General features: G+C 33.9%; 2 protein-coding genes, 2 long non-coding RNA genes and 1 pseudogene across 8 annotated transcripts; 3 read left to right on the forward strand and 2 right to left on the reverse strand.

Moving 5' to 3' along the window:
• Positions 1 to 11521: 11521 nt before the first annotated feature.
• On the reverse strand, positions 11522 to 86087 carry LOC142637372 (ribulose bisphosphate carboxylase/oxygenase activase 2, chloroplastic-like). 4 transcript variants are annotated; one of them, XM_075811654.1, is made up of 7 exons: positions 85898 to 86087; positions 82949 to 83142; positions 81899 to 82005; positions 81107 to 81162; positions 79390 to 79482; positions 11791 to 11811; positions 11522 to 11683 (listed from the first exon to the last, which is right to left on the reverse strand). In XM_075811654.1, exons 3-7 carry the CDS (start codon positions 81963 to 81965, stop codon positions 11660 to 11662), a joined length of 261 nt encoding a protein of 86 aa, XP_075667769.1. In that variant the 5' UTR covers positions 81966 to 82005; positions 82949 to 83142; positions 85898 to 86087; the 3' UTR covers positions 11522 to 11659. The 4 variants fall into 4 exon arrangements, with proteins under 4 accessions (XP_075667769.1, XP_075667767.1, XP_075667768.1 ...); XM_075811652.1 differs by having other exon boundaries at positions 11791 to 11850; XM_075811653.1 differs by having other exon boundaries at positions 11522 to 11811.
• Positions 16408 to 18435, forward strand: LOC142637095 (limonoid 21-O-acetyltransferse-like; annotated as a pseudogene).
• LOC142637300 (limonoid 21-O-acetyltransferse-like) lies at positions 46984 to 48396 on the forward strand. Its single transcript, XM_075811575.1, has one exon. The coding sequence runs from the start codon at positions 47029 to 47031 to the stop codon at positions 48322 to 48324; it is 1296 nt and encodes a 431-aa protein (XP_075667690.1). The 5' UTR covers positions 46984 to 47028; the 3' UTR covers positions 48325 to 48396.
• A 17355-nt stretch (positions 86088 to 103442) lies between the features above and the next one.
• LOC142633252 (uncharacterized) lies at positions 103443 to 116268 on the reverse strand. The gene is made up of 7 exons (XR_012843855.1): positions 116061 to 116268; positions 113117 to 113301; positions 112102 to 112208; positions 111313 to 111368; positions 109585 to 109677; positions 103763 to 103822; positions 103443 to 103655 (listed from the first exon to the last, which is right to left on the reverse strand). It is a non-coding gene; the product is annotated as an uncharacterized LOC142633252 (long non-coding RNA).
• A 768-nt stretch (positions 116269 to 117036) lies between these two features.
• On the forward strand, positions 117037 to 123669 carry LOC142637045 (uncharacterized). 2 transcript variants are annotated; one of them, XR_012844511.1, is made up of 3 exons: positions 117037 to 117281; positions 119460 to 120161; positions 122121 to 123669. It is a non-coding gene; the product is annotated as an uncharacterized LOC142637045 (long non-coding RNA). The 2 variants fall into 2 exon arrangements; XR_012844510.1 differs by lacking the exon at positions 122121 to 123669 and having other exon boundaries at positions 119460 to 120214.
• Positions 123670 to 144179: the final 20510 nt, after the last annotated feature.

Raw genomic sequence — 144179 nt, forward strand, 5'->3', positions numbered from 1 at the left:
ACAATGCAATGCATGTGAATCCTAAACACAAATGATGCATGAAAAAAAATTTGGTCAAATACTTAAAACTAAAAAATTTTCAGTTTCAATCAATCGAATATCAATCGAGCATCAATCGAATATCAATCAAGTCAGGCAGAAAGCAATGATTAAAAATCAAGGGATTTTCGATTGGTCAAAAAACACATTCGATCGATCGAAATTCTGGAAAACTGAATTTATGAAAAACCGCAAAAAAATTTGCAAAAACCACTCAAACCAAGTTATTTCATGAATGAAATGTATGAGAATGAGTTTAAAAGTTTTTCAAAAACATGAGTTTTCAACCCAAGACTTCAAAACAAAGTTTTTAATAAAATAATAATAATAATAATTTTTGCTGACCCTTAAACATATTTTGCATCAAACACCATAGAAAACATAATCTTGGATGGCCAATCGAAATTCACACACAATTTCATGCACTAAGTTTAGCAAAGAATAACTTGTGAAGTGTGTGCAACTAGTAACAACATGAGATACATGTGAGGTGATATGTAGATAGTAATCAATCACAATTTTTACATTATTCATCACATAAATTTGAAGTGACTATCACCTAAAGAGTTACATCCTAGAACTCTCACATCTCCTAGAAAACAAACTTGCAATCATGAAAGTTTCTTGTAATGCCTCATAATGTACACACAAATTTTATTTCATTTGAATTTATTATAGCCCAATAATGTACACACAAATTTTGTTTCATTTGAATTTAGTATATCCGAGGCTACACCTTATGTTCTTTTTGTGCATGTGCTACACTTTCTCAAGTACAAAATCTTATGATATGCACTAAGGTGTTCATAATTGGCTCGTAAACAGTGATGAGATAGTTATTTATGCATTTCTCTTAGGATTTTTTAGTCCTTACAATCAAAAGGATGTGACTTCAAAATCAAGATCATGTGATCAAAAACTATAAATAATTCCCACACAACATGCACTACATAGCTAAAACTAGCAAAATGCAGTAAAATAAGCTCATCCAAACTAAAAAAGGTACACAAGCATGTTATGTAAAAATAATATGGCCAACCCTGATTACAAAATCCAAGATATAAAATACAAAACAAAAATATTTTTTGTTTAAAAAAAAATTATGACCAAAAACAAAAAGCACACATTATACTAAATGAACAATGCAGAGCTATACATGATAATACTTAACTAAGCTATAGAGGCTACACAAACAAGAAATATCAATTTCTTAATTAACCCATAAGTACATGTACAAACTAGTACATACTCACACAAAATCAGAAAAAGCTAAGCACTTATATAACACATACTATTCAAGTTTCTCCACAATGTCAAACATGTTCTAAATCAAGAGAGAGATATTATAACTCATGTAATCCTCAAAACAAATAAAACAAGACACAAAATAAAATGTCTTTTTGAAAATTTTCAATGTTTTTTATTTATTTTTTTAATCAAAACAACCTAAGAAAATAAAACAACCAAAAACTAAAAGTAAACATGTTCACAAATAATTGAAAGAATTAAATCAGGGACAAGTCAGCAACACTCACTTGAGAGAATCTTTTTTCACCCATATAGCACAAGTCTTCAGCTTTATAGGTGAAAATCCATGAGAAGCAAAGTGTATTTGAGAGATTACACCAATCTTCCAAGAAATACTGAAATCCTGCAAATTCCTTTCACAAGCCAACAAGCTCAAAATTTTCAAAAGAATATGAAACAATTTATATGGACTTTTGGCAGGAGAAATATCATCACATATCCTAAATTGAAATACAGAATGTTTAAATTTCAATTTATAACAATTAGGATGAATGTGATCGGAGACACCATAAAAGAAACAAACAGGAACAAATTTAGGAATATCAGTATTCCTAATAGCAAATCTAGTATCAGATTTTGGTTTTTGCCTCAACAAAGAACAATTTGATCAAATATAATCAACAGCACCACAAAGGTGACAGGTAGACACAAAAATAGATTTATTATGCTCTTTAATAGTAGGTTTAGAAATTTCAGCGTCTACATCAAAACTTTTACCTTTGTCTAACCTAGCAAAATAAGTCTTTTCTTTATTATTCCTCTCGAAATGAGGGATATAAACTTTCTCAATTTCAGGCTTAAGAGAAACAGAAACACTTCTGTTATTAACAGCGGGCTTGGTATTAGTCAAATTTTCAAGTTTAGCTTTAGATTCATCTAACTCTTGTTCCAAGCTTTTCATCTTTTCATCTTGAGAAGAAATTTGATTTCTCAAAAATTCATTCTTTTTATTAGATTCATCTAATATCACAATCAATTCCTCTTTTTCAAGATTAACCAATTTTAACTATTCTTTAAATTTCTTAGCAATTTTGAAAGATATTGATAATTCCTTACAAAGAGTTTCACAAGTATCAATAAGATCAACAAAAGCAATAGCATCTTCTTTATTCAAATTATCACAAACATGAGCAGAAAAACACTTCAAATTATCCATGATAGCAGGGATCAATGATCAACTCTTAGATCAAATGATCTAAACACTAGAGCTAACTCGCTCTGAGACCACTTGTAGTTTTTAGATCCTTGTAAACTAGATTGTTTAACCTAATTAATTAACCAAGTGAATACTTAGGTTTATTATGCAGATCTAGGTTAAAGAAAACAATCATATCATGTAAAGCAGCGGAAAATATAAAGAACACAACGATATGATAACCTAGGAAAACCAAACTGATAAAAACCTGGGGAGGATTTAACTTAGCTATCCTCAAAGTAAAAAACAAATCCACTATGAAAGAATTGAAGTTTGTACAATAGAACTTAGACCACTAACATTCTATTGCTACCTCAAGTAAAAAACTTACTACTACGACCATGTGACAGCTCCGAGTCCACAGACTACTTCTTCCCTTGATCTGCAGCAACCACAAGTTCTCCTACTTGTGAATCTTGATCTTCTTGAATATTCTTTATGCAGCAATTGAAATGATCACCAAGTTCTTGACGTAAATTTTGATCTTAATAACCCTAAGTGTGTATGAAGATAAACACCTCTAGATCTCACAAGAGATTCAAACACATAGCATATCAAAAAGACTCTAGAAAGCTTTTGGGTACAAAACCCTAGATCTGCAAAAGAGGCACACTCTTCTCTCTCTTAAAAAGCCTTTTAAAAATGTGCTTAGGGTTTTTTTTATATACTAGAAGAAGTAGATCTGAAACCCTAATCCTTAATGGACTTAAACTGTTGTTTAGGCTTAATTAAAATTCTGCAGACCCATATTTCAATCGATCGAGCCTGTCTCTCGATTGGTTGAGCCAGGAAAATTCTGAAATCTTCTTTCTACAACTTACATGTTCTTGAATCTTGATTTGTATCACCTTGAGTATTACCTAATAATACTTATAGACTCTAGAATCTATATCTAGAAAAGTTTATGTTCACGATTTGTCAATTCTTTTAAACTTTTTGAACCCAACATATGCAAACACAGAAAGCCAATAATATTGGATCCACCAAGTAGTAGTACAAAAGAAGACATTCAACAAAGTCTACTTTCTAGTCATCCATGTTCTTCATGTATTCCTTTGAGAGTCTTGTCTCCATTATCAGCTGCTATTCTTTGAGAAGAGAATACCCTAATTCGAGTAAGGCCTCCAGCGTTTGCAGAAGAACCACATGCAAAAGCAACTTAATGTAACCCAACTTATCACAAATTTTAGATAAAATCAATTGCCATTTGAAGCAAAAAGTAACAATTACGAATTATAACAATGCTAATAATAATAATCAATATCATATACTATATATAATAGTAGAAGCTGAGAGAAAGTTGATTCCTACAACTAAAGAGTTGCTACCATATAGGAAAAGTGTCTATCTAAAATTCAAACACGTATACAGTTTAATCTTTAAAAAATCGTACGGTGCATCGTTTGGAGAGGCTTCCTATCACAGCGTTAAAATAGTCTGATGGTCTCTGAGTATAAATACAACACTAACTGCTTAAATGGGTAAATTACGTTCAAAAGACTTGCCCGTATACGGAGAAAGAGAGAGAACAGAGTTGTTCGTCGGACCCTAAGAGAAAGAGAGAAATATCCAAGGCCAGCGATTGTTCGTTCCTTGGCCAAACTTAGACCATCGGAATAGCAAGCATAGAAAGAAACCGTTAGGTCATATATCAACCATCTGAACCGTCAAAACTTTTTTTTTTTTCCATTTTTTAGATCTAGGTATGAAATTTTACTTTTAATTGAGTTTTTTTATTGGATAGGTTTAGATTTGATTCATTTTTGTTTTGGGTTTTAGGGTTTTCCATCAAAATGTTTGTAGATATTTGCTTTTGTTTTGAGAAAAAAGAGAATCGTTTCCCGGTTCCTTTCAAAAATTCTTCCTTCTTCTGACTTTTTGATTAACAATGTCGCAGGCACACACAAGAATTAAGATTAAGGAAGAGAATCTAAGTGCCATTAACTCCATCGATCAGGCAATTTACCTGCCATCATCAGATCGTTGAAACTGCCACCGGTAATTTTTTTCCCCTTTCTTAGATCTGGGTATGAAATTTGACTTAGTTTTTGGGTATTTTGGTTGGATAGGTATAGATTTAGATATTTGCTTTGATGTTTTGGGATTTTCTGTTATGGTTTGTAGATTTCAAATTTGATGTTGTTTGTTTTATTATGGATATGCTTATTTAATTTAGGGAAAGGATGATTTTTTCTATGTGGTGATGGAACATCTGAGAATGAAAGGGGGCATATTGGGGAAGCTTGATACTGTAGATGTGGCTGATGTCATGTGCATAGTTTTCTTATTTCAACAAATCATTAGACGTTAATATATATATATAATGGAGTGAGACGTTAATAATTGAGAATTCATATAGTCTAATGGTTATACATAATCATTTTTATGATGTTTATAACCATTCACTAAGTCGAACAAAGTAATGGTTAACGGTACAAGATTTTAAAAGTAATGTACTAATGTTAGTCAATCTATAAGTTCATAAATATAGTTGATCTAATTGAAATTATTGTTTTCTTCGATTATTTACTGGCTTCTTTAAAATAGAAACATAGAAATAAATGACAAAGATTTGGTTAAATGGTGTGTTGTTGACAATTCAACCCATATTTTCAATGTTTTCTTAGGCTTCTTTTGCAGTATTTCTTTCATTTTTCTCTGCTGCAATTTAAGACTGCTATGATTTATTTTTTAAGCAATCGGAAATAACGGCTGCAACTATATAGATTGTCCCCTTTGCAGTTTCACTAAAAATGGTTAGGTATACAAAAGTGCTCACCACAGCCAAGAAGAAAGCCAAAAATCCATAAACTGATACCAAAGCAGTAGTAAAAGTGTTAAATTTGGAACTAAAATCTTATGAACAGTCACTAATTGTTATTGAAATTAAAAGAAGCCACCAAGTCACCTGAAGTTAAATAGGGTCTTTTATTGTCCTTGGTGAAACATTATTATCTATTATTTGATGGAAAAAGCCAAAACAATCATTGAAATAATTAACTCAAGTGCTCTTTTTCAGCCTTTGGAATTATAATATGTTATAATAACTTTTCCAATATAGTATTCATACAATGTAGAATATTCACTTTTTATTATTTTTTTAACAATTATTATTAAAATTATGATAGTTCATGTAAAATTAGAAAGCTTTTATGTATAAACAATACTTTTATAAGAAATTTTCCATACCAATGCATCTTAATTGCATTTTTTGTATAAGTTTTATAGTTTAAAGAGTTAATTAACAAAACTGATAGGAGAAAATTTTCATGATCGTATGTTTTACATGGGGCCAAAAAACGTTATGAAATCTACAAATATTTATGCAATTTGAAACATGAAGTCATTTCAATATCAGCTCTCTCAAGCCTCTTGGGCTTTGTATGTTATCACAGAAAAGGAGTGGGAGTTTCCTTCTAATATAGGAAGGTCAATTTATATTTTTGTTATTGATCTTTTTTGTTTGATTCAATTTATTACAGAACTTGCAGTTGCATTTGTGTATAAAGAAAAGTAGGTATATTCCTAATGAGGATGAGTTATGTAATTTAATAGTCTTTTGTTGTATATTTGCTCTTTAAGTGCTTATTACAAGTGGCTATATTGGATGTTGTATTGGATTTTTATAGATTTTTCATGTTGTATTCTATTTTAGTTGAGAATCTGTTTGGGTATTAAGTTGGAGAAAAAACTATAGCAAAGTAAAAGTTAGTTCAATTAGTTTTGATGGTATTATTTTTATTATTCACAAATGCAGAAGTGTGACTAATGAAAAATCTACAACTAATTCAGGAAATTCTAGGAGTCCTAATGTGAAGCTTTAAAAAAATATGTTACCCACAATCGGACTAATGAACCAACTAGAATTTGGCATTGGTCAATATCAGTGATAAGCATTTCTATTTCTCTCTATTGAACTATTAGTTTGATAGTTTTTTTTTTTAATCATTAGTTTGATAGTTACATCCAATAACAGGCTTGGTTACATTTACATTTTTTAATCTTTTTCTCATGAGATGATAGGATACGAAAATGGGGTTATGTGCCTCTTGCAATATTTAAGGATGTGGTGGAGGTTGTGTTCTTTCTAAGTTAGATTTTATTTCTTTTTGTTATCTTATGCTTCTTCTCCTCTCTTTTCTGTTTTATTTTTAGGAAAGTAAATACGTGGGTAGGGTGGTATACCATTGTTTAACAATTTCTCTTTGGAGTAGCTTCATGAATTCCGAAGAAGGAAGGTCGTGGATACTTTGTTAATGCTTGCTATATGTAGGGCAAAATTTGGACATTGATGCTGAAATATATCCAAGGGCAAAATTCAGATAATGATTCAAAGTAATTGTTTAATCAGGTAATTACAAGTAATTGTGATTTTAATGTTGAGTCCACTTTGTTAGGACATATGTGGTTCACTTGTTAAGAACATTTGTCATTTTTTTTTATGTAATTGGCTAATCTTTTGACAAAACGCACTTTGCTTGTATTTGGGTAGTTCTAGGATATATTTAATACTTCAAGGAACAGGGTTTCAAGATCAAGTGTTAAAACCATGCAAGTCTGTCCTAGAAACAAGCTGAAGAAGTGTCTGTTATTAAAGCTCGACAGCTAGTATCTATCGAGCTTAAGAAGCTGTTCCAGCCTCGTGGCTCGACAGCTGCTCGACAGCTTCTTGACACCTCTATCTGTCGAGATTTAAGAAAAGCAGAATTTCAGATCTGTTTTGATTCTAATCCGTGGATATGTCTTTGGGCCTTCTTTTCTCACAACCCTAGACATATAAAATGATTATTTTAAGGGTCGTATTTGGTTACACAGTAGAGAGCACAAGTTGCAAAAGTTATTTGTGACCAGAGACAAAGTTTGCCCTAGTTCATCTCTTTTGTGAAAAAGCTACTATGTTTGTGCACCGTAAGGTTTTGTAACCAAGCATCTTCTTGTTCTTCATTGTGAGAATGAACTGAAGAATTTTGCAGCTAACATATTTCTCAAGTTGATGATTGAAGTCGCGTACTGGAATCCGTGCAATTAGTTAGTCACGTACTGGGAGCCGTGCATCAAAAGGAGAAATTGTCACTACAAAACAAGTCCAATTAGGTATTGGAGTAAGGGTTCAACTCTAGGTTGGTAAAAGGTACTGGGATTCCTTTACTTGTAACCGCTTGTTTTAATAATAGTGGATTCTCGGGAGTGGTGACCTTAAAATCACCTGGTGGAATTTTTGCCTTGAAAATTTTCCCCATTCGTAAACAAATTACCGTGTCAATTTATTTTTCACTGCACTTTAGTTTATTGGTGATTCATTTATGCTACCACGCGTTTGCATGTTAAATTGATTAATTATTTAACTTGGCTAATTAATCAACTTAATCCATCACAAGGGATCAATATGTTTTTGGCCTATCACACTTGACACTTTTCTTAGTGTTCTTTGATTCAATGTCTCTTAATTTTTTTCTTCTATGACTTAAAATGGTCATTGATAAGAAGATGGGGTGAGGTGAAAGGCCAAATGAAAAACTACTCATATAAAGCATCACATGGTTGAACCTCATGCTCTCCGCATGAGGTCTCTACTTTTATATATATATATATATATTGACTACTACTAAACAAATGTTATATTGATTTAGGTTAATTACTACTAAAACTTTTAGTAGTAATTACTACCAAACAATTTTGCCGGGAAGTGATTCATATTGTACGCAACAATTCTTATATAGATTTGGTTAAAAAACAAATACTACTAAAACTTAAAAAAAATATATTTAATTTGCTCCTCACTTCATACTATTTATGCTCTTTTTCTCAAAAAACTAATTCATGGCTCCTTCTATCATGACTTTGGGAGGCCAACACTAATTTGTGGTTAGGTTACTAGGTTACTATTAGTGGAGATTTTTTTGTTGACACAAAGTAATAATAGGCTAATTGTAGACACCCTATCTTGCAACCTCCATTTAACTTCATTTCAAGAGCAAATTCGGCCATTTCATGGCATAGTGGAAAAATCATAATTTCATTGTTTGATCTTCTAAAACTTCATCAAGAACAAAGCTAGAAGTTCTAACAATCAAAACAACGTATAATGGACTTAAATTGGACCATTGAATTAAAATTTATAGCAAAAACAAGTTTTAACTGTTAATACAAATCCTTACCATTAGGATTAGCAACAACAATTTTTTTTTTTAGAAGAGATTAATAAAAATTGTTCCTTTCAAGGATAATAAAGTGACTAATCCCATTGGCCTATGATTATGACAAGGGTGCGCCATCATAGGTAGCATTGTCTATATATATAACCGAAGCCTCTGAAACTCCCACAATTTCCCACATCAGCACAATATTTAAATAAAATTATTTTTGTTTAGTTCAAACTTAACAATGAGTAAAACTTTATCTTTCTAACAAGTCCAACTTAAACTCAAACTCATTATTATCATTAATATTTAAATAAAAATTATCATTTTATCTATATAAAAAAGGCTACTATCTCCCCTCCTAAAAAGAGATGGTCTATCATTCAAATTTTAATACATCCAAGAAAGATAAAAATTGAAAAAATAAAAAGAGGTTGTGTATCATTCAAAGTCTAATACATCCAAGAGATAACATAAAAATACTACTAATTTTCGGCTCAAGAAGAGCACAGCCCAATCTCCTTTCATTCTCTCACTCTCACGCTTTTGCGCAAACAAAAAGAAACCCAGAAGCCAATCTCCAATTCAGCCTAGACCACGATTGCATGAATGGGCAGTAAGTTTGAAAAAACAAAAAATTATTTGAATAAATAAAACAAAAAATTCTGATAGGACTGGAAAAAAAAAAAAAAAAGACTCATGTTAAAAATAGGACTCAAAAAAAAATTACCACCGTTATATTATTATTAATAGAATTTCAATTCAACATATGTGGATATTTATTTATATTGTTATTAATGAATTTTATCTTTTATGTCGAATTTCTTATTTCCTATCATATGTACCTTAGCTTCTCTTTCTATCTTATTCTTTTATTATGCTTAGAATTGATTTTCTTCGAAGCATTTGGGTTAATCTCCACATTTATATTGACATTGTTTTTGTGGGTTTGGTTTTTAGGTTGGAATTTCTACTAATTATTTTATATCGTATATGGTAGCTAAAGCATCTCTAATTTTTTGGAGAAAAATCAAAGCTGCTACCTATGTCTTCCAATAAATTGTTATTTGGTATGTTATATATAAATTTGTTGAATTTGGTTGGTTTTGAAGTAAAATTTGAGGATTCTATAAATTTTGAAGTTTTAGGTTTGGAGTTTTTGATAATTGCGCTTCAGTAGGTTGATCTTAATTCTTCACCTTAAATGTTTTTTATTTAAGTTCATGTAATTTTTGGTTGATTAATTATTTGTTTGGATTAATTTCAATTAATTATTTGTTTGGATTCAACATCATATATACTAGAATTAGGTATTATAATTTTGAAACTATTACATGTTTTGAATTGTTTATATTGTTATTATTACAAGAAAGTCATATTGCTATTCAAATTTGAAACTTGATGTATCTTCCTCATAACATGGTCTTTGACTCTTTGTTTATATCTTTTCAGTTTATATTAGTTTTGATTGTCTGTGTGTGCATATATATATATATATATATATATATATATATATATATATATATAACTATTGAGAGTTTTGCCTTATTAATTTAAGAATTGTAAATTACTTTGTAGATTTGGTAACTATACACTTACAACTTAATGACGTTCTATGCTAAACAACACTTCTAAACTATAGAAAACTAGAAAAATATAGAAGTTAAATATTTCTTCATTTTTTTAAAAAGTACTAATTAGCAAAATATCTAATTACTCATTGTTGGATTTTTCTTTTTCATAGTCAATAATCACTTGAAACAAATAAGACTTCATCTTTACTTACTATGGCTCAAAACATACTATGTAAGTGTAATTTTATTTGAAATGTAATCAAACATTAAAAGAAACTAAACAATTGTATATCAATTATTGCAAAATATCTAGATGAACAAAAAAATATATAATAAATGAATGCTTAGGCAAATATTCCATTTAATATTTTTTGTTTATTCATCTTCTGACTTATTTAAAAAATATTCTCCATATACTTTGTAATCTAGAAGAGTAGATGATATTTATATTCTACATGAGCACAATATGAAGGAAGAAACTCATAACAAACTTTAGGAATAATAATTTAATGATTTAACTATTTTTAGAGATAGTTTTATAACTAAATTCATACAAATAAGTTCTAAACACTCCCCCTCTCGCAAACTTTAAAAACTACTATTCAAGCATAAATAAATAAGGATACAACAACTACCAAAATAGCTTTTACAGGAATATTTCAAAATTCCCAAGGTCTTTATACACAAAGGCAAATATTCCATTTATTATTTTTTTTGTTTATTCATCTTTTGACTTATTTAAAAAATATTCTCCATATACTTTGTAATCTAGAAGAGTAGATGATATTCATATTCTACATGAGCACAATATGAAGGAAGAAACTCATAACAAACTTTAGGAATAATAATTTGATGATTTAACTATTTTTAGAGATAGTTTTATAACTAAATTCATACAAATAAGTTCTAAACACTCCCCCTCTCGCAAACTTTAAAAACTACTATTCAAGCATAAATAAATAAAGATACAACAACTACCAAAATAGCTTTTACAGGAATATTTCAAAATTCCCAAGGTCTTTCTACACAAAGGCAAATATTCCATTTAATATTTTTTTTTGTTTATTCATCTTTTGACTTATTTAAAAAATATTCTCCATATACTTTGTAATCTAGAAGAGTAGATGATATTCATATTCTACATGAGCACAATATGAACGAAGAAACTCATAACAAACTTTAGGAATAATAATTTGATGATTTAACTATTTTTTGAGATAGTTTTATAACTAAATTCATACAAATAAGTTCTAAACACTCCCTCTCTTGCAAAATTTAAAAACTACTATTCAAGCATAAATAAATAAAGATACAACAACTACCAAAATAGCTTTTACAGGAATATTTCAAAATTCCCAAGGTCTTTATACACAAAGGCAAAACAAATCTCCAGTGTACAACTCCTACTCTCCACTTGAAAATATTATCTGCAAAATAAGAGAATTCATACCCAAAAAATAATTTATTTAGAAGGAAATAAAAGGAATCAATATATATTTTCTCCTGTTAACGAAGGCTTGCAATTAGTACGTACTTCCCTCCCTTTACCACCTGTCTGAAACAATGGGAAGAATACTTTACATAAATCCATGAACTGCAGGAGATAAAGCAATTATGAAAGATACCATTTATTTCAACACAAAAAAAAAAAAAAAAAAAATAATCATAATGAATTGAAAAGCAAGAAAAATAGATGGCTTAGGGATGATGATCCAGTATGTTTTGATAATATTGAACATCAATGCAAGAACCTATACGTGACTTTCACTAAACATTACATTTATCATGAATTCTATCCAATGCATGCCAGAAACTTTTAATTCAAACACTTTTCACAACTAAAGAAAATCAAATATGGCTACAAACGATTTGAAAAATAAATTTAAAACTTTATTAGCAAAATATATTAAAAAACAAACATAGACCAAATACAATAGAAACTAATAAGGAACTTCTTTAGCACAACTTTCCAATCAAAGCATAGAAGCGTTCAAAAATAAAGAAAATGCCAAATGTACTACTAATTATATATGTTTCACATTTATGTAAAAACAGGCCTAATAGATGCGTCTAACGAGGGAAACATGAAAAGAAAAATCCTTTGTCAGCTTGAATTTTATTTGCCTTAGTCAAATGAGTTCAATGTTGTTCTAGACAGAGAGACTTTCAAAGGATGTTACAAACCCCAAGAAATTGCATGTTGGAGATAGTGAATTTTAACAAAACAATGTAATGGGTAAAAAAGCCTATCAAACTAATGGTTAAATAGAGACAAATAGAAATGCATATCATTAGTTAATATAAAGACATAATACATAAGCTAAGACATAGGTAGCAAGAACATTAAAAAATCTTATCAGATTAATATGAAATTGAAGTATTTTAAACATAATATACAAAGTTTGAGAAAATGATTTGGCAATTTTTTTGTTATTTGAATCTTAAAACTTTCTCCTGTGTTAAAGCCAAAAGCAGTTCTAATTATAAGATATCACATTAAGGAATCATGAATGAAAAGAAAAGATACCAAGTGTCAAATTTGAAGATAACTACTATAAAAATAAAAAATAAAAACAAAAAACAAATGAGTCAGCAGTGAAGTTGGATAGAGACAATTAAACATCTTACACTTTTAAAGTGATCAAGCAGACGAGGCATCCAATTCATATTCATTTGTAAGTCCAAAACGTCCTAACTATAAATGAAGCAAGGTGAAAGCGATTGTTGCTACGATTTTGAAATTTTTTTTTTTAAAAAAAAGGTAATAATTTCAGTTGCTCAAGTCTTTGCAAACAATTAAATGTTATTGTTCATGACAGAGGGTTGTAGATCATATTAGTTTTATGCAGATTTTAAAAGGGGAAGATGAAAGAAAAAAAAAATCACAAAAATTCAAAGAAAAGACAAAAGAAAAGAACCAAATTATCTTAATTAGATACTGATCCAACCACAATTCTTCCAGCATACAGTCTAAACGCATAAATAGTGAGAATCAAGACATTTTGGAAGTAGTTTAACATAGAAACAACTTCAAAATACAAAATAATTTCAACTTAAAAGACATAATGCTATGATGTTACCTGTTTCATTTGGTCATAACTGGCTGGGTTAAAAGCATTTACTATATCATTTTGAATTACATTAGGGCCAAGGCTAGTCCATTAATTTTCTTAACAGATTTGTGAAGGACATAATAGCTTACACTCATGATTCTTGTATTTGAATTCAGTCAGCTATTCAACTCAAAGCTTTGTTGATCTAGGTTAAAAGTGACTTAGAGTAATTAACAATATGACAATTCCCCTACTACATAGCTAATTTGTCTTTAACTTGCGCATGCTCAAATATCTAAAGCATTTAAAGAATGTAGATGTTGGTGGTACTGAACTCTTAACTTCCAGGGATTTGTACAATTCCCCTACTACATAGCTAATTTGTCTTTAACTTGCGCATGCTCAAATATCTAAAGCATTTAAAGAATGTAGATGTTGGTGGTACTGAACTCTTAACTTCCAAGGATTTGTTCACAAATGATGGACATATTATACCAGAGCACTTATTATCTCTAACTAATGCATAAATCATTATGAAATTTGTAATTCTCATGCCTATAGTGGGTTTTTCTTTAAGAGAACCATCTATAGCTCACAATATCAATGGAATAAGAATAAAAAAATTCTTAAGAAAATATAAATTATGCAGTAAACAAAGAAGGTGCCAAATTATCAATCAGAGGCTTTGCAATGCCCCAATTTATACTATCTTCCCTTTGCCCTGCTCTTCATCAGTTATTGGCCAACAATCTCTTCTTTTTTTCTTTTTCTTTTTTTCTATATCAATTAACACAGGTCAGAACAAAGCTTAAAATGACATGAGGTCCTGCCATGTGGCACTCTAAGCTTCCATTTAGTTTTTTAAACTTTTTTCATTAAGTTATTAAACTATTACCTAATAACTTATAGTCACATATTTTTACTATTAGTTATTGATATTGCATTTAGCCTTTTTTACCTTTTTTCATTAAGTTTTTTTACTATCACTAATAGATCATAGTAATTTCTTTTTACTATTATATAAATTTAGCATTTTTTACCTCTTTTTATTAAATTTTTTTTTTTACTATTACCCAATAAATAATAACTTTTTTTTACTATTATATAAATTAGCCTTTTTTATCACCCAAGCCCAGTTATTACCTTACATATTATGACCCAAGTCTGACCATTTCCATGTGTAAATCAAATTCAAAACTCTTATCCACTTACAAACTCTCTTCCTCCTCCCCTATATATAGATGATGCTTCTAGAAAATCTCATTCTCATGAATTCATGTCTTCATTTTGTATAGCTAATATTTCTAGAAAATCTCATTCTCATGAAATCATGTCTTCATTTTTCCACAATTTTAATTCAATATGCTTTTGTTTATTAATAATGTTCTATGCAATTTATGCAAACAAATCCTCTTTCTCATCAACCTATGCAACAAAAATATATATAAATCTTGAGATCCCTGAGATTGCTGAATTAATTGACAAATGCATATTTCTAAATTTTTTAACAAGAAAAAAGTGTAATAAATAGCATATACTATCTCACAAAATGTCATTTTCTTAATCATTTTCTTAAAAAAAAAAATTCAATGATAAGAACGGTCAAAAACATGATCCTCTATAAGAAATACCAAAAATACATGCAAAATAATTTTCATAGGAAGATTTATCTTTAAAGAATATGTAGACAATAGTAAAGATAAAATGCATTGAATGAGATCCTACGAAATAGGTTTGTTAATCATTTCAAATTATACTCATCATTTACATAAAAAAAAAATAACAATACATCATATTATTTACATTAAAAAAATAATACATTAATTTCAAAGTTCATTGCAAAATGCGATCTGAGGTAGGGTATTGCATGAATAAATAACATTGATACAACAATGGGTTGATATTACATTCCATGTATGCTTTGTGAAAGGAATGTCAAACCACAAACAAAATCATTTCAGTGTGCAAAATGTGAAACAAAAACAAAACTTTTCTATCCCAAGGTTAGAGACACTAACATTAACTACATACTCTCCAAATATTTATAATATATTCATCTCAGTATAACTACTATATATATACAATTGCAAACTACTTCAGTTACAAGATTCAAATTAAAGTTTTTGATGCAACTAACAAAACAACTTTTGAGATATTTGATTGAAATGCTGAGAAAAGCCTAAATAAATCTACAGGAGATCTTACTTAAAAATAGACTGAGGTACAATTTATTTAAATTATTTGTAAAAATATTGATATTGTAGAAGGAATCCCACATGATTTGAAAAACAAAAATAGGAAAAAAAAATGAATTTTCCTACTTTATTTGAATGAATTCAATCTAAATGATGGTTTTGAAAATTACATAGTCGCAAAGATTTTTGATGCACCTTCAAATGACAAAAAGGCATGGAAAAAAAAATGTGAAATCCAATATGTTATATTAATTCTTTTTGCTGCACTATTCCAAAATTAACCAAAAATATATATAAAAACATTTACAAAAAACTGTCACATCATTGAAATTTAATATGAATGCAAATACCTACGAAAAATCTTAGTGACAAAGTCCAAATTTAGTAAGATCCAATCAAGAATCTCTCGGAGCTAATTCATTAGTGATTAACACAAATGATGCTACAAAAGGAAAAGTGATGAAAGCTCAAAAATAAAATACCCTCAACAAGCTTTATAAGAGTCACCATACTACAATAACAAAGTATTGAAGAAAAAAAAAAGATTTCATAATGAAGCTTTTTATTACATCACATAATAAAAATCAATAATATAGAAAGAATTAATATGCTCAAAAAAACCTATGGTATAAGTTTAATGTTTTCAAAAACAAAACCTAAACTATTTAGAAACACAAAGCTCCAGCACGCACCTCTGGCCCACTCCTCCTCAGCCCTCTATCAAAAACCCAGCACCTCTCAACCTTGTTAATGGTAAGCCATCATTGCCTTTAAGCTTTCTTAACTTAAGTTTAATGTTTTTTTAAAAAAAAAAAAAAAAAACCTAGTGAAAAACCCAGCACCTCAGTCCTACGCCTCTTCACTCCTCTATCAAAAACCTAGCACCTCTCAGCCCTCTCAATGATGTTGCCACGAGCCATCGCTGCCTTTAAGCTTTCTAGTAATTTGTTTTGGTAGTTAGTACTTAGTAGTTTATCATTTATTTGTACTTTGATAGCTTGATTCCATATTGTTGTGTTGTGGATATGATTTTGACAAAGCTTTTAAGGTTTTTATTTTTCTATTTTGTTAACTAAATTAAGTAAAATTTGAAAAATCATGAAACAAGATCTTCATTATTTAATTATCTAGTTTACCTTAGATTAAGAATTCTCTTTTGGATTACATATTGTAAATTTGTAGCTAGCTAGTTTTTATATGTTAACTAGCCTAACTTATTTTGGATTTGGAATTTAGAATTTAGAAAACATTTTCCATATGTGTAGATAATATTTTGGTACTTAGTTGCTAATTAAACATGTACTGAACTTTTTGGATACATTATGTCAAAAGTTAAATATATTTTGCTTCGTTAGAATGACATAAGAACGATGTAGTGCGTGCAAATTACATTTTATGATGCAATTTTTTTTTAATGGATGGATTCATATTTTAAGTGATTATATAACATACAAAGTCACTATCAATAGGTTTTTTGCTTAAAATTTGAAAATAGGTAGGATCTTACGATCCACGATTCGATCCTACGATCTCCGATCCTACCTACCTCCCACGATCCTACGTAGGATCCTGATTTTGACATCCTTGAGTGGAAGTATTCTCCAACGAGAATATCAAACCGTCTTCACCAACTCCCACCCATCTTCGCTATTATCAGCTTTCCTTTCTTGACCAAATGCTTCCTCCTGTATATGCTGCATCTCTCTTCTTCTACACTACTCCAAAATCAGCACTGATACTACCAAATCATTCTCTAGTGTCCTCAAGCAATCATTGTCTGACGTCTTAACGCGTTACTACCCATTAGCTGGCCGCATTAAAGACAATCTTAACGTCGACTGCAACGATGAAGGGGCGTTGTTTCGCGAAGCCCAAGTCAAGTGCAAGCTTTCAGATATTCTTACAAATCCAAATCCTGCAGAGTTCAACACATTTCTTCCATGCGATATTGATGGCACGCACAATTTAACCTTTGCTGTTCAAGTCAACTACTTCACTTGTGGCGGTATTGCCATTGGCGCATGCATTTCCCACAAGATTGCCGATGGCACATCCTTTATCATGTTTATGAAAAATTGGGCAGCCACAGCTCGAGGCCAGAGTGATATTTATCCACAATTTCAAGCATCAACTCTCTTTCCGCCTACAAGTACTTCATCTGGGCTTAAACTAGAAACTGGTATGACAAAAGAGAAGCTTGTAATAAAGAGGTTTGTGTTTAGTTTTGCAACAATAGAGACTCTTAAGGAAAAATACGCAGAAAGCTCAGACTTAGAATGCCCATTACACCCAAGCCGTGTTGAGGCCTTGTCAGCCTTTATATGGAGCCGATATGTAGCTGCTACACAAGAAAACTGTGGGCATAAGAAGCTCAACTTAGTTCGTTTTGCAGTGAACTTACGGACGAGGATGGATCCCCCGTTGTCTGAAATTTTTTTTGGAAATATCATCCACGGTGCAACAGTCATTCTGTCAAGTGAAGAGAGGATTGGGCTTATGGGCAATCTGAGAGCTGCGATAAGAAAGATTGACAATGAGTACGTGAAAAAATTACAAGACCACACTCAACACTTGAACTTTCTCAAAGAAGCAAGTGAAAAAGTCCTGAAAAAAGATATAGTTCAATTCAATTTCTCTAGTTGGTGCAGGTTCCCTATATATGAAACGGACTTTGGCTGGGGAAATCCCATGTGGATTGGTGAAGTTAGCCCGCCTTTCAAGAACGCTACTGTATTTATTGACACCAAAATTGGGGATGGAATAGAGGCATGGGTTAACTTGAAAGAGGAAGACATGGCTAAATTTGAAAGTGACTCAGAGCTCCTTGCATATGCTTCCACAACCTCCTTGAACGTTTGATATGTTAAAGTACGTATAAGCATGCGTATTACTGAATGACTGGTGCTGCAATATTGTTTCAAAGTTTCTTTGTTAGCTTCCATCGTGAAGCAAAATAAAGGAAGTCACAAGCTTCCATATTTTTACACTGAACTCGTGATTTGAAATTACGAGTTTTATGTGTAGACTAGCGTGCTTACATTAATTATTACCTTTTCTTAAATGTATTTCAATTATTCATTGTGTTATGTTGTTTTGAACGTAATAATTTGGTAAAACTCCAACGGTTTTTTGTTTTTTCTTTGGTTTGGTTTGATAATAAGTTTGTCATATGATTTTGGAAGTATATATATAAAAAGAGAGGGAGAGAGAGATTTAAGTTACACCTAAATTAACTTTAACCAATTTCACACAATTTAATGTTTATTTATATTGAATCTTGAACAATGATATATGACCTCTAATTGTGTGTATCAAGGAAAGAGATGAAGTTAATTGGCCGATCTGGACTTAAAACTAAATCTGAAGGCTACAAGAGAAAGATCCCAATTGAAGAGAGAGCAATAGGCTGAAGAGAAAACCTCAAATGGGAAGGAGAAGAAGATTAACAAAGTTGTTCTCTAGTGATTTCGCCAGGGCATTATGGGCAGTGGCGGCTAGATTTTGACTAGTGATGATGATTTGGAATTGATTGGCTACAAAAGTAATGTGAGATGAGATCTATCTAGATAAGTGGTGAGATTTTGTTTTGATTAGTAGTTTTGTGTCTTGACAGTTCACATCGATGACTGAATGATGATGTGTTTATTTAAATTTGTTTGCAATTTATTATTGGTTCACTTGGTCATGTTGCATATGTTCCTGTAATACTTTAATTAAAAAATTGCCACATCAATTAAAAAGATTTTATGTCATTGTTGTATTAATCATATAGGAAATAATACTGGCGACAATTAACAAAAGGATTAACAACGTTTATTTTTAGAACTTGAAAGACTAATAGCGCTCAATGGAAACACTTAAGGGATTAATTGCGTATACATGGTAAGTTTTGAGAATCAATAGTTTAGTTTTACCTTAAAAAAATCAAAGTATATATAGATAATTTTAAAAGTTTCATGTATATGATCATATTGTTAATACTTCTAAGTTATTTTATTTTTCCATTTTACTTTTTAAGTATTCACATTATTTGTTTGAATATCTTATATTTAGAGTCTTAGACTAGTTTTTAACTTCATATATTAATGACTATTTATTGATTTTTTGTATTGTTTAAAATATACATTTATAGTAAGTTTATATTATGAAATAGCTTAAGAATAACAATGATTAGACTAACATCTCAGCATGAAAGCTAATACGATCTACGACCAAAATGGGCAAATTCCCATTTCACACAAAAAATTTAGCGCTTTGCCCCATTTCTCAAACTAATTAGGGAAATGCCCCTCTTTTGAAACTCGATTTGTAGAAAATCGAGTATGGGACGATCAAGCTTAAAAAAAAATAATTGCATGGAACTTGAGTTCATGGAGCTCAAGTTCCATGAAAAAATGCCGCTATAGGGCTTTAAAACGGCACTATAGTGGCGTTTTATTTCATCCATGCAAGTTTTTTTTTAAAAAAGTTTGATCACTCCATACCTATAGCTTTTAGTGAGCCCTATAGTGGTGTTTTAAAGCCCTATAGTGGCGTTTTTAATGGAATCAAGTTTATTTATGCAAGTTTATTTTTTTAAGTTTGATCGCCCCATACCTATAGCTGCGTTCAGGGGGCCCTATAGTGGCGTTTTAAACCCCTATAGTGGTGTTTTTGCATGGAACTCAAGCTTCTTGAACTCGATTTCCATGCAATTTTTTTTTTTTAAAGTTTGATCACCCCATACTCGATTTTCTACAGATCGAGTTTTACATTGAAACTCGATCTCAAAATCGAGTTTCAAAAGAGGATAATTTTCCTAATTAGTTTGAGAAATGGAGCAAAATACTAGATTTTTTGTGTGAAATGGGCAAAAGCCCATTTTCCCCTACGATCTATCTCACTTATCTAGGTAAAACCACAACATCATTACTATTGTAAGTACATATTACAACTTCATTTTTTACATCAATTCGAGTGAGCAAATATTAGTTAAACTTGAAATATTTTTCTTTTGAACATAAGGAATATATGTGCAAGTTAATTGAAGCTATTTGGATCTAGTATTTCATCAAAGAGTTACAAACCCACATAAACCTCTGCACTGCCCAAATCCTATGTTACTAAAGATATTCACTCAATCCCACAATCATAGGTTATATATCCATTATGCTTGCTACATGCGTAAACTCCCTACGACCCACAAAGACCAAAAATAAAAAAAATAAAAAAATTCCAAACAACTAAAAATGACAATGAAATGATACCATAATATCCCAACAACAATTAAAAGAAGTTCTTCGTCCCGGTAAATTAGGGTTAGATTTCAGAATGCCCATGGAGAATTTCTTCTCTGAAGTCTCAAGTCTTAACCACGGTTGGAACACAGCTCTATCATAGCTTTTTTGTCCATATCGCTGACATTCGCAAGTTTATTTTACAAGATAAGTTCATTGCATTTGACATGAAGGGTCAATAACTTGCACAAGCACAGGTCAATAATTATCAAGCCAACTTATTTCTCATTACAAAATAGTGTGATAATGATTTTCATTAAGTAAACATTGCATATAACAGTTTTTTAGGTTTTATATTTGTATATGTTTGTTGGCAAATATATGAACATAAACTTGTCTAAAAATAGATCATACAATCTATGTGTATGATTAGACAACACTCAAGGTGTTGCTGGTGAAAAATACATGCAAGATGTAGTTCCATTCATTTTATCTAGTTTGTGCAGGTTCCCTATATATGAAATTTGGCGGTCACTTGGGCTTAAGCCCCTACATATGGGCAGTTCTGGTCCACTCGGGCCCAAGCCCCTACATATTTTATTTCAATGTATGTAAAAATAGAAATCGAGATGTTGAAAGAGTTGTAAAATGAGATGACAAAATAGATAAAATAAGTTTTTAGGGTCTAAAGTATAACTTTTTTGGCATTTCGAATGCTAATGATCTTATATTTGTAACCTACTGTAGCTAAGTTGTAAGCTTAAATAATGTTATTTTAATTAACATTCTCCCTCATTTCTCACTCACAACTCTCCCTCTCTTTTTGCCTTTCTTTCTTTCTCTTTCACTTAGATGTATCAACTCTCTCTACCTCCCTTTCTTTCTCTCTCAGCCTTCTCTTGCTTGTCTCTCATCCCTCTCCTCCCTTTCTCGTCCTTCTATAATATTTGTATTGGATTTGCAATTGGTGGGGGGTTTTGAGATCGGTGGTTATGGTGGGTTTTCAGATTAGTGGTGGAGGTGGATATTGAAATCGGTGGTGGTTGGAGGTGGGTTTGTAGATCGGTGGTGGTGGAGGTGACTTTTGAGAACAGTGGTGGTGGTGGTGGATTTTCAAATCAATGGTGATAGTGGGTTTTCAGATTGGTAGTTGTGATGGGTTTTCAGATCAATGGTGCTAGTAGGTTTTCAAATCAAAAGTGGGGGTGCGTTTTCAGATGGTGGTGGTGTGAATGTCGTATTTGGTTGTGTTGATGGTGGTGGTTGGGTGGCGGTTTCAATTTTGGTTGGTTTGATTTGGGTTTGCGTGGTGGTTGTGTTGTTGATGGAGGGGATTGTGGTTGTGGCTGATGTGTTGTGGATTCCGATTGTGATGGTTGTGGTGGTGCCAAGTGTAGCTGTTGGTGATGGTTCTAGGTTTGGATTTGGTGGTGGATAGTTAAGAGAGAGACAAAGAAATTTGTTTTCATATGTGAGATGGTAAATTAGCAAGCCTGGAAAATCCCATTCTTAAGAAATTGGGTTGACCCTAGCAAAATAAAATTTGACGGAACATAGTTGAATTTTATTGGCTAGCTATTGCTAACAATTTATCTTAAATTTGAAACCGGTGAAACTACTGTTGTTATACAAGGGCCATAGTATCAAGTCATTTCTAAACCGAGAAAAAAGAGAGAAGAAGATGAAGGTTACCTCTAATCTTGTAACCTATAAATCTAATGGACCTCCAAAAACTTGGGGGAGGACCTGAAACTTAAAAGCTTGACTTAGGCTAGTTTTTTATTTGTTTATTTATTTTGTTTTCTTTCAAAATTCAAACTAGTTGAGCTAACTCGTGGAGTACCTTGGAAGGATATTTGGCACAAATGTTTGGTTGTTGATGCTCCAATCCAAATAAGATGATATGGTCACTCACTACCAAGGTAAATTTTGACAAATTACAAGATCTTTCAATTATTCTATGTAAAAATAAAATTATATCTCAAGGGTTTTAATAGCATGACAAGTTCTTTAGTCATTAATGAGTGCTTTTGAAGATTTTCATTTCCTCATAAGAACTTTATTCTCCTCAAATAATTACACGAGTTGCAATAAATTCCTTGCAAGCCTAGTAAGCAAATGATTTTATTCAGGGTAAAATACTAATTCCTCCAAATCCTACTTTTAGGCCTCCCTTTGCTGAAGCAAAAACCAATCCACTTGGTAGGATTTTGTCGCATATTTTACATTTGTAAAATGTGTGGGCACGCATGTGCGTGTGCAGAGCTTTATCCTCAATCAGATCACCATGTTATGAGAATGAAAATATAAATAACCATGAAAATTTTCCAAACAAATGTACAAAAACACAATCTATTCTTCTATATGTCCTGTTCAAAATTTACATGACCTACGATTCTACAGAAAGCTATACTAATTGGATGATGTATTCTATTGGACAAACAATGCCTCTACCTATAGTATCAAGGATATAAAACACAAAAGTAAATCGGGCAATTTTCCAAACATGGGCCAAAATGGGCATTTGCCCATTTCTCTTAAAAGATGTAATAAAATGGCCCCATTCTAAAACTATCTAGCAAAATGCCCCTATTTTGAAACTCAATTTTTAGAAAATCAAGTTTCAATGAAAAACTAGATTTGATGACAATTGAGTAATGTGAGAAATTTTATATAGAACTCGAGTTCCATGTATTTTTTTATTTTTATTTTTCAAGTTTGATTTCACATAACTCGATTTTTTTAAAATCAAGTTTTTCATTGAAACTTAATTTTTAGAAAATCGAGTTTAAAATAAGGGCATTTTGGTAGAAAATTTTGACAAAAAGAGCAAATGCCCATTTTGGCCTCCAAACATGTGTATGGCACTTTAAAACTCAGTTTCAATAATTAATTCAGCTGCTGCACCCATTGCACCTAACCCACCAATTCCCAGCAGGGCCAGAGCCAATTCTTCCTCGTTCCACTGCCTTAATTTTTGCTCAGCCTCTTTAACACATTCACGTTGACATCTGAGTCAAAATTTTCTATCTCACTTTTCCTGCTTTACTCTATACTCTACCGATAAAAACTTACCACGTGTTCACCTAATTAATTAAATATTACTATTAATTAATAAATGTAGTATTAATAAGTCAATAATGATTGTATTTAATTAATTAGGAAAACATGTGGCAAGTTTTTATTGGTGGAATATAAAACGAAATAGAAAAAGTGAGACAGAAGATTTGGACTCTTGACATCTAGCAACCACATTGGTGATAACCAACCATCAAGCTCACAAATCCTGACACGTATGCCCGCCAAGTGGCACAATCTCAACCAAGAGAGCTTTTTCCATCTAGTGCACTTGCAAGAAATTCTAAGTGGGCCCCAAGAATCTTTGGCCGCCGGTGTGATGCTGGTTTTGATGAGTTCACTCCCCAAGCAAATGTACCACAAAGCATAGCAAAGTATGCCAGCGCATAACTCCCTAGCATCGCAACCATACCTCTAGATTCTCCACCTTCCAGCCTTAATCCATGGACTGATAAAAACCAAGAAGGAAGAGTTTCTTTGATCAAAGATTGCACCAAACTTTTTTTACCACTATATATATATTATTTTTAATGAAATTTCAAAAAGAGAATATGAACATTATTTCGTCAATATTTGAGTTAATAAGGCTATTTACAAAGTATTTCGTCAATTATAGCTAGCTAGAGGTGCCCTCCTTTTCCTTTTCTTGACACGTGAATTTTTATGTTTATTTTTAATTTATTTATTAATTAGTAGTCATTAATAACCTGTTGGTACCGAGTGGAGTTGGATGGGTTGGGCTGGGGCCATTTTGGGTAAAAGTAGAGGATTTGTTGGCTGGGCTAGGCGTCTGTTTGCCTAACGCATTTTTCGCATTTTAAATCCTAGGTCTCACAACACTATTTACCAACCAGAAAAACTTGTGAAAAATGCAGATAAGCAGTAAATCCTAGGTGTTACGGTACTATTCATAGCTTAAAAATTATTTTACTATGGTGTTTTCAATAATAAGTTTTCAGTTTTCAGCAAAATAAACAGTTTCAAACAAACTCTAGGTATTAAAATAAAAATAATTTTTTCATAAATTGGTCGGACTTGAATGAGAGAATAATATTAATTTATTTTTTTAAGGTTATTATGGATTGGGTTGAGCCTATGTCTAGGACCATGAAATGCTAATAATATAAAATTATATCTTTAACAATTTATTCTTCAACCTATTATCTTGATTATATATAATTTATTATTTATATAGTTACAAAATATTACTTTTCATAATATATTATACAATAAATTACAACTGATTTATGAGTAACGTAATTTACTTACAGATGGAAATCATTTAACAGTATGTTGGAAAAATTTGTGAATCACTGTATTCTAATGATTTGAATTCCCAAAAAGTAACGATGTTTCCTTTATGGTGAATAATGCTGTAAAGTTGTGATTTACAACTATGTTTTATGTTGGCTTTATTCTATCAGAAAAAGTATTGTAATTACTTTATTTTATTCCTTGTGTTTTGTGGGATTTTATTGTATTGAGTTTAGTATTAAGTTGGTGAAGAATCGAGCATAAAATGAAGAATCAGTAGATTTCGTGAGTGTCTCACTAGAAGCTAACCCACGAAAGAGCCACGTGAGAAGCACATGTTGGAAGCTGAAGAGTCATGCTAGCCTAGAGGATTTCGCGGGTATCTCACAGGAAGGGCTAATGTCTCGCAGGGAAGGCCTTCCTGCGAGATACATGCGAAACTCTCTGCATGAAGGATTTTTAAATGTGACTTTCTTACCCTTTACTCATACTATATATACCCTTATTACCCATAAATGTAAAAGAGGTCATTCAGAGAGAAAAACCCTAGATAGGTTTTCAACAACACACACACCCATCTTTTAGAGAGAGAGCTACCCATTCTTAGTGAAAAATCATGATAGCCTATTCTCCTTCCCTCTCCCATTGTCATACCTTGAGAGGAGATTTGTACCCAAACACAACCCACACATTTTCAGAGTGAAGAGACTGTTTTGGAGCTTGCGAAGTTTTGGGGATTTGCCAAAAGAAGTCGGTGAGGCTTGGCAGATGTAATTGAGCATATTGCGGGATTCGAAAAGCTAGACAAGACACAGTTCCAAGAAACCTTGTTGGAGTAGGAGCTTGGAGGGTCTCTTATTATTCGTGCCTCCCAACTTATTGTCTAGTGGATTGATTTACAGCTTGAAGGATGACAGAGAGGTTTTATGCCGAGTTCTTCAGTTTCCTCTTCGATAACATATCGGCTTGTTATCTAGTGTTTGCATTTCTCTTCCCTACTCTTTTAGCTTTCATTTTACTGTTGTGTTGTGATGAATATGGCTTAGAGTAGTTTTTTTGCTTGTTCGCTCACATTTACTCTATTCCGCACTTAGTTTAAGTTAGAGTAAAATCAACTAAGCCGTAATTTGTTATTTTGAGGTCTAAACAACTCTTGTGTTTTTAACACAAATCCGAGCTTTCAAATGCCTTCCAGTAACAAGCCAACATCCTACTGATATTTTATCAATTCATTATGTGGTACAATTAGAAAGTGAAGAACAAATAACATAGGGTTAATGCTGAAATTATAATAGATTATGCTCATTTTTGCGCTATATATATTTATATACACCATTTGGCGCCAAAAAATAATTTGGGCCCCGAAATGTATTGCTTGAAAGATAGTGATTTTGTGACCACATTTTTGTATTATGCAGTTACATAATCATTTAGTGATTTTGTGACCACATTTTTGTATTATGCAGTTACATAATCATTTAAGTGTATATTTAAAAGTTTTTAAAATGCACACAAGAGTAAACAAAAAAGAAAAACACAAAAAATAAAAATTATTTTCTCTTATCAGGATTCACCAACAAACATACATTATTTTTTATTCAAATATAAACATGATAATATATATGAAAAATTATTCCATCAATATTTGAATTAACTAGGATCAATTTTTATCGATAAGTGCAAGAGACACTTTAGTCTTTAGGCTCTAAAAACTTTAGTGTCTCACTAAATCATAGTGAACTATAATTTCAAGAAACAAAAACAAAACAAAAAAAAAAGGAAAAAATCTACATTATACTTAGTGCTGGTTTGGATCCAGCTTATTATTGCTGCGTCTGCGTTTTGTTTTTTTGTTTTTTTGTTTTTCTTTTCTTCTGCTGCGGGGGGACAAGCGCGCGGTGCGCGTACTGTGTGCGTACTATGCGCGCACTGTTCATGTACGTTTTTAGCAATTTTTTATTAAAAATGGGTCCTGCAGCACTATTTACCCATTTAAAAATTATTTTGCTACAGTGTTTTCAGTTTTTAGCAATAAGTTCTATCCAAACGGACCCTTACTAGAATCACGAGATTTGTAAAATGTTATTATTTTTGTTATTGTATATTATTCAATTCGCGCCGAGATTAAAAATTCTCTGATACATCATGTGAAATTAACCCAATAATTAATGATTCTAACTCCCACAAAAATAATAATAATAATAATATTGCGATTCAAACAGTACTTCCTTTTCCGTTTCATTTACGTATTCACTTGTGTCAACGGTAGTACTTGACAGGTTAGCACCAAAGGTAAATGAAAATGCCCAAAAGTGAACATCTTGGGCTTGAGAACTCAATGTCAAGAGTTTGATAATTTGGGATAAACACTAGGAGTCAAAAATACTCCCAAAAATCTATGCATAAGGACACATCTAGATAATAATTTCTTTGTGAGATCATAATATTTAACATCCATGTTTGTCTCTATTGGTTTCATATTTTAAAAGTAGTATTTTAAAAGAATTATTAACAATGTAGAACAGCAGGTCTCTTGACCAAATACATTCATTTCTCTCCCTCCAAACTAGTCCACATAATACAGAAAGGAGTAAGTTGCAAAATCTCACCATGGTCATGATAATGAGATCTCCCTCTTTGACTTGCGAACACTTCAATCAGAGTCACCATCACCCAATGCATCCCAAATAAACACAGTTAATAATTAAAACTCTCTGGCCATGATACAATGTAGACTCTTTCCTCTTTTATTCTCAAAATATCGATAGTCAACCAATGAAGAGCTTCAAGAGTCTCATAAAATGAAGAAACCTCAAAACCACATTTCTTAGATAGCCTCCAACACATTGTATTTTCATAATTCACCAACTAGAAGATTAAAGTGCAGGGAATCCTAAAAAAGGTGTCTGATAAGGGAAAAACCAATATGACGGTATGGCTGGCATGATTACAATAAGGTGACGGGTAATATGACTTAAAGAGGACGGATGTGTGGTAGACGGACAGGAAGAATTCATGCGTCGCTCTCCAGGCTACCTCAAACCACGCTATGCGATTAGGGCTGACGTGGCCCTGAGTGTGATTCACGCAAACATAAATACGAAGAATTCTTGCACTACACGTTAGCCTTAATCAAAGGAATTTCATAAGGAAAGGAATTCTTTAAGGTATGAGAATGGAAAGAGTTTTAATCATAAAAGGAAAGAGCTTGATAGTCAAGGGATGGAAGTCGACTCTACACCCTTATAAATACATCCAAAACCCCCATGACTAAAGGTACGCACATCTGACTCAACTCTAGCACTTTAGGGTTGAAAAGAAATTCTAACTTGACCTTCGGAGGGTTTTTGGCCGGCACCACACCGGTGCTCTCTTTTAGGTCTCTTTGTTTTCTGTTTGCAGGTTTGATTCGGGTTGGTGAGTGCCGCAACTTATTGGTGATATTTTCGACATCATCAGTTGGCGCCGTCTGTGGGAACCGAGAGTGAAAGGAAAACTAATTCAGCCTTTGCTCTATTCCAAAGACAAAAAGTTGCATGGTACTCACCAGATCAATGGCGACAATCAACAATCAAGGCGAAGAACCGCATGCTACAGCGCTAGAAAGGCAAGTTCAGACGCTTGCTGCTGCTGTTGAGCGCCTCACTAAACAGAATCACGATTTAGAAGAGCAACTACGGCAGATGACTGCGCACCAAAGTGCACCAGAGGAGGACCAGGAAGTCGCGAGCCCGGAGGGGAGGAATGCCGTCAGGCCTGAAGGTAGCACCGCACCGACAAGACTAGAGCGGCCGGAAACAAACCCGCCATCAGCCTCGGACTCCCTGCCACCTCATATCACAGCCGAGATGCAGGAGATGAGGGAACGCATGGATGTAATGATGAACGCCCTTCGAGGACGGGTATCCAGCAACCTGGACGACCTAGTCCATAGAACGGATTCGCCTTTCACAGGGTTGGTGAATTCATGCCCCGTTCCTCCAAAGTTTCGCATGCCCCATATGGAAAACTACGACGGATCCAAAGACCCATTGGATCACCTGGAGTCATTCAGAACCCTAATGCATCTTCAGGGTGTACCAGATGAAATCATGTGCAGGGCTTTTCTCACCACCTTGAAAGGGCCTGCAAGGGATTGGTACAGTAGGCTGACGCCTAACTCTATCGGCACTTTTAAGGAACTGGGTGCACAGTTCGTATCACACTTTATTGGGAGTCATCGACACAAGAGGTCTATTGCGTGTATACTGGGCATTAAGCAACGAGAAGACGAGACATTAAGGTCTTATATAGCCCGCTTTAACAAGGAATCCCTCTCGATAGACGAAGCAGATGACAAGATACTTGTGGCAGCATTCACGAACGGGCTACAAAAGGGTAAGTTTTTGTTCTCTTTATGCAAGAATGACCCAAAGACTATGTCCGATGTATATTACAGGGCGACGAAGTATATGAACGCGGACGATGCCTTGCTGGCCAGAGACGACTATAAACCAAGAAAAAGGAAAAGACAGGAAGATACGAAACCAGATAATGGACGAAAAATGGCAAGAACCACAGATCGACGAAAAGACCGGAGATCTAACCCACCTTCGGAAAGGTTTACAAATTTCACCCCCCTCACAGCCCCAATTGACCAGGTGTTAATGCAAATCAAAGATGAAGGAACCTTGACGTTCCCGGGCAAGTTGAAGGGAGATCCGAACAAGAGGCCACGAGATAGATACTTCCGTTTTCATCGTGACCACGGCCATGATACGACGGACTGTTATGACCTGAAGCAACAGATCGAGGCCCTTATCAGGCAAAGAAGGTTGCAGAGGCTCGTGAGGAATGAGAGAACGGATCAACACCAGGAGCAGAATCATAGACGGGAAAAAGAACGTCCCAGACCACTGGTAGCAGAAATACGGATGATAATAGGGGGAAGTACTTCAACGGGGTCGTCTTAAAAGGCCAGGAAGACATATTTACGGGTGGTACAAAGTGTCCAGTCGACGGGCTCTTCACTAGAAAGAATACGGCGGAACAGCTCCAGTATCGAGTTTTCTGAAGAAGAGGCCCGGCGCCTTCACCACCCCCATGACGACGCGCTTGTGGTTAGTATACAGGTAGGAGACTTCAACGTCCACCGAGTTCTAGTGGACAACGGGAGCTCAGCGGACATCCTTTACTACCCCGCGTTCCAGCAGATGGGGATTGCAAAAGAGCGCTTGGTCCCGGCATGCACGCCCCTCGTTGGCTTTGGCGGAACCCGGGTCCATCCTTTAGGGTCCGTCACATTGGCGGTGACAGTAGGAGACTACCCGCAGCAAATAACCAAGGATGTTTCCTTTCTAGTGGTTGATTGCTCCTCAGCGTATAATGCCATACTCGGACGACCCACTCTCAACGCATGGAAGGCCGTCACTTCTACCTACCATCTGATGATCAAGTTTCCCACTGAACATGGAATTGGAGAACTGTGCGGAAATCAGGTGGCTGCACGGGAATGTTACGTGGCCATGATGGAGATGGATGACCATGTACAGGCAATAAACATCGAAGAACAGAGAACAGTGGCAGAACCCGTGGAGGAATTGGAAGAGGTACAACTGGACGATTAGAGGCCCGACCGGACCACCAGGATAGAAACCTCGGTCGACCAAACAGTTCGACATGCGCTCCTACTGTTCCTCAAAGAGAACCAAGACGTGTTCGCATGGAGCCATGATGACATGCCAGGAATAGATCCGGCAGTCATCGTCCATAAATTGAACGTGTCACCTTCATTCTCTCCGGTTCGACAAAAGAAGCGCGTATTTGCCCCCGAACGGGATCGAGCCGCAGCAGAGGAAGTGCAGAAGCTACGGGAAACGAACTTCATACGAGAGGTGTACTACCCAGACTGGCTGGCAAACGTGGTAATGGTCAAAAAGTCAAATGGGAAGTGGAGAATGTGCGTCGACTTCACGGATCTGAATAGAGCGTGCCCTAAAGACAGTTACCCGCTCCCACGCATTGACGCCTTAGTGGACTCCACCGCTAGACATGAGTTGTTGAGCTTCATGGACGCCTTCTCAGGGTATAATCAGATTAAGTTGGAGAAAAAAGATCAAGAGAAAACATCATTTGTGACAAGCCAAGGGCTTTTTTGCTACAAGGTGATGCCGTTCGGGCTCAAGAATGCAGGAGCCACATACCAGCGATTAATGAACAAAATGTTCGCGCACCAAATTGGCCGGAACGTCCAAGTCTACGTAGATGATATGTTGGTGAAAAGCGCAAAGGTGTCAGATCATCTGAGGGACCTCCAGGAGACTTTCAACACTCTTCGAACGTATAAAATGAAGCTGAATCCGAACAAATGCGCATTTGGAGTGACCGCTGGAAAATTCCTAGGATTCATGGTGTCCCAGCGGGGCATTGAGGTCAACCCTGAGAAAGTGAAGGCAATTATGGAGCTATCTCCTCCGAGGACAGTGAAGGAAGTGCAAAGCTTGACAAGAAAGATAGCAGCCCTAAACAGGTTCGTATCAAGAGCAACGGACAAGTGTTTACCTTTCTTCAGAACACTAAGGAGATCTTTCGAGTGGACGGACGAATGCCAAAGGGCATTAGAAGAGTTAAAAGCATATCTCTATGCCCCGCCATTGCTTAGCCCGTCCACGCCGGGGGAGGAATTGTTCCTGTACCTTGCCGTCTCCTCAGCAGCGGTAAGTGCAGCTCTCGTCAGAGAGGAAGGAAAGATACAAAAGCCCGTGTACTTTGTAAGCCGGGCGCTAAGAGGCACAGAGGAAAGATACCCACGGATGGAGAAACTCGCCTTCGCACTTGTAACTGCAGCTCGAAAACTGAAGCCCTATTTTTAAGCGCATACGATAATAGTCCTGACGGATCAACCCTTGCGAAGAGCAATGAACAATCCTGAAACTGCCGGACGGATGGCTTTGTGGGCTATCGAGCTGAGTGAGTACGATATCCAATACCAGCCACGAACCGCTGTGAAAGGACAAATACTGGCAGACTTCATCGCGGAATTCACTACACCTGACGAGCAGGGGGCAGAGGAGACGCCCACATGGAGAATTCACATAGACGGATCCTCCAATAAGCATGCGGGAGGGGTCGGGGTTGTACCCCACACCCCGGAAGGAGATAAGATTGAATGCATGATCCGTCTGGAGTTCCCCACTACAAATAATGAAGCGGAGTATGAGGCCCTGGTGGCGGGATTGGAACTTGCGATAGTGGCTGGGGCTAGGAAGGCAATAGTCTACTCCGATTCTCAAATCGTAGCCAGCCAAGTTAATGGGAGCTATGATTGCAGGAATGAACGGATGAGAAGGTACCTCGGAGAAGTAAAGGGCCTAACGAGCGACCTCCAATTCACGATAGCTCAGATCCCAAGAGAAGAGAATCAAGAGGCGGACCGACTCGCCAAGGCTGCTTCGGCCGAACCCATGATCGCTCCAGAACAGGTATTGTCCTTCGTCCAAAGTTCATCACTACTAGATAACGTTCGAATGCAGGAATTAAGCACTAAGGATGATTGGACGGTTCCAATCGTGGCGTACCTCAAGGACGGCAAGCTGCCAGACGGCAAGATAGACGGCAAGATAGACGCAAGGAAATTGAAGGGTAGGGCTTCCCGATTCACACTGATTAAAGGCATCCTCTACAAAAGAGGATTCTCCCGACCGTATCTAAGATGCCTTGACCATGATGAAGCGGACTACGTGATGAGGGAAGTTCACGAAGGAATTTGTGGAAACCACTCGGGATCAAGGTCTCTGGTGCATAAGCTACTCCGAGCAGGGTACTACTGGCCGACAGTGCAGAAGGATGCCCATATGTACGTTAGAGCCTGCGATAAGTGTCAACGGTTTGGCAATCTTATTAGACAGCCAACGGAGGAACTCACACCCATGATGGCCCCATGGCCGTTCGCGCAATGGGGGTTAGACATCATGGGTCCATTTCCAATAGCGGCAAGGCAACTGAAGTTCTTGGTGGTTGGCATCGACTACTTCACCAAGTAGGTGGAAGCAGAAGGTGGAAGCAGAAGCTCTCGCTACTATCACGAAGAAAAACATTCGCAACTTTGTGTGGAGAAGTATTATTTGCCGATATGGGATCCCGAGAGTACTCGTTTCAAACAATGGGAAGCAATTCGACAACAATGCATTCCGAGATTTTTGTTCTCAGCTGGGGATCAAGAATCACTACTCGTCACCCGCCCACCCACAGGCCAACGGACAAGTTGAAGTCACGAACCGGTCCTTGTTAAAGATTATCAAGACCTGGCTCGAGGGGGCAAAGGGCATATGGCCAGACGAACTACCAAGTGTCCTATGGGCGTACAGGACAACGGCAAGAACGCCAACGGGAGAGACACCGTTTCGATTGGCGTTTGGTGCTGAGGCCCTCATACCGGCAGAAGTGGGATTGACGAGCTACCGCATGGAAAGCTATGACGAGAGCAAGAATATTGAAGCATTACGTCTAGAGCTTGACCTTGTCGATGAAGTCAGGACAGCAGCAGCCCAGAGACTGGCGCGGTACCAAGACATGATGGCGAAACACTACAACTCCAAGGTCCGGCAAAGAAACTTCAAGGTCGGAGATCTAGAGTTACGAAAAGTGCTTGGCGCTACGAAGGATGCATCCTTAGGAAAGCTGGGTCCTAACTGGGAAGGCCCGTACAGAATCATCTCATGGCGCAGGAAAGGAACGTACTACCTGGAGACATTAGACCGAAGGAAGTTGACCCACCCCTGGAACACGGAGCACCTGAAGAAGTACTACCAGTAGTGCAGCAGTCATAAGACGATACCTACTGCCTTATTTTCAATTTAATTCTAGACAATCATAGCTTTCACTTTTTAACTCATGTTTTCTTTTCATTGACAATTTGGTTTGTTGAACTTATGAGAGGAATTTTTATTTAGAAAAGTTCGAAATGTATGCTATTGGAAATCCTACAAGTCCACAAAGTGGACGAATCATTCATAGGATGAAAAACCTACAAGTCCACAAAGTGGACGGATCATCCATAGGATCAAAAACCTACAAGTCCACAAAGTGGACGGATCATCCATAGGATGAAAACCTACAAGTCCACAAAGTGGACGGATCGTCCAAAGGATGAAAAACCTACAAGTCCACAAAGTGGACGGATCGTTCAAAGGATGAAAAACCTACGAGTCCACAAAGTGGACGGATCATCCAAAGGATGAAAAACCTACGAGTCCAGAAAGTGGACGGATCATCAAAAGGATGAAAAACCGATGGATCCACAAAGTGGACGGATCATCCAAAGGATGAGAAACCTACGGGTCCACAAAGTGGACGGATAATTGAAAGGATAAAAACATACAAGTCCACAGAGTAGACGGGTCATACAGAAGGACAAAAACCTTCTATGGACGGATCCGCTAAAGAGTTAAATAAATAAGCAAAATAAAAAGCGAAATTCAATCAAAGTGAACGGATAGTCCAAGCAATACTGAAGATATCATGCAAAGCATAAAACGACGGGTCAAAATATGAACGGATTACCCAAGAAGTATCAAAAATACAGTGCAGTTCAATAACAAAAAGTTGAACAAATACAGAAAGTGAAATTGTTCCCTATCGCTACAAATTACATTAATCTTTAATTGTGACGGGTTCCTCAGGGCCTTCAGGCAACGGCTGGAAAGAGTCAGTGACGGTCGCCTCTTCTGTAGCTTTAACGACCCTGTCATCACCTGGAACCTCACCAAAGAGTTCCTCCGTCCCTTCAGAGTCGACGGGGTGAGCAGGGGTTCGGGCTTCAGCATTAATGGTTATGTGAGCCAAGTCCAAGTCAGGGAATGACGCCTTCACCTGACGGATGCAGTCATCGAACCCGTCGCTAAAGGAGGAACCAAGCTCCGTCAGAACGGCGTCGGAATCTTGGTACTCTCTGACGGCATCGATTTTCGCTTGAACAATATTATCGTCATGGGCTTTCACCGTCTTCCGGAGCAGCTCCACCTCCTTCTCTAAGTTTTCGCGAGCCTGCTCGGAGAGCGCCAACTTCTTCTCATGACGGACCCTCCATAGTTTCAATTCGTCCAGCTCTTCCGCCGTCGCCTTTGCCTTAGCACGTACCCGTTCAAGGGCCCTTTCCTGGGTTAGGCAACGGTCTGACAGGCCCTTGGCCATTAATACACCCTGCCACAGTTCGGATAAAAATAGATTCAGGACGGATAAGAACGAAACGAAGTGAAAATGACGGAATGGGCCTATGACGGGAACTAACCTAGGCTAAGCTGTACAGACATGTCTCCCCCATGGTCTCGGTGGCATGGTTCCCCAGGTCTTCATAATCTTCATCGGTTATGATGGAACCAATACGACGAAGAGCGTATTGGGGGTCTTCACGAAGCAGGACGGGAGGCTTCTTCTGCACGGGGTCCGGGTTGGTCATCAAACCCTTACCCTTGCCAATCCCTAGCTTGGGCGCTGGTTTTGCCATGCTGGACCCCTGACCGGCAGGTAGACCCGTCACAAGTTTTTGCTTCTTGGAGTGACGGTCCCACTTCTCAGAAGATGGCCTTTTAAGAGCCGTCTGTGACGGATCCACCTTTGGAGCATCGCCCCCCTGCTTCTTTTTTGCTGCTTGCTGTTTTATGATGGCCCATCTCCTGGCGTCATCCATTTCTACAGGAGAAGACGGTCAACAAAGGAATAACATAGACAGATTATCGACGAAAGGATTCCAGAACTTACGTTTGCGTACGCCTGCGTCGTATCGTCTGGCGATGGGTGTAGGTTCAGGACCGTCACAATACCAATTTAACGTATCCAATGTGACGAGCTTCGACCAGGTCCGTTTAGACAACTTTGTCTTTTGGAAAATTTTCTCCAGAAAACCGAATTGTTCGGTTGTGATAGGTGGACGGTCCCTCGCTGTAAAAAAAAAAAAAAAAAAAAAAAAGATTAAGATAGAATCCATGCAAATGAATGACGGTTAATTAGTAGACGGACTCGTACCAGGTGGGGGCATTATACCCCACGTTTTATCAACCGGCATGTAGTCGTCGTCGCCTGGACGACACATCCAGTTATCTCCTCGAAGGAAGAAGTAACGACCCTTCCAATTACGGTTGGAGTCTGGGGTCTCGGACACTAGCCTAAGTACCGGACTCCTCGGCACAAAGCTGTACATCCCCCTTGACTTTGTAATTTTGGACGAACGGTAACAATGAAAAAATTCTTCCACTGTTAACCGTCTAGCTCCGTCAGACATAACACCGTACAGTACCTCGACGCTCAGGAAAACCCTCCATGCGTTCGGAGATACCTGGGTGACGGCCAGACCCAGGTACTGGAGGAGACGACGGTGCAATGCACTTAGGGGAAATCGGAGACCCGCTTTTAGCATTTGCTCGTAGACACCGACATCTTCAAGACCGTAGTAATAGCATTTTTCTGATTTGAATGGCAGACGGATGGATATGGTGTCGGGTATTTGGTATTTTTGCCTCAGCTTGTTGAAGTGCGCTGGCTTGATGGTTGACACGAAGTCATTCACCGTCCATAAAGGGAGCAGGACGAACTCCCTGAAGCCGTCAGGACCTATGACGGATTGGACCGGTGGGTCGACACCATCCACGTTGTCGGTCGAGTCACACTCTGACCCGTCCCCATCCTGCCCTTCATCTTCCTCATGGGAAGGAGAGCTGGCTGACGTTTCCCTCTCCCCGCTGGAGGTGTCTTGGTCTGCTTGACCTGACGGGAACACCTCTTCGTAACCCGCTCCCTCACGAGCATAAGACTGACTACTTGACGCTTCACTAGACATCTGACACCTACATATAACGGGTAAAGGAAACCTAAGGCTCTAGATTTGTGCCGACGACGGGACCAACAAGAAAAATAAATAACGAAACATTGGATAAGAATAACTTACTAGTAAACGGCGAGACAAACACGACGGATAAGTGATCGGCACGATGTTTCCCGATTACCCAAAGGAGACGGTTGCTCTCTGAACAAGGACGACGGTAGCGCTCTGAACAGCAAAAAAATTTCTAAAAAGTGTAAAAGTGAATACTGAGGGTGGTATATATAGAGGTGATAGCGCGGTAAACGAAGTGACGCATCGATTCCAGCAAACAACCATTGAAATCTCCCCATGTGTCCCTAAGCATTTATGACAGCATCCAGCCTGTCCGTCAGAAACTATAACCGTCATTCCATGAAACCGCTTCGTAGAGATGACGGTATCACGGAATGAGGGGGAAACTGATAAGGGAAAAACCAATATGATAGTATGGCTAGCATGATTACAATAAGGTGACGGGTAATATGACTTAAAGAGGACGGATGTGTGGTAGACGGACAGGAAGAATTCATGCGTCGCTTTCCAGGCTACCTCAAACCACGCTATGCGATTAGGGCTGACGTGGCCCTGAGTGTGATTCACGCAAACATAAATACGAAGAATTCTTGCACTACACGTTAGCCTTAATCAAAGGAATTTCATAAGGAAAGGAATTCTTTAAGGTATGAGAATGGAAAGAGTTTTAATCATAAAAGGAAAGAGCTTGATAGTCAAGGGATGGAAGTCGACTCTACACCCTTATAAATACATCCAAAACCCCCATGACTAAAGGTACGCACATCTGACTCAACTCTAGCACTTTAGGGTTGAAAAGAAATTCTAACTTGACCTTCGGAGGGTTTTTGGCCGGCACCACACCGGTGCTCTCTTTTAGGTCTCTTTGTTTTCTGTTTGCAGATTTGATTCGGGTTGGTGAGTGCCGCAACTTATTGGTGATATTTTCGACATCATCAGTGTCAATTGCCTCTAGCGCCCAATCTTGTAAAGGTCTCGCAAATCCAATATTGCAAAGTAGAGCTCCTTCATGAATCTTACAATGGAATTTTAATTAGGACATATATTAAACGCGTTTAAAGTATATGAAACTGAAAGTTACAAGTCCCACAATGAGTGTCATACATGGGTCAACATTGAGTGTCACGTCCTCAAGTGTTTAAAATATTAAAAAAAAAATGGCAAAGATTAAGTACAATTTTACCAATAATGTACATTCACCAAACTGTCGGCCATTCCGTCATAAAAGCAATTCGAGGTTGTTTCCATTTAATACTACCTCTTAAAATCAAGAACACCATAACATACAAGAAGTGTCAACTTTGTAGACATCTGTGAATGAGATATACAAGTGACTACATCAATTTTGTATGGTATCAAAGCTCTAGTTAGCCCATTTGATCACAAAACGATGTCTTTACCTATAGAAGATTTTGTTAACAAAAACTTTAGTTATCATGGTCTGTCTAGGACATTGCAGATTGCCTAATCAAGAGTGGACTTGATCCGTGCCATTCCACTTTATTATGCTTGAAGTGCTAAACCAGGTAAAGGAACTAAAACCAAATTGTTTTATATACTTTTGGCAATGTAGGAAATATTGTCAATAACTTTTAGCCATAAACAGAGCCCCCAGAAACAGAGTTTGTTAGCAGATACCCTAAACTAAAGGCAATTCATGGCCTTTATAGAGTAGGTTGAAAAAGATATGGCATTTAAATGGAAACATATATTTAACCATTTAGATTTATAAAGGAAAAGAAAGACAATCACACCATTGAACTAGGATTAGAAGTTCTGCATAAAAAAATAAAATAATGAAAAACTTCAAATAAATAGTAAGGAAACTTTGATTAGGATGAGAGAAAACACTAACACTGATTATATTTGAATGAATAGTTAACATAAAATATTTTCCATATATTAATTACCATGCAATGGATGGAGAATTTCACAAAGGAGTTATAGATGAAATTCATGTGTAGACATAATGTTTCTGTTAGGTTTTAAGGATTTAGAATTTGAATGTTTTAGAACTTCAATATGTAATGTTGGCAAACCATAATAAAAACATAGAGTCTAGATTTATGCTGCTCAAAGTGATGTATGTGTAAAGTTGGAATCGAGTAATTGCAGAAAATTACTATTCAATTTCTGCAAGGCTTGATAGATCGAAAATTAGACTCGATCGATCGAAGCTCGTGCAGAATGTTTTTTCTGCAAATTTCCAACTCAGTCCAAGTCCATATGATGTGTAGAGTTTTATGTTTTGTCTTAAGTATAAAAGGAAAAACTCTAGCCACGTTTTGAGGTTGTTGTTTATGCTGTGTGTGTGAATCTCTTGTGAGATCTAGAGGTGTTTGCCTTCATATACACTTAGGGTTATCAAGATCGAGATTGATGTTGAGAGCTTGGTGATCGTTTCAGTTGCTACATAAAGAGCTTTAAGAAAAACAAGTGGTATACTTGTGGATGCTGTAGAACTGAAAGCTGTCACATGGTCGTGGTAGTAAGTTTTCTACTCAAGGTAGCAATAGGATGTTAGTAGTCTAAGTCACTATTGTAAAACTTTAATTCTTTCATAGTGAATCTGTTTTACCTTGAGGATAGCTAGGTTAAATCCTCCCTAGGTTTTTTACCGGTTTGGTTTTCTTGAGTTATCCTATCGTGTGTTGTTTATATTTCCACACTGCTTTGCATGATATGATTTACTTGTGTTAACCTAGATTTGAATAATTTACCTAAGTAATCACTTGATTAAATAACTAAGTTAAACAGCTTGTGTTTTAAGGGGTCTTAAAACGTACAAGTGGCATTAGAGCAAGTTAGCTCTAGTGTTTAGATCCTTTGATCTAAGAGTTGATCCTTGACCCCTGTTGTCATGGATTCTTTGAAGTTCTTATTGCTAAAACTTCAATTTGTTAACTTTTGGTTTGTGTCACTAGCTGCATGTGTTAAGTCTTTCCTTGAAAATCTTGGTATAATTACATGTGATGATAATTATGTGTGTTATACTGCTTTAACCGCCTTAAAGGCACATGATTCTTGTCTTTGGTGTTTGGATAGTAGTTGTTCTAGGCATATGACAGGAAATAAAACTTTATTGAAGACACCTTTTGAAGGAAAGATAGGGACAGTCATGTTTGGAAATGGAAGCAAATCTATGAACAGAGGCATTGGAACTGTGGACATTCTAGGGTTTTCGGTATTTGAAGATGTCTGGTATGTTGATGGGCTGAAGGCTAACTTACTCAATATCAGTCAGATTTGTAACAATGGACTGAATGTTCTCTTTACCAAGTACGAATGTGAGATACTTGATGGATGAGGTGACTGTAAATGTGTTGGTACTAGGACTATTGACAACTGTTATGATAACCCCAAGTATAAGCAACAAGTGTTTCAGTGCAAAGATCAATCAAGTAGACTTATGGCATCAATGTTTGGGACACGCAAGTCACAAGCAATTAGAAAATATTTCCAAGTGTGATGCAGTGATTAGGTTGCCCAAGTTTGAGAAGATAGAAAAGTGCATATGTGGACCATGTCAGATGGGTAAACAAGCGAAGTCTAAGCATCCGTCTATCACAGGAGTTCAAACTTCAAGACCTTTAGAGTTGTTGCACATTGATCTCATGGGTCCTGCCAGAGTTCAGAGTTCAGAGTTTAGGTGGAAAGAAATATATTTTAGTTGTTGTGGATGCTTTCACTAGATATACATGGGTTGTGCTTTTGAGAGATAAAGTTGAGGCTCTTGAAAAGATGATACACTTGTGTAAGAAATTGTAAGTTGAGAAAGGTACTATGATAGCCAAAATTAGAAGTAATCATTGAAGAGAATTTGAAAATACAAAATTGGCTACCTTCTGCAATGATCAAGGCACACATAAAAAGTTCTTTTCACCCAAGACACCATAACAGAATGGAATAGTGGGACGGAAGAATAAGGTTGTTCAAGAGATGGCTCGTGTCATGCTACATAACAAGAAGATGCCCAAGTCCTTCTAGGGAGAAGCACTTAACACTGCTTGCCATATACTCAACCGGTGTATTTCAGATCTGATTCCAAGAAAACTCCCTATGAACTCTGGAGAGGAAAGAAGTCTGTTGTCAAATACTTTAGGATATTTGGCAATGACTGTTATATTCTGCGTGATAGGGAAAACCTAGAAAAGTTTGATGCAAAGAGCGACAAGGGATACTTTCTGGGTTACTCTTCTACTAGTAGAGCATACAAAGTGTACAATTTGAGAACTAAAACATTCATGAAATCTTCAAATGTGGTGATCAATGATGAACTATATTTTGAAACTCATTCAGAAAACACTCCTTTGGTTCAAGAAAAGACTATGGAGGTTGATAACTCTATTCCTGATGATTATGTTGGGAAGCATAGTGATGAAGAGCTATTGCTATTAAATGATGCTGCTTCAACACCATCATGTTCAGAACTATACACACCGGTTCGTGAAACTCAACAAGAAAAAAGTGAGCCTAGTTCTTCAATTGAATAAAAAGGTACCTCTACGTTTCTGGTCAAGGTCCATCTTCTAGAGTAAAGTTAAATTACCCTGTCACAAACATATTGGGTAGTTTGAATGATAACATGAGATTGAGATCCAAAGCCTTGAATGTAATTACTCACTCATGCTATCTATCCCAATTTGAATCTAAAAAAGGTGGATGAAGCACTTTAAGATGTTGAGGAGTCTTGAGCTTCCATTCTCTCATTAATCGTCTTGAGTGCAAGAGATTTGCTCTTTCTTTGCGATGGTAGAGATAGCTCATAAATTTGAAGAGAACCAATGAGTTCTTGATTTTTAATCTCATCAAGGTCTTTGCTTTCTTCGATGGTGGTAACCTTAGCACGAAAGCTCTCCGGCGGTAGGGATCTCAAAATCTTTCTTACCACCTTAGCATCTTCAATCTTCTCCCCAAGATTGAGCTTGGCGATCACTATCTCATTAAGTTTCCCATAGAATGAATCAAACGACTCATCGTCGCTCATCTTAAGCTCTTCAAATCAAGTAGTGAGCATTTGAAGCTTAGTGTCCTTAACCTTCTTGGTACCTTCGTAGGTAGTCTCAAGAATGGTCCACGCCTCCTTGGCATTCTTCACATGCGATATCCTGTAAAACTCATCAGTAGACACACCACAAAAAATAGCATTAATCACTTTGCTATTGGTATTTGCCAAAGCAAGAGCAGCCTTATCCCATTCGGATTTGGCAGTATTGGGTTTAACATACCCGTTCTTAACGGAATCTCATACCGTCTCATCAATAGCACAAAGAAAAACCCGCATACGAACTTTCCAAAAAGCATAATTTCTCCCATCAAAGAATGGAGGAGCATTAAGCGATTGAGATTGATCCATCTCTTTTGGGGTCTAGGATCACACTAGGACAATGAAATCCGATAAGTATACCCGCTCTGATACCAATTGAAAGTTCAATTAGTGTGTAAAACACTAATGAATGTTTAGACCCCCAATATCAAATTGAACCAACACCAGCTTATACCCAAACACTAGATTTGCGAAATAATAGGTGCAAGCAAAAACCCAATCAAATAAACAACTTTACATCATAATTAAACACAACACAATAGCAATTAAAGGTAGAGAATAAGGGTTTGAGAGATGCAAACACCAAAATAACACCGATACGTGTTATCGAAGAGGAAATCGAAGAACTTGGCGAAAAACCTCTCCGTCGCCCTCCAAGCGGTGAAATGATCCACTAAAGAATAAAGTTTGGATACATGAATAGAAATAGACCCTCCAAGCTTAATCTGCCCAATGCACCTAAGCCCTCCAAGCTTTTTGCTCCAACAAGGTTAAGCTTAACTGTGTCTTCTTTAACTTTTCGGATCCCGCAATAAGCCCATTGCATCAACCAAGTAAATTGGTCATCTCTGAACTGCTTCCCAAGTACCAAAATATCTCTTCTTAGCTACTTTTACTTAAATTCCTCACATTTAATGTGAATCAAGCATCTTCCCCTCTCCTCCTAGAGAAATTATACAGTTCTCTGGTGAACCATGTCACTTGTCCACCATTCCATTAAAAAACTCTTATTTGTTTAAAATTATTGAGTCAATAATTAGTTTCTATTTTAAAAAAAAAATTCTAATTCAACAATTTTAAATAGGTGGGAGTCTTTTAGTGGAATAGTAGACCACGTCACTTGTCCACCATAAGGGCCTTATAATTTCTCTATCTCCCATACCGATATGGTGGTATTACCCTTTAACTTTTTTTTCTCTCCTCATCTGTGTCTATTTTTGTTAAAAACAAGTTAAAATTCGTGTATTGACAAAGAAGTGAGTAGGGTCAAAATATTGGGTTTTGAAAATTTGGACACTGTTAATTTTAGTTTTTATTTAGTTTGTAAAAAAAAAAAATTTCTTAGTTTGGTGGATTTGAAATCAAACTAGCAAGTTACCCATGGCACTACCAATACAATAAAAATAAAAATGAAGATTAGTTTTGGAACTAGAACTAGAAGATCAAAATGAAAACAGAAATATATGGTTTTGGGTTTTGACAAAGGATGTAAGAAAAAAACAGAAATGGAGGGGAAAAAAAAGGAGAGGGAAATTTATTTAGGTGGATTGGAAAAGGAGAATATTAATATAAAGAGAACATTGAAGTGGTGGGTCACTGCAAGATTCTTAGAAGCATCTAATACATTTTAGCTAACAATAACAATGAATGACTCATAACGAAAAGAGGAGGCTATCTTTCTTGAACTGGACTCATAATTTCTTTCATGTTTCCTCCAATTTTCTTAACCCATGGTTTTGCTATGCCGTTTTATTGCTTGTGTTGCTATTATGGATGAGAACCAATTAGCTGTCAAAACTATTTTTGAACAATCATGGAACTTCATGAGAGACAGAGAGAGAAAAGAGATAGTGAGAGGAGAGAGAGGGGGTAGTTTTATATTTATTTTGTTAGGAAGTTTAAATTATTTTATGGTGACCTAAACTTGGAAACATAACTACAAGAAATGATGGATTTGGGCTCTCAATTTATTTGTTGGTGGGTTTCCTCACTGTCCTACAGGTTACGCCTTAAATGTAGCCCTCGCGGCCCACCAATCGAGCATCCCTCACGATTTAGGCCCGACACACTTCTTCCCACGCACAACCTCTAACTATCTTTACTCCCTTTGTCCTGACCTTCCCTCCCATTCATACTCAACTCCCTCTTTTTTTACACTTTCCCTTTCTCTCTTTTCAGTAGAACCCACCCCCTTATTTGTGTGCCCTCAGTCCCATATATAGCCTCTCCTTAGTGGGATTGAAATCATTACCTTTCACTAGTTTCCATGCAATCCCACTTCCGTCTCTAATCCCCCAAAAAATCATGTCCTCTGCAGATTCTCTCGAAACTTGTTCCTAATGCTGAATAGTGCTCGGTAGCGGATTTCTCAAAGGCATTAACTATGATTAGTTACGGACCTAAATCGACCCTATCCTCTCATTGGATCCCCTTGGTTATCAGTTTACATTGGGCCCAACATGGTCCTGAGCGCAGTACAATTCCTCGAACACTGTGACTAGACCTTAGCACGTCTATCGGTGGACTGGTCTTGGCCTAATAGCACTGGGCCTCGATCATGTGGACCGTTCTAGGTCACTTGGGCTTAAGCCCCTACATATGGGCTTTTCTAGTCCAGTTGGACCCAAGCCCCTACAATAACCCCCCACGATCCTATTTCCCCGAAGTAGAAATAGGATCAGGGTTCTCCTATCAGGAGGTCGGGGGGGGGGGGGCTTTCATTTGTTGAAGAATGAAGAAGGCTTCATTCTTGAGAAAGCTGCAACCCACACTACCCATGAGGAGGCAATCAATTTTGTAGTTCCCTAAACATCATCAACTGTCAATTCTAGGGCTCGAAGAAGGTTCAATGAACTCCACATGCCTATGAGCCAATTGCTCGAAAAACTCAAGCTTGAAGGGCATCTTGGTCCACTTGAACCTCGACCTCCTCCAAGTCCACTACCTAAAGGTTACAAGTCACATGAGTTCTGCAACTATCATCAAGAACCTGGCCATCAGATAGACAAATGTATCAATCTGTGACATGCCATTCAAAATCTGATCGACCAACAAGTCATTACTCCGCCATCATTAGCCAGTCATCTTGACTTTCTTTGAATTTCATTTTGGTTCTCTGGTTTTATTGTTTCCTTAGGATTTGCTTTCTAGTTGATTATTTTCTTAATAAAGTCCATGTTGTGTTTGATGCATTTGATTAATCATGTTGTTCATAAGTACATGAAAAATTTAAAAATAAATAAATAAATAAAAGAGGAAAAAATTTAAAAAAAAAATTGCACTAGGGGCATTGTGCCTTCTTAGTAACCTTTTTCTAAAAACCCTTTGTTTTGTGTTCCTTCAAAGACTTCAAGATTTTTTTTTTTCAAAAGCCTTCTTTTCAAGAGAATACAAGAAGATCCATTTGGCAAAACTTTTTCCAAATCATGATGATTAATTGCTCTACCAATCAATTTGTTCCAAGGAGGGATTTAACTTCATTCAATCCATGTAAGGACTTTTGTTAAACATTCAAAATATGATAAGAAAAGGTCCTAAGAGGCAATCAAAGAAATACATCCATTCATCCAAATTTCTCAAACCCATATACTCAATCCCAATCTCTCAAAATTTTGTTACATCATTGGAGCATTTGAACCCTTATTCCAAGAATAATTTATTAAAAGAGTTTAAGTTGTTATGCTTACAAGAAAGCATCACTAGGGATAGGAGGCCGCCTTCAATAACCCGCATTATTCCTTGACACCTATTACAATAATTATCCATTGCTAGCCAACTTGAGCCTAAATAGTTAGCTAGTTTTCAATGAACCCACTAAAAACTTAAACTTTGGGTGGGGAGAGTATGCATGCTTAAATCTCTGGATGATGAAATGTTGACCTTATGGATCCAGCACCACTTGGTAAGATCCTTAATGAAGATAATATGACAAGATAAAAAGAGGAAGATTCATCAAGTTCAAAAAAGAGAGTTCCCTAAAGCTAGGTAGAAAGGAAATCCATCAAGGAGAGATAAGATTTTAAGAAAGCATCAAACTTTGAGAAAAAAAGAAGGCTATCAAGCTAGAAAAGACTTCAACCAATTGATTCATCAAGTTGAAAAGTGAATGCAAGAATTTTCATCAAGTTGTGAGAAAATACTGATTCATCAAAAGACACAAGAGACATGAATTCCATGAAAGATCATTCCAGTTGAGAAAGATGAGCAAAAATGAAGACTCATCAAGAGAAAAATCTAATCAAATTGAGGAAGATGAGAAAAAGAAAAAATAAGATACATTTCATCAAAAAAAAAAAAAAAAGGGGGTGTGTTCAGTCAAGTCAAGAAAAATGAAAGTATAAGAGGGTATCAAGGAGAAATGCAAAATCATCCAAGAAAGATGAAAGTTTGTCAATTTAAAAAAAAAAAAAATGCAGTTGAGTGAGAGCTAATAAAATCTCAAAAAAAAAAAAAAAAATCTTGATTATCAAGCCCCACTAATTGATATCTTTAAAACTTTTTTATTTAAAATCTATTTTTCTTATTTTTTGAAATGCAAAATTACTAATTGGTTATTGTAAATTTTTTAAAGCTAAGACCACTTTATAGTTTAAAGTTTAAATCTGCACAAATAAAAATTAATTTATTACATAGTTCAATAGATGAGTATCACCATAATATAACCTCTAATCTCTAAGTTTTCTACAAACAACGCATTGGGTACGCACATATAAAATTTCTTTAATCATCTTTTCAAAATATATATATATATATATATATATATATATATATATATATATATATATATATATTTATTTAATCACACTTGAAGCGAATATCTCGAAATGTACAAGCGGGAACACAGCACTATCATGGCTTTACGTCCAATCCGGAATTTGCTGACCAATATGTAATGACGTCAATACCTCGCACATGCACATATTATCAAACCAACTCGCAGAAGCTTTATAAATACGTACATAGATGCCACCATTTGCGTAAGAACCTTTCATAGATAGATGCCACCATTTGCGTAAGAACCTTTCATAGAAGCACTGGTGAACTTACTTTGGCAAGAGAAAATGAAGGTTGAAGTGGAACTATTCTCCAACGAGAGTATCAAACCGTCTTCACCAACTCCCACCCATCTTGGCTATTATCAGCTTTCCTTTCTTGACCAAATATCGCCTCCTGTATATGCTTCATTTCTCTTCTTCTACACAAAGAATGATGCCTACTCCAAAATCAGCACTGATACTACCAAATCATTCTCTAGTGTCCTCAAGCAATCATTGTCTGACGTCTTAACGCGTTACTACCCATTAGCTGGCCGCATTAAAGACAATCTTAACGTCGACTGCAACGATGAAGGGGTGTTGTTTCGCGAAGCCCAAGTCAAGTGCAAGCTTTCAGATATTGTTACAAATCCAAATCCTGCAGAGTTCAACAGATTTCTTCCATGCGATATTGATGGCACGCACAATTTAACCTTTGCTGTTCAAGTCAACTACTTCACTTGTGGCGGTATTGCCATTGGCGCATGCATTTCCCACAAGATTGCCGATGGCACATCCTTTATCATGTTTATGAAAAATTGGGCAGCCACAGCTCGAGGCCAGAGTGATATTTATCCACAATTTCAAGCATCAACTCTCTTTCCGCCTACAAGTACTTTATCTGGGCTTAAACCAGAAACTGGTATGACAAAAGAGAAGCTTGTAATAAAGAGGTTTGTGTTTAGTTTTGCAACAATAGAGACTCTTAAGGAAAAATACGCAGAAAGCTCAGACTTAGAATGCCCATTACACCCAAGCCGTGTTGAGGCCTTGTCAGCCTTTATATGGAGCCGATATGTAGCTGCTACACAAGAAAACTGTGGGCATAAGAAGCTCAACTTAGTTCGTTTTGCAGTGAACTTACGGACGAGGATGGATCCCCCGTTGTCTGAAATTTTTTTTGGAAATATCATCCACGGTGCAACAGTCATTCTGTCAAGTGAAGAGAGGATTGGCCTTGTGGGCAATCTAAGAGCTGCGATAAGAAAGATTGACAATGAATATGTGAAAAAATTACAAGACCACACTCAACACTTGGACTTTCTCAAAGAAGCAAGTGAAAAAGTCCTGAAACAAGATATAGTTCCATTCAATTTCACTAGTTTGTGCAGGTTCCCTATATATGAAATGGACTTTGGCTGGGGAAATCCCATGTGGATTGGTCGAGTTAGCCCGCCTTTCAAGAACGCTACTGTATTTATTGACACCAAAAGTGGGGATGGAATAGAGGCATGGGTTAACTTGAAAGAGGAAGACATGGCTAAATTTGAAAGTGACCCAGAGCTCCTTGCATATGCTTCCACAACCTCCTTGGACGTTTGATATGTTAAAGTACGTATAAGCATGCGTATTACTGAATGACTGGTGCTGCAATATTGTTTCAAAGTTTCTTTGTTAGCTTCCGTCGGGAAACAAAATAAAGTGTTAGTATATAGCTTAGATTAGATTAGCTCATTGAGCTTGGCTCAGTATACTGTATTTGTAATTTACTTATAGTACTTGTACTACACATATACCTAGTCTATATAAGGCTCTCTATTGTATATTATTATTCACACATCAATACACAGACTATTCAATCTTTCTCTCTCACTTTATATTGTTAACACGGTATCATAGTCATTCCTTTGACTTTCTGGTTCCTTTGGACGTCTCCGGCGTTCTTCTGCTGCCCTCGCCTTCATCTAGTAGTGACTGTTAGAAGCGAGTCACGACCGTCACACCCACAGTCCCTACAACTCTTGGATCTCACAATCCTCTTCATCCAATTGTCAAAGCAAAGACATAGAATGATGAAACAGCCAATTTAGAGCAAAACTCAACCAAGAACAATAAAAAAGGACCTGACATGCGCCCACATGCGCTATCTGAAGCTTCTAACTACCGAACACGCGCTCCACACGCTGCCACACGCCGCCAGCAGTGCACACGTGCTGGAAATCGATTCGCCACACGCCTCCACACGCATCACGCGCGCCACGCGCTTGAGACCATCAGCATTTGTCCACATCAGCCCTAGGCTGACGTCATCTTGCACACGTCAGCATCTGCGTCATCATCCTACGTCAGCACCTCACGTCATCTGCCTACGTCAGCAGACGTCAGCAGTTGACTTTGACCGTGACCACCACTATTGACCATTGACTTTTTGCGTTGAATTTTTAACTAATGTCAAAAATTTTCAACAGGGCCTGTCTTGCTCAGTTTTTCACGTTAATTCCAATTTTAGGCTCCATTTCTTCATTTGATGTCTCTAAATCCCACTTTTTGGCCATTTTCTTCATTATGGCTTAACAAAATGAACAAGATATCATACGTCCTATCACCATTATGTTGGATGGTCCTACTAGTTATAATGCATGGACTCAAAATATGACTATCTTTCTCAAGGGTCATAAACTCTGGAGATATGGGACTAGTTCAATTCTTAAGCCAGTACCAAACCCTAAGTCTAAAGCCACAACGGCTGAAGATGCCTCCAAAACTGCTGTTACAACAAATGATGATGAAGAACGCCTAGAGGAGTATTCAATACCTCTATTCCCTCCATTCATAATCTTCTTTCTCGTCTTGAGACTGCTGAGGCTACTTGGAAATTTATGGCTGATTGCTATAATTGTACCAATGATTTAAGCCTAGAGTTCCACATTGAATCAAAGTTTTATCAAATGTTCCAAGAGACAAGTCAATCTATTTCTGATTTTTATTCTCAGAATTCTACTATGTGGGAACAACTCTCTACTGTAGATCCTCCACTAGTGCGTTTTAAGGACATTGAGCTCTTTGTCAAATATCGGGATCGCCGTAAATTTATGCACTTCATGATGGGCTTACGTGAGGATTTTGAGCCTACTAGGGCTTCTTTGCTTAGCTAGTCTTCTACTCCTTCTCTTAATGCTGTAGTCAAAGAGCTCATTTCTAAGGAGAACCGTTGGTCTACTCATCACATGTCATCATCTGATCATGTATTAGCTACACCATCTCCATAGCCTCCTATTGCTGCATTCACTGCTTCTCCATGAATAAACTCTGGGCGTCCCACCTCTCGATCTTCCAAACATACTCACTGCGAGTTTTGTCGTGCCAAAGGCCATGGCATCTCAATTTTTTGCAAACTACAGAAATTTATGCAATAGCAGAATAAAGCTTCTCTTCCTCGGGCTGCTACTTATGTCCTTCAGATCCATCGGTTCCTATTGGTCCATCTTTGGCTTCCTCACTTACTACGGCTGATATTGAGGCAGTAGTTCAATAGATTTTATCCCGCACTTCCACTGTCCTTTCTGTCACCTCAGGTAAACAACCTTGGTTTTTTGATATTGCATGTTGTAACCATATGATTCCTAATGAATCCCAATTTTCTGATAAGGCGCCCTTAGAACATCCAATCACCATTTACACTACTGATGGAACTCATATGCCTGTTAGTCATAAAGGAACAATCTCTTCTCCTTTTTTATCCCTTAGTGATACTTTTCATACCCCAAAGTTATCCTTTAATTTGCTTTCTATTGGTCAACTTTGTGAATTAGGCATAGATCTTCTATTTACTAATCATGGTGTGGATGTGCAGGATTCCTGGACGGGTCAAGTGCTTGGGACAAGCCGTAAGGTTGGTCGCATGTTTAAGGTTCATGACTTGAAGATTCCTTCACAAGTTGTTTCTGCAACTGCTACCACTGCCACCCTCTCACCTAATCTATGGCATGCTCGTCTTGGTCATTCATCTTTATCTCGTCTTCAATTGTTAGCTTTTCAAGGTCATTTAGGTTTAGTTCAATTTCAAAAATTTGGTTGTACTTCCTGTCATTTTGGCAAACAAACAAAATTGACCTTTAATAATAGTGAATCATTTTCTTCTGCACCCTTTAATCTTATACATTCTGGTATTTGGGATCCTGCACCTGTTCCCATTGAGGGGGGATCTAAATATTTTGTCATATTTGTGGATGATTTTTCTCAATATAATTGAATCTATTTGCTTCACCATAGGTCTGAACTTATGTCTATTTACCAAACATTTCATAAAATGATTGAAACACAATTCAATCGTACCGTCAAAGTCTTTTGATCAAATAATGCTCAAGAATATAATGATAAATCTTTCTTGTCCTTTTTAGATAGTCATGGTACCCTTCCTCAGCGGTCTTATCCTTACACCTCTCAACAAAATGGTCGTGCAAAACGAAAACATCGTTATATTCTTGATGTTGTTCACACCCTTCTCATTTTTGCTCCTCTTCCTAAGCGCTTTTGGGGTGAGGCCGCACTCATTGCTGTGTCCACACCATTAATCATATTCCTTTACCAACTACACAAAAAAAATCACCATTCAAGCTTCTCTATGGTAAAACTCCTAACTACTCCTTTCTTTAGGTTTTTGATTGTGCTTGCTTTGTCTCTCTTCCTCCTCATGAATGAACAAAGCTCCAACCTTATGCTCGTCTCTGTTGTTTCCTTGGTTATAGTGTATCTCAAAAGGGGTTTCGCTGCTATGATCCCATTTCTCATTGCCTTCGTGTCTCCCATCATGTTGAGTTTTGGGAACATCATCTTTTCACGAGTCTTCAGCAATTTTCTACGTCCTCTTCCTCAGAGTCTCCCATTTTTACTAATCTTTTCCTCCCTCTCTATCCTAAACTTGTGGAGGATTCTTCAACATCGGTTGCCTCTCCAGACAACTTATCTCCAATTCTATCCTCATCATATGACCCGCCTATCTTGGATCCCGTGGCACCACCCTCTCTTGAGTCTCCTGTTGGTCCTGAACTTTGTCATTCCACTCGGGTAAGTACTCCTCCCTCTTATCTCACTGATTTTCACTGCCCTTTTGCTCTTGCCACCCACTATGAACCTCACACCTATTGTGAGGCCCATACTGACCCTTTTTGGCAGCAAACTATAAACGAAGAATTAGATGCCCTTCATAAGAATCACACTTGGGATATGGTTGATTTGCCTCTTGGCCAGTCTGTAGTAGGTTGTAGGTGGGTTTACAAGATCAAGACTAAGGTTGATGGATCTTTTGAACAGTATAAGGCTCGCCTAGTTGCCAAAGGCTTTACTCAGGAGTATGGCATTGATTATGAGGAAACATTTGCTCCTGTTGCTCGTCTTACATCTGTCAGATGTCTCATTGCTATGGCTGCTGTTTGCCGTTGACCTCTTTATCAAATGGATGTGAAGAATGCTTTCCTCAATGAAGACCTCTGAGAAGAAGTGTACATGCAGCCACCCCTAGGCTATCCACACTTAGGTAGTCAAGTTTGCCGCCTTTGCCGTGCTCTTTATAGCCTCAAGCAAGCACCTCGAGCTTGGTTTGAAAATTTTAGCTCAGTTGTTGCTTAGCAGGGTTTCACTTCGAGTCCTCATGACATTGCTCTCTTTTTCCAAAGATCCTTTACTGGTATCACTCTTATTCTTCTTTATGTTGATGATATGATTATTACTGGAGATGATTCTGTAGGTATCCGCTTTCTTCAGCACTTCCTTGGTCAACATTTTGAGATGAAAGATCTGAGTACTCTCAGCTATTTTCTTGGGCTTGAGGTTACCTTATCCTCTAATAAATACTATTTTTCCCAAGCTAAATATGTTTTTGGTCTTTTCTCCAAAGCCGGTATCAACAACAACAAGACTGTTTCCACTCCCTTGGAATACAATGCAAAGCTCACACCCTTGGATGGTGAACCTCTATTTGATGCTACTCGCTATCGTCAGTTGGTTGGTAGTCTGATCTATCTCACTGTTACTCGTCCGGATATTTCACATGCCGTGGGTATGGTTAGTAAGTTCATGGATGCCCCTCGTTCTGTCCACTATGCTGTCGTTCTTCAGATTCTCTGATATGTCAAGGGCACACTTTATCATGGTCTCCACTACTCCTCTCGATCTTCTCTTAAGCTTCATGCTTATTTAGATGCGGACTAGGCAGGTGATCCGACTGATCGATGCTCTATCACAGGTTTCTGTTTCCTGTTGGGTACTTCTCTTGTCTCGTGGCGTAGCAAGAAGCAGGATGTGGTTCTTGTTCCAGTACTAAGACTGAGTATTGTGCCTTTGCCGACACCACCTGCGAGCTTGTCTGGCTTTGCTGGCTCTTGGCTGACATGGATGCTCCACAGCCCACTGCCACTCCTCTTTATTGTGACAATCGTAGTGCTATCTACATTGCTCATAATGATATCTTCCATGAACGCACCAAGCACATTGAGATTAACTGCCACATCACTCGCCAGCATATCAAAAAAGGAAATCTCAAGTTGTTCTCCATCTCCTCTATTAACCAGCCTGCTGATATCTTCACCAAGACTTACCCGTTTGGTCGTCTTCGAGATCTTATATTCAAACTCCAGTTGGCTTCCTCCTTACCACCTCAAGTTTGAGGGGGGATGTTAGTGTATAGCTTAGACTAGATTAGCCCATTGGGCTTGGCCCAGTATACTGTACTTGTAATTTACTTATATTACTTGTACTACATACATACCTAGCCTATATAAGGCTCTCTATTGTACATTATTATTCACACATCAATATACAGATTATTCAGTCTTTCTCTCTCATTTTATATTGTTAACATAAAGGAAGTCACAAGCTTCCATATTTATACACTGAACTCGTGATTTGAAATTACAAGTTTTATGTGTAAAATAGTGTGCTTACATTAATTATTACCTTTTCTTAAATGCATTTCAATTATTCATCGTGTTATGTTGTTTTGTACATAATAATTTGGTAAAACTCCAACAGTTTTTTGTTTTTTCTTTGGTTTGGTTTGATAATAAGTTTGTCATATGATTTTGGAACTATATATATATATATATATATATATAGAGAGAGAGAGAGAGAGAGAGAGAGAGAGAGAGAGAGAGAGAGAGAGAGATCAAGTTACACTTAGAATAACTTTAACCAATTTCACACCATTTAATGTTTATTTATATGACCTAGATTGAATCTTGAATAATGATATATGACCTCTAATTGTGAGTATCAAGGAAAGAGATGAAGTAAATTGGTCGATCTGGACTTAAAACTAATTCTGAAGGCTACAAGAGAAAGATCCCAATGAATGATGAGAGAGCAATAGGCTGAAGAGAAAACCTCAAATGGGAAGGAGAAGAAGATTAACAAAGTTGTTCACTAGTGATTTCGCCAGGGCATTGTGGGCAGCGGCGGCTAGATTTTGACTAGTGATGATGATTTGGAATTGATTGGTTACATAAGTAATGTGAGATGAGATCTATCTAGATAAGGGGTGACTTTTGTTTTGATTAGTAGTTTTGTGTCTTGACGGTTCATATCGATGACTGAATGATGATGTGTTTATTTAAATTTGTTTGCAATTTATTATTGGTCCACTTGGTCATATTGCATATGTTCCTATAATATTTTAATTAAAAAATTGCCACATCAATTAAAAAGATTTTATGTCATTATCATTAATACTTCTAAGTTATTTTATTTTTCCATTTTACTTTTTATGTAGTCACATTATTTGTTTGAATATCTTATATTTAGAGTCTTAGACTAGTTTTTAACTTCATATATTAATGACTATTTATTGATTTTTTAAATTGTTTAAAATATACATTTATAGTAAGTTTAAATTATCAAATAGCTTAAGAATAACAATGATTAGACTAACATTTCAGCATGAAAGCTAATACAATCTACCTCACTTATCTAGGTAAAACCACAGCATCATTACTATTGTCAGCACATATTACAACTTCATTTTTTACATCAATTCGAGTGAGCAAATATTAGTTAAACTTGAAATATTTTTCTTTTGAACATAAGGACTATATGTGCAAGTTAATTGAAGCTATTTGGATCTAGTATTTCATCAAAGAGTTACAAACCCACATAAGCCTCGGCACCGCCCAAAGTCTATGTTACTAAAAATATTCACTCAATCCCACAATCATAGGTTATATATCCATTATGCTTGCTACATGCATAAACTCCCTATGACCCACAAAGACCAAAAAAAAAAAAAAAAATTCCAAACAACTAAAAATGACAATGAAATGATACCATAGTATCCCAAGAACAATTAAAAGAAGGTCTTCGTCTCGGTAAATTAGGATCAGATTTCAGAATGCCCATGGAGAATTTCTTCTCTCAAGTCTCAACCACGGTTGGAACACAGCTCTATCATAGCTTTTTTGTCCATAACGCTGACATTCGCAAGTTTATTTTACAAGATAAGTTCATTGCATTTGAAATGAAGGGTGAATAACTTGCACAAGCACAGCTTAATAATTTTCAAGCCAACTTATTTTTCATTACAAAATGGTGTGATAATGATTTTCATTAAGTAAACATTGCATATAACTTTTTTTTAGGTTTTATATTTGTATATGTTTGTTGGCAAATACGTGAACATAAAATTGTCTAAAAACATATCATACAATCTATGTGTATGATTAGACAACACTCAAGGCGTTGCTGGTGAAAAATACTTGCAAGATGTAGTTCCATTCATTTTATCTAGTTTGTGCAGGTTCCCTATATAAGAAATTTGACTGGGGAAATTCCATGTGGATTGGTTGGGTTAGCTTGCCTTTCAAGAATGTAGTTATATTTATAGACACCAATAGTGGGGATGGAATAGAGGCTTGGGTTCACTAGAAACAGGAAGGCATGGCTAAAGGAAGGGGCAGGGCTCGATCATTTCGATTTCCCGATCCCTAGCCAATACTCGGTCCTTCTTGGCCAACCAACAATTAACTGCTCCAAGTGATCCTTCAGCATGCGGCACTGCTCAGTGGTATGACCCTTTTCCCGGTGATAGGTACAATATAATCTTTGATTCCTTCTCACTGGATCTCCACCCATCTTTCCTAGCCATCGAAAATAAGGCTCATTCTTAATTCGTTCAAGGATTTTATAGACATGCTCCTTGAACGTCACACTAACCCCCTCGGCACGTTGCGCTAAAGCCTCCCCAGGGGCTCTCGGCTCCCTCTTAGTCCTCTACTGAAACTTCTCGAGACGGTACTCTTTATGATACTATGAAGGTGTCGGGGCTTTGCCTTTGCCCTGCAACCGATCATCTTCTAGTCTTTTATATTCTTCAATCCTTCTCATCAGTTGTTGCATGCCTTCAAGAGGTCGCATGGTCAATGAATCCCTCAACTCCGACTTCTCGGGGAGACCCACCCGGAAGGTGCTGGCACCTACCCGCTCGTTCCCTCCACCTATCTCATTGTACAATTCCCAATACCTATTCACATAAGATTGGAGGGTTTCTCCACTTCTCATCCTCATGGACAACAAGGCATCTATCGACTGAGGTACTTTACTACATGTTATGAATTGGGCACCGAACGCTTGCATCAATTCCCCAAAATTTCGGATAGACCCTTTCCTTAAACCATTGAACCATCTCATAGCTGTCGGTCCGAGACTAGACAGGAACACCTTACACATCAACCCATCATTATAAGAATAAAGTGACATCATTTGTATATAATGACTTACATGCTCCACTGGGTCAGTTTTTCCATCATAAATGGTGAACGGAGGCCGTGTAAACCGTCTTAGCATTTCCATGCGCTCGATCACATTCGAGAACAGTGATTGGGCAGCTCTCCTCAACGTTCGACTCATTGCATCCATAGCAGCATTATGGCATTCAGACCTTTCGCGATGGGGAGATTCGCAATAATGCCCCATAGTTTCATGGGATCTGCCCCTTGACCGATGCGAACCACTACCTCAAGATGACTCTCCTGCAATGTAGTTGGGATCGTCGGATGAATCCTCCCGTTCTCTTCTACGGTGTTGGCCTCTTAGTTCAATTTCCAAGTCATTAACCTGCTTTCGTAGATTCTCCAATTCCTTCACCCAATCGCTGTGATGAGACCGCTCAGGGATATAGGATACAATCCGTTCACCCTGTGAAGATCCCTCATTAAAGTCTACTCTCGTCTCGTGCCCATCTTGCATTTGTTGTTGCTCCCTCTTGTGCTCCCTTTTTAGCCTCCTGTGACTCCTTGATGAGGCCCTTGAATGATTTCCTCCAACAAAACCTTCTCTGACATGTGGGCCCTCCATAGTTGGACAGTATCAAACTAGTTCAAAGCCCCAAAATGAGTAGGATCCCCACAAACGGCGCCAATTGTAGTGACCCAAATTTGGAAACATCACTACAAGAAACAAATGTTGATGTGCCCTCTTGATGAGAAGCAAATTTCTTATGTGTTTTGATGGTGTGTGTTTTGATGAGTTTTGGATGTAACCTAAGGTGTAGAATGGTTTGATAGGATATATCATTTATTAACTAGACTCAAAACCGTGACAATTGTAGTACCTTCTTATTAGTTTAGGACGTAATTATGACTACAGGTGAATGATTGATGAGAAATAGTGCAATAAAGTGAATAAACTATAAATTTTCTGATTTTTATATATTTATTGGTGTAATGCCTATAACAATTAACATCAACTAAAAAAAATACCACTTTTAATTTTAATTTTTTATAATTTAATAGTTAAAAAAAGATTTAAATCATAGATGTCTCTATTGAAAATATTTAAAAAGTTTTGGAATCATACTATTCTTGTCCACAATTTTCCTTCAATCAATTCAGCCAAGGATTTTGATCAACCACAACAATAGCGACTGCTACACCAACAACAATAGAAATTAATTGAATACATGTCAGGGCCTCATAGGAGGTTATGTAAGTATTACCCTCATCAACTTTCAGCCAAAAAGAAAGAAAAAAGTATTGCTTTCAAGTTCAAAGAAAAGTTGAAATGAATTGGGTGCTCAAATTCTTCATCATAATTAACTTTCCCTATTGGGATTATTCCAGGACTGAATAATGTCAACAGAAAAGAGTGAAGGTGTAAAAGTAGGTAGCCCAATATAACAATTGAGAGAATATAATGAAAAAGAGCACCTTAACTTTGATCAAAATAGCAAACAATCCTAACCAATGGTATTGCTTTGAATTATAATGAAACACATGATCAGCCTGAAGAACATCAAGTGGAACCCCCACCAAAGAAGTGCAAGCTTATTCAAGACGCAAAAGGTCATGATTCTTTCTGTGATCACAAATGTAGAATATCTTGCCCACACGTATTACATTTATGAAGTAATAAGCATCTTTCTTTATCACACAACGATGCTTTAGTTCAAATCTAATGAGACAAGATAAGAACTATCTATAGTGCTGTTTCTTATTTTATCATTTACAAGCAACTAATCTTTTTTATATATTCTCTTCCACTGTGCTCTTTGCACTGTGCAAGTGACTGAAAAAGGTCACTCATATTAGAACTTTTGAAAGATATAAAATGGGTTTAGATGCCATAGTTTGAGTTAGTGAGAGTAGAGAAACAATCCCATGATCAAGTTTAAGCATTGGATTCCACAAAATGTAGACAATCTGGTATGTCTTTACCACTAAACATGTTCATAAGATGAAAATAATATCATGTAAAGTTGTAAACCCCACCATTCCTCTCTAGAAGAAATTTCCCACGTTAGACATCTAAATGGATGATTAAGAGGTTACGTCACTCTTGACAACGCAAATAACACGAAATAAATTTGGATTTTTTTTTTTTTTAAGAACAGGAAACTGTGCATTTTTTCTTTTACCATCTTGGGAAACTCACTAATTTCATTAGGCATCATGGCATTCATGACTCTCATTTTAAGTGCTCTAAATGACCCTATTTGTTAATTATCTATCACTGGCAAAGAGTTAAAAGGAATGTTTGGTTGGGATGATTTTGGGGAGGGTGGAAAATAGGAGAGAAAATAGGTGGGAAGGGTGTTTTGTTGGGAGGGGAGAAGGGAGAAAAATGTGGTGGGGCTTGCTTATTTTCTCTCCAGACCCACCAAAACTTAATCTCTCCAAATTTGAGAGAAAATAAAAGAGAAAAGAGGAAAGTGTGTTTTTGACAAAATTGTTCTTCTTAATCAAGAAGTAAGCTTTTATCTTATTCACTAATATTCTATTGTTACCTCAAGTAGAAAACTTACTACCACGACCATGTGACAGCTCCGAGTTCATGGACTACTTCTTTTCTTGATCTGCAGCAACCATAAGTTCTCCTACTTGTGAATCTTGATCTTCTTGAATGTTCTTTATGCAGCACCTAAAACAATCACCAAGTTCTTGACATAAATCTTGATCTTGATAACCCTAAGTGTATATAAAGGTAAACATCTCTAGATCTCACAAAAGATTCAAACACACAACATATCAAAAAGACTCTAGAGAGCTTTTGGGTACAAAACCCTAGATTTACAAAAGAGTCACACTCTTCTCTCTCTTAAAAAGCCTTTTAAAAATGTGCTTAGGATTTCTTTTATATACTAGAAGAAGTAGATCTGAAACTTTAATCCTTAATGGGCTTGAACTGCTATTTGGGCTTAATTAAAATTATGCAGACCTATATTTCGATCAATTGAGCTTGTCTCTCGATTGGTCGAGCCAGGCAAATTCTGAAACCTTCTTTCTGCAGCTTACTTGTTCTTGAATCTTGACTTGTACCATCTTGAGCATTACCTAATAATACATATAGACTCTAGGATCTATATCTAGATAAGTTTATGTTCACGATTTGCCAATTGTTCTAAACTTTTAGAACCTAACAATCTCTTCCTTTGGAAATTTGTGACAAAACTTATATACAAAATGAAATGCTCAAATACAAGAACAACCCAATACAATAAAATTCCCAATTACAAATTGTTGCCCAAAATACAATTCAAACTAACTACTACCTATCAGTTGCAAGAGTAGACAGCAGCTTTGAATGAATTAACCTGTAAATTCCTGAAACACTAAACAAACTATAAACGCATGTGTGAAAATACAAGTAAACCAGTATGAAACACAATATAAAAACAAAAGTAAACTAACTCTTCTCCTAAGTTAGATACATCAAAAACTTTTATAGTCTCCCCCTTTCAAAAACAATTTCAACTCCCCCTAAACAAAACAAACAAGATTCCCCACATTTCATCTATTTCTCCCCTTTTTTGTCACGTATTGACAAAGACAACTCAAACAAAGAGTTAACAAAAAACATATGCAACAAAAGTCAAGAGAAAATAGAGAATCAAGGAAACAAATGAATCTAAATCTATAGAAAATAGAGACAACTCTCCTTATGAAGAATATAGGTTTTAAAAACAAATTTCTCCCCCTATAAAAATAGGAAAAATAGAACAAGTTTTCGGAAAAAAAAATTTTGGGAAAAATTTAGGCGGTGGGGAAAACTAAAAAGACACAAACCTAACCAAAAAAAAAAAAGAAGAGATTACACATGAACACAAATATTCTCTCTTTCAACAAATGCAAATTTGACACTATGTGACCCATAAACAGATGCATGAGAAAAGAAAATATTTGCACATTTATTACCCATCATATCTCTTAAAAAAAATATTTTCTTCAATTCACACATAAAAAATAGCATATACTAAAATGTACAAAAGATTCAAAAATTAATCAATCATTTTTTAAATCAAGTTGAGTACCCAATTTAGCAAAGTGTATGCATGTTATGTGTGAAAACAATGAGAGATATGACTGTAAAACTATAAGATGGATACAGAAAACAATGCAATGCATGTGAATACTAAACACAAATGATGCATGAAAAAAATTTGGTCAAATACTTAAAACTAAAAATTTTTCAGTTTCAATCAATTGAGCATCAATCGAATATCAATTAAGTCAGGCAGAAAACAATGATTAAAAATCAAGGGATTTTCGATTGGTCAAAAAACACATTCGATCGATCAAAATTCTGGAAAACTGAATTTATGAAAAACCACAAAAGAATTTGCAAAAACCACTCAAACCAAGTTATTTCATGAATGAAATGTATGAGAATGAGTTTAAAAGTTTTTCAAAGACATGAGTTTTCAACCCAAAACTTCAAAACAAAGTTTTTAATAAAAAAATAATAATAATAATTTTTGCCAACCCTTAAACATATTTTGCATCAAACACCATAGAAAACATAATCTTGGATGGCCAATCCAAATTCACACACAATTTCATGTACTAAGTTTAGCAAAGAATAACTTGTGAAGTGTGTGCAACTAGTAACAGCATGAGATACATGTGAGGTGATATGTAGATAGTAATCAATCACAATTTTTACATTATTCATCACATAAATTTGAAGTGACTATCACCTAAAGAGTTACATCCTATAACTCTCACATCTCTTAAAAACAAGCTTGTGATTATGAAAGTTTCTTGTAATGCCTCATAATGTACACAAAAATTTTATTTTATTTGAATTTATTATAGCCCAATAATGTACACACAAATTTTTTTTCATTTGAATTTATTATATCCGAGGCTACACCTTATGTTCTTTTTGTGCATATGCTACACTTTCTCAAGTATAAAATCTTATGATATATACTAAGGTGTTCATAATTGGCTCGTAAACAGTGGTGAGATAGTTATTTATGCATTTCTCTTAGAATTTTTTAGTCCTTACAATCAAAAGCATGTGACTTCAAAATCAAGATCACGTGATCAAAAACTATAAACAATTCCCACACAACATGCACTACATAGTTAAAACAAGCAAAATGCAGTAAAATAAGCTCATCCAAACTAAAAAAGGTACACAAGTATGTTATGTAAAAATAATATGGCCAACCCTGATTACAAAATCCAAGATATATAATACAAAACAAAAATATTTTTTGTTTAAAAAAAAATTATTACAAAAAACAAAAAGCACACATTATGCTAAATGAACAATGCAGAGCTATGCATGATAATGCTTAACTAAGCTATATAGGGTACACAAACAAGAAATATCAATTTCTTAATTAACCCATGAGTACATGTACATACTAGTACATACTCACACAAAATCAGAAAAAGCTAAGCACTTATATAACACATATTATTCAAGTTTCTTCACAATATGTCAAGCATGTTCTAAATCAAGAGAGAGGTATTAAAACACATGTAATCCTCAAAACAAATAAAACAAGATACAAAATAAAATATTTGTCTTTTTGAAAATTTTCAATGTTTTTGATTTTTTTTTTAATCAAAACAACCTAAGAAAATAAAACAACCAAAAACTAAAAGTAAACATGTTCACATATAATTGAAAGAATTAAATCAGGGACAAGTCACCAACACTCACTTGAGAGAATCTTTTTTCACCCATATAGCACAAGTCTTCAGCTTTATAGGTGAAAATCCATGAGAAGCAAAGTGTATTTGAGGGATTATACCAGTCTTCTAAGAAAGACTGAAATCCTTCAAATTCTTTTCACAAGCCAACAAACTCAAAATTTTCAAAATAATATGAAACAATTTATATGGACATGTGGCAGGAGAAATATCATCACATATCCTAGATTGAAATACAAAATGTTTAAATTTCAATTTATGACAATTAGGATGAATGTGACCGGAGACACCACAAAAGAAACAAACAGGAACAAATTTAGGAATATCAGTATTCCTAATAGCAAATCTAGTATCAGATTTTGGTTTTTGTCTCAACAAAGAACAATTTGATCAACTATGATCAACAACACCACAAAGGTGACAGGTAGACACAAAAATAGATTTATTATGCTTTCTAATAATAGGTTTAGAAGCTTCAACGTCTACATCAAAATTTTTACCTTTGTCTAACCTACCAAAATAAGTCTTTTCTTTATTATTCCTCTCGAAAGGAGGGATATAAACTTTCTCAATTTTAGGCTTAAGAGAAACAGAAACACTTCTGTTATTAACAGCGGGCTTGGTATTAGTCAAATTTTCAAGTTTAGCTTTAGATTCATCTAACTCTTGTTCCAAGCTTTTCCTATTTTCATCTTGAGAAGAAATTTGATTTCTCAAAAATTCATTCTTTTTATTAGATTCATCTAATATCACAATCAATTCCTCTTTTTCAAGATTAACCAATTTTAACTCTTCTTTAAATTTCTTAGCAATTTTCAAAGATATTGATAATTCCTTATGAAGAGTTTCACAAGTATCAATAAGATCAACATAAGCAATAGCATCTTCTTTATTCAAATTATCACAAACATGAGCAGAAAAACACTTCAAATTATCCATGATAGCAGGAATCAATGATCAACTCTTAGATCAAATGATCTAAACACTAGAGCTAACTCGCTCTGAGACCACTTGTACGTTTTTAGATCCCTGTAAATTAGATTGTTTAACCTAATTAATTAACCAAGTGAATACTTAGGTTTATTATGCAGATCTAGGTTAAAAAAAATAATCATATCATGTAAAGCAACGGAAAATATAAAGAACACAACAATATGATGACCTAGGAAAACCAAACCAATAAAAACCTGGGGAGGATGTAACTTAACTATCCTCAAAGTAAAAAATAAATCCACTATTAAAGAATTGAAGTTTGTACAATAGAACTTAGACCACTAACATTCTATTGTTACCTCGAGTAGAAAACTTACTACCACGACCATGTGACAGCTCCAAGTCCACAGACTACTTCTTCCCTTGATCTGCAGCAACCACAAGTTCTCCTACTTGTGAATCTTGATCTTCTTGAATGTTCTTTATGCAGCAACTGAAATGATCACCAAGTTCTTGACATAAATTTTGATCTTGATAACCCTAAGTGTGTATGAAGATAAACACCTCTAGATCTCACAAGATATTCAAATAAATAACATATCAAAAAGACTCTAGAGAGTTTTTGGGTACAAAACTCTAGATCTACAAAAGAGGCACACTCTTCTCTCTCTTAAAAAGCCTTTTAAAAATGTGCTTAAAGTTTCCTTTATATACTAGAAGAAGTAGATCTGAAACTCTAATCCTTAATGGGCTTGAACTGTTGTTTAGGCTTAATTAAAATTCTGCAGACTCATATTTCGATCGATCGAGCCTGTCTCTCGATTGGTTGAGCTAGGAAAATTCTGAAATCTTCTTTCTACAACTTACTTGTTCTTGAATCTTGACTTGTATCACCTTGAGTATTACCTAATAATACTTATAGACTCTAGGATCTATATCTAGACAAATTTATGTTCACGATTTGTCAATTGTTTTAAACTTTTTGAACCCAACATATGCAAACACAGAAAGCCAATAATATTGGATCCACCAAGTAGTAGTACAAAAGAAGACATTCAACAAAGTCTACTTTCTAGTCATCCATGTTCTTCATGTATTCCTTTGAGAGTCTTGTCTCCATTATCAGCTGCTATTATTTTAGAAGAGAATACCCTAATTCGAGTAAGGCCTCTAGCATTTGCTGTAGAACCACATGCAAAAGCAACTTAATGTAACCCAACTTATCACAAATTTTAGATAAAATCAATTGCCATTTGAAGCAAAAAGTAACAATTACGAATTATAACAATGCTAATAATAATAATAATAATCAATATCATATACTATATATAATAGCAGAAGCTGAGAGAAAGTTGATTTCTACAATTAAAAAGGTGCTACCATATAGGAAAAGTGTCTATCTAAAATTCAAACACGTATGCAATTTAATCTTTAAAAAATTGTACGGTGCATCGTTTGGAGAGGCTTCCTATCACAGCGTTAAAACAGTCTGATGGTCTCTGAGTATAAATACAACACTAACTACTTAAATGGGTAAATTACATTCAAAAGACTTGCCCGTGTACGGAGAAAGAGAAAGAACAGAGTTGTTCGTCAGACCCCAAGAGAAAGAGAGAAATATCCAAGGCCAGCGATTGTTCGTTCCTTGGCCAGACTTAGACCATCAGAATAGCAAGCATAGAAAGAAACCGTTAGGCCATATATCAACCAACTGAACAGTCAAAACTTTTTTTTTTTTTCCATTTTTTAGATCTAGGTATGAAATCTTACTTTTAATTGAGTTTTTTTGTTGGATAGGTTTAGATTTGATTCATTTTTGTTTTGGGTTTTAGGGTTTTTCATCAAAATGTTTGTAGATATTTGCTTTTGTTTTGAGAAAAAAGAGAATCGTTTCCCGGTTCCTTTCAAAAATTCTTCCTTTTTCTTCTGACTTTTTGATTAACAATGCCGCAGGCACACACAGGAATTGAGATTGAGGAAGAGAATCTAAGTGCCATTAACTCCATCGATCAGGCCATTTACCTGCCATCATCAGATCACCGAAACTGCCACCGGTAATTTTTTTCCCCTTTCTTAGATCTGGGTATGAAATTTGACTTTGTTTTTGGGTATTTTGGTTGGATAGGTATAGATTTAGATATTTGCTTTAATGTTTTGGGATTTTTTGTTACAGTTTGTAGATTTTAGATTTTGATGTTGTTTTTTATTTTTTATTTTATGGATATGTTTATTTAACTTAGGGAAATGATGATTTTCTCTATGTGGTGATGGAACACCTAAGAATGAATCCATATTGGGGAAGCTTGATACTGTAGATGTGGCTGATGTCATATGCATAGTTTTCTTATTTCAACAAATCATTAGACGTTAATATATATATATATTTGATGGAGTGAGACGTTAATAATTGAGAATTCATATAGTCTAATGGTTATACATAATCATTTTTATGATGTTTATAACCATTCACTAAGTCGAACAAAGTAATGGTTAACGGTACAAGATTTTAAAAGTAATGTACTACTGTTAGTCAATCTATAAGTTCATAAATATAGTTGATCTAATTGAAATTATTGTTTTCTTCGATTATTTACTGCCTTCTTTAAAATAGAAACATAGAAATAAATGACAAAGATTTGGTTAAATGGTGTGCTGTTGATAATTCAACCCATATTTTCAATGTTTTCTTAGGCTTCTTTTGCAGTATTTCTTTCATTTTTCTCTGCTGCAATTTAAGACAGCTATGATTTATTTTTTAAGCAATTGGAAATAACGGCTGCAACTATATAGATTGTCCTCTTTGCAGTTTCACTAAAAAATAGTCAGGTATACAAAAGTGCTCACCACTGCCAAGAAGAAAGCCAAAAATCCATAAACTGATACCAAAGCAGTAGTAAAAGTGTTAAATTTGAAACTAAAATCTTATGAACAGTCACTAATTGTTATTGAAATTAAAAGAAGCCACCAACTCACCTGAAGTTAAATAGGGTCTTTTATTGTCCTTGGTGAAACATTATTATCTATTATTTGATGGAAAAAGCCAAAACAATCATTGAAATAATTAACTCAAGTGCTCTTTTTCAGCCTTTGGAATTATAATATGTTATAATAACTTTTCCAATATAGTATTCATACAATGTAGAATATTCACTTTTTATTATTTTTTTTAACAATTATTATTAAAATTATGATAGTTCATGTAAAATTAGAAAGCTTTTATGTATAAACAATACTTTTATAAGAAATTTTCCATACCAATGCATCTTAATTGCATTTTTTGTATAAGTTTTATAGTTTAAAGAGTTAATTAACAAAACTGATAGGAGAAAATTTTCATGATCGTATGTTTTACATGGGGCCAAAAAAACCTTATGAAATCTACAAATATTTATGCAATTTGAAACATGAAGCCATTTTAATATCAGCTCTCTCAAGCCTCTTGGGCTTTGTATGTTATCACAGAAAAGGAGTGGGAGTTTCCTTCTAATATAGGAAGGTCAATTTATATTTTTGTTATTGATCTTTTTTGTTTGATTCAATTTATTACAGAACTTGCAGTTGCATTTGTGTATAAAGAAAAGTAGGTATATTCCTAATGAGGATGAGTTATGTAATTTAATAGTCTTTTGTTGTATATTTGCTCTTTAAGTGCTTATTACAAGTGGCTATATTGGATGTTGTATTGGATTTTTATAGATTTTTCATGTTGTATTCTATTTTAGTTGAGAATCTATTTGGGTATTAAGTTGGAGAAAAAACTATAGCAAAGTAAAAGTTAGTTCAATTAGTTTTGATGGTATTATTTTTATTATTCACAAATGCAGAAGTGTGACTAATGAAAAATCTACAACTAATTCAGGAAATTCTAGGAGTCCTAATGTGAAGCTTTAAAAAAATATGTTACCCACAATTGGACTAATGAACCAACTAGAATTTGGCATTGGTCAATATTAGTGATAAGCATTTCTATTTCTCTCTATTGAACTATTAGTTTGATAGTTTTTTTTTTTTTAATCATTAGTTTGATAGTTACATCCAATAATAGGCTTGGTTACATTTACATTTGTTAATCTTTTTCTCATGAGATGATAGGATACGAAAATGGGGTTATGTGCCTCTTGCAATATTTAAGGATGTGGTGAAGGTTGTGTTCTTTATAAGTTAGATTTTATTTCTTTTTGTTATCTTATGCTTCTTCTCCTCTCTTTTCTGTTTTATTTTTAGGAAAGTAAATACGTGTGTAGGGTGGTATACCATTGTTTAACAATTTCTCTTTGGAGTAGCTTCATGAATTCCGAAGAAGGAAGGTCGTGGATACTTTGCTAATGCTTGCTATATGTAGGACAGAATTTGGACATTGATGCTGAAGTATATCCAAGGGCAAAATTCAGATAATGATTCAAAGTAATTGCTTATTCAAGTAATTACAAGTAATTGTGATTTTAATGTTGAGTCTACTTTGTTAGGACATATGTAGTTCACTTATTAAGAACATATGTCATTCTTTTATGTAATTGGCTAATCCTTTGACAAAATGTATTTTGTTTGTATTTGGGTAGATCTAGGATGTGTTTAATACTTCAAGGAACCAGGTTTCAAGATCAAGTGTTAAAGCCATGCAAGTCTGTCCAAGAAACAAGCTAAAGAAGTGTGTCATTAAAACTCGACAGCTAGTATCTATCGAGTTTAAGAAGCTGTTCCAGCCTCGTGGCTCGACAGCTGCTCGACATCTTCTTGACACCTCTATCTGTCAAGGTTTAAGAAAAACAGAATTTCAGATCTGTTTTGATTCCAATCCGTGGATATGTCTTTGGGCCTTCTTTTCTCACAACCCTAGACATATAAAAGGATTATTTTAAGGGTCGTACCTGGTTACACAGTAGAGAACACAAGTTGCAAAAGTTATTTGTGACCAGAAACAAAGTTTGTCCTAATTCATCTCTTTTGTGAAGAAGCTGCTGTGTTTGTGCATCGTAAGGTTTTGTTATCAAGCATCTTCTTGTTCTTCATTGTGAGGATGAACTGAAAATTTTGCAGCCAACATCTTTCTCAAGTTGGTGATTGAAGTCGCGTACTGGAATCCGTACAATTGGTTAGTCACGTACTGAGAGTCGTGCATCAAAAGGAGAGATTGTCACTACAAAACAAGTCCAATTAGGTATTGGAGTAAGGGTTCAACTCTAGGTTGGTAAAAGGTACTGGAATTCCTTTACTTGTAACCGCTTGTTTTGATAATAGTGGATTCTCGGGAGTGGTGGCCTTAAAATCACCTGATAGGATTTTTGCCTTGGAGGTTTTCCCCATTCGTAAACAAATCACCATGTCAATTTATTTTTCGCTGCATTTTAGTTTATTGATGATTTGTTTATGCTACCACGTGTTTGCATGTTAAATTGATTAATTATTTAACTTGGTCAATTAATCAACTTAATCCGTTACTTGGGGTCAATATGTTTTTGGCCTATCACACTTGACACTTTTCTTAGTGTTCTTTGATTCAATGTCTCTTAATTTTTTTTCTTTTATGACTTAAAATGGTCATTGATAAGAAGATGGGGTGAGGTGAAAGGCCAAACAAAAAACTACTTATATAAAGCATCACATGGTTGAACCTCATGCTCTCCGCATGAGGTCTCTGCTTTTATATATATATATATATATATATATATATATATATATATATATATATATATATATTGACTACTACTAAACAAATGTTATATTGATTTGGGTTAATTACTACTAAAACTTTTAGTAGTAATTACTACCAAACAATTTTGCCGGGAAGTGATTCATATTGTACACAACAATTGTTATATAGATTTGGTTTTAAAAAAAAAACTACTAAAACTTCAAAAAAATATATCTAATTTGCTCCTCACTTCATACTATTTATGCTCTTTTTCTCAAAAAACTAATTCATGGCTCCTTCTATCATGACTTTGGGAGGCCAACACTTATTTGTGGTTAGGTTACTAGGTTACTATTAGTGGAGATTTTTTTGTTGACACAAATTAATAATAGGCTAATTGTAGACACCCTATCTTGCAACCTCCATTTAACTTCATTTCAAGAGCAAATTCGGCCATTTCATGGCATAGTGGAAAAATCATAATTTTCATTGTTTGATCTTCTAAAACTTCATCAAGAACAAAGCTAGAAGTTCTAACAATCAAAACAACGTATAATGGACTTAAATTGGACCGTTGAACTAAAATTTATAGCAAAAACAAGGTTTAAATGTTAATACAAATCCTTACTATTAGGATTAGCCACAACATTATTTTTTTTTAGAAGAGATTAATAAAAAATTTTCATTTCAAGGATAATGAAGTGACTAATCCCATTGGCCTACGATTATGACAAGGGTGCGCCATCATAGGTAGCATTGTCTATATATATATATATAACCGAAGCCTTTGACGCTTCCACAATTTTTCACATCAGCACAATATTAAAAAAAAAAATTTATTTTTGTTTAGTTCAAACTTAACAAGGAGTAAAATTTTATCTTTCTAACAAGTCCAACTTAAACTCAAACTCATCATTATTATTAATATTTAAATAAAAATTATCATTTTATCTATATACAAAAGGCTACTATCTCCCCTCCTAAAAAGAGATGATCTATCATTCAAATTTTAATACATCCAAGAAAGATAAATATTGAAAAAATAAAAAGAGGTTGTGTATCATTCAAGGTCTAATGAGGGAAACATGAAAAGAAAAATCCTTTGTCAGCTCGAATTTTATTTGCCTTAGTCAAATGAGTTCAATGTTGTTCTAGACAGAGAGACTTTCAAAGGATGTTACAAACCCCAAGAAATTGCATGTTGGAGATAGTGAATTTTTAAAAAAACAATGTAATGGTTAAAAAAGCCTATCAAACTAATGGTTAAATAGAGACAAATAGAAATGCATATCATTAGTTAATATAAAGACATAATACATAAGCTAAGACATAGGTAGCAAGAACATTAAAAAATCTTATCAGATTAAAATGAAATTGAAGTATTTTAAACATAATATACAAAGTTTGAGAAAATGATTTGGCAATTTTTTTGTTATTTGAATCTTAAAACTTTCTCCTGTGTTAAAGCCAAAAGCAGTTCTAATTATAAGATATCACATTAAGGAATCATGAATGAAAAGAAAAGATACCAAGTGTCAAATTTGAAGATAACTACTATAAAAATAAAAAATAAAGACAAAAAACAAAAGAGTCAGCAGTGAAGTTGGATAGAGACAATTAAACATCTTACACTTTTAAAGTGATCAAGTAGATGAGGCATCCAATTCATATTCATTTGTAAGTCCAAAACATCCTAACTATAAATGAAGCAAGGTGAAAGTGATTGTTGCTACCATTTTGAAATTAAAAAAAAAAAAAAAAAAGGTAATAATTTCAGTTGCTCAAGTCTTTGCAAACAATTAAATGTTATTGTTCATGACAGAGGGCTGTAGATCATATTAGTTTTATGCAGATTTTAAAAGGGGAAGATGAAAGAAAAAAAATCACAAAAATTCAAAGAAAAGACAAAAGAAAAGAACCAAATTATCTTAATTAGATACTGATCCAACCACAATTCTTCCAGCATACAGTCTAAACGCATAAATAGTGAGAATCAAGACATTTTGGAAGTAGTTTAACATAGAAACAACTTCGAAATACAAAATAATTTCAACTTAAAAGACATAATACTATGATGTTACCTGTTTCATTTGGTCATAACTGGCTGGGTTAACAGCATTTACTATATCATTTTGTATTACATTAGGGCCAAGGCTAGTCCAATAATTTTCTTAACAGATTTGTGAAGGACATAATAGCTTACACTCATGATTCTTGTATTTGAATTCAGTCAGCTGTTCAACTCAAAGCTTTGTTGATCTAGGTTAAAAGTGACTTAGAGTAATTAATAATATGTACAATTCCCCTACTACATAGTTAATTTGTCTTTAACTTGCGCATGCTCAAATATCTAAAGCATTTAAAGAATGTAGATGTTGGTGGTACTCTTAACTTCCAGGGATTTGTTCACAAATGATGGACATATTATACCAGAGCACTTATTATCTCTAACTAATGCATAAATCATTATGAAATTTGTAATTCTCATGCCTATAGTGGGTTTTTTTTTTAAGAGAACCATCTATAGCTCACAATATCAATGGAATAAGAATAAAAAATTCTTAAGAAAATATAAATTATGCAGTAAACAAAGAAGGTGCCAAATTATCAATCAAAGTAAGTACTGGTTTTGCAATGCCCCAATTTATACTATCTTCCCTTTGCCCTGCTCTTCATCAGTTATTGGCCAACAATCTCTTCTTTTTTTCTTTTTCTTTTTTTCTATATCAATTAACACAAGTCAGAACAAAGCTTAAAATGACTTAAAATGACATGAGGTCCTGCCTATGGCGCTCTAAGCTTCCATTTAGTTTTTTAAACTTTTTTCATTAAGTTATTAAACTATCACCTAATAACTTATAGTAACATATTTTTACTATTAGTTATTAATATTTCATTTAGCCTTTTTTACCTTTTTTCATTAAGTTTTTTTACTATCACTAATAGATCATAGTAACTTCTTTTTACTATTATATAAATTTAGCATTTTTTACCTCTTTTTATTTTTTTCTTTTTTTACTATTACCCAATAAATAATTTCTTTTTACTATTATATAAATTAGCCTTTTTTATCACCCTAGCCTAGTTATTACTTTACATATTATGACCCAAGTTTGACCATTTCCATGTGTAAATCAAATTCAAAACTCTTATCCACTTACAAACTCTCTTCCTCCTCCCCTATATATAGATGATGCTTCTAGAAAATCTCATTCTCATGAAATCATGTCTTCATATTTCCACAATTTTAATTCAAAATGCTTTTGTTTATTAACAATGTTCTATGCAATTTATGCAGAAAAATTCTCTTTGTCATCAACCTATGCAACAAAAATATATATAAATCTTGAGATCCCTGAGATTGCTGAAATAATTGACAAGTGCATATTTCTAAATTTTTTAACAAGAAAAAAGTGTAATAAATAGCATATACTATCTCACAAAATGTCATTTGCTTAATATTTTCCATAAAAAAAAAATTCAATGATAGGAACGGTCAAAAACATGATCCTCTGTAAGAAATACCAAAAATACATGCAAAACAATTTTCATAGGAAGATTTATCTTTAAAGAATATGTAGACAATAGTAAAGATAAAATGCATTGAATGAGATCCTACGAAATAGGTTTGTTAATCATTTCAAATTATACTCATCATTTACATAAAAAAATAACAATACATCATATTATTTACATTAAAAAAATAATACATTAATTTCAAAGTTCATTGCAAAATGCGACCTGAGGTCGGGTATTGCATCAATAAATGACATTGATACAACAATGAGTTGGTATTACATTCCATGTATGCTTTGTGAAATGAATGTCAAACCACAAACAAAATCATTTCAGTGTGCAAAATGTGAAACAAAAACAAAACTTTCTATCCCAAGGTTAGAGACACTAACATTAACTATATACTCTCCAAATATTTATAATATATTCATCTCACTATAACTACTATATATATACAATTGCAAACTACTTCAGTTACAAGATTCAAATTGAAGTTTTTGATGCAACTAACAAAACAACTTTTGAGATATTTGATTGAAATGCTAAGAAAATCCTAAATAAATTTACAGGAGATCTTGCTTAAAAATAGACTGAGGTACAATTTATTTAAATTATTTGTAAAAATATTGATATTGTAGAAAGAATCCCACATGATTTGAAAAACAAAATTAGGAAAAAAAAAAAGGATTTTCCTACTTTATTTGAATGAATTCAATCTAAAGGATGGTTTTGAAAATTACATAGTTGCAAAGATTTTTGATGCACCTTCAAATGACAAAAAGACATGGAAAAAAAAAATGCACAATCCAATATGTTATATTAATTCTTTTTGCTGCACTATTCCAAATTAACCAAAAATATATATAAAAACATTTACAAAAAACTGTCACATCATTGAAATTTAATATGAATGCAAATACTTACGAAAAATCTTAGTGACAAAGTCCAAACTTAGTAAGATCCAATCAAGAATCTCTCGGAGCTAATTCATTAGTAATTAACACAAATGATGCTACAAAAGGAAAAGTGATGAAAGCTCAAAAATAAAATACCCTCAACAAACTTTATAAGAGTCACCATACTACAATACAAAGCATTGAAGAAATAAAAAAAGATTTCGTAATGAAGCTTTTTATTACATCACATAATAAAAATCAATAATATAAAAAGAATTAATATGCTTTGATCAACTTTTGTTATACAATATTACTCCAAAGTTGTTTTAATAATTGCCCATTAGTTGAACAAAATAATTATAAAAGATATGTGTGTACAATTTATAATTGTTACTTTTTATGATAAACTCATTAGTAACAAAATTTTATAATAAATATGCTATAATATCTGCATAACATTTTCAAAAAAAAAAAATTTACATAACACATTACAACATTATTTATGCATCGCACGGGCAACTTACTAGTTACATAAATAAAAACAAAAAGTGGGGAGAGAAAAAAAAAACAAAACAAAACAAAAAACGGAAGCGATACTTTAAAGGGAAGAAATCAGTAAAACAGTCATGTGGCTCTGGTTACCAGAACTTTTTGAAGAAGTTTTATAGAACTTTATGATATCATCGTTGACCACTGATAATATCCTGAAAATGAAAGCTCAGTGGCATTTCAACAAAAAAAATCATTAAACTAATTGAAACAATCATTCCCAGTGTTTTTAGTTCATTCACGAGACATCCATAAGTCTTATTTCTTATACAATACAATTTCACTTGTAATGCAGGCAGGGCAAGAGGTAGCATTTGCAATATCTAAACATATTGGGATCAACAGTAGTAACATGATTGTGACAACTACTATTATGGTTGCATGTACCTAAGAAGACGAGATATAAGTTCCATTCTATCATCAAAACCCTTTTCTGACATCATCCTAGTATCAACCAAAACAACTATACCAAGAGGCATTAAGGTAGCCCCTTTTCCTTTCCTACATGCAACTGTTAACATCCGGTTTCCAATCTGTGTAACTGCATCAAAGCAGCATCACATGCATATGGCATGACAGGCATGTCTCTCTGGTTTACAAAACCTCCACAACCCTACAAGCATGAGGCTTCACTCCTCTATATAAATTTTTTTTTTCTCAGATCCATTCTAGGGCTCTAGCGTATGTATGCTGTCTTTTAATCTTCAGTTTGTCAGAACAGAATGAACTCTGTTGGAAATAAAACAAAATACTGATGGGCCTTTCCTCAGTTACTCTCACAAATATCCACACACTACTTAGTGTATAGAAGAGACTCACACTCACAAATTAAATAAAGAGAGAGAGAGTGGAGAGGGAAGAGTTAGAACTCTTTAAGGTTTTGTATTTCTCTTCAACTCTTGCATAGAACTTGACGGATGAATGGGTTTATATAGTACACCATCCAACCTTTAACTCTCACTACATTTATTTTCTAACTCTTACGTTCATAAATCTCACACATAACTTCAATAAACTTCCCACTACATTAACTTATGAAACTCACTTATTTATGAAGGATTAATTACAAACAAGTTTAACTTCTAACATCCCCCCTTAAACTTGTTTTCTTGATTACTCCAAGTAAGGCTCGCAGCTTGTTGAATGTGTCATACTTGAGTGGTTTAGTGAGTATATCTGCAACCTGATCATGTGACTTCACGAACTCAAGATGAACTTCTTTTCTTGCAATACATTCTCGAATAACATGATACCTTGTGTCGATGTGCTTGCTTCGGTCATGAAAGACTGGATTCTTTGCAAGAGCTAGTGCAGACTTATTGTCCACAAATATCTTTGTCGCTTCTTCTTGAAACATTTGCAACTCTTTCAATAAACTTCTAAGCCACTTTGCATGACAAACACTGGAGGTAGCTGCAACGTACTCAGCTTCACAAGTGGAAAGCGTCACGATTGGCTGCTTTTTGGACGTCCATGTAAATGCAGTATTACCCATATAGAATACAAAACCAGTAGTACTCTTTCTATCATCCATATCTCCGGCCCAATCACTATCACTGTAGCCAACAAGTTTAAAATCTTTAGAGGGTGAATACAACAGTCCATAATCCAGTGTACCTTTTAAATAGCGAAGAATTCTCTTGGCAGTCTTCAAATGAGTCATCTTCGGTGCTTCCATGTAACGACTAACTAGTCCAACGCCAAAAAGAATGTCTGGTCTTGTGCATGTTAGATACCTTAGACTTTCGATCAAACTTTTGAAGAATGTTGGATTAACCTTCTCTTCATTAACATGCTTTGACAACTTCACTCCACATTCTACAGGGGTGCTAACTGGATTGGAATTTAACATCTCAAACTTCTCGAGAATATCCTTTGCATAACCTTCTTGGGAAATAAAAATCTCATCCTCCATTTGCTTCACTTCAATGCCAAGATAATAGGCCATAAGTCCAATATCTGTCATTTCAAACTCCTTAGTCATTGCTTTCTTGAAGTCTTCAAACATACTTGGATTGTTGCCTGTAAAAATCAAATCATCTACATACAGACAAACAATTAAGATATCTCCATTTGTATGCACCTTATAATAAAGCGCATGTTCATGTGGGCATTTAAAAAACCCATTAACCTGGAAGTATTTGTCAATTCTACTATTCCAAGCTCTTGGTGCCTGTTTTAGGCCATATAGAGCTTTCTTTAACTTCAAAACTTTATCTTCCTGCCCCTCTACAACATAGCCTATAGGCTGCTCAACATAAAGTTCTTCCTCAAGGTAGCCATTCAAAAATGCGGATTTTACATCCATTTGGAAAATTCTCCATTGATTCTGAGCTGCTAAAGAAATTAGCAATCGTATAGTTTCCAAACGAGCAAGGGGCAAATACCTCATCATAATCAACACCTTGCTGTTGACTATACCCTTTCACCACCAATCTTGCTTTGTATCTCTCTACCTCTCCTTTTGCATTCTTTTTCAACTTGTACAACCATTTTACACCAATTGTCTTCTTTCCAGTTGGAAGAGTTGCAAGCTCCCATGTATCATTCTTCTTTATTGCCTTGATCTCTTCATCCATAGCATTTCTCCATTTTTTGTCTCGCACTGCTTCTTCAAATCCTGTAGGTTCACAATCAGCAAACAAACAAAAAAGTGTTACATCATCAGTAATTTCTGTTGAATCATAAAGATCCTGGATACTTCTCATTTTTCTTGGTCTTTCACTAGAACTTCCTTCTAGTAAAGATGATGATGATGGACTTTCATGAATGGGAGATGATGCTGCTGGTGATGGAAGTGGAGTGGTAGGCTCTTCCTGAACTTCATTCCCTTGATCTTCCTCTTCAGATAGAGGAAAGAAATCATACTTCTCCTCTTCTTGGGTACTCCAATCCCATGTGCCTTCTTCGTCGAATTCCACATCTCGACTAACAATGACTTTTCCAGTGCTCGGATTATAGAGCTTATAGCCCTTAGAGCTTGGATCATAGCCAATGAACACATACTTCTTGCTTTTATCATCTAGCTTGGATCTCTCTTGATCTGGTACATGTGCATATGCAATGCTCCCAAACACACGAAGATGGGAAACTGTAGGCTTCTTCCTACTCCAAGCTTGTTGTGGGGTTTTTCCTTGTACACTTCTTGTAGGGCAACGATTGGACAAATAGATTGCACAATCTATAGCTTCAGCCCAAAATTCTTTAGGCATTTTCTTGCTCTTCAACATGCTTCTGGCCATATTAAGAATTGAGCGATTCTTTCTTTCTGCTACACCATTCTGTTGTGGTGACCTTGGAACTGTTAAAGGGCGGTGAATCCCATTTGCTTCACAAAATTCTTTGAATTCATTTGATGTGAATTCGCCTCCTCTATCAGATCTTAAGGCCTTAATTTCATGACCACTCTGTTTTTCTACAAATAACTTAAATTTCTTAAATGCACCAAATGCTTCAGATTTCTGCTTCAAAAAATAAACCCATGTTTTTCTACTAAAATCATCAATAAAGAGAAGAAAGTAGTTACTTTTACCAAGTGATGATGGCTTGATAGGTCCACACACATCAGTATGAACAAGTTGCAATGGCTTGGTTGCTCTTGTACTAGCTTCTATTGGAAAGCTTTTCCTTGATTGCTTGCCAAGGAGACATCCTTCACAAAGCTGGTTAGGATGCTCAATGGAAGGCAATCCTCTCACCATCTTCATCTTTGTCAACAATTGTAGTCCTCCAAAGTTTAAATGCCCAAATCTTAGATGCCAAAGCCAAGAAGAATCTTTAAAACAAGCCTCCAGACTTCTAATAGCATCAGTTTGAATATTTAACAAGAACATTCTATTTCTTGTCATAGGCACATTAGCTATCACATTATTTCGATGATCCCTTATTAAGCAACTACGATCTTTCAACTGGATATCATAGTCTTTCTCAAGAAGTTGTCCTAAGCTCAAAATATTAGTTTTCATGCTTGGCACATAATATACATCAGAAATAAATTGATGATCTCCATTCTTTAAACGGATAAGAATTTTACCTACCCCCTTCACTGAAACTTTGGATGAGTCACCAAAAGTAACACTCCCGACCACCGATTCATCAATCTCCATAAACATCCTTTTATTCCCACACATATGGTTGCTAGCACCAGAGTCAAGATACCACGCACCATTTTCTTCTTTTCCTTCTCCTTTGTATGCCAACAACAAAGTCGGCTCCACTTCTTCATTCTTATCTTCAACATAGTTAGCTTTCTCCTCAATAGTGTTAGCAGCATTTTTACATTCAGAAGCATAATGCCCATACTTTTGACAATTATAACATTTGATATTAGACTTATCATACCTTCTTTTATATGGTCTTGAGAAACTTCCTCTTCCATGATCTCTTGTGGATTTTGAACTTTGACCCCTCTCTTCATAATTGGGAGAGTTTTGACCATTTCTTCCTCCAGATCCTCTCCCTCTACCACGTCCATGTCCTTGGCCTCTTTGGCTACTTTCACGCCAACCTTTCTCATTCAAGGTGAGCTTTGCTTGTAGAACTTGCTCCAAAGGCTCTTGCTTCTTCTTATTAAGCCTTTCTTCATGGGCTTGTAATGATCCCATGAGTTGGTCAATGGTCACTGACTCTAAGTCTTTTGATTCCTCAATTGCTACAACAATATAGTCACACTTTGAAGTTAATGACCGTAGAATTTTTTTCTACTACACGGACATCATCCAAGTTCTCACCATATCTCTTCAATTGATTTACAATTGCCAACACCCTTGAAAAATAATCTGAAATAGATTCAGATTCTTTCATGTACAAACCTTCAAACTCGCCTCTCAATGTTTGAAGGCGAACTTTCTTCACTTTATCAACTCCCGTTAGAGAGTTTTTAAGAATCTCCCATGCTTGGTTGGATGAAGTTGCATTTGCAACTTTCTCGAACATAGTTTCATCCAAGCCTTGATAAATCAACGTAAGTGCTTGTTGATCTTTCTTTCGAGCTTTTTGCAAGGCATCCTTTTGGTTTTTGGGTCAAAGATTCTTCATCTTGTGACTCCACATAACCTTTCTCCACAATCTCCCACGCATCTTGGGATCCGAGCAACGCCTTCATTCGGATACTCCAATTTTCAAAGTTTTGTTTGGTAAGTCGAGGAAATTGGAATGACACCATCCCATTAGCAATAGCCATTCTCACCACGAACCGATTGGCTCTGATACCACTTTGTTGGAAATAAAACAAAATACTGATGGGCCTTTCCTCACTTACTCTCACAAATATCCACACACTACTTAGTGTATAGAAGAGACTCACACTCACAAATTAAATAAAGAGAGAGAGAGTGGAGAGGGAAGAGTTAGAACTCTTTAAGGTTTTGTATTTCTCTTCAACTCTTGCATAGAACTTGACGGATGAATGGGTTTATATAGTACACCATCCAACCTTTAACTCTCACTACATTTATTTTCTAACTCTTACATTCATAAATCTCACACATAACTTCAATAAACTTCCCACTACATTAACTTATGAAACTCACTTATTTATGAAGGATTAATTACAAACAATTTTAACTTCTAACAAACTCATAGCTCAATAATCCAAACCAATAATAAAATGATCAACTACAAATTTTTCGATAATAAGAGGATTGCAAAATTTTTATTTTAAAAAAACGGCTGATTTCAAAAGCCAGTAATACGGTTGTGATTGAATACTTACCTTTGGTGGAGTGAATACAGGAAGTTTTTCATTCTTTTTTCTTCTGAGAAGTTTGTCCCCAAGTTTTTCAACGCCTCCAATTTCATCAATCCACTAAAATGTAAAGAAAATAAAATAAAAAACGGGGATAACTTGTTAACACCAACTTTCACAAAATAAACAAACAAAAGAAAGCATTTCTAGGAAATTCATATTTAAGCCATTAAAAATGGACTACATCATATGACGGCAAAAGTTCTCACATGATAGCAGGAAACATCAAATTCTTACCTGGTTGAGAGTATCACAGGGATATACAACACCCCACTTATATAGGGGTGGACCCCAAAAGTGAGGGATGCACCCCTATGTGAACAGGGTGTTGTATATCCCGGTGATGCAGAATACCACCTCCCTTAAATCCTCCCCCCCCCCCCACCAACTTTCCCCCTCCCTTTCCTTTATTTCTAAAGGCGTTCTTGTCAATGGTGAATAGTGAAAAGTAATAGTTGATCATTAAAACCATAAATCATGACCCATAATTATCCAACATGAGTTTCATTTCATTCGGGAGGGCAAGTCAAACTTTAAGATCCAACAGAGCATGTAGAGTAGGTAATCCCCAAAAGAAGTTTATTTAAAAGATAAGACCTAAACTGAGTGTCTTTCTACATGAATCTGTATGTTCTTCTGTGAGCACATTGTCACTGATGAACAAATTAATGTGTCATGGTGTGTCACTTCCAGATTTAGCTAACAACTGGCTCAAATTTCCAATCACATCTGTTTAAGTCATAATCAAGTATATCAACCTGATAGACCTAGGTTATCATGCTAGCTTCAGAAGCATTAATATACCTACATGAAAAGCACCAATTTTGAACTGACTTTATCAACTTAATATCTACAATATATTTTGATAAATCAAGACCCTTCAATTGAAAATCCCAACCAATACGACTTTATAAGATAAAAATATTTCCTCATGATCAGTCTGTCAGAACAATGTCATTCACATGTAGCAGAAAAACAGACAAAATAGTGAATAGAATATTTCTAAATAGGCTCATTATATAGTTGAAGAGGTTTGAGTTTGATAAAAGATGTTAATGTGACAGAATATGATCCTTATCCAGCCCATGTTCTGGGATCCTATAAAAATTATAATTATAAAAAAAATTAATGTTTTAGAAGCAGTAACAACTTAAAGGCGGTGGACTAAATAGAAGCAAATTAAACTGATCCTGTTGAAAATATACCATACACTAAAGTACTTTCTTCAAGTGAGAGTTTGGTGACATCAAGCAAAAGAAAAACATTTCTACTAGTGACTGAAAGCTATATATTGATAACTGTAGGCAATCATACCTACTTGCCAGGTGTCTGACCAAAATGAAATTTACATGGAGCGCACCTCTCAAACTCCTTTCTCTTCATAAAGTCTCTCATTTTATTTTATTTGATTTCACCACATTTTAATTCTCATAAATTATATGTCAACCATAAAACATTTGTATATACAGAGTAAAGTAGTGTCTAACTACATTCCAAATAGAAAATAGTTCCCTTTTCACAGAAATTCAACTGAATTCAATAGGTCAAAAGGCTATAGAATTTTACAATCTTTGTGCAAGAAGTCATATAAAACAACAAGCACACACACACAAAAAGAGAGAGAAAAAAAAAATCAAAATGGGTCAAGAAAGTCACTCACAATTCCAATTGGGATGTAACATACCTTAGAGATTGACCTATCATATGTACAAGACCTAAGAGCTCCATAAAAGTCCAAAGCTGCCCAATAACCAAAGCAAAGACATAAATTAATATCACTACAATAAAAATAATGAAATCATACATTTTTACTCCTGTTCAGCAAGCAAGGAACCTACAAGACATATGTACAAATTTAAATTTTAACTTTTTTATCAATGATGAGAACAATAAAAGGCCTCAAATATGCGTGCAAACACTAAATTCCAAGAAGTGTAAAATAGCCTAAACACAACAGCAGCAGCAGCATATAGATTATATAAAGGAGTGATCCAAATACTTGAGGGAAGAAATTGCTTGGGCCCTATGTTGATTTGATTAAGTGCACATTTAATTACATAAGGAAACATAACACCGTTAGATATCCTTAGCTAACTTTTTCTCTTCATATAACTATCATAGCAAAACAATGTGATAAAACATACAATCATGTGACAATAACCATCAAAACTAGCACAAAGAAACCTTAAAAGTAGATAAAATGGTAAAATGAAAAAGAATAAAATATTCAAATTTGACAAGAATCCACAACTTAATGTCTGATGTGAAGAATCACAGTAATGGTGAAAATGATAATATGATATTCACCATAATGTAAAGAAACAATGCAAGCATATTGCCTATATTGGTAAGATACCATAATAGCATTCAAAGTAATGGTTACAGGATTACCTTCAAAATTCCCATGACTTCCAGCATTATAAAATATCCACAGAAGTAAACAATCCAATAAGGACATGAAAAGCAGACTAATTACATTGATTAGGAAATTCGTCCACAATTCTTACAACATCATCCTTAGGGATTCCATCTTTCTCATACATCCAGTGAACAATGTTCACAATATCTTCGCAGTTAGGCTGCCTGTTTCACAAAAAATATGTTATAGAAGGGTTAGGTAACATAGTTCCATTACTTCCACGATAAACAGAGTTCTAAATTTACAACAACATTGCCAGTAGTCAATAAAACTTGATTAAAAATAAACTGAACATAGTAATTTATAACATCACTTAAGTATGACAACAGCAAAGAGGGCATTTTGGTCACTTTCTTGGAAATTTGCAGTCACCAAAGTAGGTAAACGAAGGGATTAAAAATAGAGGCTGGAAAAGATTGAATGTCAAATTGGACTACAGTTACATGATATTCTGAGGCAGAAAGGTTTTCTTTCTTTTTTTCAAAAGAAAAAAGGAAGGGGGGGGAGGGGGTTGGAAATGCAAAAACGCCCCCCTAATTTCAAGTCAAAATCAAATTGATCCTTACAGTAATCAGTGATTGCAAGCATTTACATTGGCAAACTAAAAAAAGTTGGAAAAACATTACTCTACAACAACATTGCATTAGAAGTAAAGATGCCACAGAAAATTTAGAGACAACAAAAGACCAATTTACATCACGTCTAGCAAGATCAAGGAGATTACATATGACCATTAGAACAACTTCATTGAGTTCTCATTTCTCAGCACCTTAATCAACAGTTACAATTATCCTACATGAACAGTTTGGCTCAGCTTACCACTTCTGAAACATTGCTACATGCTACATGCTACAAAAAATGTATGAGAATGGACAGGAATGAAATGGGATGTCCTTAGATATGACAGAAATATTCCCTGAGTAATGAAAAGAACAACAATGAAAAAAGGAAAAGAAAAAGGCTTTTACTTTACAGAAGGATTTCAATCGACCTGTATATACAGAAAACACTCTTTAGAAATGAATACATTCTCATAATTTTAAATCCTCAATTATCTTGAGATGAAGCCATTTATGAGGTAATGGTTTGATTGTATATTCTGATTACCTCTACCACTTCTTCAAAGCTCTGATGAAGCTTGAAACCAGCCTTAGTGCTTTGCTGACATCTTCTTCTGGAAAACCTTTCAAGTGTGTGCCAATTTCACGATACTCTTTAACCTTTCCTTCCTCTTCTTCCTCTTCCTGTTGACGTCTTCCATGCAGCTCCTTTGTCTTTTCCCGCGGCCATGCATGCCATTCCTAATCAAAGAAATTGTAGATATTACATGTACTCAACATAACAAGATTGTAGGTTTTATATTTATGATAATGTTATATACAGAATGCACATGGTCTCCCAGTGCTCATAAATCTGGAAATGGACAATAAAACTAGACCAGTGATTTATTCAACTGAGGGATTAATCATAACTAAAAAAAAAAAACTACCATATTCAAGTTGATTACATCTACGCATTTGCAGCTACAACCTACACTATTTAATACATCAACTTTTATTTTGTAGGACATAGACAATGCAATAATATTCAGAACCAATTTTTCTTAACTCATAATACTTATCAAACAGAAATTGCTTAACTCTCAATAGGCGACAGTGAAACAAGCTTCATCTTTTAACTTGCATGTCAATTGCAATTTCAGAAACATGAAAACAGAGATAGCTCAATTTGTAAGCTATAAAGGCATTCTGTTAAGGATGTTATAGATAGAACTTCAAATTGACCAAGAGTCAGTCAACCTTAACTTAAGCTCTAATGACATTTTTTATGGTTATAGAGATTTAAGTGTAATATAACCCTGCATGATTTAATTTTGCAATCATAAATATTAAATTTGGCATTACTGGCAGAACCTAGTAAAACATTTCCTTGTGAGGTACAAAATGAATCCAACCCACAAATTTTTTGAAGTTTTATTTTGTATTAGAAATTTCCAAATCACTCAAGTCAGGACTAAGTCTAACAAAATCATTGGTCCTTAGGTATCAGCTTGAAAACAAATCAATAAGGACCACTCTAACAAATTTTTTTAGCAAATGCATACATAGAGAAAACCATCAACCATTCCATACTCTCTCTCTCTCTCTCTCTCTCTCTCTCTCTCTCTCTCTCTCTCTCTCTCTCTCTCTCTATATATATATATATATATATATATATATACACACACATATATATTACAGAAAAAATTGGTGAATCAACCAAGTCGGTACCTAACTTCATTGCACATTTACAATAAACAACTAGAATACTTTTTCCTCATGCTGCTTTTTGTAAAAGTAAGGAACAACAAAAGAAAAGGCAGTGTAATCTCCAATAGATTAGGCATTTTTTCACGAGGAAAAAACAAAATCTATTTTACCTACCAAATTTTCTCACACCCTCCAATAATCTCTCTATCATTTTCTCTATTTTATTAAAACTAGTTTTGGTCACAAGTGCAAGGCATGTGTGTGATTTGTTACATTAGATAAATGATATAATTTGTTATGCTATATTTGATACTGAAATCTAAATACAATATTTATAAAATATTGATTGATAATATTAAGCATGAATTTAAATCCTTCCACATATGAAAAGTATTAAGAATTTTTTTTTTAAAAAGAATCAAGACTGTTTTATATGATCTATGAACATGAGAAAATCAGCACTCTCCAGCCAAAACCATCAGCACTTTAGTAGGAAGTAGGGCTCAAATAAAGCATTCAGGTCAACATTCTATATATTTGAGCTAGATTGCCCTTGACTATTAGCATCTGACAGTTATCTAATAATGATTGAGCATCCAATAAATATCTAATCATACCATTTCATTCCACAATCATTGAATCCATTTTTTTTTCACTTTTTCTCAACACTTTTACCCCCCCCCCCCCTCCCCCCAGAAAAATTCATCATAAGATTTCAACCAAAAGAATAAAAATAAAAACTGAAACTTATCAATCACATCATAGCTGTTCTAGCGATTACTCTGATTAATCACCTTTGTGAAATAAGGGCATGCATAAAGAAGACAGAAAAGGAATCAAAGGTGAACTTAGTAGTTCAAAGTTCAAACAAGCAGTTGATTTCATGCAAAATTATAATACCCATCATCACAATATCTTCACTTAAGGTTGATGCAAGTATCAGCAGTATAACTAATTTAAGAGGAAAAAAAATAACCCACATTGCATCACAACCACTGAATTTCAAAAGTCATCTATAAGCAGCAAGTAGAAAGTTAACATACCCCCTCTCCCCTCCAAAAAAAAAAACCAAAAAATCAAAAGCAAGTAGAAAGTTGATACACAAAACATAGAATAAAACCAAAATTGTGTTTTCCAACTGAACTGATATGGAAATATTTTTGTCGGATTTGTATCAGACACATCCAACAAGTGTACAGAAAAAATAGCATGGAACAAGTAATATATTTATAATTCACTAAAATATTGCAAAAAAAAAATCCCTTAACCATTTCCTTTGTCATATGAACTTCTCAAAGTGACAATGTATTCATGTCAAACAAGTATGCAACATAATAATTTCATTTACTCAACAGCAGGGATGGAGCTACAGAATGCTTTGGCCCCCCTCAAAACAAGTGAAAATTCATTTTCATCCTTTGCAGATGAGGCAGATACATGTTCTTTGGGCAATAAGTTGAAGGTCCTTTCATCACAAACTTATGTATCATGAATGTATCATAAGTAAACTAAAAAACAGGCAAAGAGAGCAAATGTGGGTGAAGTTAGTGGTATTGTGTATTCATGGTTCTTTCAGTGTGATAGCCAAATTTACTTTGGACCCCCAAACCAGTTGAGTTTTATTAACTTATAAAATAAAAAAGCAAACAAAATTTAGGTTGCTATGTCTTAGGTTCTTCAATTAAAGAAAGCACTGTCTGTGTCTCTTTCCTCCAGCCACCAAACACAATACATTTTACAATTACAACACCAAATTCAATATAGATATTAAGACACAGAAATGAACTTCCTATAAAGTCTCACTCACCTGTAGTACTGCCCATGACATTCACACAGTACAACTCCAGCAGCACACCAGTCTAAGCCTTTGCCTTCTCTAATGAAAGCTCTACAGAGAGAGCTAAAAATGGACTGACACTCTTTTTCCTTTTCTTCTTCTTCTTCTCCTCTCTCTCACAGTCTGGCTAGTCTTGTTTAGTGTTTACTTGTGTGAGTTAAGTGTCTGTGACACTGTATATGTCAAAGTCAATAAAAGGAACTTTTATAAAGACCAAATAGCCCTCACATGTATTGAAAGACCAAATAGCCCCCACACGTATTGAAAATTTGAAATAGAGATTATCAGAGAAGTGAGAAATATTTTTTTTTTATTTTATATTATTTTAATATGTGATACAGTAAAGTAAAAGTTGAGACGTGTAACTGTTTTTTTTTTTCAAAAATAATTTTATATTTTTTAAACTAAAAAATTTGTTTGGCAACTCAAAATAAATAGAAAATAAAAATTATTCTCAAAATTTAATTTGTGAAAGAAATTAAAAATATGTAAAATGCTATTTTTAGTTTTTAGTTCTCAAAAGTAAAAAAAAAACACACATTTAATTTAATGAATTTGTTTTATTTAATGAATTAGTATTAGAGTTCAAATTCTAGTAACAACATAATTTTAATATTTTTTATTTTTTCCTTTAAAAAATTATTTTTTTAATTTCAACTAACTAAACATGTTTTTTATTTCAAAAATACAATAAAATTATTTTTCTTTATATTCACAATTTTTTTAAAATAAAAAATAAAAACGGTTATCAAATATAAACTAAGCGTGTTGTTAAATACTATCGTTGGAATGATAAATAGCTTTTAACACGGTAAAGTAGTTTTTTTTTTTTTTTGAAAAAATAGAGAACTAAACGGTAAGTTCAGTTCCCATAATAAAAAAAAAACGGTAAGTTCAGTTCTCAACAAAAATACAAAACGGTGAGTTTTGTCTTAAAAAAAAAAACTTCTTGTTGAACAAACAGATAGAAGAAGAAAAACCGAACTTTTTCTATTCTTCCACAGTGTTTTTCACTTTTCACTAATCACTTTCTAGTTTCTTTCTTCCCAAAAACCTAAAACCCAGTTACGGTGTTTTTTATTTTGATTTTGTTTAATCATAAACCTGTTTCTTCTCCCCAAACCCCAGCCACAGACCAGACTTTGTGTTGACTTGCGAATTTGGGTCTTGATATTGGGTAAGCTTCTGTTTTTTTTTTTTTTTTTTTTTTTGACTGATTAATTTCAAAACTTGTTGATGAAAAACTAGACACAACTTTTTGTGTTCTCATGCCAATTTCCTGTTATCTTTCTTCATCATAAAAGTGATGTTGCCATGTGATTGCTACTGTGTGCACAAAGGTAAATTCACACTACACTGCTAAGGCTGTATTATGTAAACTGGGCATGGCTGCTATTGTTTACCATATTTAGCTTTAAATAAATGCTTCACTGCTAAACAAAGAGCACTCAAAGGGTCCTTTTCTTTTATTCACTACATTTTTTTTAAAATACAAATACACTGTTTTAGGTCTCTTTGTAATATAGGACAATAAGGATGAAAAAATTAAAAAGGAAATAGATTTTATAGATTTAATACAAATTAAGAGATTTAATGGGAAAGATGTTAGATATTTGATTACGTAATATCAATGAGAGGTTTTAGTGGTTTTAAGTACATCAAATCATGGTAACAAAAAAAAAAAAATTACTACAAATCAAAAGGTTTGATTTTAATAAGTCAAAAAAATTAATTAGGAAATATTTGGTATATTGGTTGATGAGATTTAGATACTCTTTGGATCTCCCAATACTTAGTTTGGATTAGTCCGTCATAAATCTTTTTATGAATGGGGTAGCAACCTAACTTGATATGTTTTTTGCACTCTTAGAAGATGTGATTACTAGTAATGTGGAGTGCTGCTTTGTTGTGACAATAAAGTCACATAAGGACATGTTGGATGATGCCAAGGTCCCTGAGAAGCCATTGAAGCAAAATGAGTTCACATGTGGTAGAGGCCAATGGAACAGTATTTAGCTTAAGTAGAGGAGCAAGAGGTACTAGTTTGCTTCTTGGTCTTCCAAGAGAAATTTAATTTTCGGGGATAGATGGAGTAGTTGGGCATGTACACCAATCAAAACCACAATAGGCCATAAGATGGTTGAATGACACAAAAGACAAGAGAGTACCTTTGTTGGAAGCAGACTTCATTTATGCTAAGACTCGATGAGTAGCATTAAGAGAGAGAGAGAGAGAGAATTTTTTCCAGTGTTTTTTACTTTAAAAAAAAAAAATCATAAATCACTTTCTTCTCCCCAAACCAAACACCAGCCACAGACCCGAGGTAGATCGGCCTTGTGCTGAATTGGATCTTGACTTGTGGATTTTGGGTCTTAATTTTGGGTAAGCTACTAAGCTTCTGTTGTTTTGACTGATTAATTGTTTACAGATTTGGGTCCTAATTTTGGGTAAGCTTGTGTTGTTTTGACCAATTAATTGTTTGTCAGCAGATATGGGTCTTGATTTTGGGTAAGCTTGTGTTGTTCTCACTGATTTTTGTTTTCGGATTTGGGCCTTGATCAATTGTAATTTGTTGATTAAAAAATAGAGTCAACCCTTTCTGTTCTCATGCCAATTTCCCATGCATTTGAAATGAAGGGTGAATAACTTGCACAAGCATAGCTTAATAATTTTCAAGCCAACTTATTTTTCATTACAAAATGGTGTGATAATGATTTTCATTAAGTAAACATTGCATATAACTTTTTTTTAGGTTTTATATTTGTATATGTTTGTTGGCAAATACGTGAACATAAACTTGTCTAAAAACATATCATACAATCTATGTGTATGATTAGACAACACTCAAGGTGTTGCTGGTGAAAAATACTTGCAAGATGTAGTTCCATTCATTTTATCTAGTTTGTGCAGGTTCCCTATATAAGAAATTTGGCTGAGGAAATCCCATGTGGATTGGTTGGGTTAGCTTGCCTTTCAAGAATGTAGTTATATTTATAGACACCAATAGTGGAGATGGAATAGAGGCTTGGGTTCACTAGAAATAGGAAGGCATGGCTAAAGGAGGGGGTAGGGCTCGATCATTTCGATTTCTCGATCCCTAGCCAATACTCGGTTCTTCTTGGCCAACCAACAATTAACTGCTCAGAGTGATCCTTCAGCATGCGGCACTGCTCAGTGGTATGACCCTTTTCCCGGTGATAGGTACAATATAATCTTTGATTCCTTCTCACCGGATCTCCACCCATCTTTCCTAGCTATCGGAAATAAGGCTCATTCTTAATTCGTTCAAGGATTTTATAAACAGGCTCCTTGAACGTCACACTAACCCCCTCGGCACGTTGCGCTAAAGCCTCCCCAGGGGCTCTCAGCTCCCTCTTAGTCCTCTATTGAAACTTCTTGAGACGGTACTCTTTATGATACTATGAAGGTGCTGGGGCTTTGCCTTTGCCCTACAACCAATCATCTTCTAGTCTTTTATATTCTTCAATCCTTCTCATCAGTTGTTGCATGCCTTCAGGAGGTCGCATGGTCAATGAATCCCTCAACTCCGACTTCTCCGGGAGACCCAGCCGGAAGGTGCTAGCAACTACCCGCTCATTCCCTCCACCTATCTCATTGTACAATTCCCAATACCTATTCACATAAGTTCGGAGGGTTTCTCCACTTCTCATCCTTATGGACAACAAGGCATTTATCAGTTGAGGTAATTTACTACATGCTATGAATTGGGCACTGAACGCTTGCATCAATTCCCCAAAATTTTGGATAGACCCTTTTCCTTAAACCATTGAACCATCTCATAGTTGTCTGTCCGAGACTGAATAGGAACACCTTACACATCAACCCATCATTATAAGAATAAGGCGACATCATTTGTATATAATGACTTACATGCTTCACCGAGTCGATTTTTTCATCATAAATGGTGAACGGAGGCCGTGTAAACCGTCTTAGCATTTCCATGCGCTCGATCACATCTGAGAACGGTGATTGGGCAACTCTCCTCAGTGCCCGGCTCATTGCATCCATAGCAACATTATGGCATTCAGACCTTTCGCGATAATGCCCCATAGTTTCATGGGATCTGCCCCTTGACTGATGCGAACCACTACCTCAAGATGACTCTCCTGCAATGTAGTTGGGATCGTCGGATGAATCCTCCCGTTCTCTTCTACGGTGTTGGCCTCTTAGTTCAATTTCCAAGTCATTAACCTACTTTCGTAGATTCTCCAATTCCCTCACCCAATCGCTGTAATGAGACCGCTCGGGGATATAGGATACAGTCCGTTCACCCTGTGAAGATCCCTCATTAGAGTCTACTCTCGTCTCGTGCCCATCTTGCATTTGTTGCAGCTCCCTCTTGTGCTCCCTTTTTAGCCTCCTGCGACTCCTTGATGAGGCCCTTGAATGATTTCCTCCAACAAAACCTTCTCCGACATGTGGGCCCTCCATAGTTGGACAGTATCAAACTAGTTCAAAGCCCCAAAATGAGTAGGATCCCCACAAACGGCGCCAATTGTAGTGACCCAAATTTGGAAATCTCACTACAAGAAACAAATGTTGATGTGCCCTCTTGATGAGAAGCAAATTTCTTATGTGTTTTGATGGTGTGTGTTTCGATGAGTTTTGGATGTAACCTAAGGTGTAGAATGGTTTGATAGGATATATCATTTATTAACTAGACTCAAAACCGTGACAATTGTAGTACCTTCTTATTAGTTTAGGACGTAATTATGACTACAGGTGAATGATTGATGAGAAATAGTGCAATAAAGTGAATAAACTATAAATTTTCTGATTTTTATATATTTATTGGTGTAATGCCTATAACAATTAACATCAACTAAAAAAAATACCACTTTTAATTTTAATTTTTTATAATTTAATAGTTAAAAAAAGATTTAAATCATAGATGTCTCTATTGAAAATATTTAAAAAGTTTTGGAATCATACTATTCTTGTCCACAATTTTCCTTCAATCAATTCAGCCAAGGATTTTGATCAACCACAACAATAGCGACTGCTACACCAACAACAATAGAAATTAATTGAATACATGTCAGGGCCTCATAGGAGGTTATGTAAACCCTCATCAACTTTCAGCCAAAAAGAAAGAAAAAAGTATTGCTTTCAAGTTCAAAGAAAAGTTGAAATGAATTGGGTGCTCAAATTCTTCATCATAATTAACTTTCCCTATTGGGATTATTCCAGGACTGAATAATGTCAACAGAAAAGAGTGAAGGTGTAAAAGTAGGTAGCCCAATATAACAATTGAGAGAATATAATGAAAAAGAGCACCTTAACTTTGATCAAAACAGTTAGCAAACAATCCTAACCAATGGTATTGCTTTGAATTATAATGAAACACATGATCAGCCTGAAGAACAGAAGAACATCAAGTGGAACCCCCACCAAAGAAGTGCAAGCTTATTCAAGACACAAAAGGTCATGATTCTTTCTGTGATCACAAATATAGAATATCTTGCCCACACGTATTACATTTATGAAGTAATAAGCATCTTTCTTTATCGCACAACGATGCTTTAGTTCAAATCTAATGAGACAAGATAAGAACTATCTATAGTGCTGTTTCTTATTTTATCATTTACAAGCAACTAATCTTTTTTATATATTCTCTTCCACTGTGCTCTTTGCACTGTGCAAGTGACTGAAAAAGGTCACTCATATTAGAACTTTTGAAAGATATAAAACGGGTTTAGATGCCATAGTTTGAGTTAGTGAGAGTAGAGAAACAACCCCATGATCAAGTTTAAGCATTGGATTCCACAAAATGTAGACAATCTGGTATGTCTTTACCACTAAAAATGTTCATAAGATGAAAAGAATATCATGTAAAGTTGTAAACCCCACCATTCCTCTCTAGAAAAAATTTCCCACGTTAGACATCTAAATGGATGATTAAGAGGTTACGTCACTCTTGACAACGCAAATAACACGAAATAAATTTGGATTTTTTTTTTTAAGAACAGGAAACTGTGCATTTTTTCTTTTACCATCTTGGGAAACTCACTAATTTCATTAGGCATCATGGCATTCATGACTCTCATTTTAAGTGCTCTAAATGACCCTATTTGTTAATTATCTATCACTTGCAAAGAGTTAAAAGGAATGTTTGGTTGGGATGATTTTGGGGAGGGTGGAAAATAGGAGAGAAAATAGGTGGGAAGGGTGTTTTGTTGGGAGGGGAGAAGGGAGAAAAAAGTGGTGGGGCTTGCTTATTTTCTCTCCAGACCCACCAAAACTTAATCTCTCCAAATTTGAGAGAAAATAAAAGAGAAAAGAGGAAAGTGTGTTTTTGACAAAATTGTTCTTCTTAATCAAGAAGTAAGCTTTTATCTTATTCACTAATATTCTATTGTTACCTCAAGTAGAAAACATACTACCACGACCATGTGACAGCTCCGAGTCCACGGACTACTTCTTTTCTTGATCTGCAGCAACCATAAGTTCTCCTACTTGTGAATCTTGATCTTCTTGAATGTTCTTTATGCAACACCTAAAACAATCACCAAGTTCTTGACATAAATCTTGATCTTGATAACCTTAAGTGTATATAAAGGTAAACATCTCTAGATCTCACAAGAAATTCAAATACACAACATATCAAAAAGACTCTAGAGAGCTTTTGGGTACAAAACCCTAGATTTACAAAAGAGTCACACTCTTCTCTCTCTTAAAAAGCCTTTTAAAAATGTGCTTAGGATTTCTTTTATATACTAGAAGAAGTAGATCTGAAACTTTAATCCTTAATGGACTTGAACTGCTATTTGGGCTTAATTAAAATTATGCAGACCTATATTTCGATCAATTGAGCCTGTCTCTTGATCGGTCGAGCCAGGCAAATTCTGAAATCTTCTTTCTGCAGCTTACTTGTTCTTGAATCTTGACTTATACCACCTTGAGCATTACCTAATAATACCTATAGACTCTAGGATCTATATCTAGATAAGTTTATGTTCACGATTTGCCAATTGTTCTAAACTTTTAGAACCTAAGAATCTCTTCCTTTGACAATTTGTGACAAAACTTATATACAAAATGAAATGCTCAAATACAAGAACAACCCAATACAATAAAATTCCCAATTACAAATTGTTGCCCAAAATACAATTCAAACTAACTACTACCTATCAGTTGCAAGAGTAGACAGCAGCTTTGAATGAATTAACTTGTAAATTCCTGAAACACTAAACAAACTATAAACGCATATGTGAAAATACAAGTAAACCAGTATGAAACACAATATAAAAACAAAAGTAAACTAACTCTTCCCCTAAGTTAGATACATAAAAAACTTTTATAGTCTCCCCCTTTCAAAAACAATTTCAACTCCCCCTAAACAAAACAAACAAGATTCCCAACATTTCATCTATTTCTCCCCCTTTTTGTCACGTATTGACAAAGACAACTCAAACAAAGAGTTAACAAAAAACATACGCAACAAAAGTCAAGAGAAAATAAAGAATCAAGGAAACAAATGAATCTAAATCTATAAAAAATAGAGACAACTCCCCTTATGAAGAATATAGGTTTTAAAAACAAATTTCTCCCCCTATAAAAATAGGAAAAATATTCTCTCTTTCAATAAATGTAAACTTGAGACTTTGTGACCCATAAACAGATGCATGAGAAAAGAAAATATTTGCACATTTATTATCCAGCATATCTCTTAAAAAAAATATTTTCTTCAATTCACACATAAAAAATAGCATATACTAAAATGTACAAAAGATTCAAAAATTAATCAATCATTTTTTAAATCAAGTTAAGTACCCAATTTAGCAAAGTGTATGCATGTTATGTGTGAAAACAATGAGAGATATGACTGTAAAACTATAAGATGGATACAGAAAACAATGTAATGCATGTGAATCCTAAACACAAATGATGCATGAAAAAAAATTTGGTCAAATACTTAAAACTAAAAATTTTTCAGTTTCAATCAATTGAGCATCAATCGAATATCAATTGAGTCAGGCAGAAAGCAATGATTAAAAATCAAGGGATTTTCGATTGGTCAAAAAACACATTCGATCGATCAAAATTCTGGAAAACTGAATTTATGAAAAACCGCAAAAGAATTTGCAAAAACCACTCAAACCAAGTTATTTCATGAATGAAATGTATGAGAATGAGTTTAAAAGTTTTTCAAAAACATGAGTTTTCAACCCAAAACTTCAAAACAAAGTTTTTAATAAAAAAATAATAATAATAATTTTTGCCAACCCTTAAACATATTTTGCATCAAACACCATAGAAAACATAATCTTGGATGGCCAATCCAAATTCACACACAATTTCATGTACTAAGTTTAGCAAAGAATAACTTGTGAAGTGTGTGCAACTAGTAACAGCATGAGATACATGTGAGGTGATATGTAAATAGTAATCAATCACAATTTTTACATTATTCATCACATAAATTTGAAGTGACTATCACCTAAAGAGTTACATCCTATAACTCTCACACCTCCTAAAAACAAGCTTGTAATCATGAAAGTTTCTTGTAATGCCTCATAATGTACACAAAAATTTTATTTTATTTGAATTTATTATAGCCCAATAATGTACACACAAATTTTTTTTCATTTGAATTTATTATATCCGAGGCTACACCTTATGTTCTTTTTGTGCATATGCTACACTTTCTCAAGTACAAAATCTTATGATATACACTAAGGTGTTCATAATTGGCTCGTAAACAGTGGTGAGATAGTTATTTATGCATTTCTCTTAGAATTTTTTAGTCCTTACAATCAAAAGCATGTGACTTCAAAATCAAGATCATGTGATCAAAAACTATAAACAATTCCCACACAACATGCACTACATAGCTAAAACTAGCAAAATGCAGTAAAATAAGCTCATCCAAACTAAAAAAGGTACACAAGTATGTTATGTAAAAATAATATGGCCAACCCTGATTACAAAATCCAAGATATATAATACAAAACAAAAATATTTTTTGTTTAAAAAAAAATATTTTTTGTTTAAAAAAAATTATAACCAAAAACAAAAAGCACACATTATGCTAAATGAACGATGCAGAACTATGCATGATAATGCTTAACTAAGCTATATAGGGTACACAAACAAGAAATATCAATTTCTTAATTAACTCATGAGTACATGTACATACTAGTACATACTCACACAAAATCAAAAAAAGCTAAGCACTTATATAACACATACTATTCAAGTTTCTCCACAATATGTCAAGCATGTTCTAAATCAAGAGAGAGGTATTAAAACTCATGTAATCCTCAAAACAAATAAAACAAGACACAAAATAAAATATTTGTCTTTTTGAAAATTTTCAATGTTTTTGATTTTTTTTTTTTTAATCAAACAACCTAAGAAAATAAAACAACCAAAAACTAAAAGTAAACATGTTCACAAATAATTGAAAGAATTGAATCAGGGACAAGTCAGCAACACTCACTTGAGAGAATCTTTTTTCACCCATATAGCACAAGTCTTCAGCTTTATAGGTGAAAATCCATGAGAAGCAAAGTGTATTTGAGGGATTATACCAGTCTTCTAAGAAAGACTGAAATCCTGCAAATTCTTTTCACAAGCCAACAAGCTCAAAATTTTCAAAAGAATATGAAAAAATTTATATGGACATGTGGCAGGAGAAATATCATCACATATCCTAGATTGAAATACAGGTTTAAATTTCAATTTATGACAATTAGGATGAATGTGACTAGAGACACCACAAAAGAAACAAACAGGAACAAATTTAGAAATATCAGTATTCCTAATAGCAAATCTAGTATCAGATTTTGGTTTTTGCCTCAGCAAAGAACAATTTGATCAAATATGATCAACAGCACCACAAAGGTGACAGGTAGACACAAAAATAGATTTATTATGCTCTCTAACAGTAGGTTTAGAAACTTCAACGTCTACATCAAAACTTTTATCTTTGTCTAACCTAGCAAAATAAGTCTTTTCATTATTATTCCTCTCGAAAGGAGGGATATAAACTTTCTCAATTTCAGGCTTTAAGAGAAACAGAAACACTTCTGTTATTAACAGCGGGCTTGGTATTAGTCAAATTTTCAAGTTTAGCTTTAGATTCATCTAACTCTTGTTCCAAGCTTTTCATCTTTTCATCTTGAGAAGTAAATTTGATTTCTCAAAAATTCATTCTTTTTATTAGATTCATCTAATATCACAATCAATTTCTTTTTTTGAAGATTAACCAATTTTAACTCTTCTTTAAATTTCTTAGCAATTTTCAAAGATATTGATAATTCCTTACGAAGAGTTTCACAAGTATCAATAAGATCAACAGAAGCAATAGCATCTTCTTTATTCAAATTATCACAAACATGAGCAGAAAAACACTTCAAATTATCCATGATAGCAGGAATCAATGATCAACTCTTAGATCAAATGATCTAAACACTAGAGCTAACTCGCTCTGAGACCACTTGTACGTTTTTAGATCCCTGTAAATTAGATTGTTTAACCTAATTAATTAACCAAGTGAATACTTAGGTTTATTATGCAGATTTAGGTTAAAAAAAATAATCATATCATGTAAAGCAGCGGAAAATATAAAGAACACAACGATATGATGACCTAGGAAAACCAAACCGATAAAAACCTGGGGAGGATGTAACTTAGCTATCCTCAAAGTAAAAAATAAATTCACTATGAAAGAATTGAAGTTTGTACAATAGAACTTAGACCACTAACATTTTATTGCTACCTCGAGTAGAAAACTTACTACCACGACCATGTGACAGCTCCGAGTCCACAGACTACTTCTTCCCTTGATCTGCAGTAACCACAAGTTCTCCTACTTGTGAATCTTGATCTTCTTGAATGTTCTTTATGCAGCAACTGAAATGATCACCAAGTTCTTGACATAAATTTTGATCTTGGTAACCCTAAGTGTGTATGAAGATAAACACCTCTAGATCTCACAAGATATTCAAATACATAACATATCAAAAAGACTCTAGAGAGTTTTTGGGTACAAAACCCTAGATCTACAAAAGAGGCACACTCTTCTCTCTCTTAAAAAGCCTTTTAAAAATGTGCTTAGAGTTTCCTTTATATACTAGAAGAAGTAGATTTGAAACCCTAATCCTTAATGGACTTGAACTGTTGTTTGGGCTTAATTAAAATTCTGCAGACTCATATTTCGATTGATCGAGCCTGTCTCTCGATTGGTTGAGCCAGGAAAATTCTGAAATCTACTTTCTACAACTTACTTGTTCTTGAATCTTGACTTGTATCACCTTGAGTATTACCTAATAATACTTATAGACTCTATGATCTATATCTAAACAAGTTTATGTTCATGATTTGTCAATTGTTTTAAACTTTTTGAACCCAACATATGCAAACACAGAAAGCCAATAATATTGGATCCACCAAGTAGTAGTACAAAAGAAGACATTCAACAAAGTCTACTTTCTAGTCATCCATGTTCTTCATGTATTCCTTTGAGAGTCTTGTCTCCATTATCAGCTGCTATTCTTTGAGAAGAGAATACCCTAATTTGAGTAAGGCCTCCAGCGTTTGTTGTAGAACCACATGCAAAAGCAACTTAATGTAACCCAACTTATCACAAATTTTAGATAAAATCAATTGCCATTTGAAGCAAAAAGTAACAATTACGAATTATAACAATGCTAATAATAATAATAATAATAATAATAATAATCAATATCATATACTATATATAATAGTAGAAGCTAAGAGAAAGTTGATTCCTACAATTAAAGAGGTGCTACCATATAGGAAAAGTGTCTATCTAAAATTCAAACACGTATACAATTTAATCTTTAAAAAATTGTACGGTGCATCGTTTGGAGAGGCTTCCTATCACAGCGTTAAAACAGTCTGATGGTCTCTGAGTATAAATACAACACTAACTACTTAAATGGGTAAATTACATTCAAAAGACTTGCCCGTGTACAGAGAAAGAGAAAGAACAGAGTTGTTCGTCAGACCCCAAGAGAAAGAGAGAAATATCCAAGGCCAGCGATTGTTCGTTCCTTGGCCAGACTTAGACCATCAAAATAGCAAGCATAGAAAGAAACCGTTAGGCCATATATCAACCACCTGAATAGTCAAAACTTTTTTTTTTTTCCATTTTTTTAGATCTAGGTATGAAATCTTACTTTTAATTGAGTTTTTTTGTTGGATAGGTTTAGATTTGATTCATTTTTGTTTTGGGTTTTAGGGTTTTCCATCAAAATGTTTGTAGATATTTGCTTTTGTTTTGAGAAAAAAGAGAATCGTTTCCCGGTTCCTTTAAAAAATTCTTCCTTTTTCTTCTGACTTTTTGATTAACAATGCCGCAGGCACACACAGGAATTGAGATTGAGGAAGAGAATCTAAGTGCCATTAACTCCATCGATCAGGCCATTTACCTGCCATCATCAGATCGCCGAAACTGCCACCGGTAATTTTTTTCCCCTTTCTTAGATCTGGGTATGAAATTTGACTTTGTTTTTGGGTATTTTGGTTGGATAGGTATAGATTTAGATATTTGCTTTGATGTTTTGGGATTTTCTGTTATGGTTTGTAGATTTCAAATTTGATGTTGTTTGTTTTATTACGGATATGTTTATTTAATTTAGGGAAAGGATGATTTTTTCTATGTGGTGATGGAACATCTGAGAATGAAAGGGGGCATATTGGGGAAGCTTGATACTGTAGATGAGGCTGATGTCATATGCATAGTTTTCTTATTTCAACAAATCATTAGACGTTAATATATATAAATATATATATATATATATATATATATATATATATATTTGATGGAATGAGACGTTAATAATTGAGAATTCATATAGTCTAATGGTTATACATAATCATTTTTATGATGTTTATAACCATTCACTAAGTCGAACAAAGTAATGGTTAACGGTACAAGATTTTAAAAGTAATGTACTACTGTTAGTCAATCTATAAGTTCATAAACATAGTTGATCTAATTGAAATTATTGTTTTCTTCGATTATTTACTGCCTTCTTTAAAATAGAAACATAGAAATAAATGACAAAGATTTGGTTAAATGGTGTGTTGTTGATAATTCAACCCATATTTTCAATGTTTTCTTAGGCTTCTTTTGCAGTATTTCTTTCATTTTTCTCTGCTGCAATTTAAGACTGCTATGATTTATTTTTTAAGCAATCGGAAATAACGGCTGCAACTATATAGATTGTCCTCTTTGCAGTTTCACTAAAAAATAGTCAGGTATACAAAAGTGCTCACCACTGCCAAGAAGAAAGCCAAAAATCCATAAACTGATACCAAAGCAGTAGTAAAAGTGTTAAATTTGAAACTAAAATCTTATGAACAGTCACTAATTGTTATTGAAATTAAAAGAAGCCACCAACTCACCTGAAGTTAAATAGGGTCTTTTATTGTCCTTGGTGAAACATTATTATCTATTATTTGATGGAAAAAGCCAAAACAATCATTGAAATAATTAACTCAAGTGCTCTTTTTCAGCCTTTGGAATTATAATATGTTATAATAACTTTTCCAATATAGTATTCATACAATGTAGAATATTCACTTTTTATTATTTTTTTTAACAATTATTATTAAAATTATGATAGTTCATGTAAAATTAGAAAGCTTTTATGTATAAACAATACTTTTATAAGAAATTTTCCATACCAATGCATCTTAATTGCATTTTTTGTATAAGTTTTATAGTTTAAAGAGTTAATTAACAAAACTAATAGGAGAAAATTTTCATGATCGTATGTTTTACATGGGGCCAAAAAAACCTTATGAAATCTACAAATATTTATGCAATTTGAAACATGAAGCCATTTCAATATCAGCTCTCTCAAGCCTCTTGGGCTTTGTATGTTATCACAGAAAAGGAGTGGGAGTTTCCTTCTAATATAGGAAGGTCAATTTATATTTTTGTTATTGATCTTTTTTGTTTGATTCAATTTATTACAGAACTTGCAGTTGCATTTGTGTATAAAGAAAAGTAGGTATATTCCTAATGAGGATGAGTTATGTAATTTAATAGTCTTTTGTTGTATATTTGCTCTTTAAGTGCTTATTACAAGTGGCTATATTGGATGTTGTATTGGATTTTTATAGATTTTTCATGTTGTATTCTATTTTAGTTGAGAATCTATTTGGGTATTAAGTTGGAGAAAAAACTATAGCAAAGTAAAAGTTAGTTCAATTAGTTTTGATGGTATTATTTTTATTATTCACAAATGCAGAAGTGTGACTAATGAAAAATCTACAACTAATACAGGAAATTCTAGGAGTCCTAATGTGAAGCTTTAAAAAAATATGTTACCCACAATTGGACTAATGAACCAACTAGAATTTGGCATTGGTCAATATTAGTGATAAGCATTTCTATTTCTCTCTATTGAACTATTAGTTTGATAGTTTTTTTTTTTTAATCATTAGTTTGATAGTTACATCCAATAATAGGCTTGGTTACATTTACATTTGTTAATCTTTTTCTCATGAGATGATAGGATACGAAAATGGGGTTATGTGCCTCTTGCAATATTTAAGGATGTGGTGGAGGTTGTGTTCTTTATAAGTTAGATTTTATTTCTTTTTGTTATCTTATGCTTCTTCTCCTCTCTTTTCTGTTTTATTTTTAGGAAAGTAAATACGTGTGTAGGGTGGTATACCATTGTTTAACAATTTCTCTTTGGAGTAGCTTCATGAATTCCGAAGAAAGAAGGTCGTGGATACTTTGCTAATGCTTGCTATATGTAGGACAGAATTTGGACATTGATGCTGAAGTATATCCAAGGGCAAAATTCAGATAATGATTCAAAGTAATTGCTTATTCAAGTAATTACAAGTAATTGTGATTTTAATGTTGAGTCCACTTTGTTAGGACATATGTAATTCACTTATTAAGAACATATGTCATTCTTTTATGTAATTGGCTAATACTTTGACAAAATGCATTTTGCTTGTATTTGGGTAGATCTAGGATGTGTTTAATACTTCAAGGAACCAGGTTTCAAGATCAAGTGTTAAAGCCATGCAAGTCTGTCCAAGAAACAAGCTGAAGAAGTGTGTCATTAAAACTCGACAGCTAGTATCTATCGAGTTTAAGAAACTGTTCCAGCCTCGTGGCTCGACAGCTGCTCGACATCTTCTTGACACCTCTATCTGTCAAGGTTTAAGAAAAACAGAATTCCAGATCTGTTTTGATTCCAATCCGTGAATATGTCTTTGGGCCTTCTTTTCTCACAACCCTAGACATATAAAAGGATTATTTTAAGGGCCGTACCTAGTTACACAGTAGAGAGCACAAGTTGCAAAAGCTATTTGTGACCAGAAACAAAGTTTGTCCTAATTCATCTCTTTTGTGAAGAAGCTGCTATGTTTGTGCATCGTAAGGTTTTGTTATCAAGCATCTTCTTGTTCTTCATTGTGAGGATGAACTAAAGAATTTTGCAGCCAACATCTTTCTCAAGTTGGTGATTGAAGTCGCGTACTGGAATCCGTGCAATTGGTTAGTCACGTACTGAGAGTCGTGCATCAAAAGGAGAGATTGTCACTACAAAACAAGTCCAATTAGGTATTGGGGTAAGGGTTCAACTCTAGGTTGGTAAAAGGTACTGGGATTCCTTTACTTGTAACCGCTTGTTTTGATAATAGTGGATTCTCGGGAGTGGTGACCTTAAAATCACCTGATGGGATTTTTGCCTTGGAGGTTTTTCCCATTCGTAAACAAATCACCATGTCAATTTATTTTTCGCTGTATTTTAGTTTATTGGTGATTTGTTTATGCTACCACGTGTTTGCATGTTAAATTGATTAATTATTTAACTTGGCCAATTAATCAACTTAATCCATTACTTTGGGTCAATATGTTTTTGGCCTATCACACTTGACACTTTTCTTAGTGTTCTTTGATTAAATGTCTCTTAATTTTTTTTTCTTTTATGACTTAAAATGGTCATTGATAAGAAGATGGGGTGAGGTGAAAGGCCAAACAAAAAACTACTTATATAAAGCATCACATGGTTGAAAAAACAAAAAATTATTTGAATAAATAAAACAAAAAATTCTGATAGGACTGAAAAAAAAAAAAAAAAAAAAAAAAAAAAAAAAAAAAAATCACGTTAAAAGTAGGACTCAAAAAAAAATTACCACCGTTATATTATTATTAATAGAATTTCAATTCAACATATGTGGATATTTATTTATATTGTTATTAATGAATTTTATCTTTTATGTCGAATTTCTTATTTCTTTTCATATGTGCCTTAGCTTTTCTTTCTATCTTATTCTTTAATTATGCTTAGAATTGATTTTCTTCGAAGCATTTGGGTTAATCTCCACATTTATATTGACATTGTTTTTGTGGGTTTGGTTTTTGGGTTGAAATTTCTACTAATTATTTTATATTGTATATGATAGCTAAAGCATCTCTAATTTTTTGGAGAAAAATCAAAGCTGCAACCTATGTCTTCCAATAAATTGTTATTTGGTATGTTATATATAAATTTGTTGAATTTAGTTAGTTTTGAAGTAAAATTTGAGGATTCTATAAATTTTGAAGTTTTAGATTCGAAGTTTTTGATATTTGCGTTTCAGTAGGTTGATCTTAATTCTTCAACTTAAATGTTTTTTATTTAGGTTCATGTAATTTTTGGTTGATTAATTATTTGTTTGGATTAATTTCAATTAATTATTTGTTTGGATTCAACATCATATATACTGGAATTAGGTATTATAATTTTGATATTGTTACATGTTTTGAATTGTTTATATTATTATTATTACAAGAAAGTCATATTGCTATTCAAATTTGAAACTTGATGTATCTTCCTCATAACATGGTCTTTGACTCTTTGTTTATATCTTTTCAGTTTATATTAATTTTGAGTGTCTGTGTGTGCATATATATATATATATATATATACACACATACATAACTATTGAAAGTTTTGCCTTATTAATTTAAGAATTGTAAATTACTTTGTAGATTTGATAACTATGCACTTACAACTCAATGACGTTCTATGTTAGACAACACTTCTAAACTATAGAAAACTAGAAAAGTATAGAAGTTAAATATTTCTTTATTTTTTTTTATAAATACTAATTAGCAAAATATCTGAGTAAGGGATTTTTTTTTTTTTCGTAGTCAATGATCACTTGAAACAATATAAGACTTCATCTTTACTTACTATGGCTCAAAACATACTATGTAAGTGTAATTTTATTTGAAATGTAATCAAACATTAAAAGAAACTAAACAATTGTATATCAATTATTGCAAAATATCTAGATGAACAAAAAATATATAACAAATGAATGCTTAGGCAAATATTCCATTTAATATTTTTTGTTTATTCATCTTCTGACTTATTTAAAAAATATTCTCCATATACTTTGTAATCTAGAAGAGTAGATGATATTCATATTCTACATGAGCACAATATGAAGGAAGAAACTCATAACAAACTTTAGGAATAATAATTTAATGATTTAACTATTTTTAGAGATAGTTTTATAACTAAATTCATACAAATAAGTTCTAAACACTCTCTCTCTTGCAAAATTTAAAAACTACTATTCAAGCATAAATAAATAAAGATACAACAACTACCAAAATAGCTTTTACAGGAATATTTCAAAATTCCCAAGGTCTTTATACACAAAGGCAAAACAAATCTCCAGTGTACAACTCCTACTCTCCACTTGAAAATATTATCTGCAAAATAAGAGAATTCATACCTAAAAAATAATTCAATTAGAAGTAAATAAAAGGAATCAGTATATATTTTCTCCTGTTAACGAAGGCTTGCAATTAGTATGTACTTCCCTCCCTTTACCACCTGTCTGAAACAATGGGAAGAATACTTTACATAAATCCATGAACTGCAGGAGATAAAGCAATTATGAAAGATACCATTTATTTCAACACAAAAAAGAAAAAAAGAAAAAAGAATAATCATAATGAATTGAAAAGCAAGAAAAATGGATGGCTTAGGGATGATGATCCAGTATGTTTTGATAATATTGAACATCAATGCAAGAACCTATACGTGACTTTCACTAAACATTACATTTATCATGAATTCTATCCAACGCATGCCAGAAACTTTTAATTCAAACACTTTTCACAACTAAAGAAAATCAAATATGGCTACAAACGATTTGAAAATTTTTTTTTAACTTTATTAGCAAAATATATTAAAAAACAAACATAGACCAAATACAATAGAAACTAATAAGGAACTTCATTAGCACAACTTTCCAATCAAAGCATAGAAGAGTTCAAAAAAAAAAAAAAATGCCATATGTACTGTAAGTGCACAATTGCACCTGGACCCAAAGACAACTACGGGCTCAGGCCCAATGAGCCTTAGACAATAAAATTTGTAGAGCGTGAGCTAGAAACCTAGATTAGAAGTGCTGAGAACTTGATAACGGGCTAAGAGTTACAAACACATGTAGATAACAAAAGATGACTGAAAATAGGCTTCCTCGGACGTAAGCCGAGGACCACTTCTGTATTATTGCTATTTCTTCCTTAGAAATTACAATTCTTAGTTTCTTTCTTTATTGCCGATCCCCCTTTTTTCTGACCTCCACCCCCCTTAAATACTTCCTTCCCTGATACTTTTTGAACAGTGACTAGAAGTTTCAGCCCTACTGTTCAGGGGTCACTTCCCTATTAATGCGGCCAGGGAGGTAGGTGCAGAGCCTTTAATGCGGAGGTGGCAGCCTTTGCACTTGATATTTTCTTTAAAGCTGGTGCATCTAGAAGGTTCAGGGTGTCCCCCTTTAACCATTAGTCTTTCCAGAGTTATGCCTTGACCTTCATAATGAAGTTTTGAGTTCTCTTGGATTTGTCCGAGGAGAAGCTCGTTCTCAGCTGTACCCTCGAATCCTCGGCGTATGGGCCAATTCGTAGAGTTTAATTCTGGAGCAGATCGGCCCTCCATGCTACAGTCCAAAGGCCCATATGCCCATTTGGGTCCTTTTACCCCCCACATGTACTACTAATTATATATGTTATATATGTTTCACATTTATGTAAAAACAGGCCTAATAGATGCATCTAATGAGGGAAACATGAAAAGAAAAATCCTTTGTCAGCTCGAATTTTATTTGCCTTAGTCAAATGAGTTCAATGTTGTTCTAGACAGAGAGACTTTCAAAGGATGTTACAAACCCCTAGAAATTGCATGTTGGAGATAGTGAATTTTTAAAAAAACAATGTAAAGGTTAAAAAAGCCTATCAAACTAATGGTTAAATAGAGACAAATAGAAATGCATATCATTAGTTAATATAAAGACATAATACATAAGCTAAGACATAGGTAGCAAGAACATTAAAAAATCTTATCAGATTAATATGAAATTGAAGTATTTTAAACATAATATACAAAGTTTGAGAAAATGATTTGGCAATTTTTTTGTTATTTGAATCTTAAAACTTTCTCCTGTGTTAAAGCCAAAAGCAGTTCTAATTATAAGATATCACATTAAGGAATCATGAATGAAAAGAAAAGATACCAAGTGTCAAATTTGAAGATAACTACCATAAAAATAAAAAATAAAAACAAAAAACAAAAGAGTCAGCAGTGAAGTTGGATAGAGACAATTAAACATCTTACACTTTTAAAGTGATCAAGCAGACGAGGCATCCAATTCATATTCATTTGTAAGTCCAGAACGTCCTAACTATAAATGAAGCAAGGTGAAAGTGATTGTTGCTACCATTTTGAAATTAAAAAAAAAAAAAAAAGGTAATAATTTCGGTTGCTCAAGTTTTTGCAAACAATTAAATGTTATTGTTCATAACAGAGGGTTGTAGATCATATTAGTTTTATGCAGATTTTAAAAGGGGAAGATGAAAGAAAAAAAAATCACAAAAATTCAAAGAAAAGACAAAAGAAAAGAACCAAATTATCTTAATTAGATACTGATCCAACCACAATTCTTCCAGCATACAGTCTAAACGCATAAATAGTGAAAATCAAGACATTTTGGAAGTAGTTTAACATAGAAACAACTTCGAAATACAAAATAATTTTAACTTAAAAGACATAATGCTATGATGTTACCTGTTTCATTTGGTCATAACTGGCTGGGTTAATAGCATTTACTATATCATTTTGTATTACATTAGGGCCAAGGCTAGTCCAATAATTTTCTTAACAGATTTGTGAAGGACATAATAGCTTACACTCATGATTCTTGTATTTGAATTCAGTCAGCTGTTCAACTCAAAGCTTTGTTGATCTAGGTTAAAAGTGACTTAGAGTAATTAATAAGATGTACAACTCCCCTACTACATAGCTAATTTGTCTTTAACTTGCGCATGCTCAAATATCTAAAGCATTTAAAGAATGTAGATGTTGGTGGTACTAAACGCTTAACTTCCAGGGATTTGTTCACAAATGATGAACATATTATACCAGAGCACTTATTATCTCTAACTAATGCATAAATCATTATGAAATTTGTAATTCTCATACCTTAGTGGGTTTTTTTTTAAGAGAACCATCTATAGCTCACAATATCAATGGAATAAGAATAAAAAATTCTTAAGAAAATATAAATTATGCAGTAAACAAAGAAGGTGCCAAATTATCAATCAGAGTAAGTACTGGCTTTGCAATGCCCCAATTTATACTATCTTCCCTTTGCCCTGCTCTTTATCAGTTATTGGCCAACAATCTCTTCTTTTTTTCTTTTTCTTTTTTTATATATCAATTAACACAAGTCAGAACAAAGCTTAAAATGACATGAGGTCCTGCCATGTGGCGCTCTAAGCTTCCATTTAGTTTTTTAAACTTTTTTCATTAAGTTATTAAACTATTACCTAATAACTTATAGTAACATATTTTTACTATTAGTTATTGATATTGAATTTAGCATTTTTTACCTTTTTTCATTAAGTTTTTTTACTATCACTAATAAATCATAGTAACTTTTTTTTACTATTATATAAATTAGGGCTGTCCAGAGACCCGGCCAACCCGACTCATCCGCCGCCACCGCCGACCGAACCCGACCCGCCGCCGACCGAACCGACTTCTCCGGCGGTCGGAAACGGGTTTGTTCCTTCAAAACCCGAGTTTGGCGAGTCGAACGTCGGTTTTCCTTCTCCAGAATCCGATCAAAACCGATCCGACCGATCTGTGAGATTACCGGCGATATTTGGTAGATCCGGTGAGATTTAAACCATTTTCGTCAAGATCTCGACAAGATTTCACCGGATTTGGCCAAGATCTTGCCGAAAATGGCCTAAATTAGGCCGGATCTGGAGAAACTTCAAAAATTTTCGCCATTTTCATGCCGGATTTTCGCGGTTTTCACGCCTTTTTTCGCCGTTTTCATGCCGTTCTCGCCGTTTTCTGGATTTTCGACCCCGATCGACCTGTCCGCCGTCATCTGATGGTCTGATCCGCCCGATCCGTTCATTCCGGCGGTCGGCGACGGGTGCATTTTTTTGCCACCCAATTCCGGCGGGTCGGTTCTGGGTTGGGCACAAACCCGACCCGGACCGACCCGTGGGCAGCCCTAATATAAATTTAGCATTTTGTACCTCTTTTTATTAATTTTTTTTTACTACTACCCAATAAATAATAACTTCTTTTTACTATTATATAAATTAGCATTTTTTATCACTCAAGCCCAGTTATTACCTTATATGTTATGACCCAAGTCTGACCATTTCCATGTGTAAATCAAATTCAAAACTCTTATCCACTTACAAACTCTCTTCCTCCTCCCCTATATATAGATGATGCTTCTAGAAAATCTCATTCTCATGAATTCATGTCTTCATTTTGTATAGTTAATACTTCTAAAAAATCTCATTCTCATGAAATCATGTCTTCATTTTTCCACCATTTTAATTCAATATGTTTTTGTTTATTAATAATGTTCTATGCAATTTATGCAGACAAATTCTCTTTGTCATCAACCTATGCAACAAAAATATATATAAATCTCGAGATCCCTGAGATTGCTGAAATAATTAACAAGTGCATATTTCTAAATTTTTTAACAAGAAAAAAGTGTAATAAATAGCATATACTATCTCACAAAATGTCATTTGCTTAATATTTTCTGAAAAAAAAAAAAAAAAAAAAAAAAAAAAAAAAAAAAAAAAAAAAATTAATGATAGGAACGGTCAAAAACATGATCCTCTATAATAGATACCAAAAATACATGCAAAACAATTTTCATAGGAAGATTTATCTTTAAAGAATATGTAGACAATAGTAAAGATAAAATGTATTGAATGAGATCCTACGAAATAGGTTTGTTAATCATTTCAAATTATACTCATCATTTACATAAAAAAAATAACAATACATCATATTATTTACATTAAAAAAATAATACATTAATTTCAAAGTTCATTGCAAAATGCGATCTGAGGTAGGGTATTGCATCAATAAATAACATTGATACAACAATGGGTTGGTATTACATTCCGTGCATACTTTGTAAAAGGAATGTCAAACCACAAACAAAATCATTTCAGTGTGCAAAATGTGAAACAAAAAAAAAAACTTTCTATTCCAAGGTTAGAGACACTAACATTAACTACATACTCTCCAAATATTTATAATATATTCATCTCACTATAACTACTATATATATACAATTGCAAACTACTTTAGTTACAAGATTCAAATTGAAGTTTTTGATGCAACTAACAAAACAACTTTTGAGATATTTGATTGAAATGCTGAGAAAATCCTAAATAAATCTACAGGAGATCTTGCTTAAAAATAGACTGAGGTACAATTTATTTAAATTATTTGTAAAAATATTGATATTGTAGAAGGAATCCCATATGATTTGAAAAACAAAATTAGGAAAAAAAAATGGATTTTCCTACTTTATTTGAATGAATTCAATCTAAAGGATGGTTTTGAAAATTACATAGTTGCAAAGATTTTTGATGCACCTTCAAATGACAAAAAGGCATGGAAAAAAAAAATGCACAATCCAATATGTTATATTAATTCTTTTTGTTGCACTATTCCAAAATTAACCAAAAAAATATATAAAAACATTTACAAAAAACTGTCACATCATTGAAATTTAATATGAATGCAAATACCTACGAAAAATCTTAGTGACAAAGTCCAAACTTAGTAAGATCCAATCACGAATCTCTCGGAGCTAATTCATTAGTGATTAACACAAATGATGCTACAAAAGGAAAAGTGATGAAAGCTCAAAAATAAAATACCCTCAACAAGCTTTATAGGAGTCACCATACTACAATAACAAAGCATTGAAGAAAAAAAAAAGATTTCGTAATGAAACTTTTTATTACATCACATAATAAAAATCAATAATATAAAAAGAATTAATATGCTTTGATCAACTTTTGTTATACAATATTACTCCAAAGTTGTTTTAATTATTGCCTATTAGTTGAACAAAATGATTATAAAAGATATGTGTGTACAATTTATAATTGTTACTTTTTATGATAAACTCATTAGTAACAAAATTTTATAATAAATATGCTATAATATCTGCATAACATTTTCAAAAAAAAAATTTACATAACACATTATAATAAGAGGATTGCAAAATTTTTATTAAAAAAAATAGGCTGATTTCAAAAGCCAGTAATACGGTTGTGATTGATTACTTACCTTTGGTGGAGTGAATACAGGAAGTTTTTCATTCTTTTTTCTTCTGAGAAGTTTGTTCCCAAGTTTTTCAACGCCTCCAATTTCATCAATCCACTAAAATGTAAAGAAAATAAAATAAAAAATGGGGATAACTTGTTAACACCAACTTTCACAAAATAAACAAATAAAAGAAAGCATTTCTGGGAAATTCATATTTAAGCCATTAAAAATGGACTACATCATATGATGGCAAAAGTTCTCACATGATAGCAGGAAACATCAAATTCTTACCTGGTTAAGAGTATCACAGGGATATACAACACCCCACTTATATAGGGGTGGACCCCAAAAGTGAGGGATGCACCCCTATGTGAACAGGGTGTTGTATATCCCGGTGATGCAGAATACCACCTCCATTAAATCCTCCCCCCCCCCCCCCCACCAACTTTCCCCCACCCTTTCCTTTATTTCTAAAGGCGTTCTTGTCAATGGTGAATAGTGAAAAGTAATAGTTGATCATTAAAACCATAAATCATGACCCATAATTATCCAACATGAGTTTCATTTCATTCGGGAGGGCAAGTCAAACTTTAAGATCCAACAGAGCATGTAGAGTAGGTAATCCGCAAAAGAAGTTTATTTAAAAGATAAGACCTAAAATGAGTGTCTTTCTACATGAATCTGTATGTTCTTCTGTGAGCACATTGTCACTGATGAACAAATTAATGTGTCATGGCGTGTCACTTCCAGATTTAGCTAACAACTGGCTCAAATTTCCAATCACATCTGTTTAAGTCATAATCAAGTATATCAACCTGATAGACGTAGGTTATCATGCTAGCTTCAGAAGCATTAATATACCTACATGAAAAGCACCAATTTTGAACTGACTTTATCAACTTAATATCTACAATATATTTTGATAAATCAAGACCCTTCAATTGAAAATCCCAACCAATACGACTTTATAAGATAAAAATATTTCCTCATGATCAGTCTGTCAGAACAATGTCATTCACATGTAGCAGAAAAACAGACAAAATAGTGAATAGAATATTTCTAAATAGGCTCATTATATAGTTGAAGAGGTTTGAGTTTGATAAAAGATGTTAATGTGACAGAATATGATCCTTATCCAGCCCATTTTCTGGGATCCTATAAAAATTATAATTATAAAAAAAATTAATGTTTTAGAAGCAGTAACAACTTAAAGGCGGTGGCCTAAATAGAAGCAAATTAAACTGATCCTGTTGAAAATATACCATACACTAAAGTACTTTCTTCAAGTGAGAGTTTGGTGACATCAAGCAAAAGAAAAACATTTCTACTAGTGACTGAAAGCTATATATTGATAACTGTAGGCAATCATACCTACTTGCCAGTTGCCAGGTGTCTGACCAAAATGAAATTTACATGGAGCGCACCTCTCAAACTCCTTTCTCTTCATAAAGTCTCTCATTTTATTTTATTTGTTTTCACCACATTTTAATTCTCATAAATTATATGTCAACCATAAAACATTTGTATATACAGAGTAAAGTAGTGTCTAACTACATTCCAAATAGAAAATAGTTCCCTTTTCACAGAAATTCAACTGAATTCAATAGGTCAAAAGGCTATAGAATTTTACAATCTTTGTGCAAGAAGTCATATAAAACAACAAGCACACACACACAAAAAGAGAGAGAGAAAAAAAAATCAAAATGGGTCAAGAAAGTCACTCACATTTCCAATCGGGATGTAACATACCTTAGAGATTGACCTATCATATGTTCAAGACCTAAGAGCTCCATAAAAGTCCAAAGCTGCCCAATAACCAAAGCAAATACATAAATTAATATCACTACAATAAAAATAATGAAATCATACATTTTTACTCCTGTTCAGCAAGCAAGGAACCTACAAGACATATGTACAAATTGAAATTTTAACTTTTTATCAATGATGAGAACAATAAAAGGCCTCAAATATGCGTGCAAACACTAAATTCCAAGAAGTGTAAAATAGCCTAAACACAGCAGCAGCAGCATATAGATTATATAAAGGAGTGATCCAAATACTTGAGGGAAGAAATTGCTTGGGCCCTATGTTGATTTGATTAAGTGCACATTTAATTACATAAGGAAACATAACACCGTTAGATATCCTTAGCTAACTTTTTCTCTTCATATAACTATCATAACAAAACAATGTGATAAAACATACAATCATGTGACAATAACCATCAAAACTAGCACAAAGAAACCTTAAAAGTAGATAAAATGGTAAAATGAAAAAGAATAAAATATTCAAATTTGACAAGAATCCACAACTTAATGTCTGATGTGAAGAATCACAGTAATGGTGAAAATGATAATATGATATTCACCATAATGTAAAGAAACAATGCAAGCATATTGCCTATATTGGTAAGATACCATAATAGCATTCAAAGTAATGGTTTACAGGATTACCTTCAAAATTCCCATGACTTCCAGCATTATAAAATATCCACAGAAGTAAACAATCCAGAAAGGACATGAAAAGCAGACTAATTACATTGATTAGGAAATTCGTCCACAATTCTTACAACATCATCCTTAGGAATTCCATCTTTCTCATACATCCAGTGAACAATGTTCACAATATCTTCGCGGTTAGGCTGCCTGTTTCACAAAAAATATGTTATAGTAGGGTTAGGTAACATAGTTCCATTACTTCCACGATAAACAGAGTTCTAAATTTACAACAACATTGCCAGTAGTCAATAACATCACTTAAGTATGACAACAGCAAAGAGGGCATTTTGGTCACTTTCTTGGTAATTTGCAGTCACCAAAAGTAGGTAAACGAAGGGATTAAAAATAGAGGCTGGAAAAGATTGAATGTCAAATTGGATTACAGTTACATGATATTCTGAGGCAGAAAGGTTTTCTTTCTTTTTTTCAAAAGAAAAAAGGAAGGGGGGGGGTGGGGGGTTGGAAATGCAAAAACGCCCCCCTAATTTCAAGTCAAAATCAAATTGATCCTTACAGTAATCAGTGATTGCAAGCATTTACATTGGCAAACTAAAAAAAGTTGGAAAAACATTACTCTACAACAACATTGCATTAGAAGTAAAGATGCCACAGAAAATTTAGAGACAACAAAAGACCAATTTACATCACATCTAGCAAGATCAAGGAGATTACATATGACCATTAGAACAACTTCATTGAGTTCTCATTTCTCAGCACCTTAATCAACAGTTACAATTATCCTACATGAACAGTTTGGCTCAGCTTACCACTTCTGAAACATTGCTACATGCTACATGCTACAAAAAATGTATGAGAATGGACAGGAATGAAATGGAATGTCCTTAGATATGACAGAAATATTCCCTTAGTAATGAAAAGAACAACAATGAAAAAAGGAAAAGAAAAAGGCTTTTACTTTACAGAAGGATTTCAATCGACCTGTATATACAGAAAACACTCTTTAGAAATGAATACATTCTCATAATTTTAAATCCTCAATTATCTTGAGATTAAGCCATTTATGAGGTAATGGTTTGATTGTATATTCTGATTACCTCTACCACTTCTTCAAAGCTCTGATGAAGCTTGAAACCAGCCTTAGTGCTTTTCTGACATCTTCTTCTGGAAAACCTTTCAAGTGTGTGCCAATTTCACGATACTCTTTAACCTTTCCTTCCTCTTCCTGTTGACGTCTTCCATGCAGCTCCTTTGTCTTTTCCCGCGGCCATGCTTGCCATTCCTAATCAAAGAAATCGTAGACATTACATGTACTCAACATAACAAGATTGGAGGTTTTATATTCATGATAATGTTATATACAGAATGCACATGGTCTCCCAGTGCTCATAAATCTGGAAATGGACAATAAAGCTAGACCAGTGATTTATTCAACTGAGGGATTAATCATAACTAAAAAAAAAAAACTAATATATTCAAGTTGATTACATCTACGCATTTGCAGCTACAACCTACACTATTTAATACATCAACTTTTATTTTGCAGAACATAGACAATGCAATAATATTCAGAACCAATTTTTCTTAACTCATAATACTTATCAAACAGAAATTGCTTAACTCTCAATAGGCGACAGTGAAACAAGCTTCATCTTTTAACTTGCATGTCAATTGCAATTCCAGAAACATGAAAACACAGATAGCTCAATTTGTAAGCTATAAAGGCATTCTGTTAAGGATGTTATAGATAGAACTTCAAATTGACCGAGAGTCAGTCAACCTTAACTTAAGCTCTAATGAAATTTTTTATGGTAATAGAGATTTAAGTGTAATATAACCCTGCATGATTTAATTTTGCAAACATAAATATTAAATTTGGCATTACTGGCAGAACCTAGTAAAACATTTCCTTGTGAGGTACAAAATGAATCCAACCCACAAATTTTTTGAAGTTTTATTTTTTATTAGAAATTTCCAAATCACTCAAGTCAGGACTAAGTCTAACAAAATCATTGGTCCTTAGGTATCAGCTTGAAAACAAATCAATAAGGACCACTCTAACAAATTTTTTTAGCAAATGCATACATAGAGAAAACCATCAACCATTCCATACTCTCTCTCTCTCCCTCTCTCTCTCTCTCTCTCTCTCTCTCTCTCTCTCTCTCTCTACATATATATATATATATATATATATATATATATATATTACAGAAAAAATTGGTGAATCAACCAAGTCGGTACCCTAACTTCATTGTACATTTACAATAAACAACTAGAATACTTTTTCCTCATGCTGCTTTTTGTAAAAGTAAGGAACAACAAAAGAAAAGGCAGTGTAATCTCCAATAGATTAGGCATTTTTTCACGAGGAAAAAATAAAATCTATTTTACCTACCAAATTTTCTTACACCCTCCAATAATCTCTCTATCATTTTCTCTATTTTATTAAAACTAGTTTTGGTCACACGTGCAAGGCATGTGTGTGATTTGTTACATTAGATAATGATATAATTTGTTATGCTATATTTGATACTGAAATCTAAATACAATATTTATAAAATATTGATTGATAATATTAAGCATGAATTTAAATCCTTCCACATATAAAAAGTATTAAGAATTTTTTTTTTTAAAGAATCAAGACTGTATTATATGATCTATGAACATGAGAAAATCAGCAGCTCTCCAGCCAACACCATCAGCACTTTAGTAGGAAGTAGGCTCAAATAAAGCATTAAGGTCAACATTCTATATATTTGAGCTAGATTGCCCTTGACTATTAGCATCTGACAGTTATCTAATAATGATTGAGCATCCAATAAATATCTAATCATACCATTTCATTCCACAATCATTGAATCCATTTTTTTTCACTTTTTCTCAACACTTTACCCCCCCCCCCCTCCCCCCAGAAAAATTCATCATAAGATTTCAACCAAAAGAATAAAAATAAAAACTGAAACTTATCAATCACATCATAGCTGTTCTAGCGATTACTCTGATTAATCACCTTTGTGAAATAAGGGCATGCATAAAGAAGACAGAAAAGGAATCAAAGGTGAACTTAGTAGTTCAAAGTTCAAACAAGCACCAAAAACAAGCAGTTGATTTCACACAAAATTGTAATACCCATCATCACAATATCTTCACGTAAGGTTGATGCAAGTATTAACAGTATAACTAATTTAAGAGGAAAAAAAATAACCCACATTGCATCACAACCACTGAATTTCAAAAGTCATCTATAAGCAGCAAGTAGAAAGTTAACATACCCCCTCTCCCCTCCAAAAAAAAAAAAAAAACCAAAAAATCAAAAGCAAGTAGAAAGTTGATACACAAAACATAGAATAAAACCAAAATTGTGTTTTCCAACTGAACTGCTATGGAAATATTTTTGTCGGATTTGTATCAGACACATCCAACAAGCGTACAGAAAACATAGCATGGAACAAGTAAATTATTTAAATATTTATAATTCACTAAATTATTGCAAAAAAAAAACCCTTAACCATTTTCTTTGTCATATGAACTTCTCAAATTGGCAATGTATTCATGTCAAACAAGTATCCAACATAATAATTTCATTTACTCAACAGCAGGGATGGAGCTACAGAATGCTTTGGCCCCCCCTCAAAACAAGTGAAAATTCATTTTCATCCTTTGCAGATGAGGCAGATACATGTTCTTTGGGCAATAAGTTGAAGGTCCTTTCATCACAAACTTATGTATCATGAATGTATCATAAGTAAACAAAAAAACAGGCAAAGAGAGCAAATGTGGGTGAAGTTAGTGGTATTGTGTATTCATGGTTCTTTCAGTGTGATAGCCAAATTTACTTTGGACCCCCAAACCAGTTGAGTTTTATAAAATAAAAAAGCAAACAAAATTTAGGTTGCTATGTCTTAGGTTCTTCAATTAAAGAAAGCACTGTCTGTGTCTCATTCCTCCAGCCACCAAACACAACACATTTTACAATTACAACACCAAACTCAATATAGATATTAAGACACAGAAATGAACTTCCTATAAGGTCTCACTCACCTGTAGTACTGCCCATGACATTCACACAGTACAACTCCAGCAGCACACCAGTCTAAGCCTTTGCCTTCTCTAATGAAAGCTCTACAGAGAGAGCTAAAAATGGAGTGACACTCTTTTTCCTTTTCTTCTTCTTCTTCTTCTTCTTCTTCTTCTTCTCCTCTCTCTCACAGTCTGGCTAGTCTTGTTTAGTGTTTACTTGTGTGAGTTAAGTGTCTGTGACACTGTATATGTCAAAGTCAATAAAAGGCACTTTGATAAAGACCAAATAGCCCTCACATGTATTGAAAGACCAAATAGCCCCCACACGTACTGAAAATTTGAAATAGAGATTATCAGAGAAGTGAGAAATATTTTTTTTTTATTTTATATTATTTTAATATGTGATACAGTAAAGTAAAAGTTGAGACGTGTAACTGTTTTTTTTTTTCAAAAATAATTTTATATTTTTTAAATTAAAAAATTTGTTTGACAACTCAAAATAAATAAAAAATAAAAATTATTCTCAAAATTTAATTTGTGAAAGAAACTAAAAATATGTAAAATGCTATTTTTAGTTTTTAATTCTTAAAAGTAAAAAAAAAACACATATTTAATTTAATGAATTTGTTTTATTTAATGAATTAGTATTAGAGTTCAAATTCTAGTAACAACATATTTTTAGTATTTTCTATTTTTTTCTTTAAAAAATTATTTTTTTTAATTTCAACTAACCAAACATATTTTTTATTTTAAAAATACAATAAAATTATTTTTTTTATATTTACAAATTTTTTTAAATAAAAAATAAAAACTGTTATCAAATATAAACTAAGTGGGTTGTTAAATACTATCGTTGGGATGATAAATAGCTTTTAACACGGTAAAGTAGTTTTATTTTTTTTTGAAAAAATAGAGAACTAAACGGTAAGTTCAGTTCCCAACAAAAATACAAAACGGTGAGTTTTGTCTTAAAAAAAAACTTCTTGTTGAACAAACAGAGAAGAAGAAAAACCGAACTTTTTCTCTTCTTCCAGTGTTTTTCACTTTTCACTAATCACTTTCTAGTTTCTTTCTTCCCAAAAACCTGAAACCCAGTTACAGACCCGGGAGAGAGAGAGAGAGAGTTTTCTTCCACGGTGTTTTTTATTTTGATTTTTTTAATCCTAAACCTGTTTCTTCTCCCCAAACCCCAGCCACAGATCAGACTTTGTGTTGACTTGCGAATTTGGGTCTTGATATTGGGTAAGCTTCTCTTTTTTTTTTTGACTGATTAATTGTTTGTTTACGGATTTGGGTCTTGATTTTTGGTTTAGCTTGTGTTGTTTTGACTGATTAATTGTTTGTGGATTTGGGTCTTTGATCAGTTGTAATTTCAAAACTTGTTGATGAAAAACTAGACACAACTTTTTTGTGTTCTCATGCCAATTTCCTGTTATCTTTCTTCATCATAAAAGTGATATTGCCATGTGATTGCTACTGTGTGCACAAAGGTAAATTCACACTACACTGCTAAGGCTGTGTTATGTAAACTGGGCATGGCTGCTATTGTTTACCATATTTAGCTAGTAAATGCTTGGGTATATTGTTAAATCTGAAGATGCTATTGTCACCTTCATCAAGTGGGATTTTATAACTCAAGTCGAGTTTTGCAACAGGGTGAAGTTTTCACTGTTAAACAAAGAGCACTCAAAGGGTCCTCTTCTTTTATTCACTTCATTTTTTTATATATACAAATATACTGTTTTAGGTCTCTTTGTAATATAGGACAATAAGGATAAAAAAGAAAGAAAAGGAAATAGATTTTATAGATTTAATACAAATTAAGAGATTTAATGGGAAAGATGTTAGATATTTGATTACGTAATATCAATGAGAGATTTTAGTGGGTTTAAGAACATCAAATCATGGTAACAAAAAAAAAATTACTACAAATCAAAAGGTTTGATTTTAATAAGTCAAAAAAATTAATTAGGAAATATTTGGTATATTGGTTGATGAGATTTAGATACTCTTTGGATCTCCCAATACTTAGTTTGGATTAGTCCGTCATAAATCTTTTTATGAATGGGGTAGCAACCTAACTTGATATGTTTTTGGCACTCTTAGAAGATGTGATTACTAGTAATGTGGAGTGCTGCTTTGTTGTCACAATAAAGTCACATAAGGACATTTTGGATGCTGCCAAGGTCCCTGAGAAGCCATTGAAGCAAAATGAGTTCACATGTCGTAGAGGCCAATGGAACAGTATTTAGCTTAAGTAGAGGAGCAACAGGTACTAGTTTGCTTCTTGGTCTTCCAAGAGAAATTTAATTTTCGGGGATAGATGGAGTAGTTGGGCATGTACACCAATCAAAACCACAATAGGCCATAAGATGGTTGAATGACACAAAAGACAAGAGAGTACCTTTGTTGGAAGCAGACTTCATTTATGCTAAGACTCTATGAGTAGCATTAAGAGAGAGAGAGAGAGAGAGAGAGAGAGAGAGAGAGAGAGAATTTTTTCCAGTGTTTTTTACTTAAAAAAAAAAAAATCATAAATCACTTTCTTCTCCCCAAACCAAACACCAGCCACAGACCCGAGGTAGATCAGCCTTGTGCTGAATTGGATCTTGACTTGTGGATTTTGGGTAAGCTACTAAGCTTCTGTTGTTTTGACTGATTAATTGTTTACAGATTTGGGTCCTAATTTTGGGTAAGCTTGTGTTGTTTTGACCAATTAATTGTTTGTCAGCGGATATGGGTCTTGATTTTGGGTAAGCTTGTGTTGTTCTGACTGATTTTTGTTTTCGGATTTGGGCCTTGATCAATTGTAATTTGTTGATTAAAAAATAGAGTCAACCCTTTCTGTTCTCATGCCAATTTCCTTTTATCTTCCATTATCATAAAAGTGATATTGCCATTTAATTGCTACCACATGCACAAAGTTAAATTCACACTACTTTGCTGAAGCTGTATTATGTAAACTGGGCATGGCTGCTACTGTTTACCATATTTGGCTTCAAAGAAATGCTCAGGTATACAGGGCATGTTAAATCTGAAGATGTCATTGTCACCTCCATCAAGTGGGATGTTAAAAATCGAATTGAGTTTTGCAACAAGGTGAAGTTTTCACTGCAAAACAAAGACTTATGTCCAAATTGGAGCACCTCTTGTAAAGTTTTCAAGAACTGAAGATGATTTGCTGTTGGGTTTTGTTTGAAATTTCTTTGTAGTTCTTCTCTGATATTTTATATTGCTGCTATCTGTACTCGTAGTGCAGTGTACGAGAGGATCTGCTATTCTGCTGTCCTGTTCTGCCTTGTGGGTTGCTGTTGTTCGTGTGGTGCACAGTTGCACCAAGTTGTAGAACTTGCATTCATTTTTCTTTAGTAATGAATTATCTCTAATTCATCTAAAAAAATTCACACTACATTCTTGCAGAAACAGAAAAAAGAGGAAGAAAGAACTTGGAAAGCTAAGGAAAAGAAGAAGAGAGAGAAATCCCAAAGAAACAACCAGTTGTTGCTCCTTTGCTCCTCTGTGTCTTGCAACCATGGCTTGTTCCTCTGCTCCATCCTTATCGGTCCTAGCTGCTTTGCTCTTGAGTTTAGGCATTGCACTGGTCTTACCTCAATTAGTTGTGTGTTGCAACCATGACTAATTCCAAGGGCCCACAAAACTTTGATCCATCTTTATCAACCCCAACATTGACATATGAATACGAGGTCTTTGTTAGTTTACGTGGAGCCGATACCCACACAAGCTTTACTGCCTATCTCTTTGCTGCTTTAGACCGTAAAAGGATTGTTGCATATAGAGATGACATAAGCCTCCCAAGAGGGGGAGAGATTGGACCCGAGTTGTTGAAGGCAATTGAGACTTCAAGGATTGCAGTTGTTGTGTTCTCGAAAAGCTATGCTACTTCGAATTGGTGCTTGGATGAGCTGGTGAAGATAATGGAATGCAAAAGGGTGTTCAACCAAAGTGTGCTGCCTATTTCTATAATGTGTCTCAATCTGTGGTGTTAGAACAGAAGTGAGTTTTTGCGGAGGCACTCCTGAATGGCCCTGTCGACAAGGTGAACAATTGGAGAACTGCAATGACGGAGGCCGCAAACTTGGCGGGCTTTCATTTGGAACATCGGTAATATTGTATTACATATGCTTTCTTTTAATAAAAAGATAAAATAAAATAAAAAGCTCACAGTTTATATAAAATAAAAAATAAAAAAGTATTTTGAAAAATATATATATGTATAATCTATAATAATTTATATAAAACCGCTGAAGCAAATTAACTTTTAATTAGCCTTATGAAAGTTTGCTACATTAGTTCCAACTTTTGTCTAACCTTACGAAATTTTTACTCAAAATTTTTTTTGGGTTAGCTTTAATGGCCTCACAATGTTTCAATTTAAAAAAAAAAAGGAAAAAAAAAATAGAATAGAATATATGGTACAATATGCAAATACAATTACAATAAATGCCCAATTAATGCTAAAATATATAGTTTTATATACAAATGCAATCATAATATATGTCTATTAATAATACAAATTTCATATGACCAACTGGTTTTGTATAATTTAAAGTACATAGCACATGACTAACGTTTATCAGTCTATGCTTTTTTCAATTACCAAATTGTCAAAATGGCATTGCAAAAAGAGTTTCTTTGTAGACTAGGTGTTGGCGGAACCAAACATTAGGATTGTGTAGAACATATATTCCTCCTTGTTGGGTGGGAATGGTTTCTCTTTGTGCGGTATTCTAAGAAGGAGAATGCTATGTCTGATAATGTAGCAGTTGGAGTGTGCTGTGTTGGTATGGAGAGGGGAAAACACAATATGATTTTAGTGTGCTAGACATCTTTATTGGCAGTATGACCCTAATATGAAAAACTTGTTATTACTTTTAGCAGTTTAAGTTGACATGTGCAGATTTTTTAATGAATTTGTTAAAATTAATGGTCTGGTGTAAAATTTTACAGAGTCTTAACTGTTAATGTGCTATTCTATTAGATTCAACCATGGGAGGTCAGGTAGGACAAGTAGGGCTTTTTATTAGGATCTTTATGTGTATGGATTAATCTCTAGTAAAATGTGTTTAAAATTAAAAATGGCATATATTCAAGTTCTTTGAAAAATAATTGGAATGTTATTGTCAACTGTGATTTCTCATATATTCATGTGTTTGTTTGTCAATTATAAAAGCTGATTCTATTGTAATTAATACAGAAATTAATTTTAACATATTTCATATTCTAGAGTAGATAGCCAATAGAAGTATTCAATCACATGATTTTATTTTATTTTTATAACGCAAATCCCCCGCGGTGACTTTGTTGTTGTCATAGGTGTAATTTTTAAAATACTGAGTGTGTTGGTGCCTTTTATTCAGAGATTGAAAGTATTTCAACTGGTGGTGCAGTTACTATTGATTATGAAATGTGTTACCTTGTATTCTGTTACGTGTTGAGCAATGTTAATTAAGTACCTACTTGGCCCTTTTTTGACCCATTTTCCTTATTTAGTTAATATGTTACTACAATTCAATAATACATAGTTTTGGTCTTTCAATTACTTAGATTTTTATTGTTGGATGATGCTTCTGTTTATTTTAAAGCTCTCTCTCTCTCTGTCTCTCTCTCTCTTGTTTGTTTGTTTGTGGAGAACTCAAAAGGGCTTCCAAATCCACGATACAGGGGAGCATAAACTGTTGTTTGTTTGTTTGTGGAGAACTTGAAAGGGCTTCCAAATCCACGATATCGGGGAGCATAAACTGTTGTGCGAGTTTGAGGAAGTGACAGATGTTGATAGAGTGATTTTATTTATAAACTTTTGTTATTAATCTTGATGATTTTTTCCTTTGATTTATTAAGATATTTCTATAATTTGATGATGAAATTTTAAAATCATATATAATTTGTGTGCGTATATTCAATAAAAAGGGGAAAAAAAATAATTAAATTACTAATTTGATACTTTATGTAAAAAGAAAATGTATTTTGGCATTTCATTCCATTTTTCGTAGCCCATTTATTTTTATTTTATGATCACTAACTTCTATTCTTTTATATATAAAAAAATAATTGTGGGTGCAGTCCAGAGCCAGAATTTATAGAAGAAATTGTCGAAATCATTTGGAAAATTCTATGAGGGCGTTTGGATGCAGCTTATTGCTGCGTCCACGTTTTGCCCCTTTGTTTTTTCTTTTTTTTTCGCTGCTGTGGGGACAAGCGTGCAGTGCGCGTACTGTGCGTATATTGTGCATGTATTTTTTTAGCAATTTTTTATTAAAAGTGGGTCTTACAGTATTATTTACTCATTTAAAAATTTTTTTGTTACAGTATTTTTAATTTTTAATTTTCAGCAATAAATTTTATCCAAACGGAGTTGGAATCGCCTACCAGTACCATTCCACCCTGTCGTCAGAACGATGTTCCTGGTCAATGCTCTTCATTAATTATCCCGCAAAAAGGTGTTTTGTCGGGTCAAAATGCTATTGCTCAGCGGATCTACCTTTTTTTTTTTTTTTCCCCCACTTTAATTTGCACATGACCTTGCCCACTTTTTTAGCGGAGAACTCGCCACTCAAAATAATAAAATAATAAAAAGTCCCTTCTTTCAAGTCCATTTTACTATTTCTTCACGCCGTTACTTAAAAAGTCTTCGTAATCCCTTCAAGAGTCAGCGGTCCCGTTTTACGCGAGTTCTTCGTCTTCAACTGCTACAAACAAAGCCGAATCGTCCCTTAGACGCCATTGCAAGCGAATCCCATTCCTCGTCCCGTCGATCCATCCCTCTCCCTCCTTTCGTTCCCCGCTTTATTCATCGCCATTGCTCATTGTCATCCTCTTTTTCCGAATCATGATTTCTGTTCTTTTTACCAAATTTCTTCTTCTTCTTCTTCTCCTTCGCACAATTCAATTGTCTTACTCTGTTTTTTCGCCTGTCCTTAATTTGTCTCTCTTTCACTAAAATTTTTGTTTTGTTTTGTTTTTTGTTTTTTTGAGAAGACCATTTTTATTGTTTCTAAGTCAGGGGGTCCAATGCAACAGCAGGTATCTATACTCTCTTTTTTTAGCTCAAGAAAGACAGTTTCCTGGATCCTCTTTTTTAGTCTGACATTTGTTAAAATTAAGAACGTGCACTTTTTTTTTTTTAGTATGATTATTGCATAATTTATGTTGGTTAGAGAAATTATCATCTTAATTATTTTGTTACTGCTATTCAGAATTAGTTATTTGGGATCCACCCCTCCCTTTGTGAAAATATGCATCACTTCCTTCCACTTCCACCTATATGCTAGAAGGAGATGTGGAAGCTATTTAGACTTCTGTTTCTTTCATCGTTTTGTACATTATTTAATTGCTACATTATTGTAATCTTTAGTAGAAGTTGAAACAATAGCTCATGCATTTGATAGAGTGAGTGCTTGCTTGGTACTTGGTACTTGGTACTTGGTACTCCAATCAATCATTCAAACAAAGCTTTAAAACAAGTTCAGGCCTCTACAAAATTACCAAATTGGGGCATCTATCGCAACAAGAAGGAGATCTAGATTTAAAAGTAGCTAGGTTATATACAATACTAAGCCACTAATATTCAAACTATAACTATAGCTATATATATGCAACCATAAAATTTCTACTCAAAATTATGTTACTGTCTTTTACTTGTTTTTTCTTTTGTTTCTGGAAAATCCCTCTTTATATATATATATGAGATAGTGAGAGAGAGAGGCTTAAGTTATACCTAGTATAACCTTTGTGAACACAAGGAAGTTGCCCCAACGCTTTACTTTCTAGGATCATAACTTACTTTCTAGGATCATAACAAGGCTTAAAAATATGGGTCTTTGATTCATTCTTGAGATTAAATAAAGGATCTTGTCAACAAATATCCTTAAAGCATTTTGTAATCTAAGAAAGTATTAATACTAATATCATAGAAATATAAAAAAAAAATTGCAAAGAAACTAAAAAAGTAAATTATTTTTTCCATAAAAATTTTCTAATTTTTTTTTCCTAAACTAACACCCTTATGGCATCCGTTAATTTTTTTTCTAAAATAAATTATTTCACCCAAAAATATAATTAAGTCAAAACTTAGTCAAACACCAAGTATTTGACATAAATATCCATTTAATTAAGAGAAAGTCCTTAGAAGTGGACAATTTATTTTTAGGACTTTAATTAAATACAAATTAACAAAACCTTAACTTTATTTTATTATTATTATTTTTTTTTTTGAGAAGGACAAAATCTTAACTTAAGAACTAAGAATTGGCTTGACCCCACCAAGGCTATATGGCTAAAAAAAAAAAAATTTTAAAAAAATCCTCATAGGCAACCTAAATGTAATATTTAGGTGTAGCCACAAATGAATTAAGACTCGATGGTGGAGGTGGATTTCCAGATTGGTGGTGGTGGTGGATTTTCAGTTCAGTTGTGGTTGTGGGATTTTAGATCAGATTGGTGGTGAAGGTGGATTTTCACAGCGGTGGTGGTGGTGGATTTTTGTTTGAGCTGAAAGCTCCCCCCCCCCCCCCCCTCCCCCCCATTTTTGTTGGTGCTTTTAGATTTGCTTGCTCGGTGCTTGTGAGTTTTGTGTGGATTTTTTTTTACCATGGTTATGGGGTGTTACTGTGGTGGTGAGGTGGGTTATTGCCGTGGTGGTGGGGTGGGTTGTTGCCGTGGGTTTATAGGTTCATGGTGGTGGGGCTTTGCCATGGTGGTTGGGGTGGGTTTTACTGTGGTGGGTCAGTGGTGGTGTTAGTCTATGGTGGTAGAGGAGGCTGTGGTGGGTCTGTGGTGGTTTTATGTTTTGGGTTTTTGGTGGTGATTTGTGGTTGTTGTGGTTGGTGGTGTGGGTGATATTAGTGGTTGTTTGGTGGTGGTGGCTGAGTTTCAGTGGTTGGCTTGGTTTGGGTTGTTCTATTCTAGGTTTGGGATTGGTTTTGGGGATGATGAAAAAGAGACAGAGAAAGAGAGAAAAGAGACTGGGGAGAGGAGAGAGAGAGTAGTTTTATATTTATTTTTATTAGGAAGTTTATATTATTTTATTTCAATGTATGTAAAAATAGAAATTGGGATCTTGAAAGAGTTGTAAAATGAAATGACAAAATAGATAAAGTATAGTCTTTAGGCTTTAAACACTTTGGTGTCTCGCTGAATCATAGTGAACTATAATTTCAAGAAACAAAAAAAAGGAAAAAATCTACATTATACTTTACTAGAATCACGAGATTTGTAAAATGTTATTATTTTTGTTATTGTATATTATTTAATTCATGCCGAGATTAACCATTCTTCGATAGATCAAGTGAAATTAACCCAATAATTAATGATTCTAACTCCCACAAAAATAATAATAATAATGTTGCGATTCAAACAGTACTTCCTTTTCCTTTTCATTTACGTATTTACTTGTGTCAACGGTAGTACTTGACAGGATAGCACCAAAGCTAACTGAAAATGCCCAAAAGTGAACATCTTGGGCTTGAGAACTCAATGTCAAGAGTTGATAATTTGGGATAAACACTAGGAGTCAAAACTACTCCCAAAAATCTAGGCTTAAGGACACATCTAGATAATAATTTCTTTGTGAGATCATAATATTTAACATCCATGTTTGTCTCTATTGGTTTCATTTTTAAAAAGCAGTATTAACTAAGAATTTAAACCAAAAAAACACCATGTAGAATAGCAGGTCTCTTGACCAAATACAGTCATTTCTCTCCCTCCAAGCTAGTCCACATAATACAGAAAGGAGTAAGCCGCAAAATCTCACCATGGTCATGATAATGAAATCTCCCTTTTTGACTTGCAAACACTTCAATCAGAGTCACCATCACCCAATGCATCCCAAATAAACACAGATTTAATAATTAAAACTCTCTGGCCATGACACAACGTAGACTCTTTCCTCTTTTATTCTCAATATATCGATAGTCAACCAATGAAGAGCTTCAAGAGTCTCATAAAATGAAGAAACCTCAAAACCATGTTTCTTAGATAGCCTCCAACACATTGTGTTTTCATAATTCACCAACTAGAAGATTAAAGAGCAGGGAATCCTATAAAAGGTGTCAATTGCCTCTAGCTCCCAATCTTGTAAAGGTCTAGCGAATCCAATATTGCAAAGTAGAGCTCCTTCATGAATCTTACAATGGAATTTTAATTAGGACATTAAGCGTGTTTAAAGTATATGAAATTGAAAGTTATAAGTCACACAACGAGTGTCATACATGGGTCAACATTGAGTGTCATGTCCTCGAGTGTTTAAAATACAAGTTAAAGAAAAGAAAATGGCAAAGATTAAGTATAATTTTACCAATTATGTACATTCACCAAACTCTCGGCCATTCCATCATAAAAGCAATTGGAGATTGTATCCATTTAACACTGCCTCTTAAAATCAAGAACACCAAAACATACAAGAAGTGTCAACATTTTAGACATTTGTGAATGAGAAATACAAGTGATTACATCAGTTTTGTATGGTATCAAAGCTCTAGTTAGCCCATTTGATCACAAAAAAATTTCTTTACCTATAGAAGATTTTGTTAACAAAAACCTTAGTTATCATGGTCTGTCTAGGACATCGCAGATTGCCTAATCAAGAGTGGACTTGATCCATGCCATTCCACTTTATTATGCTTGAAGCGCTAAACCAGGTTAAGGAGCTAAAACCAAATTGATTGATATACTTTTGGCAATGTAGGAAATACTGCTTGTTAATCAATAACTTTTTGCCATAAATAGAGCCCCTGGAAACAGAGTTTGTTAGCAGATACCCTAAACTAAAGGCAATCCATGGCCTTTATAGAGTAGGTTGAAAAAGATATGGCATTTAAATGGAAACATATATTTAACCATTTAGATTTATAAAGAAAAAGAAAGACAATCACACCATTGAATTAGGATTAGAAGTGCTGCATAAAAAAATAATAATAAAAAACTTCAAATAAATAGTAAGAAAATTTTGATTAGGATGAGAGCAAACACTAACATTGTTTATATCTGAATGAATAGTTAACGTAAAATATTTTCCTTGTATTAATTACCATGCAGTAGACGGAGAATTTCACAAAGGAGTTATAGATGAAATTCATGTGTAGACATAACGTTTCACATAAACCGAAAAGTATATATCTTGACTACAAAAGAAAGAACAATGCAGAACATCAAATAGGAAATTTCACTTTCAACACCCTTCCCAATTTTTTTTTTTGAAAAACAAATACGCACATGCAAGGGAAAGGGAAAGGGGTTTTAACATATCCGATCTCCAAAGAAAAAATTGACAATAAATTCAGAAATTAAAAGATGTACAACAGACTAACAAAAAAAAAGTTTAGTAGATAACTTACTGAGGGGTACTTAACATGCATAAGCATATATACATATATTTATATTACAAATTATGTTAGTATTTGATGAAATTGACTAGCATTTGATAGCATATTATGTAGACTCAACAAATCAAAAAGAAAGCTGAACAAAGAGAATCAAAAAACCCTCATTCCATTGAAGGTAATGAGAGAACCGCCAATGAGCTTTAGCTTAAATGACATTTCCTCCACCTAAAAGAGTAGGTGGAAGGTGAGGTTGTAAGTGGTATTGTGTGTAAAATGATAAAGGATCTATTATCTACAATTGTTTTTTAGATAAAGGATCTACAAATCTTAGTGCATGTAGAATTGTAGCCGCACATAGTGCGGTTACATACTAGTTTGTTTTATTGAAGAGATATCCAAATTACCGTGTTGATTTTGTAAAATGGTATGTAATCTAACTTAATATCATCAATTTCAATCTTTCTTTTTTTCACAAATGAAACTTCTTTTCTAAACCAACACAAGTGAAACTTCTAATACAAAATATTGCATATCATCAATTAAAATTTCGTAGTTACTAACCATATGCGTGCTTAAATGTGTTTTATTTTTTCAAGTGCAAATTTTAATTTCAATTATTTTTCTTTTATTTGTAGTCTAATGAACTATTACTTACTATTTTTTATATATAATTAAAAATCTAAAAGTGTCACATGTATACAAAATTTTTGATTTTTTAAACATATTATTATATGAAAAGTTAACAGAAACATAAACATAAACAAAATAAAATGTTTTAAACTCTTTTTACCAATAAATATATATTATTTTCTATCAAAATTAATAATGAGAATATAAACATCATTTCATCAATATTTGAGATAATAAGCCTATTTACAAATTATTTCATCATGCTGCTTGAGGTGCCCTCTTTTTCCTTTCCTTGACATGTGAGTTTTATTTTTTTATTTTTAATTAATTTATTAATTAGTTGTCATTGATAACCTATTGGTATTAAGTGGAGTTAGATGGGGTTGGGCTTGGGCCATTTTGGGTAAAAGTGGAGGATCTGTTGATTGGGGTAGGTTGGGTTAGGCTAGTTGTTAAAATAAAATTAATTTTTTTCATAAAATATGAGAGAGAATAATATTTATTTTTTTAAAAGGTTTTGATGGATTGGGTTGAGCCTATGACCATGACCATGTCCGTGAAGTGTTAATATTAAAAAAATTATATTTTTAATAATTTATTCTTCAACATATTATCTTGGTTGTTGCATTATTTATTACTCATTTAGTTACAAAATATTACTTTTCATAATATATTATAAGATTAATTAGAATTGATTTGTGAGTAACATTATTTATTTACCATAGGAAGTCAAGAATAGGAATGAAAAAAAATGAGTCTCAATCTAATGTTACTTACGCATTTTCTATATTATTGCTTTTGGTAGTAATTTCTTACACGGAGGGTACAGTAATTTCAATCAAAGTGGTGTAAGGATTATCTTTTCTTTAAATCAAGGGTACTCCCTACTAATGGATAATAATGTCATCCAGAAACAAAGCCAACATCTTACTAATATTTTATCAATTCATTATGTGGTACAATTAGAAAGTGAAGAACAAATAACATAGGGTTAATGCTGAAATCATAATAGATTATGCTCATTTTTGCAATGAATATATTTATATACAACATTTGGCACCAAAAAAAAAAAAAAAAACCCTGAAATGAATTGCTTGAAAGATAGTGACTTTTGTGACTGCATTTTTGTATTATGCAGCTAAATAATCATTTAAGTAGATTTTTAAAAGTTTTTAAAATGCACACAGGAGTAAAACAAAATAAAAAACACAAAACAAAATTAATTTTATTTCCTCTTATCAAGATATAACAATGGCAAAGGCACCAGTTTAGGTGATGCTAGAGTGTGGCATGAATTATGAACTTAGCATATTAGAATTATTTTTTAAATATAACAATTAAAAAAAAGTACCATGAACATTATTTTTAGAATGAACATAAACATAAACATAAACAAGGGCATATATGTTTTTCCTTTATTTTGTACCAACAAACATATGTTATTTTTTTACCAAAATATAAATATGATTGTAAGGACACAAATGAGCCCGAACTCACGGACGGGTGGGGGTGGGTCTGAAAGACCTTTTACAATAAAATTTGTAGAGAGTGGACTTAAAATCTAGGTTCTAGTGATATTTAAACAGCAAAAATGATAGGCCTTGATCACAATGATATATTCAAGGTACTGTTTACAAGAAAGAATCTTTTCCTCGGACACCAACCGAGGATGATTTCTCTTATTTCTACTCAAGATAGGATATCACTGTGGATAATGAGGTATACAATGTTTTTCCTCCTTCCTTCCACCCCCTCTTGCTGAAGGCCCATTCTTCCTTTTATATCCCCTCATTCTTTTCCTCTTCATCCTCCACGTCAAGGTTAGATTGCAGATTTTTAGATACTTGTCCTATCCACCTCCCTTGAAATCTTTGGAGACAGGAACCAGGTTAAACTTTGATGCTCAGGTCTCACTTCCCCATTAATGCGGTTAGAATAGCAGTTGCAGAGTATTCAATGTGGGGGCGGTGGTAACAGTTTTATCTTAGATATTCCATTGCCCTTCTTCTTATCTTCCATATTTACCATTTTTACCCTTACCTATAGGGTTTTCTGGAACATAGCTTGTGGATGTTAACCAGCCCTTCTCCTACCCAGTTATGTATAGTCGAGGACATAATCTTCCTCAGACTTAATCTTGGACATACTTGTTTCAGACATCATCTCTTTCTTATTTAGTATTGCTTTAGGAGTTAACGCTCATGCATCCTCGGACCATTCAATGTCCTCAGATTGGGCTTTTAGTCCAAAGAATACCTTTGGGCCACCCCACACACATTTCGGGGCCCAATGACCCTACAATGATAATATATGAAAAATTATTCCATCAATATTTGAATTGACTAGGATCAATTTTTAACTATAAGTGAAAACTATAATGCAAGACACTTTAGTCTTTAAGCTCTAAAAACTTTAGTGTCTCGCTAAGTTATAGTGATCTATAATTTTAAGAAACAAAAATAAAAGGGGAAAAAGTCTACATTATACTTACTAGGGCCATGAGATGTGTCTGTGTGTTTTTTTTAGTAAAAGTTTAGTCCAAAATCATTATAAAATCACTTGTTTCAATTTTTCATATGTGGGTTTGAGTTAACTCAGCATATAAAGTCTCTTATTGAGTTATCAAAACCAGTTGGTATCCTTTTTTATTTTTATAAACCAATTGGTGTCTTAAACTAATTATAATGAGCAATTATTATAGAATAGATGTCATAAGTTCAAAGTTTATCAAATCTATCCCAAAAATAATGTTACAATTTATCTATAAATATATTAGATAAATTATTATAGAATAGATGTAATAAGTTCAAAAGTTGCAACCTTTCATTACAGTATAAATATATTAGATTAAGGAATTAAAAAAAAATGATTTACTTCGGGTGGATAAAGTGTGATTAACGCTTCAATATATATAACTATAGGATGATTTGGAATATGATCCCTCATTACCTAATGTAGAGCATTTAGTAGGAGCGGAATACTCGAATTCTTCAAGGAACCAAAAGATCAATTCATGAACTGAAGCTTTTTTTTTTTTTTTTTGCAGACTTTACTTGGATGGACAAACACACCGGGAGTTTTCAATTTCACTTCTTTAACTGATTTTCTTGATAGTTGTACTCTGTATTCATCTTAGTTTATTTGCTTTTATATTTTCCTCCGTACACTTCCTGTGTGCTATGGCTGTTTGCAGTTGATTATTTCTTTCAATGAAAGTTTTATTATTTATTAAAAAAAATGTATATTTCTTTTTCTCATAAAGAATTTTAAAATGCAGTCCTGCCAATCCATCTTTTCTAGGGCTGTACATAGGAGGAGGTGCCGAAGTTAAGCTTAGATTGCGGAGGCCAAGCAGAGACTGGGATTTCTTCCTTTATGAACAAATTCTTGATATCATGCTTCATGAGCTTTGCCACAATGAGTATGGCCCTCACAACACTGACTTTAACAACTTCTTGGATTATACTAGAAAGGTGGTTGTCTTAATTATTTGCTGCTCATGCTAAAGATAATACTATCGTTTATATTACTATCTTTGGTAATTGTTTTGAGTTATGAGATTTATGGCCTTAGCTATAGGTGTTTGGAGCCTGAAAATCTTCCACCAAGTACAGATCTTCACAGTTCATTTGATAGTTAGAATACACACCCATTTCTACTGCACTGGATTGGAATTCAGTAGAATTGTAAAGCCTACTTGAGAGAGAAAGTGAGTTTGTGTATTAATCAATTTTAAATGTTTCAAGTTGATTGTCTCAAATGCTTTCTGATATAAAATGAGGATATACGTTATTTACAAAGAGAAATCACCAGCGTATGTTAGAAAGCTAATGTGCGTCAAGAGAATATCGCCCCAACTGTATGATCTACAAAGTTTCTGTTTTTAACTTTTGAAGGCTAATATACTGTCTATATCCCTAATGTTTGTATGAATTTCATTTTTCATCCCTAAACGGTAAAAAATTATATAAATGTTCTAAAAGTTTTATAAATTTTTTTTTAATTGTATATAGATTTTAAATAAAAATAAAAATAAAAATAAAAAGAATGAAGAATAACTATTTTCAATAGTTTAGGAATATATATATATATATTGAAGTTGAAGGACCAAAAGTATAATATTTCATTTTTTTAAAGACGAGAGACTATATTTTAATATAGCCCCCCCCCTCCCCCCTTTTACGTTGTTTTAAAAATTAAAAATAAATAATTATAGCTCTTTCATGACTAAGCCTGAATCTTAGGGCTTAGAAATATTAATTAGAGAGAGTGAGAATAAGTTTTTTTATTTAATTTTTATTTGAGAAACACACATGCACGCACATATAGGGGAGTGAGAACAAGTTAAATAGGTAAAATTTACAACAACAAAAAAGTATTCACTCTCACGTGGCCGATTTGAATTTTTTTTTTATTGTAATCTTAGTGATGGATATCAATTTAAATTGAGTACTTTGATACAAACAATAACAAGGGCACAATTAATTGATTAAAAATAGTTTCAAAAAATACGATAACAAAAAAAGTAAATGAAATATTTTACCAAGAAGATGGGAACAGTATAGTAATAGCCTTGAAAGTATTTGTAGACACTGCGAGTGAGAATAAGTTTTTTTTTTTTTTTGGAGTGAGAATAAGTTAATAAGTAAAATTTACAACAACAAAAAAGGTATCCACTCTCACGTGGCCGATTTGAATTTTTTGATTGTAATCTTAGTGATTGATATCAATTTAAATTGAGTACTTTAATAAAAAACAATAACAAGGGCACAATTAATTGATTAAAAATAGTTTCAAAAAATACGATAACAAAAAAAAAGTAATGAAATATTTTACCAAGAAGATGGGAACAGTATAGTAATAACCTTGAAGGTACTTGTAGACACTGCATTTTGTACTATTTATGACTCAGGCCCCCGTTCTCCAATAATGCTAAATTCTAAGACCTAAAGTTGATTTAGTGCCCAATTAGAGGTTAAATTGACTTGAAAAATGTTAAAATAAAGGATACAATTTTTAATGAGCAAATAAGTCTATTTTTAGAAAAGTAAACCAAGAAAGCGCACACAAGTAGGGGTGGCAATTCGTGTTTGAGTATCGAGTTTAGATCATGTCAACTAATGAGTATTTGACTATATAGGTCAACCTTAACCCGACACGTTTATTAAATGGGTTAAGATTCTCCAACCCTAATACAACCTGTTAACGGGTCAGTCGTGTCAACCCATTTATCATATTTTCTCAAAGCCAAAAAAATATACAAATTTTAGTATTAACCAAATTGATCTAAATAATAAAGAACCAAAAAAAAAAATTTAATGTAAAATTAGGAACTAACGAGTAATGCATCACAAATAATCATTTAAAATTATAACATATCTCAATATCATAAATAATCAATCACAATATGTTAAAGAAAATAAACCACAACAACTAATAAGTTTATATACCTAGGGTTTGAAGGGTTTATTGTTAAAATATCATTTAATTAAACGTGTCAAGTGGATCAAACGGGTTCCATAGATTGGATACTAACCCGACCCATTTAACCATTTATTAAATGGGTCAGTCGTGTCAGCCCGAATATGACACAAACTCGTTAAGCCTCAACCTATAACCTGTTAATTTCGTGTCAAGTTGTGTCATGTTTACAGGTCGTGTCGAATTTTGCCACCCTACACACAAACATGATCTTGCGCACCCATGGCGGATTCCAGAAACTATGTAAGGAAAGTTTTTTGCATTAATGCTAAGGTTAATTTGGAATGAATCCCACATCATTTGGGAGTTGTTCCAAACCTCTATTTTCTCAATATAAATATCCATACATGGTACCTTTTCAAAAAGACGGAAAAATCTCACGGGAAAACACTAAGATTCACTAGAAATAGTGAATCAAAGAGAGAGTTTTTCACAAATTATCTGCAAGTCAATCTTCTATTGATTAGGGCTTTTCTGGCCTTGATCTTCGAGTTTAACATTACTAATTACTCTTGTTTATAATTGTGAATAGATTTGACTAAGGGGAACAGTAAAAAATCAAGCTTGAAGAGTTTTTGTCTGAGGTATTAGTCTAAAAAAATAACAGGGGCACAATTAATTGATTAAAAATAGTTTCAAAAAACACGATAACAAAAAAAGTAAATGAAATATTTTACCATGAAGATGGGAACAATATAGTAATAGCCTTGAAGGTACTTGTAGACACTGCATTTTGTACTCTTTACGACTCAGACTCCCGTTTCCCAATAAAGCTGCATTCCAAGACCCAAGGCTGGTTTAGTGCCCAATCAAAGGTTACATTGACTTGAGAAATGTTAAAATGAAGGATCTAATTTTTAATGAGCAAATAAGTCTATTTTTAGAAAAGTAAACCAAGAAATCCCTCAGCATGCGCACATAGGGATCAGCTTGAGTGCGCAGCCATGATCATGCACATGCAGCCTGCATGACGCAAGCATGATCTTGTGCACGCATGGTGAATTCCAGAAACTATGTAAATAATTTTTTGCATTAATACTGAGGTTTGGAATGAATCCCACATCGATTGGGAGTTGTTCCAAACCCCTATTTTCTCAATATAAATATCCATACATTGTACCTTTTCAAAAAGACAAAAAAATCTCACGGGAAAACACTAAGATTCTCTAGAAATAGTGAATCAAAGAGGAAGTTTTTCACAAAATATCCTCAAATCAATTTTCTTTTGATTAGGGCTTTTCTGGCCTTGATTTTCGAGTTTAAGATTACTAATCACTCTTGTTTTTAATTGTGAATAGATTTGATTGAGGAGAACAGTCAAAAATCAAGTTTGAAGAGCTTTGTTTGAGGTATTAGTCTAAAACTTTCTTTTTCCTTTCTTTTTTTTTTTTGTAATTTAATGTTTTTGTTTGCTTTAGTTTCTTTGTTGTGATATGCTTTAATATGTTTATGTAGTCTAGGTTTACGTAGTTGTATGTTTTAAAGCATGTTAGAATTTTAGATTTAGTGTTTTGAAGTTCTACTCTATTTGTTGTGTTGCTAGGGTTTATGGGCTGAAACTCACGTGCGCATAATCTTGGCTACGTGCATTGCTGCGTGCGTAGGCTTGATTATGCGCACACAGGCTTGTTCATGCATGCGTATAATCCAACCCAGAAACTCTAATCTTGTTTTATTTGTTTTTGCTTCTGTGTTCACATGTAATACTTCTGTTTTAGATCCTTTTTATATGTCCATATTTTTAAGCTTCTGTTTCATATGTTTAACTGTTTGTTTGTATTTCACATCTTTTTAGAATTAGGATTTATCTTGTGTCTTTGTTTTAATGCCATGAATACACATTTACATGTTCCTGCATTTATGTCATAGGTGCTAAGTTGCTACAAGGTAAGTGAGGTAAGTTATGTATTGGTATGAACATGCATTTTAATGATGTAATATGTTTGTTTGATGTTTGATTTCATGTCTAAAAGTTTGGAATACATGTGATGATCTATGTTTGCTTGCCATGCCTATCTTTCCGCCTTGTTTTGTTGCTGCCTCAGATGATGTAATACATGATGATATGCAGGATTCAATGAATGTTAGGTTGACATGAGATGTCATGCTAGATGGATGCTAGATTGATATGACATGTATGCTATGTTTGGGTTGGGATATGTCATGATAGATGTATGTTAGGGTATGCCATGATAGATGAATGATTAGGTCTATTTGGGATGATCATGTCATGTTGTGTGCTTAGATGCATGCTAGTGTGTGTGTGTGAGTTAGAATGCAATGTTGAGTGTGCCTTTAATAGGGGTAAGACAAAAGACACAGTGAGAGGAAGCCAAATTAGGGTTTGGCGGTTTTAAGTGCCTAACACCTTCCCAAGATCGTACCTTAACTCCGAATCTATATCTCTAGTAGTAAGATTAATGGTCCTTCCTCGAGAGGGTGCTATATATATGGTTCCTAAACTATTGCAAAAATTAGGTGGCGACTCCCCATTGTGTCCACAGTACTCATACAACCTTTCCACTTTCTGGCGATAATAAAAAACAATATCTGAACTCAATTACTAAGGAACCGAACATGGTGATAATTAAGAATGAAGGACGTGAAGTTTGAAATTTGAAATTTTTAATTGAATATAGTTATATACATCTAGTCTCAGTTAAGAAATATCCTGATGAAGAGATCGTCAATGGCGCCAACCCTATCACCGATGGCAATGATCATGTTATCAACCTGTTTATCAAGCCTGTAGAGATAGGCATTCCCTTTGAAGTCTTTGGCTTCCCACGACAACTGGTCAGAGAGTTTCTTTAGAGGAGGAAGAGAGGATCAATATGATTTTCGTTGTTAGGAAAAGTGGATTTTGAGCAATGAAGGAGGGGAAAGGAGAGGAGAGAGGCTTTTGGGAAGTGGAAACATGTTTATAGCACTCTTGTGTTACAAGTACTAGTAATTTGGAAAATGGCATTGGATGCTTTTGATAGGATCAATGCTAGTGTTTCTCCAATTATATTAAAAAGAATAAACTGAAAGAAAATTCAATTAATTTTTAAATTAGATTTAAATTGAGGTTCAATTTTGCTGTTTGCATCTAATTTAAAATTTTTAATTTTTTTTCCAAGTTAATCATTCATTGGAAAAAAAATGAAGAGTCCAATATTAAATGGACCATATAAAAAAAAAAACCAATCATACACCTATTGTACTCCTTTTTTTGTTTTTGTATAAAATCCTATGATCTAAACCACCTTAAGGTTGATATTGGGATAATATGTTACATATTATGCACCATGTAATATTCTAGAAGCACTATGTGGGAAATTGATAAGTTTCATTTTATTACCGAAAAAATTATAAATATTTGTTATTGACCAAATTCTAAGAACATATAGGTTAAATAGGATCAAAACACCTCCTTGAAATTGTATGATAGAATATTTAAAATAAGTGCTCACACAAAATTGCATTAAATTATCTTAGTTTAAGTTAAATATTATAGTTTCTTCTAAAAAAAAGTTAAATATTGTATTAGAAACAATTTTTTTTTTAAATACAACCTAAAAATATTAAAATACTATAGCTAAACATATTATCTACAATTATTTTTTAGATAAAGGATCTACAAATCTTAGTGCATGTAGAATTGTAGCCACACATAGTGTGGGTTACACGCTAGTTTGTTTTATTGAAGAGATTTCAAAATTACCGTGTTGATTTTGCAAAATGGAATGTAATCTAACTTAATATCATTAATTTCAATCTTAATTTTTTTTTTCACAAATGAAACTTCTTTTCTAAACCAACACAAGTGAAACTTCTAATAAAAAAATATTGCATATCATCAATTAAAATTTTGTAGTTTCTAATTGTGGGGGGTGAAAGCTCTTGAATGAATGTTTGGGTTTTAGGCCTGATTGGCTGATACCAGTTTGGTTTGATCAGGGCCTCTAGGCCCACAAGTCAGTCCGCACTATAGAGGTCCGAGGAGCTATCCGAGGAGGAATGACTTCTTGGACAGGCCTAGCAATGACCATGAGACTTGCTAAACGGACTGGAAGCAGCATCCTAGAAGAACTGGTAGGTAAGAGTGTGATCCAAGCATTCTTTAAAAGCAAGAACGTGTGAGAAATATCAGAAGAAAAAGCTGCTACCACCACATTAAAGGCCCTGCATCTACCTCCCTGGCCGCATTAATGAGGAAATGACCCCTAAACAATAGAAGTCAGCATTCCTGCTATTATTTGAAGACTTCAAGAAGGTGGTGGATGGGACAAGTATCTAAGGGGAAGACTTGTATGATACGTGGATGAACCAGTGAAGAAGAAGAAGTGTATAAGGAGACGAGAGAGGAAAGAGAGAGGGACCCTGCTTCGGAACTAGAAAAAAGAACTAAGAATTGTAATCTTTGGCATAGAAAGAGAAGGAATATACAATTCGTCATCGGCTTACGTTCGAGGAGGTTTCTTTGTCATACTTGTTTATTATTTGCATAGATTGTGGCACTCTAGCCTGTTAACCAAACTTCTAACATCCCAAACCTAGGTTTCAGATCCATACTCTACAAATTTCATTATCTAAGGCTCATTGGACCTGAGCCCAACACTAATTTTTGGATCTGGGTACAATTGTACACTTACACTAATCATATGCATGCTTAAATGTGTTTTATTTTTTCAAGTTCAAATTTAATTTCAATTATTTTCCTTTTACTTGTAGTCTTATGAACTATTACTTAATATTTTTTTTATATATAATTAAAAATCTAAAAGTGTCACAAGTATACAAAATTTTAGATTTATTAAACATAATATTATATGCAAAGTTAACATAAACATAAATATAAATGAAATAAAATGTTTTTAACTCTTTTACCAATAAATATATATTATTTTCTATCAAATTTAAAAAATGAGAATATAAACATCATTTCTTCACTATTTGAGATAATAAGCCTATTTACAAATTATTTCATCTATTATTGCTGCTTGAGACGCCCTCCTTTTCCTTTCCTTGACACCTGAGTTTTTATTTTTATTTTTAATTAATTTATTAATTAGTGGTCATCGATAAGCTATTGGTACTGAGTGGAGTTGGATGGGGTTAGGCTAGGGCCATTTTGGGTAAAAGTGGAGGATTTGCTGATTGGACTAGGTTGGATTAGGCTAGTTATTTAAATTAAATTAAATTTTTCACAAATTGACCAGCTTGAATGAGAGAGAATAATATTAATTTATTGTTTTTAAGGTTTTGATGGATTGAGTTGAGCCTATGACCATGACCATGACCATGACCATGACCATGACCGTGAAATGTTAATAATATAAAATTATATTTTTAATAATTTATTCTTCAACATACTATCTTGTTTGTTACATAATTTATTATTCATATAGTTACAAAATATTACTTTTCATAATATATTATAAGATTAATTGGAATTGATTTATGAGTAAATTTATTTACTTACCATAGGAAGTCAAGCATAGGAATGAAAAAAATGAGTCTCAATCTAAACATTACTTGCGCATTTCCCATATTATTGGTTTTGGTGGTAACTTCTAAAATAGAGGGTACAGTAATTGCAACCAAGGCTATGGCAAGGTGGTTTAAGAATCAGTTTTTTTTTTTATAAAATTTTAAATCAAGGCTATTCCACTAAGGGATAATAATGTTATCCAGAAACAAAACCAACATCTTACTAATATTTTATCAATTCATTTTGTGGTACAATTAGAAAGTGAAGAGCAAATAACATAGGGTAAATGTTGAAATTATAATTGATTATGCTCATTTTTGTAATGAATATTGTAGGGACACGATTTTCGGACCAAGCCCAAAATGTAAGGGATCTTGGCCCAGTGAACCCAGTATAATAAATTTGTAAAGAGTGGGTCAGAGAACTAGATTTTAGTGCATGGATAACAGTTAATATGGTTTTGGATGATGAGCTAACAAGAATTGAACCCGGTTGGTGCGAGAAAGTTTGTCCTCGGCACAGTCCGAGGAGCTCTGTTCTACTGTATATTGGATGACCATCGTTACAGGAGTTATTGAGATTGCTTTAGTGCTCTCTCTTCTCCTTTTTCCATCCATCCCCCCTTTTTCATGAAGGGCCTCTCCCATTATATAGTTCCTTTTGGATGATCTTAATCCTACACTTGTTGATCTTTTGAGCCACCACTTGAGTGTTTGTCCCATCAGACACCCTTTCTAGCCTTCTGAGAGTTGTGGTTGCTGAGGTAGCACTATTCAAGGGTCTTTTCCACATAAATGCAGTCAAAAAGTTAGCTGTAAGGCATTCAATGCGGTGTAGCAGCTTTCCCTTAGATATTTTTGAGTCATTATCCCTCTTGTACGTTCATAATGCTCGTCCCTATTATTAGAACTTCCTGGAATGTCACTTTGATCATTAAGACCTATACCCGATCTGCGTTTAGCTTTATCCGAGGAGATATTCCTCCTCGGACTTGGACCACGCACGCTCCTCAGCCAAAGCCCAAAACCCAATTGTACAATTTGGGCCCATGACCCCACAAATATATTTATATACAACATTTGGCACCAAAAAAAAAAAAAAAAATGGGCCCTGAAATGAATTGCTTGAAAGATAGCAATTTTTGTGACTGCATTTTTGTGTTATGCAACTAAAACATCATTTAAGTACATTTTTGAAAGTTTTTAAAATGCACAAGAGTAAAACAAAATGAAAAACCCAAATTAATTTTATTTTCCCTTAATTATCAAGATATAACAATGGCAAAAGCACTAATTTAGGTGATACTAGATTGTGGCATGAATTATTAACTTAGCATATTAGAATTATTTTTTAAATATAGCATTTAAATAAAAGTACCATGAACATTATTTTTAGAAAGAACATAAACATAAACTTAAACAAGGGCATATATGTTTTTGCCTTATTTTGTACCAACGAACATATGTTATTTTTTTATTCAAACATAAATATGATAATATATGAAAAATTATTCCATCAATATTTCAATTAACTAGGATCAATTTTTAATTATAAGTGAAAACTACAAGTGCAAGAGTCACTTTAGTCTTTAGGCTCCAAAGCTATAGTGTCTCTCTAAATTATAGTGATCGATAATTTTAAGAAACCAAAAAAAAAAAAAAAGGAAAAAATCTACATTATACTTACTAGGGCCACGAGATGAGTCTGTGTTTTTTTTTTTTAGTAAAAGTTTAGTCCAAAATCATTATAAAATCACTTGTTTCAATTTTCATACATGGGTTTGAGTTAACTCAGCATATAAAGTCTCTTATTGAGTTATCAAAACCAACTGGTGTCTTTTTTTGTTTTTATAAACCAATTGATGTCTTAAACTGATTATAATGAGCAATTATTATAGAATAGATGTCATAAGTTTAAAGCTGATCAAATCTATCCCAAAAATAATGTTACAATTTATCTATAAAGTGAACCTAAAAAACAAAGTTGCTACCTTTCATTATAGTATAAATATATTAGATTAAGGAATAAACCAAATATGATTAAACTTCGGATGGTTAAAGTGTGATTAATGCTTCAATATATATATGATTGCAGGGTGATTTGGAATATGATCCATCATTACCTAATGTGGAGCATTTGGCAGGAGTGGAATACTCGGTTTCTTTCATGAACCAAAAGATCAATTCATTAGCCGAAGCTGTTTTTCTTACCGACTTTACTTGGGTGGACAAACGAATCGGATGTTTTCAATTTCACCTCTTTACCTGATTTGCTTGATAGTTGTACTTTGTATTCATCTTAGTTTATTTGTTTTTATATTTTCCTCAGCACACTTCCTGTGTGCTTTGGCTGTTTGTAGTTGATTTTTTCTTTCAATGAAGTTTTATTATTGATAGAAAAAATGTATTTCTTTTTCTCATAAAGAATTTTAAAATGCAGTCCTGCCAATCCATCTCTTCTAGGGCTGAACATTAGAGGAGGTGCCGAGGTTAAGCTTAGATTTCTGTGGCCAAACAGAGAATGGGGAAATATTGCGGGCTAACGGGCCTAGCTGATGGGTGGACCAGCACGTGTTCATGGGGAAAAACAATTTAGCCCAAGGCCTAACTTCTTCTTTTTTGCTCCATAGCCCAAGGCCTAACTTATTGGGCCAGTAGGCTACCCACTGGCCGAAATGCAACCGGGCTTTGGGCCATTAGAGAGAGAGAGATATATGTAATATGATTAGAGTCCATGTATTAGTTGTACTATTTGGTAAAGATCCAAGTAAGATGTGTTAAGATATCAAGCATCCTATATGGCTATATTACTACTACCGTCCTACATAACGTCGAAATGATTCAAAGTTTAAAGAACAAAATAAAGAAAAATAAGATACTATGTTACAAAGTTTAAGACACATTAAACTCTACCTTCAAAAAAAAAAAAGACACATTAAACTCTCTTTATGTGGTTATCCAATGGAAATACTAATGATATACTGTTGCATCGTTGAACTCATAGTGATCGATTTAATCCCGATTTCTTCTTTTTGCTATGTTTGATTTGATGAAAAATATTTTTCAATAGTAAAATAATTTCAGAAGAAAATATATTTCAAAAAAAAAAAATTTTAATGTTTAGTTGCGTTTTAGAAAATACTATGGAAAATCAGTGGTCACTGATGGCTAGTGATGGAAAAGATTGGATGCGACCAATGGTGGTAGAGACCAGTGGTGGCGGTGGCCAGTGATTGGCAAAGGTTGGCAACCGGAGACCTGGGACATTAGTGGGGAGTGGTGGTCGAGTGGCTAACAGTGAGGGTTAGAGGTTCAGTTGATGAATTTTGAGTGAAGCGGAAAATACCATTATTTTACAATCAGTTGAGAAAGAAAAAATCAACTAACTAACATTTTTAGTCATTCTAAACACCTGCAAATGCAGAAAATATTTTATGAAAATCAATTTTTGTCAAACCAAACACATCCTTATGATAAATTCTCAAGTCTCTTTCCCCAAAATTTCTCATTAAAGCCATCTTTCTGCAAAATCTTGAAAAGAAAATTTGACTCGGGAAGAAGAAAGATCTCAAATTTTAAAAAGCAGTTTGAAATGTTTTTTGTATTGATATGTGTACATTTCTTGTCCCTTCAATACCTGTTGCAAGTAAGAAATTTTGCTTCTTCAATGTATTAGCAAGTAAGGAATTTTGTCCCATCAGAACCTATTGGCAAGAAATTTTGTGTTTTTTTTTTTTCTTTTCTTCTTATGTGTGATATGTATTTTTTTTGTAATTTCATTTTTTTTTTCTCTTACATTTAGGATGTCCTATTTTTATATGAACTCAATTTAACGTGAATCTGACTATGTACTTAAGAAGTCATCTAAAAAGCAAACAAACTAGATCATTTTACATGTCATCCTCAAGAGGGAACAAAAATTAATTGTCCTATATGATTAGGAATTTTATTAGTTTAGAATATTAGATAATATAAGGTGTATGATTTTGTACCTAAACACAACCACCTTCTTCGTCTCCTAAAAACTACTTACTTTGATTTGATCAAAATAAAGGAAATTTGAAGACTAAACATTTGCAGGTAATTTATCACATGCTTATGGAGTTAAACCAAAAGCAACATAATGAATTGATGAGTAGAGAAATCTTGGAAGACGTAATCTTAGTTGCATTGAAATTGACCAAAAAACTATTTTCAAACTAGACAACAAAGATGCTTGATTTATGGTGCATAAGGCAGTTTAATAAGGTACTTCTTAGTAACAGGACAACAACTTATTGATAATCCATCATTTCATTATGAAAGTTCAAATAGTGTGTAAAACACCTATGAACGTTTAGACCCCCAAAACAAAATTACAACACTAGCTTATAATCAAACAATATATGTGCGGAAAATGAAATATAAGCTATGACCAAATTGGTAACACACTCTAAACCATATTTAATCACATACACAGCAGTAATTAAAATATAAAGAAAAATGGAAGAGAGATGCAAATACAAAGATAACACACCAATGTGTTATCGAAGAGGAAACCGAAGAATTCGGCGAAAAACCTTTCCACCGCCCTCCAAGCGATCAATAATCCACTAGAGAATGAAGTTAGGATACATCAATAACAAAAGGCCCTCCAAGTCTAATCTACCCAATGCACCTAAACCCTCCAAGCTTCTTGCTCCAACAGGGTTACGCCAAACCTTGTTTTCTCTAGCTTACCGGATCCTGCAATAAGCCCATTGCATCCGCCATCCTTGCATTTTCCAATGCTTCCCAAGTTCCAAAAACACTCAACACTCTAAATGGGTGTGAGTAGTGTTTATGTACAAATCTCCTCTCAATGGATATAATAATGAGAGAAGGAATGAGAAGAGACTACAAAGATTTATCTCTAAGAATGAGTAGCTCTCTCTAATAGGGTGGGTGTATTGTAGAAACTTCTAGGGATGGCAATTTTTACCCGACCCACGAGTACCCAGCCCGGTTCGACCCTAATTGGCCAAATTTTACCCGGCTCGATAAAAAATACGGTCGGGTTTGGGTTTTAAAATAAAAACCCGAAGCGGATCCGGGTCGGGTCCGGGTTTTTCCAAAACCTGGACCCAACCCGGTTATATAAATATAGGTACTAAAATACCCTCATATATATACATGGTTATAAACCCTATATTTTTCTATCCCTCATTTCATTTCACCTCACAGCCTCACTCCT

The sequence above is a fragment of the Castanea sativa genome, chromosome 5, assembly GCF_040712315.1.
Source record: "Castanea sativa cultivar Marrone di Chiusa Pesio chromosome 5, ASM4071231v1".
NCBI lineage: Eukaryota > Viridiplantae > Streptophyta > Magnoliopsida > Fagales > Fagaceae > Castanea > Castanea sativa.

Coding starts and splice junctions, on each gene's coding strand:
- LOC142637300 (XM_075811575.1), top strand. CDS start 47,029: ATGAAGGTTGAAGTGGAACTATTCTCCAACGAGAGTATCAAACCGTCT.
- LOC142637372 (XM_075811651.1), bottom strand. CDS start 81,965: ATGTATGAGAAAGATGGAATCCCTAAGGATGATGTTGTAAGAATTGTG. Junction 81,163..81,898: donor GGACGAATTTCCTAATCAAT/GTAATTAGTCTG, acceptor GTTATTGGGCAG/CTTTGGACTTTTATGGAGCT. Junction 79,483..81,106: donor ATGATAGGTCAATCTCTAAG/GTATGTTACATC, acceptor TTTACATTTTAG/TGGATTGATGAAATTGGAGG.